Genomic DNA, 143,423 nt, shown 5'->3' on the forward strand with positions numbered 1-143,423 from the left:
GGAGGAAAGGGAATTACTATGGGACATTGTTTACAATTACAGAAGTTGTCAGTTAAAAAATAATAATAATTAAAAAGAAGTTTAAAAAAGTTGTGGTGTAGACAGCTATGCTGATTGGCTTGCTGGGCTCTGGGAGTGACTTGGCAAGGCAAATGTGGGATGCAGATCAAGGAGCCAAGGTGGTTCTGAGAGTGTGGGGGCGTAGAGGGATGATGCCAGAACCTTCTCCTCCCCTCTGTGCTGCTCATTGACCACAAGTCAGTCAGGAGACCTCACAGAACGCTGATTTCCTCGTCAGTAAAATAATTATCGTAATTACAAATGTATATAAAATTAGCCTAAGAATAAAATGTTATGAACACAAGTGAAAGTGCTACAGAACAGTGATAGCAAAGTATCTCGGTTGCTTAGTATTTCTTGGGTAATTTCCCTGAATTATCCCATTTAGTCTATGTGATGGTCCCTGACATGAGCACAGCTGTGGCTATCGTTGCTGTCCCCAATGGAGAGACAGGACAGCAAAGCTCAGAGAGGCCGGTAGATTCCCAAACTTCTCCAACGAGAAGGGGACGGTGCTGTCCCAAGGACCCGTGTATTTTGTCCCTGTACCAAATGACCTCAAGCACACCTTTAGATGTCAGCAACGGTTAATTCCAACAGTCATTTCCCATCTCCTTTTACCTTGGTGGAAATGGGAACCAAATCTGCATCCTGGTGACATGGGCAGTGCCAAAAGCCCCTTCGAAGAAAGCCCATTGATCTTTCCTGCTGTACCAGCTGACTGATTGGCTGAGCCATTTCCTGATTAAGGCGACTAGTTTTCTCTCAATGGATCAGGTCACATCCTGTTACAACAACACTTCCATGAAGTGGCTGGTGCCCATTGGAATATGGGCAGTATCTCTTTCTTGCCTCTAGAGGCCTGGGACTCATTTAGTGGCATCCAAAGTTATGTTATTTCCCAAATGGGTCGCGACACCCACATACACGCTGAGTAGGCATGATGGCCCACTTTAATCCCAGCACTTGGGAGGTGGAGACCCCTACCCCCCCCAAAAAAAAAAAAAGAAAAAGAAAAGAAAACCCCCCTGGGAAAGCTGACTAGCTACAGTAGCTGAACTGGGGAGCTCTGGGTTCAAGAGTGATTCTACCTTAGTCAATAAAGAGAACAGTGACAGAAGACAATGCCAACTGCGCCCTCCGGCCTCTGCCTGCGGATACACATGCATAAGCAAAGACAAAACAGTACAAACCAGCCATAGGCACTGTGGGGCACAGGTGATGAGACAGGAGTCGGATTTTCCAGTTACGGCCAGGTGGTCACAGCTCCGAACAACTCCAGGGGTCAGTGGGCAGACACGCATGGCAAAGATGGCCACGGTTTGTTCCGTAACCTCCTCTGCACAAACAATGGTCCTGTCAACGCACATGTACATGTCAATCAGAAATGACTCAGCTGTGTCTGAGGCCAAGGATGAACCCACATGGCCTGTGGATGCCATATCGGGAGTCCCTACTTGGGCATTCAGGTGACATGTAGCCTTGGCCACGAGAGCCTTCTGGCTTGAGCAGGGGGCAATCTCTGGTTCAAGGAAGGAGACATTCTAGAACTAGTAGTTGAAGATGTCCCCACAAGCTTCTATTGATGCTCCCAAACTGTGTCTTTAACATGGTTCTGATGAGTCCTTTCACTCAAGAAATGTATCTAATCATTACCTGAGTCATTAATGTTTTCACCTGAAACATTCTCAGATTTCAGCAAGTCCTTGGTCATGTGAGTGCCTTGTACTTTTAAGTGAAGTCACATGGGCATGATGGTGTAGGTGGCCCAGGCCTCAGGTATTCTGAATTATGAATTATTCACTTCACAAGCCTCCAACCCTAGTGAGGAGGGAGAGGATGGAGATGCTAGGACCTAGGCTCATGGGTCTGGTGGTATAGCCATTTGGGAGGCTGAGGCAGGAATATTAAGAGTTCAAGATCAGCCTAGGCTACAGAGTAAGTCCAAGGCCAACATAGGCAAATTAGTAAAACCTTGCCTCAAAAAAAAAATGAAAACAGGGCTGGGGATGTAACTCTGGTAGTGTGAATCCTCAAAGCTCCTAGATTCAATCAAGAGAGAGAGAGAGAGAGAGAGAGAGAGAGAGAGAGAGAGAGAGACAGAGATTTTGTTCCTTCTCAGAGGATGGCAAAGAGGGGACTGACTGGGGCCAAATAAAGGTGACTCTAAAGATTTAGTCCACTACTGTGATTCTGTCACTTTCTGTAAGGTTTGTATCTTCTGGGGGCCGGTTGCACTGAATTTAATTATTTGTAATGAGACATTTTCACAGCCCCTAGTGAAAGTATGCATAATTATGGTGTGTAATGATGTAAAAACCCCAAACTCCTCCTGACAATCCCCTACAAAAGCTGGGATTTCTTGAATGAAGCCACTTCGGTGTCTTTGCCAAATACCCCCATAATTAGGTCACATTAAGGATGCAATGCCCGTAAAATTGGATTGTTTTAAAATAATGAAACTTTAAACAGCAAAAAAAAAGGAATTTTAACAATTAAAGATTTTCACAGGGTGATTAGGAAGATTTCCTTCCAGTCTGAACTGATGAAAATGTCACCGAGGAGGAAATTGCTCCTTTGTCTCTGTGAGAATTGTGAGACTGTGGTAAGTTCTGGCTCCAGGAGAGAGGACAATGCGGTGAGCTGTCTTTGGGGTTACGGGATACTGGGTATCACCAAGGATGGGCATCAATATGGCTCCCACAATGAAGGGTGCCCACATCTCATCTTTTTGGCTTTGGCTTGAGCACTATAGAGAATCAATGACAATGACCCCCCCCCCAAGACCCCAAATCCTTCCCCACAGCCATCCAGAGGGGCTCATCTCACCTCCAAACACAACTATCATTAGAATCTAGCTTGCCTTCCAATGGCAACTGGGGTCCCCCTGCCCCAAGCTTCAAGTCTGGAATCAGCAAAGGACTGTGGGAATACTTCCTCCTCCATCTCCCCCCCAACCCCCCTTCCAGCCACTGCCAGAAGTTCACAAAGGCTCCAAATCCTATCCAGAGAGCCGTGGGAGCCCACCCAGCAAATGCCAGATCTGGATGGACCAGGCTGTGTCCCTGGAAGAGCCCACCTTCCTGCTGGGGTATCACACTAGTTCTCAGGACCACCAATGAAGACCCTTCTGGGTGTAGAGTGCCCTTCTCATTCATTCACTCGTTCACTCATTGATTCAGAGCTTCCTGAGTAAGTCCTGTGGATTAGATGTGAGGCACTGATGGTGCAGCCTAATTGATCCAGGCCCTTCGTATTCATTCATTCGTTCATTCATTGATTCAGGACTTCCTCAGTAAGTCCTGTGGGTAGATGTGAAGCACTGATGGTGCAGCCCAATTGATCCAGGCCCTTTGTATTCATTCACTCGTTCATTCATTGATTCAGGACTTCCTGAGTAAGTCCTGTGGGTAGATGTGAGGCACTGATCATGCAGCCCAATTGATCCAGGCACCGGAAATGCAGAAAGACAAAGGAAGGCATTTCAGGCTAGTGCAGTGAGGAAAATAAGAAAGCTGACTTGGTGAAGGTGACTTGGCAGAGAGAAGGCTGTGACAGCGAGGTAAGAGATGACCTCAAGAGGGCGCTCCAGGGTGTTATAGTTGACTCTGCACCTGGTTATAGCACCTACATCCTTCCTGGCCAGAATCACTCCCTAGCTAGAGGTGAGTGGCACCAGAGCTGCCTGCCCTCATCTCTAGAAAGCACTGCCTAGAGACCCTTCTCCTGCTGGGGGGGAGGGGGCTGTCTTCCAGCAAACCCACCCAAGGTACACCTCTCCTACTTTCCCCTTCCTTCTCAGGGTGTCGGTGCCCTCCTGGATATAGTGGCACAGGGGACAGGCCACCATCCCTGCTGGAAGAAAGCTCACGTGCTTACTGGAACTCCTGCCCTTGAGTGCAGCCATAGATGGACGAACTTTTGGGTGGAAATACTTGGGGCTGAAGAGATGGCTAAGTGGTTAAGACACTTGCCTGCAAAGCCTGACCACCTGGTTTCGATTCCCCAGTACCCACGTAAGTCAGATGCACAAAGTGTGCATCTGGAGTTCATTTGCAGTGGCTAGAGGCCATGACACACCCATGCTCTCTCCCTCTCCCTCTCTGTATCTCTTTGCTGGTAAAAATAAATAAATAAATAAAATTTAAATAAAAAACCTTTTTCCTTCTTCCTGCCTCATTGATCCATCGCTGCTGCCAAGGCCTGTTTAGCCCAGTGTTCCTTGGTCCTTGACCTTGATCATCAAACTAGGTGCAGCAAATAGGCAAACTTGGTGATCTGGGCTTCTCAGACTCTCAGATAACAAGGTCAACTCAAGGCCATGAGGTTTTGCTGCCCAATTTCCTGCCTGGCTATATACACCTTGTCCCTGTGCATATGCTGAACTTACAAGGCTCTTTCTGAGCATTGGAAATGAGCCACAGTATGGACGAGATGGGACGACCCCTTGTTCCCACTGCAGAAGGGAGAAAACACCCCAGGCAGGGATGGCTTTTCACAGTTTGTATCCTCTGAAATGTTCCTCTAAGGCCCACACTTAAAGGCTTGTTCCCAAGCCTGACACTAATGGGAAGTGTGGAAACTTTAAAGGGGTGTCCCTTGAGGGGACCTCAACCCTCCTTTGCCCTCTTGGCCAGGTAGTAAATGGGGTTTTCTCCTCATCACATGTGCCCAGAATCACCACAACCAGTGAGGCAAACAACCCTGCACCAAGACCTCTAAAACTATGAGCCACAACACACACTTAAAATACATTGGTGTGTGTGTGCATGTGCATATTCATTTTCCTGTGTGTGTGAATGCACATGCGTGTAAGTGTGGAGGCCAGAGATTGACATCTTCCTTGAGAGCTCTTCAGCTTGTTCACTGAGGCAGAATCTCTCACTCCGAGCCCAGGGCTCACGGATTCAGCTAGTCTAGCTTGCCAGCTTGCCCGGAGGACCACGTCTCTCCACGTCTTGAGCACTGGGATTATAGGTGGGCTATCATGCCCACCCAGTATTTTCATGGGTCCAAATTCAGTTCCTCGTGCAAGCATGGCAAGTGCTTGATCCCTTTAGCCACCTGTCCAGCCCCACCTTTGTTTTGTAGGGATCACCTCAGTTATTTTGTTACAGTAGCTAAAAAGTTAACTAATGCAGGCCTAGAGCTAGCAAGCGTCAGGTCCCAACCTGGACCTCTGGCTTGTCTCTCTGGGTGAGTTTCCTGTTGCTTTTATAGCAGGTTATAAGGAACTTAGTGGTTTAAAATAATAGAATCAATGTTCTCTAGTTCTGGAGGCCAGAAGTCTAAAGCCAGAATCGTTGACCTGAAATCAAGATGTGAGGACTTGCTACCTCAGAGCCTCTCGGGAAGGACGCCTTCCCCGCTTCTTCCAGCTTCTGGTGGCAGCAGTCTTCTGTGGCTTGTGGCTGCCTTGTCTTCCAGGCCAGCATTTGTAAAGCTTCCCTGGCTCTGTTTTCATATCACCTGCTCTGTGCATATCCAATCTCCCCCTGGTCATAACACCACTGGGATATAGTACATATCCCTAACAACCCTCTATTAGTTACTTCATACATAGCTGCGACAAAATACCTGACAAAAGCAACTTAAAGGGAAGGGCTTGTTTTGGCTCAGTTTGAGTCGATACAGTCCATCATGTCAGGAAGGCCATGGCGGCAGGAGAGTGAAGCAGCTGGCCACATTGCAAAGCCAAAGGATCCCAGTTCGAGTCTCCAGGACCCATGTTAGGCAGATGCACAAGGGGGCACATCACCCAGGAGGCTGAGAAGGTGGCTTGGGGGATAAAGGGCTTGCCATGCAAGTGTGAAGCCTGGAGTTCAGATCTCAGCACCTAGGTGAATGCTAGGTGGGCATGGTAGCCTGCTTGCCTGTAATCCAGCCCATGAGACAAGGAAGCCCTTGAGCTGGCTGGCTAGGCTACCTGAACTGGCAAGCTCTGGGTTCAAGTGAAAGACCCTGCTTCACCAAATAAGGTGGTGAGTCATAGAGTAAGACCCCCGGCATTGACCTCTGGCCTCCACACAGGCACATGCACCCCCTCAACACACACACACACACACACACACACACACACACACACCAAAAAAGAATCCTTCTAAATCATAATGCCATTTGGAGTTGGGGCAGCTTTGTTCCAACAAAGACAATACGAGTCACTGTGTGTCTCTTCCTGAAAGGACAATGAGCCTGATGCACTCATAGTGACTAATCCTCAGACACGATCTTCAACCAGCCAGAGTGGCCCAATAAGAAGTGGACAATAGTTGGGCTGGTTGTTCCCCGAAGTGACCTGGTCTGGTTTGCTCTCTGATCTTCCAAGACATGCCAGGTGTGCTGAGCCCCTGTGTGACTTCCTCCCCCTCAACATTCATATGTTGCAGTTCCAAATCCCAGTACCTCAGCAAGAGTCTGTATTTGAGACGTGATCTGCTTTGGTTTTTATTTATTTATTTATGAGTGTGTGAGTGTGTGTGCGCGCGCAAGCGCATGGGGAAGCCAGAGGAAGACCTTCGGTATTGTCCCTTCAAGACGTCATCCACCTTTTTTGAGACAGTATTTTTCCCTCTCTAGAACTTGCCAACTGGGCTAGACTGGCTGGCCAGCAAGACCCAGAGATCTTCCTGTCTCTGCCTCCCAGCTCTGGGATGACAGGCCTGTGCTAGCGGGCTGGCCATTTCTGTGGGGTCTGCAGATTGACTCAGGTCTTCATGCTTGCAAGGCAAGCACTATCCTAACTGGGCTATCTCCATCACAGCCCCTTTTGTTTTGTTTTGTTTCCCGCAGAATGTTGTGTAGCCTAAAATGACCTCAAGTTTGCTACGTAGCCAAGGGGAACCTTGAAATCCTGGTAGTCTGGGATTGTGGGGTGTACAGTGCCGCACCCAGCTTGGAGACAGAATGAGGTCATTAAAGTGGGGCTCCATTCAATCTGGCTGGTGTTCTTATAAGATCGGGAGATTTGGACATAGATTCACACAAGGGAACGATCACAGGAGGACATAGGGAGAAGATGACCGTTGGGGAGCCGGGAAAGAGACCACAGGAGACACCAGCTCTGCCTGTAAGGAACCCACAGTGAGACGGCAAGGGCCAGGCAAGCTAAGCCCACGGTCACTTGCAGGCCCGGAGCCAGGCACCCGGGTAAAGCGCCTTAACTGCATGCAAGCCCAGGGGCAGATGAGACATTTAAATTTTACCAGCTCCCAGTTATGGACTTGACGTAGAGAAATGGCTGCAATTCTTTTTATCAGTTGGAAGAACAGACATTAAATGACAAAATATTAGCCAATGCCGAGATGTCCAAAACCTCCAAGTTCAGAAGCGATTTCTGAAATTTCAGCTGAGAAGGAGGCGGCAAGCCGGGCGGGCCAGGCTGCTTGTTGGCAGGCTGTCTCTTAGAGGCCTTTGTCCTCTCCTATTTACTGTTTTGGTCAATCACTGGATTCATCCGTCTGTTCATCTGTGTCAACCCATTTTTTAAAAATTTTAATTCTTATTTATAGACTGACCTTAATAAACTCTCCTCAAGTACTGCAGGTTTGTCACTGTCACGGGTGAAAACATTATTAATGGCAGACGGGCCGACGGGGACCACGGCTGCCCTTTAAACTGCCCTGCAGCCGGCGGATGGCGAAGCCCTGGCTGGGGAGGAGGGGCGCTCGATGAGGTCAGGGTCAGCGGGGAGCCCGTCATTAACACGCTTGCCCATCATTGCGACCCACTGGGCCCGCAGGTGAGCCCTTCTGCTTCAGAGGACGCCCAGCTCCAAAAAGGGGGCCATGAATTCACAGTTACTGCAGAGGTCTAGTTATTTAAAATAAAGAGAAATGACCAGGACCGCTCCTCGGCCTTTTGGCTAAGATCGAGTGTGAGAGATGAGCAGGAAGGGGAGGAGAAGGCGGAGGGATGAGGTTCTGGGGGAGAGACCTGGCTGAGGAAGTGGGATGCCCTCACCGAAGCCCTTCCAAGAGTTGCCAGCACAGTGCCAGCCTGGAAGTGAAGAAACTCCCAGTGCGGCACAGAGCCAGGCTCCACCTTCAGCACTTGCCCAGCCTTGGTGAGACTCGGGGTTCAATCCCCAGCAGCCACAAAAGCAAGCAGAGGGCTGGAGAGATGGCTTAGCGGTTAAGGGCTTGCCTGTGAAGCCTAAGGACCTCAATTAGAGGCTCGATTCCCCAGAACCCACATAAGCCAGATGCACAAGGTGGCGCACACGTCTGTAGTTCGTTCGCAGTGGCAGAGAGAGAGAGAGAGAGAGAGAGAGAGAGACAGAGAGAGAGAGAGAATGGGCACACCTGGTCCTCCAGCAACTGCAAACAAACTCCAGACGCATGCTCCCCCTTGTGCATCTGGCTAATGTGGGTCCTGGGGAACCGAGCCTCGAACAGGGGTACTTAGGCTTCACAGGCAAGCGCTTAACTGCTAAGCCATCTATCCAGACAACCCCCTCCAAATTTTTTAAGCAAGCAGAAAAACCTATTCCTAGAGAAAGATTAGCTTAGAACAAGTATAGCAGGCATAGTTGCTAGGACCCACAGAAATAATTTGAAGTTGGTAAAAAAAATGAATATAATAGTAATGTCTAATCATGAATCTGTCCTAGGTGACGTCTATCTTGGCACCAATACAGCCACAAAAATATTTTTAATTTTTAAAAAATATTTTATGTTTATTATTTATTTACTTTAAGAGATAAAATGTGCGCCCCAGGGCCTCCAGCCACTGCAAATGGAACTCCAGACACATGTACCAGTTTGTGCATCTGGCTTATATGGATACTGAGGAATCAAACCTTGGTCTTGAGGCTTCTCAGGGAAGCACTTTAACCTCAAAGCCATCTCTCCAGCCCATAAAAAATATTTTTGAACCGGGTGTGGTGGCATATGCCTTTAATCCCAGCACTTGGTAGGCAGAGGTAGGAGAATTACTGTGAGTTTGAGGCCACCCTGAGACTACATAGTGAATTCCAGGTCAGCCTGGGCTAGAGCAAGACCTTACCTCAAAATAACAAAGTATATTTTTTAAGGCCTAATACGTTGGTACACAAGAAGCAGAGGCAGGGGGCTGGGAAGGGGGCTCAGCAGTTGAAGGTGCTTGCTTGCAAAGCCTGCCAGTCTAGGTTCAATTCCCCAGCTGCCCACATAAGCCAGATGCAAAAAAATGGTGTAAGTGTCTGGAATTGGTTTGCAGAGGCAAGATCTGTTGGCATGCCCATACATGGACCGACACACCTACACAAATGCATAAATAAATGAATAATCATTGTTTAACAAAAAGGGGCAGTAGCACTACCTTCACAAGACCCTCAGAATAGGAGGAAAAGATGATGACATTAAAATTAAAATTAAAAATGGAGGGAGGGTGGAGAAATGATGGAGTATGGGTTTGCGGACGGGAAAGTGGGGAAAGGGAGAGAATTATCATGGATTTTTGTCTGTAAGTATGGAAGCTGAAAATAAAATAATAAAAATAAAAATATAAAAAGAGGGCTGGAGAGATAGCTTATCAGTTAAGCGCTTGCCTGTGAAGCTTAAGGATCCTGGTTTGAGGCTTCATTCCCCAGGACCCACGTTAGCCAGATGCACAAGGTGGCACATGCATCTGGAGTTCATTTGCAGTGGCTGGAGGCCCTGGCGTGCCCATTCTCTCTCTCTCTGTCGCTCTCAAATAAAATAAATAAAAATGAACAAAAATTTAAAAAAACAGTATATTTAAAAAAAAATTTAAAAAGAGGCAGGAGAATTTTTATAAGTTCAAGGTCAGTATGTATCCCTCTCAGAATACCACTACTACTAGTAATAATAACAGGACTGGGAGATGGCTTAGCAGTCAAAGGTGCTTGCTTGCAAAGCTTGCCAGCCTGGATTCTATTTCGCAGTATCCATGTAAAGCCAGACACACAAAAAATGGTGCATCCATGTAGCATTCATTTGCAGAGGCAAGAGCCCCTGATGCATCCCCCACCCCACACATGTAAATATATAATATTTAAAAAGTTCAATTGTGAGGCGTGTGTGTGTTGGGAAGGTACCCACAAGAACCAAAGCACCCAGCATGGATGAGCATCCAAAAGCAGACACCGGTCCAGCCTCAAACTGCATCCCATGCTCTTTTCAGATGAATAGTCCATAATTTCACTGAAGACACACCCTGGTTTTGCAGCCTTCTCTTGTTACCTGAGACCATAAACCTTCCAAAGACGCTGGCTTGGCAGGGTAGGAAAATATTGCATCAAGTTGTAAATCAAGGGTTCTCCCATTAGCCTTAAAATTAGACATTGCTACATTAAGTCCCGGCCACATTCTTAACAGACAATGGTCGCCAGCAAGTCCCAGAAACATTGTAAATCCTGCTTGTTGGTGGAGGACTTACCGGCTCAAAACATCCTCCTTCAACGCCCCCTCCCCACCCCCCAGACTTAAAACAAGCTTAGCAATTCTCTGGCCGGCTACTCAATGAGCTCATTTTCTCTGTCACATTTGGTGACGGTCTGGGCATTAAACACAGAGCAGAGGGCACAGGCAGCCTCAGCTCGCCCCTGAGCACGTGGTCTTGTGGACACTGGAGTCTTCCCCTCACCACTCAGTCCAGAGGCGGCGAGCTAAATCATGCCACGTCCCCATTAACGTCTCATGTTGTTGCACGGAGGTAATTTTGACAGCAAAATAAGCCACCAAGCTGCATATGCTATGGGGTGACATGTAATTTTAACTTCATTCGGGAGCGAGACTTTTGAGACATTGTTACCTGCCGGAGCAAGCAATAAAACAAGGATGTACAGGAATGTGTCAAATAGAGAGCCTTCCTAAATTACGCCGGGAGGCCCAGATTAATACATTTAATATATTCTGGTCATGAGTGAGGTGCTCACAGCAGAACAACTGCTCCTTCAGCGATATCATTCATGGGAATGAACTATAGTCACACTGACAGCCTGGAAAAATGCCCCCACTTTTCAAACTGTACAAATGGTGGTTGGACACAGTAACTCAAAACTGGACACTTCATTTCAAGTTTAAAGCTAGTGGCCCAGCCACAAACTATTACTCCATCTTCTTTATTTGTGGTCCATGGTTTTGTACTCTTTAAGAATCAAATAAATACTGGTGTAATGTTAGCAACTGCCAGTTCAACGAAAAATACTGCTAAATTCACCAATAAGTCTTTTTTCCACACACACAAATTTATGCCCCAAGAACAGAGCCCATTCCTGCCACAAGGTCTGGATAGTTTTTTAATGTAGAGGGAGACTCACTTTAGTGATAAGAGTTTAAACCTGAACTCCTTTTTCCTTTCCTCTCGCTCATAGATCTACAGCTGGGAGCAGAGGGAGGAAAACGATCATTGTATGTAAGTGGAGACGCATTAACTCAGCTGTTTGCTGCTGGGCAAGAACAGACAGGGCTCCTTCCCATCTCCCCACCCCACCCCACTGGTCCAGCCTGCACAGGGTCTTCTGCAACTCCTATGTCAGCGGCTGGGGGCTTCCTGGGGATCCACACACTGTGAGCTATCAGTGTCAGCACATTGTTGATGTGTTTGCAGCAGACACTCACAGCTTCCATTATCTGAATACATTAGTTTTGAATTTTAAAAACTCTTTTATGGAAGCTCGAGAGATGGCTTAGTGGTTAAGGGGTTTGCCCATGAAGCCTAAGGACCCGTGTTCAATTTCTTTCTAGATCCCATGTTAGCCAGACACACAAAGGTGAGGCATGCGCAAGGTCGCACATGCCCACTAGGTGGCACAGTCACCTGGAGTTTGATTGCAGTAGCTGAGACCCTGAAGCACCAATTCTCTCTCTCTCTCTCTAAAAAATTAAATTAAATTAAGTTAGGACTCCTTTGTGAGGGCTAGAGAGCTGGCTAAGCAGTTAAAGGCACTAGCTTGCAAAGCCTGTTGGCCTGGGTTCAAGACCCTAGTACCCAGATAACAAGGTGGCACACACATCTGGAATTTGTTTACAGCAGCAAGAGGCCCTGGCATGCCCATTCTTTTCCCTCTCTGTAAATAAAACAATGAATAAATTTTCTAAAAATTCCTTTGCATGTATGAATGCACCTCATGACATACAAGTCATTCATTTAAAGTAGACCATTCCAGGGCTGGGGTAGCTCAGTGGTGGAGTACTTGCCTATAATGCACAAAGCCCTGGGTTTGATCCACAGTACTCTAAGTTAATCTACCTATCAATAGAATGCAATAGGGTTTTATGTATTTGCAGATGTGTACAACTAACCGTGACCACAATCATTTTTAGAATAATTTTACCACTCCAGAAAGAAACTCCATGCCCATTAGTAATCGTTCCCCATGCTGGTCACAGTTCTCTAGAGGAACATAACTGGTAGAATGAATGTATATTATAAAAGGGACGAACTGCATTGGCGTACATGACATGGGCTGAGCATCTCAACAATGGCTGTCTGTAAGCTGGGGAATTGGAGAACTTGGGAGCTGCTCAGCCCACAGGGCTGGATGGCTCCACAGTCCCAATCGGGTGCTGCAAACCTGAAGGATCCCTGGAGACCCACTGGTCTTCAGTCCACATCAGAAGGCTGAAGAAGTGGGGTTCTGATATCAGCCAAGGACAGTAGTGACAGGGTAGATGCACACACCATGAGTAGCAAGGGCAGCCAGGAGTAAGAAATCTGCTTTGTCCAGGAGGCTCTGTCATAGGAAGGACTGTCCACATCCTTCTGGAAACTCCCTCAAAGACCTGTCCAAGGAGCCTGTTCCTCTTGACTCCCGATCTGATCGAGTTGACCATAAAATTGTAATTGTCACACCCTATTTTTTTTTTCTGTCTCCCACTGAGCCCTAGACAAATACTAATCTAGTTTCTGCATCTGTAGACTTACCCACATGAATGGAATAAAAGCTGTGTTATTTTGGGATTTGAATTCCTTGGCTTAGCATCAGGTTATCTTGGTTGTAGCACAAATCAGTACTTCATTCCTTTTTATAGCCAGAATAAATAAATAAATAAACACTATATGGATAGCCCACTCTTTATCCACTCGCTAGTGGATGGGCCAGAGGACTCTTGCCCAGCCTCAGTCCCAACCTGCTCCAAATCTTCATAGCTGACCTACTATGTGCCAAGTTTGAAGAGTGGAGTAACAAATATATTTATTCAAGAATCCAAAGTAATTTTTAATATTTTACTTAATTAATTTATTTATTTGATAGAGAAAAGGGGGGGAGAGAGAGAATGGGCATGCCAGGGCCTTCAGCCACTACAGACGAACTCAGACACATGCACCCTCTTGTGCATCTGGATAATGTGAGTCCTGGGGAATAGAACCTGGGTCCTTTGGTTTTGCAAGCAAGTGCCTTAATCACTAAGCCATCCCTCCAGCCCAAAACTTCAAAGTCTTTATACACTGAGTCCTCCAACCAGTGCTGTCTGTTAGTTCCGGGTGGGTTAACAATGGGATATCAAGGCAGAAACCAAGCAAGGGGCCCAGTTGTATTTCCTGGTACCACAGAGTGAAGGACCTTTCTTCCACTCTGTGGGCCCAGCACAGTGAGCTGGGAGATGGAGGTGCATCTCACTGAAGGCAGGAAGGAGCTGGATGCAGGTTCCTTCTTAGAGATGTGGCCATGCAGCCCTGCTAAACAAGGGCTTTTCCAAGCCTCCTTTTCTGTAAGGGGAGCCAATAAGAAGAAAGGAAATGCTAGGCAAGGTTTATAAATAATATCATCTTTAAAATAAACAAATACAAGTGGGGTGTGGTGGCGCTCACCTTTAATCCCAGCATTCTGGAGGATCACTATGAGTTCGAGGCCACCCTGAGACTACATAGTGACTTCCAGGTCAGCCTGAGCTAGAGTGAAAACCTACCTTGAAAAACAAAACAAAAAACAAATAAATAAACAAATGCAAAACTGAAAAGTTTTATTAATTTTCTCAGGCAGAATAAAAAGTTAGCTGGGCATGGTGGTGCACGCCTTTAATCCCAGCACTCGGGAGGCAGAGGTAGGAAGATCGCCATGAGTTCAAGGCCACCCTGAGACTACATAGTGAAATCCAGATCACCCTGAGCTAGAGTGAGATCCTTCCTCAAAAAAATTTAAAAAATAAAGCAATTTGGATAATGAGCACCCAAATGTACCCTTCACCCAGATTTAATAGTTATTGTCATTTTGCTATGTTTGCTTCTTTTTATTAAACATAATTCAAAATAAATCACTGATATAAGGACAGTTGATCTCTAAATATTTTATGATGCATTCCCAAAAACAAAAGCCTTTCTCTGTCTCTACAATATGTCGCACCTAGCAAAATAAGGATTCCTTGTTCTTCTCGGAGAAATCAGCCCATATTTGATGGGAAATATTGCTTAAGCTAACTCAAAACAGTCACCAACTCTCCTTCCTTCCCCTAAAGCAGGTTCTCGTTATATAGCTCAGGCTGACCTCAAATTCTTGGTCCTCTTAATGCAGCTTCCCAAGAGCTGGGATACTGGGGGGCGGGGGTGTCACCAAGACAGGGGCGGGTTCTCCTGTACCACTTCCCTTATCCTTCTGCTCTTCTAAGTCACAAGCCTAAAAGTTGGAGCTTCAGCAGCTCTCTTGTGAGCCCGAAGGCACCTCAATGACACAAGCCAGGGGCAAATAGGGCGAAGTGGAAAGAGGACAGGCTGCTGAATGAGCAACAAATAAAGAAAAACAAAATCCAAGTGAACAAGATTTAAAAAACCCCCAAACAAGTAAAGAAAACAAAACACTTCCAAACTAAGTTTAATTTGAAAGCCAAATGAACAGCTGTTTTATTACAAATATATCCTGTATAATATTTCCAACACACTTATTAAAAAATTATTGGCCTTTAATCCCAGCACTTGGGGAGAAGAGGTAGGAGGATCACCATGAGTTCAAGGACAGCCTGAGACTACATAGTGAATTCCAGGTCAGCCTGGGCTAGAGCAAGACCCTACCTTGAAAAACCAAAACAAAATAACAACAACAAAAAATGTTGGGGTTAGCAGTTAAGGTTCTTCCCTGCAAAGCCAAAGGACTCAGTTCTATTCCCCAGGACCCACGTAAGCCAGATGCACAAGGTGGTGCATGCATCTGGAATTTGTTTGCAATGGCTAGAGGCCCTGGTGTGTCCATTCTTTCTCAATCTCTCTCTCTCTCTCTCTCTCTATCTATCTATCTATCTCTCTGTCTCTCTCCTCTCTGAAATAAATAAATAAATAAATAAATAATATTTTTTTAATTGTTTGTAGATTACCTAAAGTTCAGGTTCAGCTGAGCAACCCTGCATACTTTCAGATTTCCCAGGACCTGGTTTCTCTGAGAAGAGCTCCTTGGCCACTGGAGTTGCTAGACCAGCCCATTTGAGATCCTGAAATGTTTAGCTGATCTGTTTAGGGTTCTTTATTAAGCACCTAGCAAAGCCTCATGAGTAGAGTTGGGCTTATAAGACTCTCAATCTAGTGAATGCAATCATTGTGAAAGAGATGGTGGAAAGAATGTAAGAGCCAAAGGAAGGGAGGAGAGCTTACAATACTGTCTTCCAGACACAAAGTGGCCTTGATATTTGTAACTACAGTGGCTGACTCAACCTACACAAGACTTGCATAATAGGATTAAAAAAATTGGCATCTGTGTAAGAAGGAAAAAACTCAGTAGGAGAGGCCAGTAAGCTAAAAAGGAGATATAAAAGGAAGAGAAAGGAAGGGAGGAGGGTACTTAATAGGTTGGTATTGTATATATGTAAGTAGAAGAATAGATTAATGGGGGTGAAAAGGCCCAAAGTGAGGTCAGGGGAAAAGATTGAGTAAAGGAAAGGTGGAGGGAGGGCTAATCAAAATCTAAGAGGATGCAAATAAATTATATGGAATCCTCTGGTTTTAGACAATGGAACACTCAGGAGCCACAGATCACTGTTAGAAAATTTTCAGTGCCAGGGATGGGATACCTCCAGTGAGTTGTTGGCTAGAGAGGTCCCTGATGCCCCCAAAACATTATAGGCCATTGCCGAGGCCTTTGGTTTCCCACCAGGAATAGATGGTAAGACCCTATTGCTGAAGACTCCACATACTTGGGCTGCAAGGCCACTGAGAAATCCTGCTGGAACTGAGCTGATAACCTCCTCCATGTAGACCAGCTGACAGAAAGCTGGAAGAAGCCATTCTACATGCCGTCCAATGGGAGAAAGAGATACCACCAGTGAAGATACTCAACAGTGGACATGGCAAGCCTTATAATTGGTCAGCCAGGCCAAATAAGCCAAAGGGTGCAATAGTGGCACATCTGTCATGGTGGAAACCAACTGCCCTCTGATTGGATTGGAGGCCTGCTCCATTGTGGGGAAACACATCCCTGATACTGAAAACTTAAAACAGGGGTAGTCATGAGCCCTCGACATCTGCTGATGTCTGAAAAAAAAATGTATATACTATGCTTATCAAACTTCCCAGTAAGCACTTCTCTTAATATTTATACCTTATATTAATGCTACTCTCACTTTGGGTAGAGAATCTTCTCTTTTCAGATGGTAGTGACTTTGGGATGACTCAAAAGGTATCATGGTGCTGGAAAGAAGTGACTGGAGTACTGAGTAACATCTCGATCGCACCTTCCAAGGCTCAGGGTCTAATGCAGAAGAGGTGGCAGAAAGAATGTAAGAGCCAAAGGAAGGGTAGGACTCCTTACAATGTGCTCCCTCCAGACATAAAATGGCCTGGATATCCATGGGCTCAGAGTGCATGACACTACCTACACAAGACCATCATAAGAGGAGGAAAAGATCATGACATCAAAATAAAAGAGAGATTGATTGAGATGGGGAGGGGATATGATGGAGAATGAAATTTCAAGGGGGAAAGTGGTGGTGGGGGGAGGCAGGGTATTACCATGGAATACTTTTTATAATCATGGAAAATGTTATTAAAAATTGAGAAAAAAAAAGAAAGAAAATATACAATTATAACAAAAAATGGCATCAAAATAGAAGAGAAACAAGTTGGAAAGGAGGAATTTAATAGAGGGATGATTTGGGAAAGCGGGGAGAGTGGTGGGAGAAGATTATGATCATAACATATTGCCTATATGTATGGAAGTTGTTAATAAAAGGTTTGAAAAGAAAAGACACAGTTGAGTGGATGCAATAGGCAGGAAAGTGGAACTCAAGTACCTGTGCAACGAGTGAGTCCTCTCCACACGACTGGCTTCCAGGTCCGTGAACAACAGGATGCTTCCTTCTGCTGGACCTCTGCACATCTCACTGCTTCCTCCCAGTCACTTATTGCTTCAGAAGACTTTGCTTAGGAACTTGCTGTGCTAGAGACTGGGGAATAGCCACCTACGAGCCAAGGGCTTACAGACTCATTTCCCTTCATGAAGCCTTCTAGGGGTTACCATGTGAGGCTGTGTGATAATGGTAGTGCAGGCAGATGCAGAAGGACTTCATGCTTCTTTTTAAAAAGTTTATTTGGGCTGGAGAGATGGCTTAGCAGTTAAGCACTTGCCTGTGAAGCCTAAGGACCCCGGTTCAAGGCTTGATTCTCCAGGACCCACGTTAGCCAGATGCACAAGGGGACACATGTGTCTGGAGTTCGTTTGCAGTGGCTGGAAGCCCTGGCACGCCCATTCTCTCTCTCTCTCTCTCTCTCTCTCTCTATCTGCATCTGCCTCTTTCTCTCTCTGTTACTCTCAAATAAATAAATAAAAATGAACAAAAAACTTTTTTTAAAAATGTATTTATTTGCAAGCAGAGAGAGAGAGAGAGAGAGAGAAGGAATGGGAATGGGCACACCAGGGCCTTCGGCCACCACAAACTCCAGATACGTGTGCCACTTTGTGCAACTGTCTTTATGTGGGTGCTGGGTAATTGAATCCCTGTGGTAGTTTGAATAGATGGCCCCCAATATATTTAGTGTTTTATTAGTTTGTAGTTTGGTTCTGCAGCCACCTAGCGGGAGGAGATGGCGCTGGGCAGATCTTAAGGTGTGGTGGTGGGTTTGAAATTCCAATCTAAAGATATGTAAAGTTTGCTTAACCAGAGTTCCTGAAGTGTGCTGTGTGGTGTGGCTTTTGGCTTGTGGCTTTTTTTCTCTCTCTGCTCCAGCTTCTTCTGCCATTATGAAACTTCCCCTGGATCTGTAGGCGTCAATAAAGCCCTTCCTCCATAACTGTGCCAGTCTGGAAGTTAATCTCAGCCATCTGAAGCTGTCTGCTACAATCCCAGCCCCTTAGGCTTTGCAGGCCAGCACGTTAGCCACTAAGCCATCTCTCCAGCCTGAAGTCATGCTTCTTGATGGGCACAGGGAAGGGCAACCACAGAGTGGTGTCTCGACAGACAAACAGGCTCTCACTCGGCACTGGGGTGGAAATGTGTTTAAGGTTCTTTATGAAACACCTGCTATGTGCCAGTCTAGGGCAAATGGACAAGACAACTAAGTGGGTGAGGTCACCCCCTCAAAGGCTGAGCTCAGCTGTGGCCCCTCTTCTCTCCATAGACAGGTGAGATCCAAGAAGCCTTCAGCATCTCTGTGAGGTGGACAGGAACACTCTCAGGTGACAGATGGCATTCCCTTCTTTCAGCCAGGCTGTGGTCATGACTCTATTGTAATGTCCTGAACTGCTGGGTACTTAAGCCACACCATTCAGTTTGGCCCCAAACCTGCCACTCTGCACGAGGCTGGAAAGCTCTTGAATTGGCATATTCTCACACCACTCCTTTGGTTTTGGAGTCTTCTTCAAGGTCTGGGATGGAAGGTTTCTTAGCCACAGTTTGGTCTAATTTTTCACCTAACTAACGAATAAATGGATTCCCAATTTGACTAAAGAACTTGCCTAAGATCATGCATCTCAGCTTGGTCCAGTCCAGCTCTATTGGAGTCCTGGCCTGCTGGCTTATATAAAATCAAGGACAGAAATCAAACCCAGCAAGCATTTTCAAGTCAGTAAAGTGCTATCCACGCACACATGCTAGGCGTGGTGGCACACGCTAGAGGTCCCGGTGTTGGGGAGGCAGAGTCAGGAGGATGCTTTGGGGCTCACTGGCCAGCCAGTGGAGCCTATTGAGAGATCCCATCTCAAAGGAAGTGGGCTTCATGTTTGAAGACGACACCTAAAGTTGTCCTTTGGCCTTCACATCCACCTGTTGCACATGTGCGCACACACAAAGGCTATGAATCACATCTTGGGGTTTGCAGTAGTGGTCAAAGGACCGTCAAAGAGATCACGGTCCTACCCTGAATGTAAGCAAGCAAGCTCAGCTCCAGCCTGCCCCAAGCAGTACCGCTTTATAAAGACCTGGGCTCCTGAAGCCAGCTGACTTTAGGAGATGTCTCCTGGTGGACAGTGGGGACATTCTGTGTGGCTTAAATCTCAGCTGGAGTCCCCCTTATCTTTCCCTTGGGGGTTCAGCCTTAGGTTATGGACAGCAATAAACACAGGAAGGGAACAAGGATTCATTGATCCTGAGCTAAGAAGGAAACTCTGGAGATTGAGCAAAGGGTGTATAGTGACGGGGTTCCTGGGGCAGAGCGGAGGAGGGATGGGAAGTGGGCTACTCCCTCAGGTGAGGAATGGGGCTGGGAAAGACTTCTTGGGAAGGCAGCCCTGGAGTAATGGCTCAGGGGATTTTCAGAGCTACCAAGATGAGTCCTGTTTTATTTTTAAGAGACCAGAAAAGACAAACACCCCACTGGCATTATCCACAACAAGAACAATACAAGAGGGTCAGGTAGCCCTTTTAGGCAATTAGGATGACCCCTAAAAGTTAAAAAAACAGGATAGTTTTCAATTGTTTAAAAAAATGGGCTGGAGAGATTAAGGCACTTGCTTGTGAAGGCTAAGAACTCATGTTCAAATCTCCAGGTCCCACGTTGCCAGACGCACAGCGATGCAAGTACGCAATGCCACACATGCACCACAAAGGGGCACACCTGCCTGCAGTTTGTTTGCAGCTGCTGAAGGCCCTGGCACACCCATTCTCTCTCTCTCTCTCTCTTTCTCTCTCTCTCTCCCTCTTTCTTTCTCTCTCTCAAAAATAAAGAAAAAAGAAATCAAGAAAAAAGAATCAAAAGTTGATTTTTTATCTCTTTCCACAAACAATATGTGCCCCTCCCAGGAGGGAGGTCTCTCCTAGGATTTAAATCTAGCCCTGACCTTGTGGTTGATCAAAGTTCAGCCCCCAGAACTTGGCATCATGGCTTGTCCCAACCAACCAGCTGTCCCATTGGCTCACCTGAGCCAGAAGGCAGGGCCCACCACCATAAGGTTATAAATACGCTTGCAAGGGGAAGGCACACTCTCTTTGCTGTCTGACCACTTGGGCACTTCCAGCTGCTGGTGACGTTCCCCTCTGCTTGACCCAGGCCAGGCTGGCTGAGCTGAGGGGAGGGGGCCCTAGCCCTTACCATCCACATGGGCTCTTTACCCCCTCCAACTCCCCACATGGCAGGAGCTCTTTGAAATTTTTTATCTTTTTCACAGTTTACCCAGGCCCTCCACATGGGCTCCCAAGCCATATGGGTATCTTTTCTTGGTTCTGGACTTCTCTCAATAAATATAGTATTTTTATAATTATCCTTTTCAGTCATATTTTATTCAATTCTTTGATTAAAAATAGACATGGGCCGGGCGTGGTGGCGCACACCTTTAATCCCAGCACTCGGGAGGCAGAGGTAGGAGGATTGCCATGAGTTCAAGGCCACCCTGAGATGACAGAGTTAATTCCAGGTCAGCCTGAACCAGAGTGAGACCCTACCTCGAAAAACCAAAAAAAAAAAAAAAAAAAAAAAAGACACGGACCTAGGGTTTAGGGATCAAGGTCTTTCCTGAATCCCTAACACCCCATTACAAACACTCAGAACTCCTGGACAGCCCGGGAGTCTCTTGGGTCCCTAAGTCCTCAGGAAACACCAGCTCCCTCCACTGCAGCTGGGCCTACGGAGGGCGCAGTGCTGTGCTGTGACCACACAGGCTGAGCTTGTCTTCTCAGGGACATTTGGGGCATTACCCTTCATGGACTCAAAGGTTAGGTGCCAATTCCACCTTGCCACTGGCAATGAAGAGCATGGAAGACAGATGGAGCGGCTCCCACTGCAGTATGCTAATCCCCTGTGCACCCAATGGACCAGGAAATGGCTGGCCATTTGCGCCGCCATCAACTCAAGAGATGCTGCCGCAAAGCTCACATGTCTTTAATGGTGTCTCCTGTGTGGGACTCCTTACAGCTTGCTCCAGCCAATTTCCAGGGTAGCAGGAATGGGACAAGTGATGGATGTGTGGGGCTTTCTTGGAGAGCCTCCGAGGAGCCCTCCCCATCCTCATCCTGTCCCAGTTTCTGGCACAGCCTGGGTGCCCTTGGGTGTGCCCTCACACCTCCATCCACCACTGTGGCTGAGAAGCAGAGATGGCTAGACTTCCTGGACTCTGGCTGGACCAGGTGGCCAGTGAGCTGAAGGAGAGGGCTGCATCGTTGCCATGTAAATGATCCCTTCTGGGCGCTTGGGTGAGTTAGACCCCATAGCGGCCTCTCTCATGGGTGGAGGGCGCTGTGGCCATGAACCCTACCTGCATGTGCCCAAGCTTGTTCTTTCCAGGATGTGTGGAAGGCTGTGCAAGGCTGCCTCCTCCCCTGTCTCTTATCCCCTTTTATGCTAAGCCATCAGCCCAGCCCTTTGGAGTTGACCTCAGCACTTCTCTTTCTTCCAGCCACCAATCTTGGAGATTCAAGGGGCCATCTGTCCAAAGTGGGGAAGTGCTTCTTATCAGAACAACACAGACAAGGTGCCTGTCATGCAGCTCAGCTGAAACCTGAGAGTGGGTTCGTGTGTGTGTGTGTGTGTGTGTGTGTGTGTGTGTGTGTGTATGCATTTTTACAGGGGCAAAAATGTGTAAGTGATGGAGCTCGGTAGCACTGAGCCCCTATATGAGAATATGCACACTGTCTTCCAGAGATCCAAGGTGTCACCTAGGTCCTTGTCATCCTAGAAATTTGGTGCTGGACAAATTACCACTTTAAGAAGATATGTTTAAAACAAGGACCCCCTTTCATAGTCAATGTGAAATGGAAGGGGCTTGATGGAGAATGTGTCTCAAAGCTTAAGAAAATAATGTTATCTTATTGTTGAGTTAGGGTGACAATTGTATCTATATAATCTTAGATTGAGCAAAGAATGAATCAAATGGGACCTGAGGGGGGAGGGGTACGAAGTTTTCAGCATCAAATTGCATGATGGCTCACTTCATGGGCCGCTCTTCATGGTTGATTTTCACAGCATGGTCTTAGAGAGTGTCATTTTGGTAAAATTATCCAGACGCCTCATACATTGTCACAAGGGCATGACTTTATCCAGGCCCTCCAATCACCCTCTTTTCAGCATGTTCTGTGTCGCCCCCCCCCCCACCTTTTCTTTTTACTTAAGCTGAAAAATGGCCACATCCTCACTGGTCAAGGGCTTTGCGTAAAATTCATAGTGTTCTCCAGCCTCATTTTCATGACTCCATGAAATCTTGCAAGAACAGCGCCATTTAGAGCTTCATTCTGCAATCAATTTACACGGGCTTTGCAATGTATTGTGAGCACATGGGACAATTAATTAGTGACACAGAAGACAATGACGTGACATGATATGAGGTGAGATGGGCTAAGCAAAGCCAGATAGGAAAGGTGAGCAGTGGGGGATGTCTGAGTGGACAAGACTCTCCTAGTTCTTTAGCGGACACAGCACCAGGGTGACTTCCACAATCCTAAGGAAACAACCTGGAGGACATAGTGATGAGACGCAGTGGCTGTTCTGTTTGTGTGTGTGTGTGTGTGTGTGTGTAACTCTTCCTCCCTCCGTAAGAAGTCACACAGGAGACTTGCTTCCTTCTTTGTCATCCCTGCTCGTTCCATGTGGGCCATGACTGAGAAACACATCCTGACAGAGGGCATAAGCCTGGACGGAGACTCTGCCACGTCCAACACTGTAGAGCTCTGCCCAAAGACAGCTCTGGACTCAGCTGTGAGCTTCTTAAGTGGGGTTCTGACAAACTTCCCGTCTGAGGACAGGCACAGGCTCAGTGTGAGAAGACACTGGCTGCGCCAGGCTTCCCCTGGGAATCAGAAGGTGGCGGGCAGCCCTTTGGGGAAATAGCTTCATTCAACCGTGGCTGTCTTCCAAAGCTATCAAAAGTAGTACCAGGGGCCTGGAGAGATGGTTTAGTGGTTAAACACTTGCCTGTGAAGCCTAAGGATCCTGGTTTGAGGCTCGATTCCCCAGGACCCATATTAGCCAGATGCACAAGGGGGCGCATGCATCTGGAGTTCATTTGCAGTGTCTGGTGCGCCCTTTCTCTTCTCTCTATCTGCCTCTTTCTCTCTGTGTCTATCGCTCTCAAATAAATAAATAAACACGAACAAAAAATTTTTTTAAAAAAATTATTTTAAAAAAGTAATACTAGGAATAAGTACCACCCTGTGCCAGGTATGATAAAATTCTTTAGAAGCTTCATTTTAAAATTTTAATTATCAATCCCCTGCTTACGTTATACCCATTTTGAAGTTAAAGACATGCACAGTCACACAAGTGATCAGCAGTGAGTTGAACCCTGGCTGTTTGGCTCCTCCCCACATATGAGTAATTAATATAATGTTAGACAACACATGAGTTAGCTTTTGGTCACTGAGACAAATACTTGAGAAAATTACCTAAAGAAAGGTTTTTAGCTATGGTTCATATGTGTATGTGTATGGACACATGTATGCGTGTGGGTGGATGTGTACATATATGTATGGATTAGCATGAAGCCCAGCAGTTGATGCCAGGGATCCTTCTCAATCTCTTTCCACCTTGTTTTTGGAGACAGGGTCTCTCACTGAAACTGGAGCTCATCAACTTGGCTTGACTAGTAGCCAGCAAGTCCCATGGATCCTTCCGTCTTTGCTTCTCAGCCCCGGGATTATAACAGGAGTGCGTTGCTGGCAGAAATCACCCGACCACGAGAAGCTTGTGATCACCATGCCCAGCTTTTGTGTGTGTGTGTGTGTGTGTGTGTGTGTGTGTGTGTGTGTGTTGGGGAGAGTTCCAAACTCAGGTCCCCATGCTTTCTATAGGAAACTTTTTACCTACGGACCCACCTCCTCATCCCCAGGAGAAAGAAAATATTTTGGCTCATAGTTTCAGAGGTTTTAGCTCAAAGTCTCTTGGCACCCTGTTTCCTGAGGCTGAGGTCGTGAAGACAAGGCAGAATATCATGGCAGAGAGGTGCAGTGGAACAGAGCTGCTAATCTCATGGTAGCCAGAAAGAGAGACAGACGGGAAGAGGCCATAGACAAAACACCTTGTAATGGCATCTCCTCAGTGACCTACTTCCTCCAAACATGCTCCACCTCCTAATAAAGCCATCAAATCATGTCTCCATTAATGGAGTCATCCGTTGCTTAAGTCAGATGCTTCCTGACCCAACCACATTTTAAATGACTGCAGCCACCATTTGGAGACCGGGCCCTTAACACATGAGTCTTTGCAGCGACCCTTCGTATCTACCCTTCATAGTCCAACCATAACAGACATTAACTTGGCTTGTTTTTCTGGGTTTGGATAACACCTGGGAGCAGTTGAGACATCAAAGGAGCTGCGTGCTCAGGATCACCTGGCTCTACATTTAATAAGTGTAGAAAAGTGACTTAGGATGATCTTGTCCAACGTACCCCATAGCACATCCAATGCAGCCCTTTAAGCTGTTTGCAATGACGGGGGGCCTGTGGCACACCCATACTCACTCTCTTTATCCCTCTCTCACAAATAAATAAATGAATAAATATATTCTTAAAATTCTATAAATTAAGAAATTGTCTTCTACCAAAGGCCACCCAGAAAGCTGTAGTCACAGTCTCAACAGGCATGAAGTATTTTCGAAAGGATACCTCGTTTCTTGAAGCTCATAAAATAATCAGTTTGAATGTCCTCAATGTAGCTCTTCCCCTACCAGTGAGCTCTTTTATAGCCCTGAAAAGTCACTTTTTGGGGGGGCTCATTATCCCTCAAGTTCTAGTGCGTTGCTCATTTGCATGTGAAAGAGGAAGTTCATAAAAAGCCCTTTCTTATTTCCTAACACAGGTTCAAATCTGAGGCCATTATCATCCTATAGAAAGACCCAAATGGCATATGGATCATTCTGGAGAAGGGGGTGAGCGCCTTTTAAGAGAATTGTTTTAGTTTTTGCAGGAAATTAATCAGAGGGATGGGCTTTGTGGAGCGGGGAGCAAATCTAATCTGTCCTTTGTTCAAATTTGCCTTGCTCCAATTCCTAGCAATTGGAGACAACATGCTCTTTTGTTTGGGAGACACTTGTTACATGCATAATTAGAGACTGCAGTCACTGTGTTTAAAGAAGAACTGTTTTCCAATGTAATGTGTGATCTTGATAATAGTATTTTCATCAAAGGTAGCAATTACATTCATTAAGCTGGGACTGGCGTGGAGGCAAGGAAATTAAGTGGGACGTGAATAAAAAGCTCCCCTCCCCCCTTTTTATCTCCTTCTCTTTACAAGTTGAAATGCACCACGGTGAGCTGTAACTGGGAAATACATAGTGAATATAAAAACTAAAGTCCTCCTTAACCTCTCTGAATAATGACCCTGCAGATATCCTAGGGACAGCAACTATAGATGCACTTTTCAAATTAAAGGGCTTTATTCGGCCTTAATTTCCTATGCAAGGTTTAAATGAGCTCAACATATGATTCGGGGGCTTAAAGGCTGCTGGGATCTTTAGGATTAATTCATTGTCCTTTTCACACATAAATTAATAGGTTTGTGTCCTCAAAGGGGAAAAAAAAAACCCACAACAAGGCATAAGCCAATCAGTTTAGAAGAGAAACAAGGCCAGTTGCCCATTTTTAATTACACCTTTAACTATTCATTAGACTTCCGTATACCTTAATTTTGAAGATTGTTAATCAGGTCTGCACATCTGAGATGGGAAAATGATATAGGCAGAAAGCCCTACAGATCGTTGAATCTGAGTTGCTGCGAGAACTTTATTCTGGGAACGTGGAAACGATGAAGTGAGAGTGTGCACACATCTGCCTCGAGGCAGGTGACTTGCGCCTCACAAGTCTTTCTTTAAAAATGTCCGTGCAATAATGCCTCAGAGGATTTAGTGACTCGGGTTTCATTAAGCAGAGCATGCTAATGGGACATTCAGGGTGGTGGTGGTGGTAAATGGAAACAACCCACCTCCTACCAGCACCCTTGCTCCTGTTCATGGTCCACTTGAAAGGCTTTCTGAAAACAGACATCAGCCCTCCACTTTTTTTTTCTTTTTTTGGTTTTTCAAGGTAGGGTCTCACTCTGGCCCAGGCTGACCTGGAATTTGCTATGCAGTCTCAGGGTGGCCTCGAATTCACGGCGATCCTCCTACCTCTGCCTCCCAAGTGCTAGTGTGTACTTAGTAGTGTGGCCAAGGGCAGAAACTATCAAGAAAAGCCAATGTAGAGAAAGAAGTTTCGGTTGGCTAGAAGACAAATTTCAAAGCTGTCAAACCCTGCCTCTCAGATAACAAGTGTGTAACAGATTCACGATTAACCAGTAATTTCTCATCGCGCTGAGCTGCCCTTTCTTGCCTTCTCTTTCTGTTTTGATTGGCAGTTCCAGAGGCTTCCAGGAATTGGTATGGCTGCTAAACAGTTCCAATATGGAGGCTAAACAATTTTTTGCAGTATTGTTAACTTGTATTTCTCCTAAATTTGATTAGCTACTAGGTCTTGTCGCATGCATGGCATGGGGCATAAATTCTTTACATTAGCTGATGGACAATGAATGCCAAGAGTATGATTGGTTTCAGTTTTTAATAAAAAGTATTTAATAACATTTAGTTAAAATTTCAAAAATGAAATCAAAAGTTTTGTGGAAAAACCTTAATTTTTTTAGTTAATTAGAACTTTATTTGCCTTTTAATAGTTTTAAATGTTATAAGTAGCTATTTTGAAAACAGATGGTAATTTAACATTTTATATTAATTTACACTGATGGAAATACATTCTAAAGATTTTACAATTTAAATAAAAATTTAAAAATATTTTTATTTATTTGCACATGTATGTATGTGTGCACCAGGGTCTCTTGCTACTGCAAATGAATGCTAGATATTTATACCACTTTTGTTTTTTGTTTTTTCAAGGTGGGGTTTCACTCTGACCTGGAATTAACTATGGAGTCTCAGGGTTGCACCACTTCTTGTGTCTGGATTTACATGAGTGCCAGAAAATCAAACCCAGGCCAGAGTGCTTTCCTGAGGTAAGGTTTCACTCTAGCCCAGGCTGACTGAATTCACTACGTATTCTCAGGATGGCCTCGAACTCATGGCAATCCTCCTACCTCTGTCTCCTGATTGCTGGGATTAAAGGTGTGTGCCTCCTCTTCCAGCTTCTTTTATTAAAACAATGTAAAAACCAAAACATGGAGCTCATATCTTTCTATACTTGGCAAAACCAATTTTTTTTTTACTTAATTTTTTTCTGAGACAAGATTTATCTATGAAATCCAGAGTGGTCTGGAACTTGCTTTGTAGTCCAAGATGGCCTGAAACTCACTATCTCCCTGCCTCTGTTTCCCGAGTGATTGTTAGGATCACAGGCATGTGCCCCCTGAGTCATTCCCAGGACTTCTTGCCTACTTACGAAACACATTTAAAGTGAGCTCAGCTCCCGCCCATAGCCTTGGTGCACTGGGAAAGATGAAGTGCTGAGGTAAAGGAGTTGTGCAGACAGAGGTGGGGCAGGATTCGGCTGCGCCACGGGGGGTGGACTACCGCAGGATCCAGGGAGCAGCCCCAAGGCTGGATGAACCCCTTCAGACTCTTAGCCTTCCAAGCCTACAAAACCTTCGCAGCGGGTTCTCTCTCTCTTGTTAGTTTGCATCTCCAAAAGGAACAGGGTCCTCCAAGAGACGTGGGAGGTGTAAGAGCATGGAAGATGTGCTGGTGATGGGGCTCGCCCAGCACGCACAAAGCCCTGAGCTCAGCATGAAGCACCCCGTAAACTGGACGTGGGTGTGCATGACTGCAATCCCAGCCTCAGAGATGGGGGCAGGAGGATCAGAAGTTCAAGGACATCCTCAGCTACACAGTGAGTTTGAGGCCAGCCTGGGCTACAGAGAGACTGTCTCAAACACACACGCACGCACGCACACTGATCTCAAATAGCACAGATGATGTAAAGGAAGCCTGGTTCCAGTATGGCCCTCCAAATGAAGCGCAGTTACCAATGCATTATTTCTCAGTTTTTCTAAGAATTTAATACGGAATATGCTTGGACATGCAGAAATAAAAGTAGTTTTTCAGTGTTTCTGTCCTTACTAGAACAAATATACCCACTGGGTAGATTTCTAGCAGTTACATTGCTGGGAGTGAGGGGTTGCATATATGGTCAGATTGCCCCAGTAAAGTTGAATTGGCTTTTAGGCTTTTGTTTTCTAGGAAAAAAAAACCCAAAACTATTAGAAGTATTGTACAGCATTTCCATTTCTTATGTGTGCATGTACACAGATACATGTTCATACATGGGTAGCCAGAGGTTGGTGGTCATATATGTGTGCACACACACATCTGTGTATATGCATGCATGGGTACAGACTAGAGGTTGATGTCATGAGTACATGTTCATATATGTGTTCAACACACGTGAATATGCATGCATTTGTAAAGGCCAGAGGTTGATGTCATGACTACATGTTCATATATGTGTTGGACACACACATGTGTATGTATGATCATGCATTTGTAGAGGCCAGAGGTTGATATCATGGGTCTTCCCCAGCTGTTTTCCACTTTATTTTTTGAGACAGGGTCTCTTGCTAAGCCTAGAACTTGCTGATTTAGCTAGCCTAACTAGCCAGTGAGCCCCCAAAATCCCCGTCTCTGCCTCCGCAATGCTGGGATTGCTGTCAACCACCACCATACCCAGCATGCTTACGTAGGTGCTGGGGATCCAAACTCAGGTCCTCAAGCTTGCGTAACAAGTGCTTTACCCATTCTCTCCCCAGCCCTCGATTGAGTCATTTCTAACTTTTAACTTCAAAACTGAGCACCTTCAAATCTGATCAAATTTTTTGAGCACCAACACTATGCCACAGTGGAAAATTCCACACTTAACCTCATGACAATTGTGGTCAGAACCCAGGTGTGCTGAAACTATGGGACCTTCAGGCTGTGTGGATGGGGCATATGAAATACAGACGACTTTGATTTCTAGACTCGAGTTTCATCCCTAAATTTCTCACTGAAAATGCAGATATTCCAAAAATGTGAAAATGAAACCAGAAGCAATTCTGGCTCCAAAGCACTTTGGATAGACACTCCACCTGCATTAGCACTGCATTGCTCTGGGGGTCTGCACCCACAAGCCTTCTTGTATATCCCCCTAGAAACAAGATAGCTGGCTTCTCATTGGCCACTGACTGGGACTGAAGGCATGGGCCACGTCACCTGGCCTATAGTTATAGTTTAATATCTTATGCCTTTGGTTCTTTTTTTAATAATTAACTCACCATTGTGTAGTGAATGCTGCCTATACAATTTTCAGAATTTGTAGAAGTTTCTTCTGCCACAAAATTCTAAGGACTGGGCTAGAGAGATGGCTTAGCAGTTAAGACATTTGTCTGCAAAGCCTAAGGACCTGGTTTTGATTCCCCAGTACTCATATAAACCAGATGCACAAGGTAGCACATGCATCTAGAGTTCGTTTGCAGTGACTGGAGGCCCTAGTATACCCAGTTTTTCTGTCTCTTTCTCTCTCAAATAAATACAAATAAAAATTTTAAAAAGGAGGATCACCAAGAATCTGAGGCCACTTTGAGACATGTTCATATATGTGTTGGACACACACACACACGTGTATGTATAATCATGCATTTGTAGAGGCCAGAGGTTGATATCATGGGTCTTCCCGATGTTTTCCGCTTTATTTTTTAAAATAGAAAATATCCTACATAGGCCATCACTTATTTGCTGACTATGCCCTGCTCCCCACATTTCTACTGATAAACATTCTTCATTCATTCATTCTTCTTTATACATAGTGAATTCCAGGTTAGCCTGGGCTCGAGTGGGAAGAATGAGACCCTGCCTCAAAAAAAGATATTTTTTTAAATTCTCAGGACCATCCATTTCCATCTGAAAAGCATCACCAAGTTCTCTGGGTACCAGCCTTGCTCATTATGCAATGTAATTCCTCCATATCTGTTCTTACCTTTACCTATTTGACTTGTTGATTCCCCACTTTTTTTGTTCAGACAAGGTTTTGTTTGTACTCTGGCTAGCCCCAGACTTCTGAACCCTCTTGCCTCGGCCATCCATGCTAGATGACAGCCTGGTGCCACCTTGCTCAGCTTTGACTTGTTGATTTCTAAGTCAGTATTCATGGTTATGGCTTTGTCAATTTTTCCCATTGTATTTCTATTTGCTTTGCTCTATATAGTTCCCAGTTATGTTGTTAGGGACGTAAAGTTCATGTCTATTAGATCTTCTTGGTGAATTCGCCCTTTTTATGAGGCATCCTTTAGTTATTTTAGACTTTAATTGGTTTTTGTTAGGTATTAATAATACTGTGACTCCTGCTTTCCTTTTGCAGTATCCATATGGTGTTTTTCCATGTATTTAAATTTTCCCTTGTTTAGGTGTTTCTAACCTTTTGTTAGTTAGGATTTACCTAACCTGCCGTAACTAGGATTTAAAGTTTTCTTTTGCCTCAACTGAGTACCTTTCATTTTAATATGTAGGTTTATCAGAGATTTTCTTGTAGCCATAAACAAATACCTGGCCAGAAGCAAACAGAGAAGGGCTTGTCTTTTTTTTTTTAATTGTAGAACTATAATGGGGTACAGTTTTAAAATAGAAAATATCCTACATAGGCCATCACTTGTTTGCTGACTATGCCCTGCTCCCCACCTTTCTACGGATAAACATTCTTCATTCATTCATTCTTCTTTATTTATTCCTCTTTCTTCCTGAATTTCCACAATGATAGAGATTTACAGTTTTGAGGGAAAGCTTCCTATTAGGAAGGCACGAGGCAGGAGAAGGTGGCATCATATTACAACATAGCCAGGAAGCACAGGGTAAAGGGGAAGTGGGGGTCAGGGTAGAAACAGAACCACCCTCAAGGCCACCCCCAGTGACTGACTTCCTCTGTCAAGGCTCCACCTCTGAAGGTTCCATAACCTTCCCAAACAGTGCCAAGAGCTGAAGGCCAGGTCTTCAAACACACGAGCCTGGGGGGACATTTAACATTCAAACTACGGCAGTAAGTTCAGCTCATTTGCACCTACAAATGATACTATGTGTGACTATATTCCTAGCTTGGTTTTCCTCCTCCTTCTCTTCCTTTGTGAGCCAAACTCTACCACTGGGCTACATTTGTGGCTCTACCACCGTTTCTTCAAAATAAATAAATAAATAAATTGTAAAGTTAGGCTTTTTCTTTAGATTGTGAGCTATCTGTACAAATAAAGGCAATTGAACACCCTGGGGACACCACTTGGATTTTTATCATGCTCTTATCATTCTTTGCAACCTAGGATAGCTTTCAGTTATTGCTTCCTTGAAAGTCGAGGAGGTAACATTTTGACCTTCTCTCAGCTCCCCTTTCAGAGCTCTTCCCTTCCCTCCCCCCCTCCCTTCCTCCTTCTTTTCTCTCTCCCTCTTTTTTATTGTGGTATTGGGGATCAAAGCCCAGGGTCTTAAGCATGCCTGGCAAGTGCTCCACCACTGAGATACACCTCCTGTCTCCCAGTCCCTGCCCCACCAGGCTCACTCGTCCTGCAGACCTGCACTCAGCCAGCTTCTGTGAGCCTCATCCGTGAAGGACACTGAACTAAGAGCTGAGCTAACAGAAGGCTCCTTCCCAGCGAACAGCCTACTGACCCCAAGGAATGAAAGTGGGAGGGCCTTCATCGGCCAGGCTTCTCAAGTTTGGATCTCATTCCGGCCTAGTTCCCCTCTCTGTGCTCCATGTTCCTTGCCCGTACAGTGGGACATAAGAGCGCCCATCTCCCTGGTTGCTGTAAATTAGTAGGTGTCAACAGTCTAGAATGATCACTAGCGTGCAGTGAAGCAAGAGGTGTTAGCTATCATTCTAACAGATCTAAAGAACTTGCATAGGCTTGACCTTGGTAACTTTCTACTCAGTGTTTTTGTGAGGCTACATTAATGAAAACAGGAAAAAGGACTCTGAAATGAGTACACATGTAAATTTATCTCCGTACTGGCAATGTAAACCCTACAGTGCCTTGGATATGGCAGCCACTTAAACACACTCCTGAGTGTCAAAACAAAAGCAGAGGACTAATGTCTAGATTGCTAAAATGACACAGGAAATAATAGGAAACAAGCTGAAATCATGTACAGTTTTGGACTGTAGCATATCAGTGAGTAAAAAGTGCACTAGCATAAAATTTCTAAAAGTAATTCTGTGATGCACAGGCATAAACGTCACTGGGATGTGTTGGGAGGGCGCTCTGCAAAGTGGTGCCTCTCTATTCAAAAGCTGCACATGTGGCCATGAGAAAACGTCACCTGGGGGAAAAAAGTTCATCATGAATTTAAACTTGGTCTACATAACAAGACGTCTTCTATGAAAACAAACAAAATTGGCTTACCTGAGAAGTAAGCTGTTGGCACAACAACGGTGTTGTGTCTAGCTTGCAGAGAATACACTACGCTCTGAATTCATCCGTATGTGTAAGAAACAAATGTGCTTTATTTGACTGGAAAAGATCTCTACTTAATTTAGTGCTTTATATTTTCATTCCACATTGAATATTGATTTTGTAACAATGAACACAGTCTGATACATAACATTAAAACAAAACCTTCACTCTATGGAAGAGCAGCATGAATACACTCACAGAGATAATAACTAGTACCCTTCCCGAAATACAGAAAAACAGTGAATCACCACACACAACAGTCTTCACCTCTGATAGCCCAGTTACAGCCTGAGACCTTTGAACATCTGTGCCTGTGCAAGTGACTAGCATATGTAGGCAATGATACTGACCACTTCTGAAATGCTCATTGCCAGGTGAACCTGTAATACAAGCAGAGCAAACCCCAAGCCTGCTGAACAGGGCGGTGCTCCATCAGGGGAGCAAGGCTGCCCCGGAGCAGCACAGCCGCACACGGCCTTTGTCCTCCATGAGGATGCTGGGAGAGCAGCCTGAGCTCCTTTCAAATTCAACTCTCCATGATCCTAAGCACTCAATGGCAATTCATTCACTCACTTTCATATTGTATAGTGACATCTCAAACTATACGCCTGGCAGCAGGGTTGAGGCCAGTGGCACCCACTGAGAATCTGTTCAGGAGCTGGAGAAATGGCTTAGTGGTTACGGCACGTACCTGCGAAGCCTATGGACCCATGTTTAACTCTCAGGTCCCACGTAAGCCAAAGTGACACAAGTGTACATGCTCACAAAGTGGCACAAAGTTCCACTTGCAGTGGCTGGAGGCCCTGGCATGCCAATTCTCTCTCTCACTTTCATGCTTACTCTCGTGTAAAAAAAAAGGTGGGGGGGGGCTTGTCTATTGGGCTTGCCTCAAAAATAAATTGTTGAGTTCTTCCCCTTCTGAGCCCTGTGTCTGCCCCACCCTCACCTGGACAAGCCATAATGGCAGGCGTCAGTGGTGTGCAGCTGGTTCTCCACCACTCCTGCTGATCAAAGGAAAGGTAGCCTTGGGTGAACTACAGGACGCCTTCACAACATCGTCTGCTAAAATGATGCAAGGATTTGCCAACAGAAGGCGGCAAGTGCATATATTAACTGTAAGAGTATAATTTTAATGGTTCTTTGTGGGAAAAATACAAAATGCAATCACAGAATGAGAGCAATATCGGTACTAAATACACAACCAAGATCTGCATGTAGCCGGGGGCTCCGTGACGCCATGCACTAGAACACAGCACGTACTACACACACACTCACGTGTTTCTTATCCTGCGGAAGCAAGTTGCGACTCTGCGTACTGATACTGGCTCCTACTCTGTTATCTGTAAAGCCCACCCCTTCCACATAATCATAGAAATTAAATGTGGCCGAGCCCCCTGTAGGGCACTGCATCCACCCCTGCTTTTCTTATCTGACATCTGTCTTTTTGTTCTAAAAGCCTGGATGAGGGGTTTTCATATCTCCCTATTTGAAAGTCAAGTAGACTTTATCTATTTGGATTCAAAGTCTAAATTTGTCTTATTTCTTCCTAATATTTTAATGTAATTTCTACCTCAATTATATTTATACAACTTTGAATATTTAACTATGATTTGCATTGTAGAAATTAATTTAATTCAATAAACATGAATGTGCACAGCAAAATTACATTGAAAATGTCAGGTTTTCTTAATAAACATTATCCTTTCATTAAAGTACCAAAATGCTTCCATTTTATAGTAATGATTATTTTCAGCAACTGCATAAGCCTCAGAACATTTTTCATGTCTAACTCATGCTGATTTTTCCAAACCTGGGAACTCTCACTTGTCTGCTGTCCCCTCTCCTTTGTGAGGATGCACGCCCTGGAGGGCCTCTCCTCCTAAGTGGGAATCCCTAACACAGAATAGCATCGCAAGGGTATTTTATTTAGCTTTGCCTTATCATCTGTATTATAAAAAATATACTTTTGTCTTCCTAATTATAAAATTATTTATATGAATTACTTTATTTATACTGAATATGCCCCCTTTTTTAAAAATTTATTTGAGAGTGACAGACACAGAGAGAAAGACAGAGGGAGAGAGAGAGAATGGGCGCGCCAGGGCTTCCAGCCTCTGCAAACGAACTCCAGACGCATGCGCCCCCTTGTGCATCTGGCTAACGTGGGACCTGGGGAACTGAGCCTCGAACCGGGGTCCTTAGGCTTCACAGGCAAGCGCTTAACCACTAAGCCATCTCTCCAGCCCTGAATATGCCCTTTTAAACTACCATCTCCTATTCTCTATTCCTCATGAGATTTTAAATTTTTTATTTATTATTTATTTATTTTCTAGGAAGAAAGGGGAAGAATGGGCATACCCAGGCCTCTTGTTACTATAAAAATACTCCAAACATATGCACCATGTTGTATATATTTACTGGGGAAATGAACCCAGGCCAGTACACTTTGCAAGCAAGCACCTCTAACTATCTCCCTAGCCCCTGTCCCACGTGAGATTCTGATGTACTTCCTGATGGTAGCAAAGTATTTTTCTCTTGAGAATTACTGAACTAAAATCCAATTTCTCAATTAATTCCTATTCAGGATAAAGCCCAATAACCAAGTTTGAGGAAACAGTATTTAATTAAGGAAGGAACTGCACTACTGATAAATACATGACAGAATATCACAATATTGAATATTGCCTGATTATTAAGTCAAATTATTTAAACTTTACATTGAAAACAAATGCAGGGACATAATTTTAAAATGACCTGCTGAGCCATTGGCAAAGCACTTGGCTACCGCCAGAGCTAAAAGGTAAGATCCTATTGCTGAAGACACCATAGCCATGGTCACAAGACATTGAGAGACCCTGGAACTGAGAGGGAAACCAGCTCCCTCCTGGTTAGCCCTCATAGCTCTGGAAAATGCTGTGGAAGCTGCTGGAGGACACTGGTTTCCACCAGTCTGAGTAAGCAGGAAATTCTGCAAATTATGAAATCACACAGCTGGGCAAAAGGCACACACCTGTGCCACAGTGGCACACAGCACACACAGGTAACAACTGTTCTTGGATTGGATTTGGGGCCAGTGCGGTGGGAGAGAACGCATCCAAATATTGGGAAATAAGTCAGAATCCCAGGGGCAGGAAACGCCGACTGCACAGAGAAGCTCCGCTCCTCGACTAAGAAGAGTGGGGAGACACACCAGTCTCGGGGACAGCTTCCCCCCTTTAGCCAAGCTGCTCTCACTGTTTTGTTTTGTTTTTGGAGGTAGGTCTCACTCTAGCCCAGGCTGACCAGAACTCACTCTGTAGTCCCAGGCTGGCCTCGAACTCACAGCAGTCCTTCTCCCTCTGCCTCCTGAGCGCTGGGCTTAGAGGTGTGCCACCACACCCAGCTTTGCTTACTTTTGGTTGGAGAATCTGTTTGATCTTACAGATGGTGGAGCACTGGGGAGATGTAGGATACATCAGTACAACAAGAAAAGAAAGTCGACTGCCAACCATGAGATAGGTCACCACTATCACAGCTGCCAGGGCCCAGGAGACGTTGTAGAGGAGGTGGCACCAGAGTACTGCTCTCACTGCTAGCCTGTCAACTATCCCAGGATGACGGTGACAGATACTATGGTCACTCAAATCTCATCAAAGCAAAAATCCAGAGGCTACAGAGATATCAACACTAAATCAGATTTCTAACACACCTGCCAAGGTTCAAGGAACATTGCAAAAGAAGGGGCAGAAAAACTGTAACAGCTGCAAAGTGGGTAGGATTATCCTGAGGTACCCCCAACCAGAGACTGACTGAGGCCTTCAAGGCCCCACAGTGAATACCAGTAACTCCACTGAGGCCCTGAGTGGAATGGGGAAAGGGGAGGAGGGATACAAGAATGTAATTTTTTTTGGTTGGTTTGTTTTTTTTTCCAGGTAGGATCTCACTCTAGCCCAGGCTGACCTGGAATTCACTCTGTAGTTTCAGGGTGACCTCAAACTCTCAGCGATCTTCCTACCTCTGCCTTCCAAGTGCTTGGGATTAAAGGCGTGCATCACCATGCCCAGCCTGCCCTTTTTTTAAAAAAACCCAATTGAAGAAAAAAGACTTGCTGAAGCCGTCATAAAATGCATCTTTCATACAGGTTATTATGGTACCACATTCTATTGATTTACTTGGTTAAAACAATGTATGGGTGTTTTGTTTTGTTGTTGTTGTCAATTATATCAACTAAAAATTGACATTTAAAAAGGCTTTTACTTTTATTTATTTACGTGTGCACACACATGTGTATGTGCATGCATGTGTGCATGGGTGCTCCAGGGCTTCTTGAGGCTACAGATGAATACCACATGCCTGCATATGGGTTTACATGGGTGACTTGGAAGTGAACATGGGTGGGCAGGCTTTGAAAGCAAGGGCCTCTCACCACGGTGCCATCTTCCCAGTCCCCAAAGTTACATCCATATCTTCCACCATTTCTCTGATATTTAGAACTGGAAGTTTTAGAGTTTTCCAAATAAAATTTTATCAGTTTCTACCTCACTTAGCAGCTTACTACGGAATCTATGAGCTACTGAATAGGAGTTGCCAAGTGTAACAATGTTTCTCTGACTCCTGCCACAACAGATATAGTAGGAACATAAAATCATGATTTCTGTAAGTAATACTTTAAATGTCTTCATCTTCTCAAATCCTCACACAGACTCTGAAACTAGCATGATAACAAATGTGTATAGAAGTTTAAAACCCATTTTGGAGAAAATATGAGATTTCTTCCCAAATTTTAGAAACAATCTCCTGTGCTTAAGAAGACTGGAAAAGAGAAATGAGCAAATGATGCACCCAGCGACAGGAAATAGGGCCATGCTCCGGAGCTTGTCCCAACAAGGCACAGTTGAAAAGAGAACACCAGTGACAGCGAGGAGAACATCAGTACTCTGCCCTGATGTGCTTTGCAATGGTGTTCAGCTGGATGTTGGAAGCACCTTCGTATATTGTGCCTGAAACAAAGGGGAACAAAATGAATCATCAGGAGTGGACCACAGTTAAAAGGGCCGCACAAGAAGTACGCCCTTGCCAGGCGTGGTGGCGCATGCCTTTGATCCCGGCACTCGGGAGGCAGAGGTAGGAGGATCGCCGTGAGTTTGAGGCCACCCTGAGACTACACAGTGAATTCTGGGTCAGCCTGGGCTAGCGTGAGACCCTACCTCAAACAACTAAAAAAGAAAAGAAAAGAAAAGAAAAAGACAAATATGCCATATGCCCCATAACCGCTCCCGCTGTATTTGATTTAAAATTACTATGGGAACCTCACTCAACATCCCTGGACACAGAACACTAGGCAAAGTGTGACAGAGTTAATTTGCCATTTCATTTGTAGATGTCCTGAGTTAGCTCAAGACTTTTTAGTTCATAAGAGACAAGGCACAAGCTGGAACTGTCACTAAGGACGAAGCAGCTTTCAGAGCTGCTCTGTTTACTTTCCTTGCTGGTAGTGGAGTTTAGACCACTCGGGCTTGCGGGGGCACACTCGGGTATGCGGGGAGGGGGTACACTCGGGCTTGCGAGGCACACGGGCATGCGGGGGCACACTCGGGCATGCTCAGGCACTTGGCTTCTGTAATTACACTGCTACTTCAAAGAACAACGTTAAACTACACTAGTCATAAATTTTAATTTTAGTAAAAAGAAAAATTAAGATAGTGAACTTTGTTGCAAATGCCTACAGGAACATTTTGAGGAGGAAATTTGATGCTTTTAAAAATATAAATCCCGTTTTCTGGCAGGAAGAAGCAGTGTTTAAAACTTCAACCAAAAGGAAAGTCAATAAACACACTGAAAAGATTTAAACTACCTTGCCTAGGTGCCAGCAATATAAAACTGACTAATACAAAAGCTACCATGGCAAACAAATCGAGGTAAGAGGGAAGTGCACTTACCAATCTTTGAGTCCCGGAAGAACTTCTCCACAGGGCAGTCTTTGGTGTAGCCGACTCCGCCCATCCACTCAATGCATTTACTCGTGGTCAGTCCGGCAACCTACCAGTGGCAGCAGCACAGCACACAGTAAACCACGGAACGAGGGCATCAGAAACATTCGGTGACATAGGCTTAGCAAGGCAGACTCACTACTGTCCACAAACATCCTATTAATTCCCAGAATTCTTTTAAAAAATAAAAAGAGGGCTGGAGAGATGGCTTAGTGGTTAAGCGCTTGCCTGTGAAGCCTAAGGACCCCAGTTCGAGGCTCGGTTCCCCAGGTCCCACGTTAGCCAGATGCACAAGGGGGCGCACGCGTCTGGAGTTCGTTTGCAGAGGCTGGAAGCCCTGGTGCGCCCATTCTCTCTCCCTCTGTCTTTCTCTCTCAAATAAATAAATAAATTAATTAATTAATTTTAAAAATATTTAAAAAAATTTTAAAAAAATATTAAAAAAAATAAAAATATAAAAAGAAACCAGAGTGCTCTTCACACTTAGACTTGCCGGCAGGCATCCTTTATTAGTAACATTTCTGGAGGGGCTCTTTGCCCTGTATACTCTTGGGGGGGAGCAGCACCACCCCTTTGATCCTAGGGGTCATTTAGAGCTAGACATTAGACCAACAGGCAAGAAGCCTGTAACACGAACAGGACAGAAGGGCTTGTCAGAAAAGCTGCTGAGGGGCTAGCCAGGTGGCTTAGTGGTTAACACATTTACCTGCAAAGCCAAAGGACCTCGGTTCAAATCCCAGGAACCATGTAAGCTAGATGCATAAGGTGGCACATGCATCTGGAGTTTGTTTGCAATGGCTGGAGGCTCTGATGTGCTCATTCTCTCTCTGTCTCTCTGCCTTTCTCTTTGTCTCTCTTTCTCACTCGCTCTCAAATAAATAAGTAAATAAAATATTTTAAAGAAAAGCTGCTGTGACTAGGTGACTATTTGAGTAAACAGCTCAGCTGAGACCCAATGTACCAGGTAGAACATGTCAACCTAAGGCACACGCACAAGGGTTCCATGGGGACAAGGAGCCCACTGGCCTCAGGGAGCCACCAGACAGCCCTGGGCTGGGGTCGGGGGAGTGGGAGAAGATAGTGGGGGTGCACTCAGGCCTCAGAGGATAGGCCACTGACGCTGTAATGGTGGAGCCTAATGCCCAAAATGAAATGTGCTACCTTTGCAGCTGGGATTAATTTAAAGACTTAAGAAAAGATAATCCTGGACTATCTGGGTGGGGTCAATGTAATCACAACAGTGCTTATAAAAGACTGAGGGAGGCCAGACAGTCAGTCACTGACTGCAGTATGACCACAATAACAGGAGGCAGCCAGCTAGAGATCTGAGTGTGCGACACTGTTGGTCACAAAGGCGGATGAAGGGACTACGAGCCAAAAGGGATATAAGCATCCTCTGGGACTGGAGGACTCTCCCCCGGAGCCTCCACAAGGTGGCTCTGCCAGCACTTTCATGTGTCTCTGTGAGGTCCACTTCACACCTCTGGCCTCCAAAAGTGAGAGCTAATAGAATTGTACTGTTTCAAGACACTAAATTTTGGAGAATTTGTTTGCCATAGCAGGGATGGGAAGCTAACACTAAAGCTTCCTGTGTTGTGAGAAGCCGGTGCAAGGCTCAGAAGGACTTCAAAGACACGGAGGAGACAGCAACAGTGACCACGAGAGCAGGCACGTGACAGAAGTGGGGGGTCGATGGCGCAGCTCAGATGGGCAGGTGCAGGGACAGAAACAGGAATATACACTCCAGACATCTTTTAGGTGTAGAATTCAGATGAATAAACTGATGATGGGTTTGATGTGGAGGATAATGGAAAAGGTGTCAAAGTGACTCTCCTGTTTCTGGCTGGTGTGCTGGGTAGGAGGTAGAGCAGAGGTTGAGTATATTAGTTAGAACTCACAAGGGAAGCTGGAGAGGTTAATGAAAGTTTCAGTAAACATCAGACATGCTGCCAAGCGTGGGAAACACATGCCTCATGATCTGAGCAAATTTTCCAGCCAAAGCTTGATGTGTATCATTGCGAACGCCCATGTGGGAGCAGAAAATAGCAGAGGTAGAGTCTGTTCTGGGGTTTGAAGTCTCATCTGCTCCTACACGACATCTCTTCCATGGCGCTCACTCTGCCTCATCTCAGATCACGGGTCTGAGGCAGTGAGGCGCCTCCGTGGGCCTGGGGGTGGGGGCGGGTGGTCAACCCGAGCTGACTAGTCATAGGAGAGTGCGACCGCACAGAGAAAACACTTTCCTAGTGCAGCTCACCTTTCCACTTTCTACTTTAAGACAAGAGAATCCACAGTCTCACCTTGAAAGACAGCCTAAGCTCAATCAACATGCCTGAGTGAAAAGAGTAAAGAGCCTATGTATGAAAAGCAGTTCCTTATTATTATTATTTTTTACCTCAGATGCATAGTATTTGGCCATTGATGCTTCTTTTATGAATGGCTTTCCTGCTTCTACAAGCCTAACAGCATTGTATGTTAGCAATCTTGCAGCTTCCAGTTGAGTAGCCACTTGAGCCACTTGGTGTTGGAGCCCCTGTAAAATTCAGGCCCACATTAGAGAATAACGTTCCTAAAGTACAACTTACCTTTAAGTCCTACTGAGATACGTAATATTGACAGACTCAAAATCTACCCCAGGGCTGTAGAGATGGCTCAGCAGTTAAGGTGCTTGCCTACAAAGCCCAAGGACCCAGGTTCAATTCCTCAGTACCCACATAAACCCAGATGCACATGGTGGCACATGTGTCTGGAGTTCATTTGCAGTGGCTAGAAACCCTGTCATGCCCATCCTCCCCCTCTCTCTCTCTCCTATAAAATAAATAGAAAACTCTATCCCAAAGAAATTCACATCCATTTCTTTTAAATACTTTAAAATATACAATCTAAGATGAAATAAAGCTGGCTGTCATAGTACACATTTTTAATCTCAGCACTCAGGAGACAGACAGGAAGATCAGTATGAGTTTGAGGCCACCTTGGCTGCAGAATGAGTTCAGGCTGACCTGGGCTAGTGTGAGATCATGCCTTAAAAAGAAAAAAAAAAGCCAGGTATGGTGGCACATGCCTTTAAACCCAGCACTTGGGAGGCAGAGGTAGGAGATCACCATGAGTGAGTTCAAGGCCACCCTGAGACTACATAGTAAATTCCAGGTCAGCCTGGACTACAGTGAGACCCTACCTCGAAAAACAAACAAAAACAAAAAAGCCAGGTGTGGTGGTGCACACCTTTAATCCTAGCACTTGGGAGGCAAAGGTAGGAGGATCACCATGAGTTCAAGGTCACCCTGAGATGACAGAGTGAATTCCAGATCAGCCTGGACTAGAGCGAGACCCTACCTTGAAAAACAAACAAAAAACCTAAAAACTACCACACAATAGGTAAATAAAGTGAAATAATTCACTATGGATATTGTTGAATCTTAGAAAAATTTAAATGGTCATATAACTCTTCATATTCTGTTAAGATTTAAGTAAGTTATCACAAAGTTAGGTTCTAAAACTTGACTCCTATGTATAATCATTATTTTCAATCCTGTTTATGATCAAAATTGAGATTAGGGCTCAAGAAATGGCTTAGTGGTTAAGATGCGTGCCTGCAAAGCCAAAAGACCCATGTTCAATTCCCTAGGACCCATATAGAGCCAGATGGACAAGGGGGTGCACACATCTGGAGTTTGTTTGCAGCGGCTGAAGGGCCTGGTGGCCCACTCTCTTTCTCTCTCTCTCAGATAAATAAAGAAAAATTAAATATTAAAAAATGAAATGAAACTAAATTCCAGCAGAGCAAAACTTTCCAAATAAGTAGAAATTAAAAGAATGGGGCTGGGGCTGGGGCTGGAGAGACTGCTTAGTGGTTAAGGCACTTGCTGGCAAAGCCAAAGGATCTTGGTTCAATTCCCCAGGACCCACATAAGCCAGATGCACAAGGTGGCACACATGTCTGGAGTTCGTTTGCAGTGACTGGAGGTCCTGGCGTACCCATTCTTTCTCTCTGCCTCTTTCTGTCAAATAAGTAAATATTTAATTTTTTTTTTTAAATGGGGCTGGAGAGATGGCTTAGTAGTTAAGGCACTTGCCTGGGAATACTAAGGTCCTAGGTTCTATTCCTCCGAAGCCAACCGAGTAAGCCAGATGTCCATAGTGGCACATCTAGAGCTTGTTTACAATAGCTAGAGGCCCTGGTATGCCCATTCTCTCACACACTCTCTAATAAATAAATAAAATATTTAGAAATGTAGAAGTTATCTCTTTTTAAAGAATAACGGGAAAGTCGCTGTCACCTGACATTTTAGGCACTTAGGTGCCACTGCCATCTCAACAACAGCTGAGCGAGACTACGAATGTGCGCGCTTACAAACAGCCGGCTGAGCTGGGCACAGTGGAGCATGCCTGCAACCGTCAGTATTTGGGAGGCAGAGACAGAAGGATTGCTGTAGGTTTGAGGTCAGCCTGGGCTATAGCAAGACCATGTCAAAAACTGACTGCTGCTTCCACAGTGCATAAACCACAACCCCATAGGGATACCTGCATCCATACTGAGGAGGGACCCCAACAGAATGGGGGCAGGGATGAGGGAAGAGAGGGTACCAACAGATGACGTATCCTACAAAATATGTTGTTAATAATAATAATCATAAAAAGCCAAAATAATTTGCTAGAAGTACAAGGATTGATGTTCATTAGACTGAATGCTTCTTATGCCTAAGTTATATATCACTCATGATATTACTGAGTACCTCCATATGCTGTGTAAGTCAGTGAAGGTACCACACTGACTATTACAATCAGAATTCCTTGTCCTCAATGATTTTGAAGTCCAGTAGTAATAATTTTAATAATGTGTGAAGAAGGCAATTACTCAATAATCCCAATAATGTCCCTTTTCGACAAAAAAGAAGGATAAACTGGAAAAAATAGCACCATTTGAAAACATCCTGTACATTCTTTTCTTTCTATAATACTTGATATTCACAAAAAAACTGCCACAAAGCATCTTGATAAACTGAACACCCACAGCCTCTGCACAGAGAAAATACATTCCCTTATGACAGCTGCTTTGCTGAAGGTGTCCCAGTACCATGACTGAGTCAGAGCCTCGCACATGCTATGAGGCTCTCCACCACTGAGCTACAGCCCTCAGCACACTGGTGGATGGAATCCTTTTAGGAAAAGAAACTTGGGCCAGGCGTGGTGGCACACACCTTTAAATCCAGCACTCAGGAGGCAGAGGTAGGAGGATCGCTGTGAATTCGAGGCCACCCTGAGATTAAATAGTAAATGCCAGGTCAGCCTGGGCTACAGCGAGACCCTACCTCAAAAAACCAAAAAAGAAAGAAAGAAATTTGGAAATCAAATTCATCAATTTTTATTTATTTTTCTTTTTTCTAATTTCTGTTTTTACACAGTCTGCTATATACCCCTGACTGGCCTAGAACTTGCTGTGTAGCCCGGGCTGGCCTCAAACTCCTGGTAGTCCTCCTGCCTCAGCCTCCCAAATATCAGGATTCTAGGTGTGCAACACCAAGCCTGGCAAATTAATTAATCTTATACTTTCTGACTAATCCTTGTTGTGTCAAACTTGACATCCTTTCTTACCCTGATGTTATTTCTTTTTTCTTTTTTTGAGGCAAGCCCATCAGACTGGCCTTTTTTTGTATGAGAGAGACAGGCAAAAATAGAGAGAGAACTGGCATGCCAGGGCCACCAGCCACTGTGATTGAGCTCCAGACGTGTGCGTCACCTCGTGCAAACGTGCGACCTTGTGCATGCGTCACCTTGTGGGTCTGGCTTAAGTGGTACCTGGGGAGTCAAAGATGGGTCCTAGGCTTTGCCAGCAAGTGCTTTAACCACTAAGCCATCTCTCTAGCCCTGTTACCTGTTATAAAAATGTTAAACTTGCTTTTTCATATGATCTTTTGATACATGGAATCTACTTGTGACATATGGTAGAAAGTGGGGATAGTTTCATTTCCCACATGGAGAGAACATGCCTACTCTGTGATCTACAAGGCCTGATCTAGCGTGTGTCACAGCACGTGTCAATCTGTATACATGCATGGGCCTTTCTTGCCTTTCTGCTTTTGCCTATCAATTTGCCCATTTTTATGCTGTTATCACTGATCTTGTGATTTCCTATGGCTTGTCATGTGGAATCAGAGATTTGGATTGTTTTGCAAAGCACCTTGAGTTTCATTAAATCTATAGTCATCACCCATGTATCTATTACAATGATCACATAAGGTGCAACAGGGTCAGAAAATTGGCAGTCTTGTCTCCTGCTCTTAAAAAACAAAAACAAACAAACAAACAAAAAAACCCTCACTGCAGTTGACTACTGATTCCCTAGCTGTGCAGTGAATCCAGCATGGCGCAGAGGGCATGCTCAAACACCAGCTGCACGCGCAACTGGCAGCAGTCAGGAAGAACACGCCTGGAGCTTTCCTCCTCCCAGTAAAGTGCCCTCGAGAGATCTCTGCTGCATCGCCACAGCTCTTCATGGACAGCAAGAAAGAAGGCCCAAGACAGCAGAAGGAGCTCAGTTATGTACCTGAAAGTCAAATATGCGTTTGCCAAACTGCATCCTTTCTTTCATATATGGGATAGTATAGTCAAAACAACCTTGGGCCAGTCCCAGCATCTGTAAAAAAAAAAAAAAAAAGAAAGAAAAAGAAAAAGAATTTCTTAATTTGTACAAGTTTCTTTTTACTTACCAAGTTATTAATTAGTTTCACAGGGAGACTGAACAGGCCGGGGAAGCATGAGAGCTACAGAGCTACCACGTTGGTGAGGCGCGCCGAGTGTTAGCAATGCACTTCCAGCCACGGTCCTTGTGGGTGTGGCTTCCCGTAACGAGGGGACAGCGTGCAGGGACTGGTGCACGTGAGCGAGTTGAATGCAGGGCGGAGGTGAAGCTCCACACGGCTACAGCTCTATAACCAGGCACAGAACAGTACTGACGACAGAATGTGGGGTGTCACGCATGTTAGGCAAACGCTACCACTGAGCCTCATTCCCAGGCCTCAAAGGCCATTTCTTAATCTTTGACTTTCCTGGCTATTTATATGTGATTAACAAGAGCTTCAACTGAGGGGGTATTAGAACCTAAGAGGAGGGGAGATGGCTCAGCAGTGGGCAGTGCTTGATCAGAAGGCCTGCTGGCCCAGGCCTGGACCACGGAAAGTCAGCTACGATACACTGAGTGGTGCATGCATCTGGAGTTCATTTGCAGGGGTAAGCGGCCCTGGTGTGCCCATACTCACTTACTAACTCACTCTCTCCTTGAAAATAAATAAATAATAAAATATTTAAAAGAGAACCCAAAAGAGCAGTGCTACCCATCTCTGGCTGTGCAGTATTGTCATTAGGAGAACTCAGTAAAAAAGAAATACAGGCACCTGGTGTAACCTCAAGAAACAGCAACTAAATCCAAACTGGCCTAAGTGTCATCATAAAACCTGCTTGAGGGGCTTCATGCGGCCAGGTTCAGGACGAGCGAAGGAGGGCGTCTGAGGAGACAGAGGGGATGCCTGAAGCACAAGTGAGGAGGTGTGGGCAGTTTCAGCTGCTTCCAACTTCCATGTCTACCCAACGACCCATGCTGAGAAATGTTTTCCCCATCTCAACGCTAGGGAACCGTTAAATTACTACCTAACTACATCAAACAGTGTAGGTTTGAGAAAAAGGGGAAAAAAATCAATAGTTAAAGCTTTTGGGGGAAATGCCCACAAATTTATCAATATTTCATTAGCGTTCATTCACATTTTCTTTTCTTTTCTTTTCTTTTTTTCATTTTTTTTTCTTTTTTCAAGGTAGGGTCTCACTCTGGCTCAGGCTGACCTGGAATTCACTATGTAGTTTCGGGGTGGCCTTGAACTCACGGTGATCCTCCTACCTCTACCTCCCAGGTGCTGAGATTAAAGGCATGCGCCACCATACCCAGCTCACATTTTCTTTTAGTCTTTATTTAGAACTCTCTAGTGAACAGAAGATAATACTAAAAATTAAAGGAAAAAACTCCCACACACCCCAAATTAAAATGAGGCAGCACGTTCACTGTATTTGTGGCTCTTGAGATAAGATGATGCCACTTCACGCTTCCAACCAGAGTTTAAAGTATGCACATAATAGCTGATCTTGACAGGAAGATTGCATTTGCTTCTATATCAGCCTCTCACGTCCTGGGATCACAGGTGTACTACAATGCTTCTGGCTTCAACACTGAAATTTCAGCTAGGAATCAAAACAGGCTTCTCCGCCTCAGTAAAATATTTACACTTTAAATCATGAAGAACCAAATTTTCTAACTGTAGGGTTTCAAGGAACAACGACTTTAGCTCACTCTGTTCTGTGTGCCTTTACCTTTAAAAGGCATCCACTGAGACACAGTAACTACCTGACCTTAACTTTTCATTAGGTTATAAGATAACTTGGAGTAATTAAAGGCAAAGTCATGGATTTTACAGCCAGAACATCTATATTATTTATATGTCTGGGAACAATGAGGAACAATACTGTAGCTTTTAATGTCATACCTAATGAACTTAAATCACAGGAAAACTTTAAAAAGGATAGGTATGCCAATATCCTTCAGTAGAATCCTGTCTTGCTGTGTGGAAAACTTGCGTTCAGATCCAAGGATAGTTTGTTGGGCTGGAGGCATGGCTCAGTGGTACAGCAGGTGCTTGCCATGTTTGCGGGCCTGGGTTTAGTTCCCAGCACCAAACAAACAAACCAACAACAACAACAAAAAACCAGCTTGTTGACAAACTAACATCAGAGCAAAAAAAAAAAAAAAGTCGAAATAATCCAAGAATTAACCATTTCAATGTCTAATATAAATCAATATATGTTAAAATCTAAAAGTTGTAAGTTCTTAAACTTTAGATACTAAAAATAAATACATCCTACAAAGTGACATAATTTATAACACATCCAAAGACCTTACTCATTTTGTTAATCTAGAAAATAAGTGATATCATTTAATACAAAAATATATATTTTAAATGGGAAATTTGGTTAAAAAAATCAAATAGGTCTCAGCTTACATATCTATTTAGTTGTGGATATTTTTCATGTGCCACCAAAAAACTGCAACTTTCACACACAAAATATTAAGCAATAGGTGCTAGAGAGATGGTTCACTGGTTAAAGACAATTTCTTGCAAAACCTGATGACCTGGGTTTGAGACCCTGGCACAAAGTGATGCAAGCATCTGATGTTAGTTTGCAATGGCAAGAAGCCCTGGCATGTCCACATCCACATTCACTCACTCACTCACTCATTCACCTACTCTCAGTGCTTGCAAAGAAGAAAAATATTAAGCAATAAATCTTTCATTATCTAGAAATTAGGGATCCTTACATAATAATTATTTTTAATTTAAAAAAATCTCTGAAAGAATAAATTTCAGGTTTTACCATATTGAATTCATAATGTATTTTAGGATTTGTTGGCTTGGGTACTAGATAATGCTTGAATGTTCTCAAAGCAGAAAAACTGCTATCACTAAGCCATTGGTTTGCCTGATACTTACATAATTTACCAAAGTGGAATATGAAATAATACAAATCTCTTCTTTCCCTCATGTAAGGTCAGGGTGCCACCTTGTGGTCACAAATTTCCAGATACTCCCTGGTCTTACTCTACTTTTTCATTTCTATTTTAATTGGCCTACACAGTGGAAGAGCTCAAAGTTTACTTACCTGTGCAGCAATTCCTATTCTACCTTCATTAAGACTTCCTATGGCATATTTATAGCCATGGCCAACCTGGCCCAAGACATTGGCCTCTGGAACCTGAAAACATAAGTGCATATTTATTGCCCAATTTAATTTTACCTAACTCATTTTTGTTATTTACATATATACCACAATCATGTACACACACATTTCTGTGACTGCACACATCCAGAGCTGTGTGATGCTGCGCCATCACAGCACTTACTCGACTCCAGTGCGACTGCCTCACTGCATCCCCTCGCCCAAGCTGCTCACTCTCCCACCCCCAGAGCCCATCACTGGCCAATGAAGGGATCAACTGCAGAAAAAGGAAATCTTAAAGTACTTGGTGGTGCCCACCTTTATCCCAGCACTTGGGAGACAGAGGCAGGGGGATTGCTGTAAGTTCAAGACCAGCCTGGCTAGAGTGAGACCCTACCTTGAAAACAACAAAACTTGTCCAGAATATAAGTAACAATTTTACTCTGATTCTTGTTTGTACAGTAATACTGTGAGATAATTTATTAGAAACTCCAAAAAACATGAAGTTCTTTCAAAAGCAACTATAACAAACCTTTCTGTTGTTAAGGCAATTCCTCCTTAGGAAAATCTTCTGAGAGGTAGAAGGTGTGTGTGTGTGTGTGTGTAAAACAAAAGGAAAATGGAGCAAGAAAACAGTCTACAGTGCTTCCTCTAGGAATGGAAAAAAAAAAAAACACCTACCCTTACTTAAACATGGTCAGTAGAGCAGGAGTGGGCAAAATGGAAGGCAAACGAGGGTGAGAAGGTCAGCTGGGAGAAAACAGCCAAAGTGTTAGGTGTGCCGGTGACACCTCTTCGCTGTGGGCAGCTGGCACTCTTGCTTTGTGGGACCCTGCCTGGTGGCTTTCCCCTCTCACTGAGAAACATCCCCACCTTGTGGCCATCGTTACACTGCACCTGACTTCCCTCTGTGGAGCAGAATTTGGTTAAGTACAGCCCAGAGGGTTCAGAAGCGTGTGAGCTGTACTGGTTCCTTTGCTCTGTTTTTTCTTTTCTGATGGCCGTATGTTTGTTGGGCATGCCCTCTACCACTGGGCTACATCTTCAAAAAAGATGTTAGCTGTACAGAGAGAGAGAGAGACAGAGAGAGAGAGGAAAGGAGGGAAGAGATACCAATTTCTGGCAACTGCTCCCAACACCAGAGGCTGAGCAGAAAGGTTTTCACTTTGGGGATGTCCTAGGACAGACCCAACCTTCTGAGACTGGGACATGGCACTGTCATCTACAAAGTCCAGGCTGGGGAACTGTGAAACCAAGTTATGAAAACAGGCACTAATCACATCTCATCGTGTTTTAGGCAGATTCATGGTTCTGTGCCAGGCTGCATTCATAGCTGTCCTGTAGACCTCGGGTGGGACACCCTGCGTGAAAAATACCGTTGGTCATGACAACCAAGGCTCTGACGATGACTGCACAACTTTCCAGGGCACGCCCATCACGATTCACTGCTGTGATACCTCCCGTACAGGTCAGTGGTTCTATCCAAAGCTTGTTTCTCATCAATCTTTTATCGAATGTTCTAGAATACTCACCTTGACATTTTCAAATGTTAACTGGCAGGTAGAAGAAGCTCTGATCCCCAGTTTGTTTTCATGCTTTCCTATGTGAAGACCTTCTGTATCACGATCTACCACAAAGCAGGTGATTCCTCTATAGCCCTGAAAAGAGTTAAATGCTGGGCTGGAGAGATGGCTTAGCGGTTAAGGTGTTTGCCTGTGAAACTAAGGACAAAGGTTCAATTCCCCAGTACCCATGTAAGCCAGAAACACAGGTGGCTCATGCATCTGGAGTTCATTTGCAGTGGCTGGAGACCCTGGCACACCCATTCTCTCTCTCTGTTTGCCTCTTACTATCAAATAAATAATATTTTTTTAAAGTTAAGTGCTATTACCACATGGACTTTTAAGTCTTTGTTTATAGGAATGAAAATAAACAAAACTGAAATGGACTTAAGGACTCTGTTGTAATGCGTGCATTACACAACATGGATGACTGGAAGACATTAGCTGCTACATTAAAAACCTGACCATTGGGCTGGAGAGATGGCTTAGTGGTCAAGATGTTTGCCTGCAAAGCCAAAGGACCTCAGTTCAATTCCCCAGGACCCATACAAGCCAGATGCACAAGGTGGCACATGTGTCTGCAGTTCATTTGCAGTGGCTGGAGGCCCTACCATGCCCATTCTCTCTCTCTCTAATAAGTAAATAATAAAATTTTTAAAACCCTTACCATTGCTTTAACTCTGTCAGAAACTACAGCGAGGATTAAAATTATTGCCATAATGAGGCATATTCTCATGAGAACCCAGATTAGTTCAATTAGATGTTTTAGTGAAAAAACAAAAATATAATGTAATTACTATTTTGTGACAAATCTGTTTTCTATCTGAATATTAAAAAAATGTATTCTCAGGCTGGAGAGGTGACTCAGTAGTTGAGATGCTTGCCTGCAAAGCCTAACAGCTTGGGTTCAATTCCCCAGTATTCAGATGCACAAGGAGGTGCATGCATCTGGAGTTCATTTGCAGTGGCTGGAGGCCATCGTTTTTTGTCTATCTTCTCTTGATCTCTCCCTGCTTGCAAATAAATTAAAAAAAAATTCAAAAACATTCTTAAATATTCCTATAAGTAAATGTACTAGGTAGGTACTAGATAGAAAATTTGAAATTTTATTAAAGACTAGTTCCCTATGTAACATATTTAGATATAAATAATAAACAGTCCGTGTAATTAATAACTGTGTTAACAATATTTATTAATTTATTTCTTTAAGAGAGAGAGAGCAAGAGCAAGAGAACTGGGCACCAGGGCCTCCAGCCACTACAACTGAACTCTAGATGCGTGCACCACCTTGTGCACATGTGCAGCATTGTGCGTGCATCACCTTGTGTGTCTGGCTTACATGGGAGCTGGGGAGTTAAACATGGGTCCTTGAACTTTGCAGGCAAGTGCTGTAACAGCTAAGCCATCTCTCCAGCCCACAATATTTATTTTAGATTAAAAGTGAAAAGATGATCGCTTAAGTCTCACAGAACAAAGAACGTAAGCCTAGTTCCTAAAAAATGGAAATGGAAGGAAGATAAGAAAAAAGAGAAAAGATAGAAGTAAGGAGGGAAGAATTATTTTTTTAAGCTTACAGTGGAAGGATCCACATTTGCGAAGACCAGGAAGATCCCTGCCTGTTCAGCATTGCTGATCCACATCTTTGACCCATTGATGACATAATAATTTCCATGTTTATCAGCTCTGGTCTTCAATGCAAAAGCATCACTACCAGCCCCAGCCTCAGAAAGGCAGAAGCTTCCTACCTATACACGTGAGGAAAAAAATTCAAATAATAATTACATTTACACTTTGCATAATAAATTCTTAGGAAAAAATGAGAACACTTGTAAATCAAGCCTATGGCTACTTTTCAAAAAAGATGTATATTTACCAAAATAGTAGTCTGACAATACCTGTTTACCAAAAGCACCTTACTATTTGTCTAAGACAAATTTGAGGACTTAGCACAAGCTTGCAGAGTTCACACCTATAATCACAGCACTCAGGAGGCTGATACAGGAGGGCTGATGCAATCCAAGGCCAGCCTGCACTACCGAGCACGGCTCTTTCAAAGCACCAGGCAAAAAGAATACATACTTTGGTTTACTTAAGTGTGGTAATTACAGTAGAAAGTCAGCGCAATGTAAATGAAGTCATCAACAAAGGTACTGGAAAATAAAATTGGAACAAAACGGATTTTTTCTTTTTGAGACAGGTTTTCCTTATATACCCCAGGTGGCCTCAAACTAGAGATCCTCTTGCTTAGCCTTTGAGTCGTAGGGTTATAGGTGGGCACTGCCACACCCGGCTGCAAAGGCAATCACTTATCTGATGGTCATTCCCTGAATTTTCCAGTGGCAAATGAGAGACAGAATTTATCTTCCTAGTAGCATTAAGCTACTGAGCACTGTGTGATTGACTGGTGATGCTGCAGCGTGGTCTGGAAGGAAACTAAAAGTCAAAGCTGTGTTATGCTTTCCTGGAGATAACGTAAACTTAGACCAGATCCACCTCAACCTGTCATCTCAACTTACTTTTTCTGTAACCAGCTTAGACAAATAGGTGGCCTTTTGTTCTTCTGTTCCATGCTTTTTAAACAGGTTGTTAATCACCGTGTTCTGGATGTCACAGAGGAGAGCCACAGACGCGTCCACTTTGGCCAACTCCTCTATCGCTGAGATCGAGGAAAAGAACGAAGCTCCTGTTCCCCCGTACTTCTCATCTACGTCAATACCCATCAGCTAAGGAAGGAGAGAAAAAGATGAAGGAAGCTGCTTTTTTCTTTTCTAGTATGATATATATATATATATTTTACTATAAATGTTTTAGGTGGGCACAGTTGTACCTAACACCAGTTTTTCAAGGTAGGGTCTCACTCTGGTCCAGGCTGTCCTGGAATTAACTATGTAGTCTCAAGGTGGCCTAGAATTCACAGTGATCCTCCTATCTGTGCCTCCAGAGTGCTGGGATTAAAGGCATGCACCACCATACAAGACTTCCTCTTATTACAGTTTTGTTCTTAAGAATATATTTTTATGTTACTGTTTTTACCAGTCACCTTACCTTTGTAAAACATGGTGCTAACATTTTCCATGATTATAAAAAATATCCCATGGTAATATCCTCCCCCCCCCCACTTTCCCCTTTGAAATTCCATTCTCCATAATATTACCTCCCCATCTCAATCATTCTATTTACATATATACAATACCAACCTATTAAGTACCTCCCTTCCTTTCTCTTCCCTTTATGTCTCCTTTTTAACTTACTGGTCTCTGCTACTAAGTATTTTCCTTCTCATGCAGAAGCCCAATCATCTGTAGCTAGGATCCACATATGAGAGAGAACATGTGACGCTTGGTTTTCTGGGCCTGGGTTACCTCACTTAGTATAATCCTTTCCAGATAGGAAGCTGCTTTTTATACTGGGACACTTCTTATGAGTAAAAGCTCAAAATAAATTATAACTATTTATATTATGAAGGGCTTCACCCATTCTGGGCAAACACTCCACCACTGAGCTCAGTTCTCAGCTTTCAAATGTTGTATGTAGGGACAGGAGAGATGATTTAGCAGTTCAGGAGCTTGCTTACAAAGCCTAAGAACTCAGGTTTGATTCCCCAGGACCCATGTTAGCCAGATGCACAAGGTGGCACATGAGTCTGAAGTTCATTTGCAGTGGCTGGAGGCCCTGATGTGCCCATTCTCTCCCCCCTCCCACCTTTTTCTCTCTCTCAAATAAATAAATTTTAAAAATGTTGCTTGTATATTTTAATTGATTTAGGTATTTTGCTACTAGTAACAAAAATCTTTAAGAGAACCAATATATTTTTGAGAAAGATAAAATTATATGCTATAACTACTTTTTTATTTTGGGTTTCAGAAAATAAATAAAATGCTCTCAAGAATAACAGAGGGAATAAGAAAATATAAGTATGCTCTGCTGGCCTTTCTTGCTAAGAACTGCATGGGAAGTCTTGATCTTTCAACACAACCCTTCCATTGATTTAGGCAATGTGAAAGCACAAGAAAGTGACTCACTCTCAGGGCATGTCTACGGTTTTATTGGCAAAGTCTCTTCTATAACTCTACCTCAACTTTCTTAGCAATGCTAATGACTGCGTGACCATTCCTTTTTGATTACTTTAGCACATCCAGGATAGGTAGTGGACAGCATTTGGTGATGTTTATGTGACATGCTTGACAAGGCACATGTGCCTGGAAGCCATGACCAGGCTTTCTCTCCATCTTCAGCTAGTCATTTCTTCTCTACTTCTACGTCTGGAGCATGAGCCTTCCTGGGTACTAGCCCATTTTTTCCTGTGCACACTTTTTTTTTTTTTCAAGGTAGGGTCACTCTGGTCCAGGCTGACCTGGAATTAACTGTTATCTCAGGGTGGCCTTGAACTCATGGCAATCCTCCTACTCTGCCTCCCGAGTGCTGGGATTAAAGGCGTGAGCCACCACGCCCAGCTCTAGCCCATTTTTAAGCATCTCAATTTCAGAAAAGGAGTGTACATGTGATTAAAACCACAGCTGGTGACAGAGAAAGTCTGGTACTCTCTCTGCAGATTCTCCTGGAATCACAGTGTGACAACCAGGGTTGTGGCTATTTGTTTCAGGCAGCTGGAAGAGTGAACCAGGAGGGGTAAAACTTCAGTGTGAGAAGACCCGAAGTGATGCGGAAGACAGACAAGACATGAGTGTGCCTGCAGAGGGGTGGTCATGCTAGCTACCTGATTACAGTATCTTAGCAATGCTGCTTCTCTATAAAAGTCACTCGTTGCTCCTTACTGCAAAATGCATGCCAGGTGACTAAAAGCCAGAAGTATGGCAGTTAGGCGGCAGGTGGCACTACGCTAAGCAACAGCAATTTATGGAGATGGATACTATGTGCACATGGCCCTGGCCACAAGAACTGTCACCCTGGTAGAGTCATTTACAAGCCGTGAGAGTTCAAGCCTCCTCAGAGAAGCCTGGGGTCTGCCAATGGTGACAGCTGACCTTGGCTGAGGAATGGACCATGAAGTCTGCTTGTCTTACTTGAGAACCACAGGTACAAGGAAACCACCTTCTCTTACAGCCTGCTTTTGGTTTGGGGGGAGGGGGAGACACGTGTGTGTGTGTGTGTACGCACATGTGTGTGCGTGCGTTTGTGTATGGACATGTCATGGTATCTTACCACTGCAAATGGAATGCCAGAGTCTTGTGTCACATTTGCATCTGGCTTTATCTGGGTGCCTAGGGAAATGAACCCTTACCTGGCAGACTTTGCAAGCAAGTACCTTTAAATGCTAAGCCATCTCTGCAGACCCTCCTGCAACCAGCATTTCCAGGGCTGTGGAGATGGTACAGTGGTTAAATGCACCCACTTGCAAAAGCCTTTGGTCTGGGTTTGATTCCAGTACCCACATAAAGCCAGATGCACACGAAGTATCCCAGGAGCTGGGGAGGTAGCTCAGTGATTACAGTTGCTGGCTTGCAAAGCCTGTTGTCCTGGATTTCATTTCCAAGTACACATATAAAGCCAGACACAAAAAGTGGTGCATAACTTTGCCATCTGTTTGCAGGTAAGAGACCCTGAAAAACCCTCTCTCGCCCCACACAAATAGATTTTTTTTTAATTTCCAACTTAAAATGTTAGTTCAATTAAAAATCTTTAAGCATATAAAATTAGGGCAACTCAAAAGAAAACACAGATATTTTCAACTAGAAAATGAAGAATTCACTATGCTTATTTTCATCTCTAAAATTTAAAGTACACACACATTTTTAAATTGGAATGTAGGTAAAAAGTTTGAAATTGAAATAATAATGAAACACATACCCCTTGCTGAAATAATCCTTGTATTATTGATTCCTCCATTTTTGAGTTTTCATCCATGATTGAAACCAAAGGAGCAATTTTTTCCTGTGCAAATTTTCTAACTGCAGGAAAAAAAAGAACTGCTGATAAGTGTATTTTTAGATGGCATTCGTTTTAATAAAGATAACAGTTCCTTTAAAATTTCCTGAAAAAGCCGGGCATGGTGGCACACACCTTTAATGCCAGCACTCAGAAGGCAGAGGTAGGAGGATCACTGTGAGTTTCAGGCCACCCTGAGACTACATAGTGAATTCCAGGTCAGCCTGGGCTAGAGTAAAGCCCCATCTCAAAAACCAAAAAAAAAAATAAAATAAAATAAATAAATAAATAAATAAAAATTCTGAAAGACTTTTAAGTTTTTAACTAATAAAATACATGTGACAGCTGAGCATGGTGGGGCATGCCTTTAATCCCAGTACTTGGGAGGCAGAGGCAGGTGGATCACTGTGAGTTCAAGGCCACCATGAGACTACATAGTAAATTTCAAGTCAGCCTGAGCTACAGTGAGACCCTACCTGGAAAAATAAAACGATACAAAACAAGATAAAAGGCTGTATTTATTCTTTGATGATAGAATGTACAAGTTTCCTCCTTAAATACAAAAAAAAGTCATTTCCCCACCGTATGGCATAAAAAATAAGTAATTCAGAAGGCACAAAATGAAAAAATAAAAACTTTATTCCCCTATCCTGGCTATCTCCCAAAAGGTAACTAATTTTATTTTTTTCTGAAAATTTTTATTTGACAGACAACCTATGTCTATACAAATGTACTATCTACTTGTCCATCAATTTATCTCTTACACAAAATAATCATAAGGTACATATTCAACCTCCCAAGTTAGATCTTGATTGTTTTTCTACACCAGCACATCCTGTGGGCCTTTTAATAGGCGGATGGCCAGTGACACGGAGGAGAATCACCTTGGGGTTATGGCGTTCTTGGGTAGACAGGCTTTGCTGTGCAGATGCCCCATGGGTGGTAGGGTGTTCAGTGTCATTCCCTTGCTCCCAGGCCAAGTACAAGACTGGCCACAAGCAGCCTCTGGGAGGAACTGGGGAGCAGAGAAAGGGAGCCTTCACTTTTAACCTAGTCTTTTATCCTGCTGCTGGGTTTTTTTTTCAAATATGTATTACTTTTAAAAATTATATAAAAGATTTCTACTAACATGCCTCTAAATCTCAGCTACTTGGGAAGGTGGGGCAAAGATCACTTGAGTCCAGGGTTTTGAGACTTGCTTGGGCAATACAGTGAGACCATGTCTCAAAGGCAAACAAGCACTCAACCAAGCCAAATTGAAACAATAACCATGTCTTCACTACAAACAATGCTATCTTCCATGGGTCATGGGTCATCTCACATTGTACACCCAATTCATGAAAATGGAGTAACAAGGTAAAGGTGAGACAGTTACTGACCCGATTTCTTCATGATTATTTCCTCATCTGTGAATGTTTGCAGAGGTGCAAAGGATAGCACATTATTTGTTCTACTGAGCACAGCTTCTGCCTGGGAAGACTGTAGGACGTGAGGAGAAAGTTTCCACGGCAGGCAAGTTGGAAAGTTTCTTCTTAGCTTGAGGAGCAGCCACAGTTGAAGAAGGGACACACATGCGTGCACACACACACACACACAGAAAGCATGTGAGCATCAGTTCCTTTGGGAATCATTTCGTCACCCACTTTTATATATCATATCCATATTCCAAAATAAGAGAGTTTGATTGTGTACATTCTAAAATTCACGGTTGCTTGAAAATAAACACAATTTTGTCAAAAATCATATATCTCCTTCATCTAGCATGAACTATTCTAAATAACTAACTCAAGCTAGTTATTCTAAATAAACAAATTCCCTAGGTGACTTACTTTTACCCATCAAAGAAACAATTGTATAGACAGAGCTCGTTCTCAAGACATATTTCTCATTTAGTTCACTGACTCCTTGGACAGGAGAATGGGAATCCAATGTTGCTGAAGTCTGTGATGATCACTGTCCACAGCATTCTCTGGTGAGGGCGCACAGACAACTGAGGGCGCAGAGTCTGCCCTGGGGAGTGGGCCTGGCAGCTGTGCTTCTTGTGGTGTCCAGGGGTAGCTTTGAAACAGTGCAGCGCAAGGGTATGGACACAGGCACTGTGGTCTCAACAAAAGTTTCACATCCTAGCATCTAACACACATTAGCCGTGTGATTTCATTGTCCAGGAGTGGGGGTTACAAGTGGTTTCTTTTTGCATGTGTATGCGATCTGCTTGCATACATATTCATGTTTACCTGTGTGGGTACATGTGTCTCTGCCTTTAGCAGTGGTAATACACATGCTACCATGCCTGGCTTTTACCTGTGTGCTGAGGAGCTGAATTGCTACCATGCCTGGCTTTTACCTGTGTGCTGAGGAGCTGAATTCAAGTTCTCATGCCAGTGTTGCAAGCGCTTTACTCTCTAAGCTTCAACCCCACCCCCCGCCCCGCTCAGCTCCCAGTACAAGTAATTTTTTAATGTCTCAGTTCAAACTTCCCAGAATCTGTTTCTGCACCTGTAAGATGCAGGTGACCGCTTAAGAGTTCAGTGAGGACTTATAAACAATCTATATAAAGGGTTTCCCACAATATCTATCATACAGTAAGAGCTCAACAAAACTATTTCTACTACAATTCTTTAAAATATAGAAGTGTTGCTGGTGTGCTATTAGAAATGGTAGCAACAACATAAACTATAAGCTGTCATTGCTGCCCTTTTGTGTGCTTCCTTGTGTCAGGGTCTCAACCTTTTAGCTAATGTGCTAACTCATATGGAAACATGTTCTCTCAGTAGTTTTGACTATACACTGAATAGCTGAGGGGGAACAACCCCAGCTATCATGTTCAAAACCATCTTTCATCCTTGCCACATTTTACCCGTCTTTGTGATCATGAGTCTAAGTGCAAACATCCTTTGGTCTAGACTCACCTGGGTAAAGGAAACAAAGGCCAGTCAGAAGAAAAACATGGGCCTCCATTCTTCCACTTAAATTTTGTTGTCATCAGAATCAGAAGACAGTTTAAGGCAACTTTTCCCAGGCCAGTTTTTTCTCATTAAATATAGTGGGACAGGAAAACTTTGGACTATACAGGGGAAACACGAGGTATTTTCCTCCTGATGAGATGGTCAGAAGGAGCAAAAGGAACAGTCAAAGGAGTGCAAAGGGGCTTCAGATGGGAGGAGTGCTGCTCAGGAGCTGCAGTAAGGAAAGCGCTGCAGCTGGCACAGGGACGGAAGAGGGGATGGGGAGACGGAAAAGGAGAAAAAATGGGGTCACTTTTGTTTAGGGCTGGTGATGGAGTCTTGGACTGCATCCTTGATATATAGTTGAATGAATGAAAGAACGAGCCAACTACCTCCATAAAATGCTTGTGAAACTTGCTAATCCATTTCAAACCTGTAGCACAAGGCTACATTTCTCATTCCTCGGGAAGATTATTTACTTCACTAAGCCCACTACAGAATTCTTTCTGTCTCTTGGTCAATATATCACCTTTGTAACTAATTGATCTTTAAAAGAAACCCACTGCTGAGAAACTTAAGCCAGTGGATCTTACGATAATACCTATTTTTCCTGCTAGCACAACTGTGAGCCTCTTAGTCTCAACACTGCTACTGAAAATACACATGGCCGTTCAATACACAGCAATCATTTGAGAGCCACAGACAAGATAATAGGGACAAATGAACTTCAGAAACTTATAGAATGATATCCAGTCATAGGGCATGACACTGACGGTGTTATCATCAAACACACTAACTATATGCTAAGTGAATGGAATCTGAGAGAGAGAGACCCTGCCTCTTTTTCAAGACAACTGTTAATAGTCTTTACTGAAGGAAATTTGTTGGTTTTTTTTCCTTGCATTTAACTGTACAACCAGGATTTCAATGCTGGTTTTTCTAACAGCCCTGCTCTTCAGCATTGGCCACCACCATCATCACCACAGCATTGGCATTCACTCCGTCAAAATGATTTCCCACAGCTGTGACCCACTGCACCACATCATCACATTTTTTGTATACAGCAGCAATTGCTACTTGGATGGAAAGATGGTTATTTACGCCTTGCCAACTATTTCTTGGAGCTTGAGCCTCAGTCTCTGGATGAACTTCCAGACCAGGCACAGTTATGAGAGGAAGGGATTTACTGAAGCAGGGGAAGTTCCATAATGGCAGAAGCTGGCCCGCTGTCACATGCCCACACAGAGACAGAAAGCCACGAGCCACACCAGCACCATGAGCAAGCACACTGAGGAGCTCCAGGCAGAGCTCAGGCACCTTGCCTATCTTGAGACTGGAATTCCAAACCCACCCCCACACCTTGGGCTGGACCCTAGGACCCACCCACAGCGACACCTCCTCCAGCCAGGTGGCTGCAGATCTACACACTGTAATAAAATCCTGAATATATTGGGGACCATCCATCCAAACTCCCACAAGCACTGACCACTGTCACCGTCATCAAAGCTTTAGCACCCTCTCCATCAAAATGATTTCCACGGTTATATTATATCCCACTGCACCACATTTTTTGTATAGAGCAGCAATTACTACTTGAGTGGGAAAATGGTTATTTACACCTTTCCTAATACTTCTTGGGGCTTGAGTCTGGTCTGTTTCCTACTCAACTGAACAAAGTTCTGATACACCATGAACAGAACAATAAAGTCCACGAAGTTGGAGAATTGCATCTTTTTTTCATTAACCTCTAATAAAAAAAATACCATCTCTTTAAATTATGGATGAGGGCAACACATTTTGGTAGTATTAGCAATAAATGGGCTTCCAAAGAAATTCCAGCTATTTTAACATCACATTGATTTGGTGTATTTTGAAATACAGTGTGCTCAGCACTGCTTTAACATTACAGTAGCTATCAGAACACTGTCAAATTACATTTAAAAGCACACTCTGCTGTGTCATATTAAAATATTTTACAACTGCTTCATTATAATTTATTTCCATTATAATCTTGTAACTTCCACTTTATGCATACTTAAACATTTTGCGAAAAGGTCTATAAACCTTACTACATTGCTACATATGCTCCACTCAAGGACCCCCAAAGTTGGGAACACCTGACTGTGGAATGCTGTGCATAATCTGTGGCTAAACTCACGTTTAGCCAGTGTCAGGCATCGCCATGGCCAAGCACAGTTCTAGGTACTGTGAAATGCTTAGATGTTGTGGCTTTCGCGTCCACGGAGACCCTCAGAGGAGCCTTGCTGATGTGCGAAGACGCAGTCCGACGTCCCCAAGCAGATTCAACAGGACACAAAGCAGCTTCACCCTCCACAGGCAGTAGCTCTCTGCCTCCTACTCCTTCCTCTCTGAGATACACGCACAGGTGCATCTGTGTGTGCTCTCTGCTGACACGGCCGTCACCGAGCATGAGGAAAGGCGCTTCTCCTGGGAATGCTGGGAGCACACCCTTCCTCAAGCGAGGATGACCTCGCTTTCCTCCAGAAGCTCTCTTTGTTTAAAAACAAACAAACAAACAAACAACTGGGCTGCAGAGATGGCTCAGAGGCACATGCATCTAGAGCTCATTTCAGGAGCTGGAGGCCCTGACTACCCATGCTGTCTGTCTCTTCTCTCTGCTTGCAAACAAAAATTTAAAAGGAAAACCAAAGACTTTTATTGACAATTTTCAAACATGTACATTAATTGATTTTCATCCTCTCCCATTACTTTATTCTGCCTCCTGCAACTGAAGCTCTCTTGAGTGGAAACTATTCTCTCATAATCTCCTTTCCTAGGGTTGAGAAGGAAGGATCTCTTCCTTCTGTACTCCAGAGAGAAACTTTGAGAATGTTACAGTGTCATCCTTTTGTGGGAGAAGGCAAGGAGGGAAGAAAGACAATGGTGACCTTTCTCCTAGAGGCCTAGGACCCTACACACAGCACCTTTTCCTACCCTTGACCCTGGCTCTTCTGCCCCTGGACAAGCACCCTTGCTTATATAATGGACCTAGGTCACAAATATCCTCTCTGCGCAACATCAGAAGAGTTCACTGTTCATGAGAACAACTTGTTACTTTCTAGTCATGACCTGTTCTCTTATCCTGAGACTTCTCTATTTTCTCTCAATGTTATCTGCCAGCTTATCTCAGCTGCCCTCAGTACTGCTATCTCTTGAATCTCTCTGTCTATCCTGCCTATCCAGGTTCCCTGATAAAACATGGCACTAAAACTTGTTCTAGCATGCCACTAACTTTCTAGATCCTTCAACAAATCAAATTTCTTTCTATTCTCTCCTGCCCTCATTAACTGCATTATCCAGCTTAGGTTCTATGATTAATTTTACAAAGAGTACTTCACAATACCTTGAACAATTTTATTCTACTTCTTTCTTCCTTTTTAAACCTCATATATTTAGATAATAACTTTAGAGATAAGTTATGAATAAGATCACAGAATAGGAACTCTATGTTCCTATTTCACAACTCTTCCCTAGTGTCTTTCGGTATTAAACGATCAGATCACCATGTTCCATGAACCCCATGACTTGTGTCCCAGACTGTCCCCTTCCTGAGCTACGCTAAGTCCCACCCTTCTCAAAGCTTTCCCCATTGCTGTTAGCCTATGACCTCCCCTTCGGTTAGAACAGAACAGATGCCAATAAATGGGAACCCCTCAACTGCTCACTGCCAAACCCACAAGTGATTACCATTAGCACCTCTGTCCTTCCCTCCTCTTGTGTAACCAATGGCCCTCCTCCTAGGAAAAGCCAGACACCCACTACTTCTCCACGTCCATCCCTACCACCCTCTCAGGCTCTGCACCGTCACTTTTATCTGCTCATCTTTTCCCTTTCTCAAACTTCTCTCCACAATACAATTGTTGTATTGACCTTGTTTCCACCTCTAGTTGCCAGCCCCCACCCCACACATCCAAACATTCTCAACACGTGTCTCTACCTGGTCTGCCTCACTTACTCCTCAATAGGTTCAAGGGCCCTACCACTTACCAGAATCTTCTCCAAGTCAAGTCACCAAAACAGCTTTACTCTTCAGCCTCTCATTCTCTTGCCCTCTCTAGATTTAACATCCTCTGTCAGTGCTCTTCTCCTCAACTCCCATGATGGTTCTCTTTTTAAAAAATATTTTACTGGGCTAGAGAGATGGCTTAGTGGTTAAGCGCTTGCCTATGAAGCCTAAGCACCCTGGTTCAAGGCTTGATTCCCCAGTACTCACATAAGCCAGATGCACAAGGTGGCACATGCATCTGGAGTTTGTTTGCAGTGGCTAGAGGCCATGGTGCACCCATTCTTTCTTTCTCTCTCTGCCTCTTTCTCTGTCACTCTTAAATAAATAAAAAGAAACAAAAAATTAAAAAAATATTTTATTTGAGAGAGAGATGAAGTAAGTGAGGGAGAGGTAGATATATAGAGAGAATTAGGCACACCAGGGCCACTAGGCATTGCAAATGAACTCCAGACAAATGTACCACCTTGTGCATCTGGTTTATGTAGGTACTGGGGAATAGAACCTGGGTCCTTAGGCTTCACAGGCAAGCACCTTAACTGCTAAGCCATCTCTCCAGCCCCGACTATTGGATTTTCTACCTCCTTCTTCTAGCTCTAAGTCCTCTTCGATAGTCCCTTCTCCCCACACTCACCATTTGACCCTTAAAGGTCAGTGATGGTGAAAAGGGACAGGAACTAGTTGCTGTGGGTTTACTGTATATGTCACAGGGCCATCATTCAGGACAACTAAAGGACAGTAAGAATAAGGACATATGGTATGGCTAGAGTGTAAGCCCTCCAACGCTCAAGTGTTAAAATTTATTGGACAATGTGATAGGATTAAGAAGTGGGGCCTTTTTGAGATAATGAGGTCAAGAGGGCTCCTCCCTTGTGAATGAAATGAAAGCTTTTGGTATTAGTTACTTTTCTTGTTGTGACCATGTACTTGACAAGAAACAACTGGCCACAGTGTGATAAATAGTTAGTAAGGCAGAATCAGTGTTAAATCATAGGGTTCTATATAACTCATGGTTTTAGGCATACACTAAGCATTTTGGAAAATATCTTTTGCAGATAAGGAAGCATATTGTATTATTATTATTATTATTTTTTTTTTTTTTTTTTGGATTTTCAATGTAGGGTCTCACTCTAGCCCAGACTGACCTGGAATTCACTATAGAATCTTAGGGTGGCCTTGAACTCACGGCGATCCTCCTACCTCTGTTTCCCGAGTGCTGGGATTAAAGGCCTGCGCCACCACGCATGTATTCTTTCTATAAAATTGCAAACATCCCTCATCTCCTTCTCCCCAGTGAAGAGGATGTGTGGTGATTTGATTTAGGTGTCCCCCATAAACTGAGGTGTTCTGAATGCTAGGTTCCCAGCTGATAGAGATTTGGGAATTAACACCTGCTGGAGGGACTGTATTGTTGGGGGCAGGCTTATGGGTGTAACAGCCAGTTTCCCCTTGCCAGTGTATGGCACACTCTCCTATTGCTATTGTCTACCTTATGTTGGCCAGTGGGTGATGTCCACCTTCTGCTCATGCCATTGTTTTCCCCTGCCATCATGGCCCTTCACCTCGAGCCTGTAAGACAAAATAAGTCTCTTTTTCCCACAAACTGCTCTTGGTTTTGTGATTTCTACCAGCAATGAGAACCTGACTGCCACAGTAAAGTGGTACCAAGGAGTGGGATTGCTGCTAGGTGCCTGACTGTGTGGCTTTGACCTTTTGGAGCTGATTTTCAAGAGGAATGTGGAAGGATTTGAAACCTTGGCCTAAGAGATGCCTTGCAGTGTTGTAAGTACAGCTTGATGGACTATTCTGGTCAGAGTTGAAAGACCTGAATGCAGTAAGAACTATGGACTGTGAGTTTCAACTTATGAGGGTGAGAAAGAGCTTTGTTTGGACTGGGCTAGTGGTTTGTGTGGGAAGCTTGCTCTTATGCCCATGTCCTGAGAAGTTGTGCAGGGTTGCTTTGCGTAGAAATGAACTGGTATGAGCAGAGAGATATGGCACAGAAAGAAAAATCTTTGGGTGAACTGCTGCAATTGAGAGATTACAACCTTTGAGATTGGGCCAGCCGACCTGCGTTGGAGCAACAGGAAGAATGTAGGCTCTTTCGAAGGGGTCTGAGTACTCAAGGAGTGTCCTATTCTTCAAAGTCTGTTTTATTCCCCCCTGGATTAACAAATTGGCATCCTACCTGGTATTATGGAATATAAGAAATGCAGGAAAGAGAGGGTCATTGAGTTTGCAACGTGGTCTTGTGTTTTGGAAATGGCCATGGCAGTGTGAAGCAGGTTTGCTGGACGTCTGCATGGAGACCCTGTGGGGCCATGAGGATGAACTGTGGGTTTCGGTGGAGACCTGGTGAAGATGCTAGGACAAGAGGGCTGCCAAGGAGAGCTGCTGGCCCTTGATGAGTTTTCCAGGACTGTGATTAGCCTAACTGGAGGGTGGAATTGGAACATCTTAGACTTGTTGCTGGTTAGAGTTATTGGACTTGGAGATTTGTCATTGTTGTTGGATTTGAAACTACAGAGTTTGATGTTTTCCCTGGTTGTTTTAAATCTTGTATTGGCTGAATGTTTCTTTGCCATACCCAATGCCATCTTTTGCAATATGAGTATTAATTCTGTGCCATTATGGGGTGGTTTTTTTTGCTAATTATTTTTGGTATTGTGGCTCAGTTAAAAGATCTTGGACTATGGGGATGTATGAATATCATTGGAATTAATAAAAACTATGGGGACTTTTAAAGTTGGGCTAAATGCATTGTATTTTACATTATGTATGGATATCAGTTTATGAGGGCCAGGGGAGGAAATGTGGTTTGATACAGGTGTCCTCCAAAAACTTAGGTGTTCTGAATGCTAGGTTCTCACTTGATGGCAACTGGAAATTAACGCCTCCTAAAGGAAGTATATTGTTGGGGGTGAGCTTATGGGTGTTAAAGCCAGCCCCCACCCTCCTGCAATGTTTGGCACACTCTTCTGTTACTGTTGTCCAGTATATGCTGGCCAGGGGGTGATGTCCACCCTCTGCTCATGCCATCATTTTCCCTGACATCATGGAGCTTCCCCCTCCAGCCTGCAAGCAAAATAAACCTCTTTTTTCCACAAGCTGCTCTTGGGTGAGTGATTTCTACCAGCAATGCGAACCTGACTGCAATAGCATGTAAAACAAACAAAATCCAAGCAATGACATGAAAATCCAATGCACTAATATCTAAGAAACACACACACACACATACACACAAATCAAGGCAACTTAACTACTCCAAAAATATGAATCCCAAAGTAATGGTCTCTAGTGACAGTGAATAAGATGAAATGATAAGAGAGAAAATTCAAAAGAAATTCATAAGTATGTTCAAAGAAATCAAAGGAGTCCCAGCCACCAAGAAAAAAAAAAAAAGAGAGAGAGAACTCAAAGGAACCAAAGAAAACAAACTCCTGAAGGAATTCCAAAAGAACACAGAAAGCTAGCTGAATAAAATAAGATGTGGTATATATACACAATGAAATTTTATTCAGCTATAAAGAAAAATGAAATTATGAAATTTGGAGGAAAATGGATGAACCTGGAAATTATTATACTATGAGGTAACTCAGGCTTGGAAAGACAAACACTGCATGTTCTCTCGCATATGTAGATCGTAGCTTGGTACTTTTGGATTTGTATGTAAGTTGGAGTAAGAGTCAGGAGAAGCCAGGAAGCTACAAAAGGGTCACTGCTGAAGTGGGAGGAGGACTTAAGGGAAGAGGACAGTAGATAGAAAAGTAGAGGAGTGGCACACAGGAGATTGTGGTTAGGAAAGGGGGATGCAGCTTCAAAATAAGGAGTGGCAGAGGGTTAACCAAAACTAAGGATAAATGAAAATGCCATATCAAACCTACTTCTTCGTTAGGTAATAAAAAACACACTTTAAAGGAAAAGTATGAAGGCTGGAGGGATGGCTTCTCAGTTAAGTTACTGGCCTGGAAAGCCAAAGGACCCAGGTTTAATTTTCCAGGACCCACATAAGCTAGATGCATGAGGTGACACATGAATATGGAGTTCATTTGCACTGGCTGGAGGTCCTGGTACACCCATTCTCTGTTTCTGTGTATGTCTCAAATAAATAAAAATAAAATAAAAAATTTTCTTAAAGTGATTAAAAAATAAAGAGTTTGGAGAGAAAGGATGGGTGTGCCAGGGCCTCTAGCCGCTGTAAACAAAGTCCAGACACGTGGGCCCCCTTGTGCATCTGCCTTACATGGATCATGGAGAATTGAACCAGGACCCATTGGCTATGCAGGAAAATGCCTTAACCACTAAGCCATCTCTCCAGGCTTTTTTTTTTTTTTTTTTTTTTTTTGAGGTAGGGTCTCCCTCTAGCCCAGGCTGACCTGGAATTCACTATGTAGTCCCAGACTGGGCTCACCCTCTATGGCAATCCTGCTACCTCTGCCTCCCAAGTGCTGGGATTAAAGGTGTACACCAGCAAAATAAGAGTTTGAGCAAAAGTACTGTGTGGTCAACAGTGGACAGCCAGGCCAAATAAGGCAACGGGTGCAATGGTGGCACATCTATCATGGTGGAAACCAACTTCCCTCTGATTAGACTGGAGGCCCACTCCATGGGAGGGAATACATCCCTGATACTGAAAACTTAAAACAGAGGTAGTCATGAGCCCTAGGGGTGTAACATCTGCTGATGTCTGGATAAATGTATATACTATGTTTATCAAACTGCCCAGTAAGCACTTCTCTTAATATTCATACCCTTATATTAATGTCATTCTCACTTTTGGTAGAGAATCTTCTCTTTTCAGATGGCAGTGACCTTGGGATGACTCAGAAAGTATCATGGTGATAGAAAGAAATGACCACAGTGCTCAGTACTACAGTATCTCTATCATACCTTCCAAGGCTCAAGGTCTATTGCAGAAGAGCTGGTGGAAAAAATGCAAGAGCCAAAGGAAGGGCAGGACTCCATACAACATGCTCTCTCCAGACACAAAATGGCCTGGATATCCTTGGCCTCACAGTGCCTGACACTACCTACATAAGATCATCATAATCATTATAATCATGGAAGATGTTAATGAAAATTGAGAAAAAAGTAGAACTCTGGAGCTGGAGAGATGCTTGCCTGTGAAGCTTAAGGACCCCCGTTCAAGGCTTGATTCCCCAGGACCCATGTTAGTCAGATGCACAAGGGGGCGCACGCATCTGGAGTTCGTTTGTGGTGGCTGGAAGCCCTGGAGTGTCCATTCTCTGTATGTCTCTATCTGCCTCTTTCTATCTCTGTCGCTCTTAAATAAATAAATAAAAAAAAATAGAACTCATTCGTGATTTTAAAATGTTTATTGAGGCCGGGTATGGTGGTGCATGCCTTTAATCCCAGCACTTGAGAGGCAGAAGTAGGAGGATTGCCATGAGTTCAAGGCCACCGTGAGACTACAGAGTGAATTCCAGGTCAGCCTGGCCCAGAGTGAGATCCTACCTCAAAAAAAACAAAACAGGGCTGGAGAGATGGCTTAGCGGTTAAGCGTTTGCCTGTGAAGCCTAAGGACCCCGGTTCGAGGCTCTAGGTCCCATGTTAGCCAGATGCACAAGGGGGCGCATGCGTCTGGAGTTCGTTTGCAGTGGCTGGAAGCCCTGGCACACCCATTCTCTCCCTCTCCCTCTATCTATCTTTCTCTCTATGTCTGTCACACTCAAATAAATAAATTAAAAATGAACAAAAAAATTTAAAAATTTAAAAAACAAAAACAAAAACAAAAAACATGTTTATTGAAAGGGTTGGAGAGATGGCTTAGTGGTTAAGGTACTTGCCTGCAAAGCCTAAGGACCCATATTTGACTCTCCAGCTCCCACATAAGCTAGATACACAAGGTGATGCATGTGTCTGGAGTGTGACTGCAGTTGCTAGAGGCCCTGATGTGTGCTCTCTCTCTCCCTCTCTCATTAAAATAAAGTTTACTGAAAAAATTAATTAAATAAATAAATAAATAAAAAGAAGTACTGTGTGGGTGGATAATGCTGCTCCCAGAAGTCATTGGTGGTTGTAGGAAATTCCAGTGCCAGGGGTTGAATACTGTAGTGATTTGAACATGAAATGTCCCCCATAGCCTTCTGTGTTTGAAATGGACATGAAGTGGCTACTGCATTCATTACTTGAACAAGACCTGCAAAGTACTAGGCTTGCCTATTACATTGTGTCATGGAAGGCAAAGGATAGCAAACAAACCAAAAAACAACACACTTAAAAAAATAAAAACAAAACCAAGACATCTGTGGTGGTTTGATTCAGGTGTCTTCTATAAACAGGTGTTCTAGATGCTAGGTTCCCCAGCTGATGGCAATTGGACATTAAAACTTCCTGGAGGTAGTGTATTGTTGGGGGCGGGCTTATGGGTGTTATAGTGTTTCCCCATGCCAGTATTTGGCATACTCTCCTGTTCCATTGTCCACCTTATGTGGGCCAGGGGGGTGATGATGTCCACCCTCTGCACATGCCATTGTTTTCCCTGCCATTGTGGAGCTTCCCTTAAAGTCTGTAAGCCAAAATAAACCTCTTTTTGGTGATGGTGAGATTTTTATGTGTTGAGGATTTCACAAATGTACAATTACATCAAATTAGGTCAAATTATAAGCTCTAGGTGCATTTTACTTACTACTTGTATCTTTATACAGTTATAAAAGTACATGACTATATATGAACTATAGTTCTATGCCAAGTAAAGGCAAAACTTGTGTTACCCCTTGTATATGAATTATTTTCTAAAACATTAACTTGTGAATTGTGAAAAAATAGAATGGATCTGTAATGAATATGGAGATGGATCTGTGATAAAAAGCCTCCCATCAAAAATAAATAAATAAATAAATAAAAATAAACCTCTTTTTCCCCACAAGCTGCTCTTGGCCTGGTGATTTCTACCAGCAATGCGGACCAGACTTCAACAACATCAAGGAAGAGGCACAGGGGAAGGGGGAGGAAAGGACAAGAGAAGGGAACAGGAGGGGATTACATTATGTACACGTATGAATACTGTCAGTAAAGCCAGGCATGATGGTGTATGCACTTTAATTCCAGAACTTGGGAGGATGGGGTAGGAGGATTGCCATGAGTTTAAGACCAGCCTGGAGCTACCGAGTGAGTACCAGGTCAACCTGTGCTACAGTGAGATCCTGCCTCAAAAAAAAAAAAAAAAAAGTCAATAAAAAGTGGGCTTGAAGGATGGCTTAGCGTTTAAGGCGTTTATGTGCAAAGCCAAAGGACCCTGGTTCGATTCTCCAGGACCCACGTTAGCCAGATGCACAAGGGGATGCATGCGTCTAGAGTTTGTTTGCAGTGGCTGAAGGCCCTAGTGCACCCATTTTCTCTCATTCTTTCTCTCTCCCTCTTTCTTTGTCAAATAAATAAAAATAAATATAATATTTTTGAAAGTTTAAGAATTATATATCACTTGGAAATGTTACCAAGCAAAGAATTCTTTTGAGGGTTAACAAATAAAACCACCTCTGGAAAAATAGCAAGTTGCCTTAAAATGCTTTGAAACCACCAGGGGACTAGAAAGTCTAATCCTCCACTACACTGGGTGCTCAGGCAAAGTGGGAAGGGCAGTTCTGAGCGATCCGTAGGAACAGAAGAGAGTGGAGAAGTTAGAGATGGGTTCAATGCCCAGCGGCAGCCTGAATATTGTGAGACCAGGGGATGTTGGATATTGCTTTTTAGTTCTTCATTTGCACACGAAGCCACTAATACCTATTTCATAGGATTCAAAAAGGCAATGCTCTTTCTGATCTATAGTAACCTTCATAAAGTCTGGGATCTCTAACTATGTATAGGGAGAAAAATTAGCCTTAACTTAAAATTTTCATTTGTTTGGGTTTTTGTTTGTTTGTTTGTTTTTGTTTTTGAGGTAGGATCTTGCTCTAGCCCAGGCTAACCTGGAATTCACTATGTAGTCTCAGGGTGGGGAATCCTCCTACTTCTGCCTCCCAGAGTGCTGGGGCTAAAGGCTTGAGTTACCATGCCCACCTGTTTGTTTGGAGACTGGTCTCATGATGTACACCAAGCTGGCCTGGACTCATACTCCTGCCTAGGCCTCCTGAGTGCTGAGATCATAAGTGCAAGCACCCTGCTACACTCATTTCTATACTGTTCATGTCAGTCATTACCACAGCAATCTAATTATAATTTATCTCGAATTAAGCAACCTTCAAGGCTCCAAACCTTCAATACCTCTACATAACCCCAAATGATAAATTCCAATATTCTTTAAAACAATTTCAGTTTTGCTACAGTGCCCCTTGTCTTCACCTCTTACATTCTTAAACACATTCTCAAAGAGCCTCCTTCTCCTGTGATGGTTGTAAACTTGTTCCACATGTAAATGCCATGTGGTCAGTTAGATGTAGTTCTAAACTCTTCGGTAAAGGACAAACTTCTTGATCATAAAGTATGTTAGTCCTTACTGCATCTACAGTATCATATCATACCTGATGCATGGCAATACGAGCTTTGAGCTTTTACTTAGAGCTGACTATATGCTCAGCACTATTGTGAGTGCCTTACATGAACGTGTGAACTCAGTCCCCACAACAACCTCATGGTGCAGGTACTATTATTTTTCCCATTTTGCAGATTAGACAACAAACTCAAAGAGGTTAGGTAATGGGCCCAAGGTTATACTACTAGGCATTAACAGCCTGACTCCATACCTAAGCTATCTGGCCCCAGAATCCACATTCTGTAATCACCATGAGACAGTCAACATTTAATGATATGGTAATCTGTGTAAAAGATCTTTTAAAAGACAAGATAAAAGGAACAAATCCTGACAAGAGAGCTATTTGTTATTGCCAAGGAAGGAGAAACAGCAGTAGTGCTTGAAGGAGAGATGTATAACCAGGCTATATAGCTTGAAGATAAGTTCTGTAATGTTTGGCTTTTGTTAAAGTCACTTAATATTTTTGGCAATCTCTGAATCTCCAAGATTAATCTAGCAAGAGATTAGATTACTAAACTTTAATGTGTTTATAGAAATTAAATAAGATCAGAAGCTGGTAGAATGCCAAGAACACACTGGCTGTATAGGCGGTGGGTCAAACTATGAAGCCCAATTTTCTTTGCTGTATTATTCTTAACCAATAATTATAAAACAGCATTACACAATAAGAACAGATTTCTGTTCTTTCGTAACAACACATTAATGGCTTTACTAATTTTATGAACAACTCAACCCCTATAAAGCAATCAAGTAACATTAATTATATAATGTGAAATGAGGAGGTAAAGCGCTGCCTCTGGACATAAGACTGAGAAAGCATGAAGCACCTTTAACTCATTAAAACAAATGCACAGGCAATATTAAAAGCAAGCATCTGCAGTGGAAATACTGTCAGTGAACCACCCATCCTGACAAACGCAAGTGTATATAGCAGGCAATGTTCTGGAAAGCAGGGGTAAGACAAAGTATGCGGGAGGACGGGGTGTTTAACGTGGCAATGCCAAACCTGGCACTAGACCTGTTGAGCAGTTTATGTAGGTGCAGAGAGCAGAAATAAATACAAGTGTTAGGTATCAGCAGGCTTGAAAGCTTGTGGGGGATTAAACCCCTCTCTCATAATCAGGAGCTGGTAAAATCAAGAACAGAACCAGGAAGTCTTTGATTACTCAAACTTTTTTGCCCCAGGTTGCACACATGACACCTGCCACCCCAAAATAATGACTACTAATAATTACTACTGTCTAATCGGAAGCTTCCTAGTGAAAACAAAACAAAACAAACAAACAAAAAACTGAAACACACACTCCCATAAATATTAATTCAATGGGCTTGTCAATCACCTGAGCAGGAAAACCCTACTCAGGAAAACTGTTCCAGAAACTGGTATTATTAAGACTATCGAAAAATGTCAAACAAGGGGCTGCTTTCAACTCAAGTTCGAGGAAGCAGGACCAGAGAGGCCTCGCCGGGGTCTGTGTAGGCCCCTCCACAGAAGGCAATCATACTCCATCAGCGAGATTAGGCCTAAGGAATATTCCGCCAGATTAAGTACGAGGAACTCCGAGGTCCCTTCCCACCTTCCCGCTCGGGGCTGCTGGAGGGAAACAGGGGGACTATAGGCTCGGAACGACTGGAAGCCAAGACTCTAACCATTTAGTGGGCGGGGGGAGGAGGCGTGAAACGTAACCATCGGAGAAATGTGGACCGAGAGACCGGGGACGGGGAGATCTCGGCACCAGGCCTCCGAGGTCCCAAGGTGTGCGGGTTGTCAATGGTCTTGCCAAGGACATCCTCCGAAAACTCCAGAGGTGTTTGTTCCGCCGAAGCGGCCGGTACAGCCCCTTGCCCTGGTCCTCCTCGAAGAAGCGGAGGCGGGCTGGGTCGGAAAGGGCTTCGAGATCGCGGCGGCCCGCAGGTCAGCGACACTGCCCGGCGGAGGGTGGACGCAGGCCGGGGGGCGGCAGCCGCGTGGGCTCCGCTGTCCTCACGGAACCCGTTCTAACAGGGCCACTATGTCCGGGGGACAGCGTTGCCCCGGAGCCACACCGCACTCTCGCTACAAACTCACTCACCAGCCGGCTGGCGCTTAGCGCTCGAACCGAGGGACCCGACATCCTGGCCGCAGGCTAAGATGCTGGGCTGGGCTCAAAGGCTTTGGCAGCGAGGGGCTGGCAGAGCTTCTGCCCCACCCGCTCCTCCCCGCCCACCACACACCCCCGGGAGGCTCCGCCCCCTCGCGCCTACGGAGCCCCGGGAGAGACACACTCCGCCCGCACGCTACGCCTGGCTCACGCGAGACTTGGGCGCAGGCACGGGGGCGGGAAGGGAGTCGGAGACACAACAAACATGGCGGCGGCGGCGGCTGCGACGGTGACGAAGACTGCGGCGGTGGCGGCGGCGGCGGCGTTGAAGCAGACGGTAGGGGTTGCTCGGTGCTGTTGTCAGGAGGTAAGGAACGGGCGGTCGCCGTCCCAACGGAGTGCTTAGCAGGAGGGGGCGCGGGGGAAGAGCCAGGTTCGCGGGCTGACTGACCCCGCCCGGGCCTCGGCCCTGGTGCCGGTCGTGCGTGCGTGCGTGCGTGCGGGGTCATGACCCGGGACCTTCCTGGGAGCCGAGTGCGGGCAGCGGCGGGAGCTGGGCTCCCGAGCCCGAGGGGCCGGAGCTGCGGGGCTCCGGGGAGGGCACGCAGCTCTGACAGGTGGCCCCCGCCCCGCCCCGCGTCCCCCCCGGGGTTGCGCCCCGTCGGGGTTCCAGGGACCGGGCTCCACCCAGCGGCCCGGAACCCCGCAGACCGCCGGTGCGGCTCCGACGCCGGCCCGGGAGGCGGTCTCTGTAAACCCTCGTGTTGTGTCCTCCCACCCCGCGCGGGTTCGCCGCCACCGCACACGCACTCCGGTCCCGGGAAGTTGTGAGGTCTGGGGAGGATGCGTTCAGGGGCTAGGTCAACTGCCCTTTGTCGGCCCTGCGTCTTCCGAGGGCCCCGTCCCTAACTGTGACTCCCAACTTCACCCGTAATCACGTGGCCCTTAAGGTGCTGGTCCGAACCGGGAAGAGGAGTGACAAGTGGGAGACAACATGAAGATTTCTTAGACTGTGAGATTTCGAGAAATTAAGTGTGGAACAAAGCTAAGACAAAATTTAAAAGATAATCTGGACCACTTTAGAATGCTATTTGATTTTTGATTTATGTGGTGTCTTCAACACAGATAGAGATTAATATTGGGGGGGCATTAATGGCAGTGAATTGAGATGTTTGGTGCTCTTTTCCCCTAATGGTATTTGTGTTTCCCAGAATACCTGGTGGTGTTCTGTAAGGGAGGACAGTGAAGGTGGGGGATCAGGTACCTCCTGTTTTGGGCTGTGGTGGGTTTTCTTCCCTAGAGTATACTGTGAATAAATTAGTATCTTACATTAAAACAGACATTTAAGCCGGTCGTGGTGGCTCATGCCTTTAATCCCAGCACTCGGGAGGATCACTGAGAGTTGGAGGCCACCTTGAGACTCCATAGTGAATTCCAAGTCAGCCTGGTCTAAAGTGAAACCCTACTCGAAAAACAAAATAAACAAACAAAAACATACATTTAAAATTTGGCTTTCAAAAAGTAAATAAAGCCTTAGACAGTCACCAGTGGGGGGGGGGAGGTGGCAGTTACACAAGTGCATGTTACTCTTCAACAATCTTGTGGAGCTCTCGCTAAAGTGAGGCTTTTGCTTTCTGTCGGTTTAGTTCTCTTTTCAGCTAATGATAATAGTAGGGTTTGCATCAGTTGTTTTATCAGTTTGTTAAACTTGTAGTTGCTAACACGGTTCTGACTTCTGTGTTTTTCTTTGCAGACCTCTCTATGGCTTTCAAATTTTAGTTGAAATTCCCTCCATGGCCTTCTGGAGTCCCTTGGTGTGTCTCCAGAGTAAATTTCAACTATTGGACATTTCATCCATGTTGGAGTGGCAAGACAAAGGTGGAACTGACTTGAGGTGAAAAGGTTAGATTGACTAAATGTGTTTTACATTATGTTTTCTGAATTCTCAGAGCCTCATCACAGTGACCTTTTATGTCTTTAGTTTTTTTTTTTCGAGGTAGGGTTTCACTCTAGTCCAGGCTGATCTGGGATTCACTCTGTAGTCGCAGGATGACCTTGAACTCACTGCGATCCTCCTACCTCTGCCTCGGGGGTGCTGGGATTAAAGGCATATGCCACCACGCCTGGCCCTTTTATGTCTTGAAAGAGTTTTTGACAGTTATGAAATCAGGAATTGTGTTCTAATTCGTTTTTTCTGGAGACAGGGTCTCATGTATCCCAGCTGGCCTTGAACTTATTCCATAGCTAAGAATGTCATGTTACACCTTAGCTGGTTGTATGCAGTCCTGGGGATTGAACCAAGCACTTCTTGCATGCGAGGCAGGCATTCAGTTAAATGTTTCAGCCCAAGCTCTCCTCCACCTCTTCTCTTCTTTTTGAAGATCCCATACAAACCAAATCTCAGTTGTCACCCATTTGTCATTGTCTGCTGAAATTTATAAATTTCTAAAAAAATAGATAAATAAAATATACTCTTCTGTTCCTTGGTCATGTCCTAAAACTCTCCTACACTTTGCAAGGGGGGTGATGGACTACATCAAAAGAACCTCATCTCTGTTTCTCTGTTACTCTGTTTTTTAGTTGTGATTGCCTTTTAATTCACATCTTAATACCCCTGTTTTGAATAACTAGCTTAAAAAATCCATTAAATAATAATGATTAAGAAGTACTGTTTTTGTATATGTGCATGCATAAACATGTGTTCTGTATGTTTACACTATACACGTACATACATACACACATATAATCACAACTTTGATTTATACTGAAGAAAGATTAGAGGGCTTCATATAAGATAAATTCTTATAGTAAACCAGAAAACATTGGAAAATGGCTTAACTTACTTGCTTGAAGAACATAAAAGAGGTTTTCACATTCTTTTGGCATAGTATTTTTCTAGTATTTTACTTATTTGCAAGCAGAGAAAGAGAGTGACAGAATGAATATGGGCATGCCAGAGCCTCTAGCCACTGCAGATTAACTCCACATGCATGCACCACTTTGTGCATCTGGCTTTGTGTGGTTATGGGGAATTTAACCCATGTTATTTGGCTTTGCAGGCAAGTGCCTTAACTCCTGAGACATTTCTCCAGCCCCAGGAATATTATTCTTAAATGTCTCTTTCTTCACTGGCTTGAGCAATTTGAAAAGTTTGGAAATAATTCTTCTCTTTGGTTGGTATAAACTAGACACCTGCCTCATTTCAGACTTTTATGTAAATCTCCAGAGAGTAGTTGGTTTAAATAAATGAGTGATTTCTCAGTTCAGGGAAATTGAGCTCAGGTGCTAGCAGGTGCAAGTCCCAGCCTATTCTCACACAGCAGAAAGAAAACTTTTTCCTTACAGGGGCTCTAATCCCATCCCACGGCTGTGACCTCATGGTCTACTTATTTCCCCTTCCCAGTGCCATCATATTGGAGGTTAGGATTTCAGTGTGTGAATTTTAGAGGACACTGTAGCAATATTGGAAGACTAGGCTTTACTGTGATGCTCATGCTTGTTTTGAACTCATGAGTTTAAGTCATCCTCCTGCCTTAGCTTCCTGAGTGTTGGGATTACAAGCGTAAACCTGTATACCTAGCTGTCCCCGTACTCCTGAAGTCAGCTACTACAGCGTAAATAGTTGTTATTTTCTGTGGTTTAAAGGATAACATGAAAAAAAAATCTGAACATGTTTAGTATAGATACAGCTTTTTAAAATAGTTTTGAGTATTTTCTATTCACAGTTGGTTGAATTTATGGCTACATCATTTAAAAATATAAATATTTTAGTGCTGGGTATGGTGGAGCATACCTTTAATCCCAGCACTTGGGAGGAAGAGATAGGAGGATTGCGGTGAGTTTGAGGCCACCCTGAGGCTACATAGTGAATTCCAGGTCAGCCTGAGCTAGAGCGAGACCCTACCTTGGGTGGGGCGGGGGGGTTATACATATATGTGTGTGTGTGTGTGTGTGTGTGTGTGTGTACACACATGCATACACACATTTTTTTTTTAGAGAGAGAGAATGGGCATGCCAGGGCATCCAGCCACTGCAAAGGAACTCCAGATATATGTGCCCCCTTGAGCATCTGGCTTATGTGAGATCTGGAGAATGGAACCAGGGTCCTTTGGCTTTGCAGGCAAGTGGCCTAGACTGCTAAGCCACCTCTCCAGCCCTACATCATCTTATTGTTTGCAAAGGTTTTAAAGTTTTATCTCTACATGGCAGCATCCCTGGATAACAGTTGTTTTATAGAGCTTGTGGAATAAACTTACAGTTCCAAGACTAAAGATTTCTGAAAACCTGAACTTTCTTAATAGAGATTCTGTTTTGGTTTCGGAATATTGTTTTTACTGTGCTATGCTTAGAAGTACTGAGTTGAGATGGAAGAAGCTGAGCTGAAGAGTCCACTCCAGTTCTGGCGCCTCCTTTCAGTGCGTCTGCGTCCTGACCTAGAGCTCCACAAGTGCCTAATGTCCCGTCTGCTACCTGCAAATCCTGCGATGTGCCTGGTCAGGTCTGCTGGACACCACCATGCTCAGGGATGAAATGACACCTAGTTTTAAGCCATGGCATGATGCCTTAAGGGTCAAACCATATCAATATGTGTGAATTTATAATTAAGAAGAGCCTTCCTGTATGTTTACAATGTTTTCTTTAGTTCTTTTTTTTTTTCTTCAGTCCATCACACAAAATCAACAGCAGCACAGTTATGGCAGGGAACACAATAATGTGACAATGTGATAATAGCCAAGACTGTCAAAATATGTCAGCCATGCTCTGTAATTGGTCTCGTTTATGTTTTCAAGCTTGAGTTGCAGTATAAAAATACCATTTTCTTCTGTTTGCTCACTGGCAATCTTGTGTTTTTATTGCATTGTCTCACAGTGTACTGCAGCATTGCTAGGCTTTCTAGGCAAGGTTTGGAGAGGTGTGTCTTGGTTATTGAAACCCATCAAAGTACATTCAGACATTTTCAAGAAAAGAAAATCGATCAGTTTCCTTATGAATTGGTAGGCAAGAAGCACTTCTTTTTTAAATTTTTTTTTGTTCATTTTTATTTATATTTGAGAGTGACAGAGAGAGAAAGAGGCAGATAGAGAGAGAGAGAATGGGCGTGCCAGGGCCTCCAGCCACTGCAAACGAAGTCCAGACACATATGCCCCCTGTGCATTTGGCTAACGTGGGACCTGGAGAATCAAGCCTCGAACCGGGGTCCTTAGGCTTCACAGGCAAGTGCTTAACCGCTAAGCCATCTCTCCAGCCCAAGAAGCACTTCTTAAATGCAGTGTAAATATGGGTATTTCCTTTTTGATTATAGCTTTTATAATTAGAATGTAGACAGTTGATAGGGTCTTGTCACTTTTTTAATTGAAAAATAATTTCCAAGGTCTTAATATTTTTAAAATTAGTATTAATTGTACAAAGATATTTCATTCCTCCCTTTCCTATTTTATACCCCTACTGTCCTTTTTTATTTTTATTTTATTTTTTGGGTTTTTTGAGGTAGGATCTCACTGTAGTCTAGGCTGACCTGGAATTCACTATGTAGTCTCAGGGTGGCCTCAAATTCGTGGCAATCCACCTACCTCTGCTTTCCAAGTGCTGGGATTAAAGGTGTGTACCATCACACCTGGCTCCTACTATTCTTTTTTTACTTTCATGTTTTTATTGTTGTTTTAAGATGGTCCTTAAACTTGCTAGGTACTGAAGCTAACTGGAACTGATTATCTCGTCTCCTCCCATGAGCTGGGATTACAGTTGTGCCCTGCCTGGACCTTATTTTTGGTTGTTGTTGTGAGCAAATGCCTGACCAGCAATTTTAGGATAGAATGGGTGTGTTCTGGCTTATGGTTCGAGGGGATGCCTTGTATCATAGCTGGGAAGACATGACGGCAGGAGGGCAGCTGGTGATGTCGCACCCACAGTCAGAAAGCAGAGCCTAACTAAGAAGTGTGGGGCTGGCTGTAAAACCTGAAGACCCACTCCTAGTGACTCACTTCCTCCAGCTAGACTTGGCTTCCTGAAGGTCCCACAACCTTCCCAAACAGTGCCACAACCTGAGGATGAAGTGTTCAAACACATGGGGGACATTTGACATTCGAACTACAGCAATCACCTTCTTCATTGAGGCTGACTAGCTCATGTTTGGTAACCAAAGGGCAAAATGTAAAGCAGAATCCGCTATAATCACACGAATAACATGACAGAACCAGTTCATGTAAACACATTAAGGTAAAAAGAGAGCTAGAGAGATTGCTTAGCAGTTGGGGTGCTTGCCTGCAAAGCCTAACAACCTGGATTCAACTCCCTAGTACCCACATAGGACCAGATGCACTCCCAGGCATCAGGAGTTCATTTGCAGTAGCTGGAAGCCCTGATGTGCTCATTCTCCTTCCCCTTTCTCTCCCCCTCCCCCCGTGTTTGTAAATAAAAGTAGCTGAAACAAATTTGTTCAAATCCACCAATGATTCCTAAGATTGAGAATGTCAAAATTGCAAGTTGGGATAGGGCTGAAGTGGTTCTGAGTGTTTACTAAGCAGCAGATTGATGTTGATATTCTCTGACCAAGAAGATGAACTAAAATGGCTTTGAATATGAAACCAGGGTGTGATTTTTTGCTATAAAAGTAATTATTCCAAAGTAGTTATTATAATCGGAGAGATTACCCGATTGTATATAGCTTGCAATATTGTATGTATAAGTATTAAACCTAACAGCACTGCAAGCCTATGTTGTTATCCCAGTTTATAAAATAGGAAAGTTAGTGAGTCTCACCTGATACCAAAATATTCTGTTCATTCACAGAATAGACTTTCAATAGACTCCACTTTCTAGAAAATGGGCTTTTCAATAACTCTGGGCATCTTCTAAGATGGGAGGAATGAACTCTTCAGAAATGTTGCATTAGGTAAGAATTCAGTTTGCACTTTGAACTATCTCTCCAGCCCTAATACTTCTTATTTTCCTCCTCCTTCTATCTTATCTGCTTAGTACTTGAACACATACACACACACACACACACACACACACAGAACAGATAAGATACAAAGAAAAAGGAAGAAATAAGAAAATATATCAGGGACTGCAGAGATGGCTAGTAGTTAAGGTACTTGTCTGCACAGCTTAAGGACCCAAGTTCGATTCCCCAGTACCCATGTAAAGCCAGGTTCACAGGGTGGTACATGCATCTGGAGTTGGTGTGCAGTGGCTGGAGGCCTTGGTGTGCCCATTCTATCAGTCTGAAGCCAGTATCCAATAGAAAAGATATTAACAAGTTTATGTCTGCTAAGTCCCTAAGGATATCACTACATTACCATAAAGTACAATGATCTCTAGTAGTGGCATGGTCAAGGGTTAGTCAATTTCTACTAGACTTCTAAGTTAAATTGTAGACATTTCATTTCCTGTAAGGTGGATCAAATTTTTGTAAACTGGAAAACATGCTTATGTGAAATCTCTAATTCTTCAACCCCATACTTATGCCATTTAAAAACTTAAGCTGAAGCCAGGCATGGTGGCGCACACCTTTAATCCCAGCACTCAGGAGGCAGAGGTAAGGAGGATCGCTGAGAGTTCGAAGCCACCCTGAGACTCCATAGGGAATTCCAGGTCAGCCTGGGCTAGAGTGAGACCCTACCATGGAAAACATAAATAAATAAATAAAAAATAAAAACTTAAGTTGGGCTGGAGAAATGGTTCAGTGGTTAAGTGCACTTCCTATGGATACAGGTTTTGATTTGACCTAAGACCCTATATCCAAAGTTTGAATCACTAGATCCCACATAAATAGCTAGGTGTGGTCATACATACCTGTAGCCCCAGACCGCAGGGTTGCAGAGACCCAAAATTGCCAGAATCCTGAAAGCTCTGGAATCTGACTCTGCTCAAAACAAGGCCAGGTAGAAGTGTGATGGAGTGGGATATGAGACTTCCCTTCCCAGCCACCCTAAGCAAGCAGCACTCCCCCCCCACCCCCCGCCCCTAGCCACAGGTGAGTGTATGGGGCACTACACCATACAGACAAGAAAAGAAAATAGGCCGGGCGTGGTGGCACATGCCTTTAATCCCAGTACTTGGGAGGCAGAGGTAGAAGGATTGCTGTGAGTTCAAGGTCACCCTGAGACTCCATAGAGAATTGCAGGTCAGCCAGGGTTAGAGTGAAACCCTACCTCGAAAAACCAAAAAAAAAAAAGAAAAGAAAAAGAAAACAACTTAGGCTGACAAGGACAAGACAAAACTGGTGGATTTGTTACCAAGGTAATGAAAACTTACAAAGACACTATGATATGATTGCAAGATTAGATATTTAGACCAGTGGGACAGAATAAAGAATTCAGAAATAAAGCTCTATAAATATACCACCTATTTTTGAAAGGGCTAAACCATACTGGAGCTTACTGCAAAGGCTAGTCTGTAATGCATATAGCCAGGGCAATTGGATATCTTGGGGAAAAAAAAAGTATACTTTTGATTTTTACACCATACACAAAAGTAAGTTCTGGATGTAATATGGAAGGTAAAAAGTGCATTTAGAAGGAAATACTGGAGTCCCATCTTCAAATAAGATACAGGCAATGATATCTTAAGCAGGAAGCAACTATAAAATATAAAGGGAAAGTAATAAGTTGGACTATATTTAAAATATGAGTCCTTAACGTTAGAAAACATGGGCTGGAGAGATGGATCAGTGGTTAAAGGCACTTGCTTATAAACCCTGCTGGCCTGGCTTGATTCCCCAGTACCCATGTAAAAGCCAGATGCAGAAAGTTGTGTGTGCATCTGCAGTTTGTTTGCAGTGACAGTAGGCCCTGCAGTGCACATACGTGTTCACGGTTTTTCTTTCTTTGCTTGCAATAAATAGAAATGTTTTTTAGGGCTGGAGAGATGGCTTAGTGGTTAAGCGCTTGCCTGTGAAGCCTAAGGACCCTGGTTCGAGGCTCGATTCCTTAGGACCTATGTAGCCAGATGCACAAGGGGGCTCACGCATCTGGAGTTCATTTTCAGTGGCTGGAAGCCCTGTCTATTTCTGTATATCTCACTTTCTGAAATTAAGTAAAAATAAAATACTTAAAAAAAATTTTTTTTTTTTTAAAGAGAGTGAAGGAGAAAATTAACAGTCATTTTTAAGAGTATCAAGTGGCTGAGTAGCCTATTTCACTGATCAGGGAATGTAAATTAAAAACTAGTGTATCACAAACACCCAGCAGAATGGCTAAAGTGAAAAGCCTAGGTGCAGATGAGCATCTGAAGCAGTAGAATCCTTGTTCATAGCCAGTGGGAGTACAAATAGGTGCAGTGATTTTCTAAGCATCTGGAATATATTTCCAGAAAATATTTCTTTTCCTAAACAAACTAGTGAGTAATTTTCCACTAGTAATGGCAGTGGTAGGCATGTAAAGATTTGTCCTGCCTCAGGACGTGCAGTGCTTTCTCTTGTAGTCTGGTACACATACAGCGAAGCTTACAAATCAGAGTGCAGGCTGATGGGATGTCACACGGTACACAGAGCATGAGCTCAGCACCAACATGAAGAAGCAGAAGGCTGCCAGCGGCCCAGGAGCTTCTCAGTGTCTCTTCCAGTAGAAGGCCCAGTCTGCCCTGGCAAGGGTTGCTCTGTCCTGATTCAGGCACTGGAGATTAGCTTTTGTCTGTCCTCGGCTTTATGCGAGCAGGACTGTACACTAGGACCCTTGTGTGGATTTTGCTGCTCGCCATCACGATTGTGAGCCTCATCTGCATTGTTGCATGCAGCTCAAGTTCGCTTATTTTCTCTGCTGTAGCTCATTGTGGGACCATGCCATATCTTATTTATCTGCTCTACTGTTTGGGGGTCATTTGGATAATTCCCAATATTGGGCTGTTAGAAATAACGTTTCTCTTTTTTCTGTTTGTGTAATTTCTTTCCATACTGTGTGACTAAGTTTTGTTTTGTTTGAGGGGGTGGTTTCGAGGTAGGGTCTCAGTCTGGTCCAGACTGATCTGGAATTAATTGTGGAGTCTCAGGGTGGCCTCAAACTCATGGCGCTCCTCCTGCCTCTGCCTCTCGAGTGCTGGGATTAAAGGTGTGCACCACCACGCCTGTCTTCTGTGTGACTAAGTTTGAATATGTGCATTTAATTATTAAGTCTGTCTTTCTCTGTATATGTCGTCTTTGGCTCACCAGTTGTTTAAAGGCAGACTTTGGTTTTGTCCTGTTTCTTTATACAGTGGTTATACAAAATGTTATTTGTTAGTGATGTTTTATTATATGCTATATAAATTATATAAATTATATAAATTGCATATGATTATTTCATATTTTTTTGTTTGGTCCACTAGGCATAACATACTTTCAAATTAAGTAGGAAAAGACAACGCAAACATGGGTGAAAAGAAACCAGAACCTTTGGACTTCGTAAAGGACTTTCAGGAATACCTGACTCAGCAGACCCACCATGTGAACATGATTTCTGGATCAGTTAGTGGGGACAAAGAAGCAGAGACTCTTCCGGGAGGTACACTCATCTTAATACTGTGAAAATAGCTCGTTACACATGTGTGTCTGTGTGTAGCCTCTCTACCCCCACCTCCTGCCCTATGCTGTCACATCATTATTCACTAGTGTGGATCATTCTTTTTCTAGAAAAGCGTAGAACATTTCTGCCTTCAGACATGCAGATTTTTGTCACTGGGCAAATGATGTAATGCACTCTAAGACAATATACAGTCTTGTTGGGGAGGTTAGGACTTTTGCTTGTCCTCTAGGTTCTGCTAGCTAACAGGAGATTCAAGGAACCCAGAGAATTCACAGCACAGAAAATTTGCCCATCAGGCAATGTGGATTAGGTTTGAGCCCCAACTAGGGCTTTCTGTTTGTCTCCTCTTTAAGTGAAAGAAGGCTGACCATGCTCACCCATTCAAGCAGGGAAACTAGAGTATGGAAAGCAGAGGCCTGGTGAGCCTGATGGTGCTAAACTAGTTTGTGGACCACACAGGCTCTGATCTGTTTCTGACCTAGCTCAGTGTCAGCTAGTGAGGCACATGGGCCTCATCTAGACTGCTGCTTTCCTGCAGCCTGCAATCTAAAAATGGTTTTGTATGCTGAAAAATGGCTGAAAAAGGCTGGAGAGATGGCTTAGGGATAAGGCGCTTGTCTGCAAGCCTAAGAGCTCATGTTCAAATTTTCAGGTCCCACAAAGCCAGCTGCACAGTGACTTAAGCACACAATGCAGCACATACACACAACGGGGTGCGTCCATCTGGAGTTCATTTGCTAAAGGTCCTGGTGCACCGATTCTCTCCCCCAAAAACAAATAATAATAGTAATAATAATAGGGGGCTGGAGAGATGGCTTAGTGGTTAAGGTGCTTGCCTACAAAGCCAAATACCCAGGTTCAATTCTTTAGGACCCACATAAGCCAGATGCACAAGGGGACGCATGCATCTGGAGTTTGTTTGCAGCAGCCAAAGGCCCTGACATGTGAATTCTCTCTCTGCTTCTATCTGCCTAATTCTCTCAAATAAATAAAAAAGAAATTAAATAATAATAATAAATGGCTGAAAAAACTCAAGAATAATGTCATAGCACATGCAAATTATATGTAATTGAAATTTCTCTGCATAAGTAAAATTTTGTTGGAACAAATATTTGCTTTTGTGTGTGCGTGTGTGCTACTGGGGATCCTGCCTAGGAACTTGCATATGCTAGGCAAGTGTTATACCACTGAACTATAATCACAGCCTACAGTTCTTTATTTTTTGTTTTTTTGAAGCAGGGTTTCACTTCAGCCCAGTCTGACGCAGAACTCTGTAGCCCATACTGGCCTCAAACTTAACAATGCTCCTACGTCAGCCTCCCGTGTGCTGGGCTAAAAGTGTGTGCCACCATGCCTAGCCTTCGCCTACATTTCCTACAGGTGCTTTTACGCTACAAGAAAATAGATGATGGTGATAGAGACAAAGCTCACCAAGTCTGAACATGTTTGCCGACCTCTCACGTAGATTTCCTAGTTCCTGGAGACCCAGGAGCTACAGCAGCAATCCTGCACAGTGTTGTTAGAAAGGCAAAGTGCCGGCTTCTGTCCCAGGTGTAGTGGCTCAGTTTATTTTAATAAGATCCTAAGTAAATCAAGGGCAAATTAGAATTGAGCATCTTTAAGCCGTGGGAGAAAGGAAGGTATTACCTGGTCCCTCCAGTAGGTCACGTTGGATATTGGTCTTGCCTAAACCAGCAAAATTACTTTTTTTTTTGAAGAGAATTTTATTTTTATTTACTTATTTGAGAGAGGCAAATAGAGAAAGAATGGGCATGCTAGGCCTCTAGCCACTACAAATGAATTCCAGATGCATGTGTACCTTGCTTATGTGGGTCCTGGGGAATTGAACCTGTGTCCTTTGGCTCTGTAAGCAAGTGCCTTAACTGCTTAGCCAACTTTCTAGCCCAAAATTACTTTTTGTGAAGGTTGAAATTAAGAGTAGAACAGAGCTTGAACTAAGCATGTTGCTTAGTTCTATTGCTTCCTGCAGTAGAGTAGAAGTCACTTTCCCACAAAGCTGAAATAAAATTTTTACCCCTTAATACTAGTGTGCACAGATTCCTGCATTGAGATTCAGGGGACCAGACTGTCTTCCTAAGCAAAAATGTTTTTCCCTCGTGTGATAGCCTGCCCCCTTACTTTCTTCACACACAGTCTGAATAGCCTAGAAGCAAACAACCAAACATTTTAGCTCTGAGATTGTTTCAGAAGTATGAGATCATCATCTTCCGCAATTGTAAGGATCCTAAATGTAACCCAAATTCTAAAATATACATAAACTAAGTGGAATATGTGGGGAATTCATTGTTTCGTACTAAAATTAAAAGAATGAAAGTTTTAGAAATACTGTAACTAGTTATTAAGTTGTAGGAATGGCTAGCATCCTAGACCCTTGTGTGTTGCAATGCCATCACTCTTAAGTCGATCTCATTATTCGGTTTCACATGTTTTCTTCAGAAATGTTAGTGGGCTAGAGAGATGGCTTAGCGGTTATTGCAGTCAGGATCAGCATTCCTGGTAGAAATCACCCAACTAAGAGGAGCTTGTGGGAAAAAAAGGTTTTTTTGGCTTACAGGCTTGAGAGGAAGCTCCACGATGGCAGAGGAAAACGATGGCATGAGCAGAGGGTGGACATCACACCCTGGCAAACATCAGGTGGACAACAGCAACAGGAGAGTGTGCCAAACACTGGCAGGAGGAAACTGGCTATAACACCCCACCCCCAACAATACACTCCCTCCCACTAATTCCCAAATCTCCATCAGCTGGGATCCTAGCATTCAGAACACCTAAGTTTATGGGGGGGCATCTGAGTCAAATTACCACAGAGGTTAAATGTGTTTGCCTTCAAAATCAAGGGACTCTGGTTCATTTCCCCAGGAACCACATAAGCCAGATGCACAAGGTGGTGTATGCTTCTGGAGTTTGTTTGCAATGGCTAAAGGCCTGGCATGCCCATTCTTTCCTCTCTCTATATCTGGCCCACCCCCAATCTTTTTTAAAAACATGTTAGTACAATTTATGTGAAAATAATATCAGATCCCCTATGAAGGGCTTCAGAATATAATTAATGCTTTTGTGTAAAAGTGGCCACAGTTCAGAAAGTGTAATTATTTTATGAATTTAACTCTTTGGAAATGAGCTATGTGTTTATGAAGGATTTTCACCCTCTGAAGTCTTAAATTCTAAACTGAGTTGATTCTGAGATCTTTTGCTGTTTTGTTTATAGTTGGGACAGAAGGTGATCAAAATGGACTTGATCATCCATCTGTTGAAGTTTCCCTGGATGAAAACTCAGGAATGTTAGTAGACGGGTTTGAAAGGACCTTTGATGGGAAGCTCAAGTGTCGGTACTGCAACTATGCCAGCAAAGGAACTGCCCGGCTCATCGAGCATATCAGAATCCACACAGGTAATGGAGAAACAGCTGGAGACAGCAACATTTTTGTAAGGCAGAGAGGGGTCATGGAGTGTAAGTCAAAGGGTTCTGATTGTTTCAAATAAGGCTTATGTAAAATTGGATCTGCAGAGTTCAGTTTTTACACAAAGCAATAGCTTAAACGATACAGATAATGCAAAGTGAAGCTTGTTGTATGGTTCCACCTTCCTCATTTTCTTGCATGATCTCCATAGTCTTTCAGTATCTTTCTGCTGTCAGGTTGAGAAGGTGAATGGTAGACTAGTGTTTTTATCTTCGTCCTGAAAAGAATGGTTTAAGGGGTTGGAGAGATGGCTTAGTGGTTAAGGCGTTTTCCTGCAGAGACAAAGGACTCACATAAGCCAGATGCACAAGGTGGTACATGCGTCTGGAGTTCATTTGCAGTGGCTGAAGGCCCTGGTGCACCCATTCTCTCTTCGTCTCTGCCTCTTTGTCTCAAATAAATAAATTAAAATAAAGTAAAAATAAACATTTTTTTTAAGAGAATGGTTTAAGTGCAGAAAGGTAGAAAATTCTCTGTACACTTGGAGATAGTACTGTCTTTCTAAGAAACCTTCCTAACTACACCTTGTCTTCACCCATGGCCAGACCTGGCATCCTTTCTGTGTACTGCACAGCAGCCTCTGCTCATTATGATGTCATCATGGTGGCCATTTTTGTGCCCCTAGAGCTAGAGCTAGCAAGGCATATATACGTAGTAGGTACTTTGGAATTATTATAAGTGAATGACTCCCATTCTCACATTCCAGATGTTTACTTTACATATTTGGAGTTTTCAGCTAACAGCTTTAAATAATACTGATCCTTGACAACAGAAAGATTAGGCAGACTAGGAGGAGAAGCCCTGGAAGCTCATTTTGATTTCAAGCTCTCTGGGTGGTGTTTTGTGTGTGTGTGTGTGTGTGTGTGTGTGTTTCTTTTTGGAGACTGGCCTTGAACTAGTTATTTAGATGACCCTGAACTTCCAATTTTATTGCCTCCACCTGAGTGCAGGGATTACAAGCAGCTTGTATCATGCCCAGTATTCTGTGGTGCTGGGAATGAAACCCAGGGCTGTATGTAAGTACAGTACCCACTGAGCTACATCTCAGCCCTGCACAAGGACTTCAGAAAAAGGTCTTGTGTGTGTGTGTTCCGGGTTTCCCTTGAGGAAAGGGTGTGCGTATGAGCGACTAGTAATGAGTATTTATTTATAGGTATATACACAAACATAGAACTTTGAGGCCTACTATTGATAAAATCTTCATTATGTATAGATTATTGTCATTTATTTTCCCCAAGGCTATAACAACTTTCTATTTAATCTAAATTTATGAATTATTCTCAGGTTTCTTTACATACTTAGTAATAGTTTATGAAAATGTGAATTTCTGAGAAGCATTTTTAGTTTTGTTAAATTTCCAAATAAAATAAATGGATAAACATAAAACTTTCCTTAAATGAGCAGCCCTTGTAGTTTCTCCCCATTTTCTTTGTAAATAGGAGAGAAGCCGCATAGATGTCACTTATGTCCATTTGCATCTGCTTATGAGCGTCATCTGGAAGCCCACATGCGGTCCCATACTGGAGAAAAACCATACAAATGTGAATTATGCTCCTTCCGCTGCAGTGATCGAAGTAATCTGTCTCATCATCGGCGGCGCAAGCATAAAATGGTACCAATTAAAGGTACTAGGTCTTCCTTAAGCAGCAAGAAAATGTGGGGGGTTTTACAGAAGAAAACAAGCAATCTGGGGTATAGCAGAAGAGCACTAATCAACTTAAGTCCACCTTCCATGGTGGTTCAGAAACCAGACTACCTTAACGATTTTACTCATGAAATCCCAAACATTCAGACTGACTCCTATGAAAGTATGGCGAAAACCACAGCAACTGGTGGCCTGCCAAGGGACCCCCAAGAACTCATGGTTGACAACCCATTGAATCAGCTCTCCACTCTAGCAGGACAGTTGTCTAGCTTGCCACCAGAAAACCAAAACCCTGCCTCCCCCGACGTCGTTCCCTGCCCTGATGAAAAGCCTTTCCTGATTCAGCAGCCCCCTGCCCAGGCAGTGGTTTCTGCAGTGTCAGCAAGTATTCCTCAGAGCTCCTCCCCCACCAGCCCTGAACCTCGGCCACCACACGGTCAGAGGAACTACAGTCCAGTGGCAGGGCCGAGCAGTGAGCCAAGTGCCCACACCAGTACCCCCAGCGTAGGAAACAGCCAGCCAAGCACTCCAGCCCCACCCTTGCCGGTCCAGGACCCCCAGCTCCTGCACCACTGCCAGCACTGTGACATGTACTTTGCAGACAATATCCTTTACACTATTCATATGGGATGCCATGGCTATGAGAATCCTTTTCAGTGTAATATATGTGGATGCAAATGTAAAAATAAGTATGATTTTGCCTGTCATTTTGCAAGAGGGCAGCATAACCAACACTGAAAACAGCATTGTTTCACTTGGTTTGGGGCAAGGAGTTGTAGGTTTTTTTTTTTTTTAGGCCATTCCTAATAAGATGTTAGCTAATTTAAGGTTTATACATTATATTTATAAAATACAAATTTGATAGTGGGAAAAGATGTTTTTTTCCCCATAAAAATCTGGTCAGGGTCACTTATGTATTAGAATAATTAGACACATTAATACCCTTTTTTCTTTTATTTAGACCTATGAGAATTGAAGTACAATCATAATTTGCCAGATGTTCATTTGTTCCCCACATTATTGTCCATTAACATGTCAAGGGTTATATTTCAATATATACATTACAACTAAATGTTATTTCTTCCAGATTTCAAAACAGTAGAATAAGCTTTTTGTCTTACAAAATCCATTACAACCTATTTCAATGTTTGTAGAGAAATTACCCTTAAAATTGCTCTTAATTGAAATTCTATTTTACTCATGTCTTTTCAACTGAAAATAGTAAAATTGTTTCAGTGTAATTTTTTTTTTTCACAGAGAGAAATTTTAAAAATGTTAAAATTGAAGTTATGAAAGCAGGTGAAAGTCCTGAAACAAAATGAAACTCAAGTCAATGCTAAGTTGAAATTGTGTCTGATAGTTAAAATTCATGTTTATTCTGTGTCTAGTTGAAACACATTAGTATTTCATAGATTGTTTTTTATATTTCTAGTTTATTTTTTAAGCCACAGCAAATACACTAGAGTACTAGATGCCTTTTTTTCGGCTTGAATTTGTCATTGAAATTCTTGAATGTGGTATTCTTAGTGTCGGGTAAGATTGACAACTCCAGTGAGGATCTTACACTTCTACTCCTTTGATGACCAAAGAGGTGCAGTGGAATTCTTCCATCTTACCAAGATGCAGTGCTTCAAAACAGTCCCCCAAGTTTCCTTTCCCTGCCTTCTGTCCCATCACTGTCCCTAATTTCCAAGAACAGGAGGGCATAGAAACATGGGGAAATGCGGTAGTAAAGAAACATCCACAAAATGAGACCATGAGTCCAAACAGATAGATCCTGGTGTCCTCTTCAGAGTTGACCACTTAAAATATTTCCTGTGAGTTCTAACTATAATTATTATTTTTAGTTTTGACAGACATCATGTACAGTAAGCAATTCCATATAGAAACAATTGTTGCATTAGCAGGACAGAATACAGAGGTGTGAAAGTGGATATAAAGTTCATTTTTACATAGGAAGTTGTTTGGCATTGTATCATAATTAACTTACTCTGAAGAGAGCTTGGTCAAATCACCAAACATCATTGCTTACTTTTGGGTTCTGTGTACTTTGCAAAAACTTTTTTTGGTTAGTATATTTAAATTACTCCTAATTGGATTTCTCAATGAAAATATTCTGTGAAGCATTTATTAACCAAAATGACCTGTACTCATAGTAAGAAATAAATATTGATGGTGTCTGCCCGTAACATCCCAAGTGCCATGCAAATGAGTCCTCGGCCCTCCCTCCCACACTAAGCCATGAACAGGAATGCAGTGCTTGAGTATTCAGTCTTGAAGCACAGCGCCAAGGTCACTGTCTCCAAAGGGAGCATGTCATATATGTCACATCCTGTGACCCTCAGCTGCTACAGTGGTTTGGGTTTGTTAGTTAATTCACTGGTTAGAGATTAGTGCAAGTTTCCAAAAGCACAACTTGACTCTAGTACTTACCAGTTGACAGAAAAAAAAAAAAAAAAAAGTTATTTGGAAGCTTTAACTTTTTTTTTTTCCAAATAAAAGCAATACCCCCCAAACAGAAAATGAAAACTTCCATGAAATGCAAAGGAAGAAGTCCAGACTGGTGGTGCATACCTGCAGTCCCCAGCTGCTTAGAGGGCTGAGGCAGGAAGACCATTCTAGAGCCCCACCAGTTCCATGCCAAGCTGGGCCACAAAGCAAGATACACATCTGAAAAAGCAAAAACCAAAAACCATCCCAGAAGAGCTCTCCTTGAAACCAGCTTACTATACTGGGCCAGACAGTGACCAGTACTTTTTCTTATTCCTAACAATTAAAGATGAATGTTTTGAAGGTACATTTCACCTTAAACTAGAAGAAAAATTCTAATTTCCAATAACTTAAGAGCACAGTTGGTATTCCAAAGGTATTGATACTTAAAAGCTACAGATGTTTCTAAATGCACTAACATTTTTGAAGCAAATCTACCTTAGAAACTTTTTTGAAATTGTACTTTTAAAAGATTTCTGATTTTACTTAAATGTTCTCAGTTAAATTCTGTACTAGGAAAGATGTAGAATCTTCCCATACATATTGAATATGTTCCTCATTTTATTTTTAACCAAATATTTTATAGAAGTTGAGAAAGTTTAACATGCACTATTTATAGTACTTTGCTGTTAACAGGCAATGTTCTGAAGCTAAATTTATTTTTGTTCAGTGAACATGTTTAAATTTTTTAAATTGGTAGATAATTTATCTCCACTAATATTTTTTTAAGAAACTGTGAAGATATTAATGGAATAATTTTATTTCAAATTTTACTAATGTAGTATATAGCTACAACTTCTTGAAATTCAAGTGAAGGCTAGAGTTTTACGTTGAAAAAAATTCCATTGGGTATTTCCAGTGCTGTTTCATTTTAGAAATGTTTGACATTCATCTGCAGACTTGTTTGACAAAGGGAATATTGCTCAAAAAAAAAAAATCTCATTTTAAGTTTTGCAAAAATATTTATCAAAAGAATATTACAAAAATTTGAAATTTCCTGCTTAAGACTTTCATTAGTCTTAGAGGGTATATGCTTTCTAGAACTTGTTTTTGTTAATATGTACTTTGATGTATAGAACATTTTGTATGCAAAGTGTAAACTTGCATCATGGTTACAAAAAACATATATTGTTAGGGATCAGCAAGCAGTTTACTGCTGAAGTGACTAGTAAGTAGTTCATATTGTCAATAATGCTTTGCTTTTGTAATGTATGAATAAAAATAACACTTTCTAATGACCTTGGTTTTTCTTTCTGGAAAACTAGGATCACATTTTTTAAAGTAACTTTATGGTATGTAAAAATGTTAATAAAAGTTTTTATGGCTACATTGGTTTGAATTTGTAGAATCCCTTACCATAGAAAGATCAGTCAGAAGCTGGGCTTGGTGGTGCGTGGTTCATCTAGTGCTCTGCCACTATGGATAGCATTCTGTCTGGCACATCTTTCCCACATTATCATCCCTCTCAAACCATGAGCACACATACATCCTTCCTTGGGCTGCTTCTGTAAGGTGTTTAGTCCCACTGAATGAAAGTAACTTTTCTTCAGGTCCATTTAACTGTCCGTAGACCCACAGCATCCGATGGGTCAATGAAGAAGGCTGCTTTCAAAGTTACTTCCCCACGACACGTCTCACAAGAAGCTCACTAGCGGTTAAGTGCTTGCTTGTTAAGCCAGATGGATTTTTTAGAGTAGACTCTTTTCCTTTTAGGAAGGTGTTTGGCAACTCATATTGGCCTGGAATTGTGCTTACAAAAGTTTATCCTAAACTGGGCATGGTGGCGCAAGCCTTTAATCCCAGCACTCAGGAGGCAGAGGTAAGATCACTGTGAGTTTGAGGCCAGCCTGAGACTACACAGTGAATTCCAGGTCAGCCTGGGCTAGAGTAAGACCTTACCCTACCCCCCCCCCATAGTAAGTTTGTCCAAATCAGACATTTGATTGGAAACTTTATTGTTGCTTTGAAAAATACTTCTGTACAATATTATCTTTCTCATTACAAAAAGAGGAAAGAACATCGGATATGTTAATGGTTTGTTGAAAGCACAGATATTTTTTGTTTCCTTGTCTTATATCTTCCAAAAACTCTGCTTTGAGCTTGTTCAGTTCTTCTGCTAGACGCTTCAAGTCACTAGGCAGTATCTGTTCGTCTACAAGAAGAAGATACTCTCAGATCATTCCAGTAAACAACCTGGGCTGCCTGCTGCCATCAGAAAAGTGATCACATCAACAGCTCTGACAGGTAATCAGGCTTGAGCTGGAGAGCCCAACCTACTGATGTGATCAAGAAAGTCATCTCATAGTTCAAGGAAATTAAACAATTTACCATGTATATAAGCAGAAGAATCCTAAAAAGATTTATTAAGAGACAAGACAGCTAACATCTCTTGCCTTGAAACAGTGAAATAGAAAATGGCAATTTGGTTTTGAAACTGATAAAATAATACTTTGTCCAAAATAGCTTTCTAGAATGATGTGGAATGTCTGCTGCAGTCAATGCAGCAGGCACTGCCATATGTAGTAATGAGAATCTGAAATTTAACTATTGAAATGTAACCTGCCAACATATGTACCCATGTAAAATGTGGTGGTTTTTACAATATTCAAACACATGCAGCCATCACTGCAACCAATTTCAGAATCTTTTCCTAACCTGAAAAACAATCTTGGGGCTGGAGAGATGGCTTAGCAGTTAAGTGCTTGCCTGTGAAGCCTAAGGACCCCGATTTGAGGCTCCATTCCCTAGGTCCCACATTAACCAGATGCACAAGGGGACACACATGTCAAGTTCATTTGCCGTGGCTGGAGGCCCTGGTGCACCCATGATCTCTCTCTCCCTCTTTCTCTGTCTGTTGCTCTCAAATAAATAAATAATGAACAGAAAAGTTTTAAAAAAAAATTGTACTCTTAAGCTATCAATCTCCTTACCCCCCTTCCTGTATTCCCTACCCACAATCTAGTCAACAAGTGATTCGCTCTCTCGCTTTCCCTGCTGCCGTTACTCCCATGAATCACGTTTTTGCCTGGCTTCTTTTACTATGGAATGTTTCTAAGGTTCCTATGTTGAATCTTGTTAACAGGACTCCATTCTTCTTTATAGCCACTGCATGGATACACCCTGTTTCACTTATTCATTTATCATGTGGTAGACATTTGGGTGGTTTCTACCTTTTGGTTTTTCAAGGTAGGATCTCATTCTAGCCCAGGCTGTCAGGGGGACTCACTATGTAGTCTCAGGGTGGCCTCTCTCACATAGTTCATCTATTATTTTCCTTCCCCTTCCTTCACTCCAAGCTTCACAGACTCTTCCAGAACGTTGTTAACTTCATGACTGTGCTATTGCACTTCCTGTGTTCACTCATAGGAGGACCCTCTAGATAGCTGGATAGCTACTTCCTTCCCATCGTTCTCCCCCATCTGCTTAAATGTAATCACCTTTTTGTCTCCTCAGTAGAACGTTCTGTCTCCTAATGATTCCCTTACATCTACAAAGAGACCTCATAAAAAGCCACTAAGTAAAACAAAACCTTAAATGGATTAATGAATACCCAATGCCAGGGGAAGAGTCTATGATTACATGTAACCAGATTGCAAATTTAAACTGAAAATCCATAAACTTTATAAGATAAACTGCTACCTGGGTATCAGAGAAAAGACATTGGCAAGAGAGTCGCCACATCAACTGAAATCATACCTTTTGCTTCCTTCATTGTCTCGGAGACAGTCCTTCGGAGTGTCTGATCAGCTTTGTGAAGAATGTTAGTAGAACAAATAATTCTGTCTGTTTCCTGTGTAATACAAATATGCTTACTGAAACAACTTTATAAAAGAAATGTCCAAAGTGTAGATGACTCATATTTGAAGGGACTAATCAGTTAAAGTGGCCTTTCTGCTCACTATTTTTCCAGAGGACTCTATGGTTAAAATTTCTTGCTTGGAAAACCTGCAGGCCCTGGTTTGACTCCCCAGTACTTATGTACATCCAGATGTACAATTTGATGCATGTGTCTGGAGTTTGTTTGCAGCAGCAAGAGCCCCAGGTGTGCCTATTTTCTCTCTTGAGATCCTACCTCAAAAAGCCAAAATAAATAAATAAAAGTAGATAATTGAAAACAAAAAAAGGTCCAGATGAATTAAGTCAGTTGTAAATTGGGTGTGTTGCTGAAAGTGACTTTCTAGAAAAATGCCTTCCCCATACCTATCTATATTTCTCTACATCTTGGTGCATATACTCTATATTTGTTGATTTCAAGCCACTGACCTACCATGAACAGGCAGAAACATCTCCAAACATTTCACACAGGCTTTAGCCAGCAGGTACAAGCTGCTAGCAGTTCTCCATGCACCTGGATGCCGAAAGCTGGAGGCTAGTGAAGCGCCACCCTGAGTGTCTTTCACGTCTCACTTGTCGAAAGCTCAGGAAGATGTTTCTATAAAAAGCTGTTCCTTCTCATTTACGCCGAATCCACATTGGAAGGCTTACCTTTTGTTCCATATTGTCCTCAACATATTTTACTGGATTGTCCAAAGATGTAAGCAATAAATCAGTCACTTCCAGGCTAAGGAGGAAGTGAAAATTCCATGTCAAACATTTGTCTTTTTTTTTTAAACTACTAATACTGAATTGAGCTCTAGAGATGTAAAACTGTAATCCAAAACCCTTATAGAAATGGGATAAAACACAATTTGGAAGCTGCTTTCCATTTGCAAAAATGTGAATACACAGCTCAGAACAAATCATAAATGAGCGTCTCTCACAAGGTACTAAATGAAGACTTAACGAGCTTTGAAAAGTCGTTCTTTTCCCTTAATAAATTTTAGACTGTAGACCATTAAAACTGTTTTAGCCCCTAAAGAAGAGTAACATGTTTTCTGGCTTATATTTATTTACTGGGTAAATATCAAAATTCCTCAAAAAATAGTTAAAAGGGCAGGAGAGATGGCTTAGTGGTTAAGGCACTTGCCTGCAAAGCCTAAGGATTCATGTTCAACTCTCCACGTCCCATGTAAGCCAGATGCATGCTGGAGCAAGTGCACAATGTCTGGAGTTTGACTGCAGTAGCTGGCCCGCACTGGTATGCCGATTCTCTCTGCCTCCTTCCCTCTCTTTCTCTCCTTCCCTCACTCTCTTAAAAAAAAAAAAAGTGAGGCTGGAGAGATGGCTTAATGGTTAAGGCACTTGCCTGTGTAGCCTCAGGACCCAGGTTTGATTCTTCAGGTCCCACATAAGCCAGATGCACAGGTGGCACATGCATGAGTTCATTTGCAGTAGCTAGTGGCCCTGGAACACCCATTCTTGCTGTTTCTCTCACTCTCTCCACTCAAATGAAAAAAAATTAAATGCCAGTCTGTTGGGCTTGCCTCAAAAAAAAAAAAAAAAAAAAAAAATCCTCACTGGTAAAGGGTTCAAAGAGGACTGCAGTAGGATTCACTCATTCAACAAATGCTTTTCGTATGGAAGTACTGTACAGCTACATATGGGACACCTGAGGGTGTAACAAGGTCTCTACCACTAATGTAATGTAGACAAGGTAAACTACCTGAACAAAAAATAATTTTAGACAGTGGTAAGTGGACGAGCTAGAAAAGAAACAGTGAGCACGTTCATCTTGAACATGTCTGCAGTACACCTCTTTTCAGACAGGGTCTTCTCTGCCACGAGTGGACTGTCAGACTGCCACGGAAAGACTAGCCGGCCCACAGGCTTGGATTCCCGGGGCTTCGCCTCCCACTGTCGCAGCGCACTGGGATCACAGGTGCACGTACCACTGGGCATCTGGCTTTACCTGCATGCTGGGGAATTGAACCCAGGCTGTCAGACTTTGCACGCAAGTGTTTTTAACTGCTGAGCCGTCTCCCAGCCACTGACCCGTTTTAAGTCAGTGAGCTCAACACGTACTATCTGCACCTCTGCATGATCGTCCTTGCTTCTGCCACTTACTTCCTGACCATGCTACTTGCCTGCTGTGGGCCTGAGTTACTCCATGCATAAAATGGGGACTAGTCTCCCCTCCTCACAGAGTTGTTGCCAGGGAGACAGTAAGATGCTGAGAACCAAGAGCAGTACTTAGTATGTGCTCAACAGCTCTAGCTGCTGATAGCACTTCATAGAAGCCTGGAAAAGTTAGAGGCACCAGACTACCTTTTAACTTCCAATGCAGGGCCACCAGACACTGCATTACCCCAGTTACCCTGTGACACTCTGCACATAAGGGCTGGGAGTCACACAGCGACGCTCACACTCCTGGACTCTAGCAAGGCCTGTGTCTTAACAGTGTCCAAACAGAGGCAATCACCTTAGGCTGCTCTCACTGGATATATCAGCCAATCACTTCCAACAGAAAAAAATTTATGAACTCCAGAAAGAGTAACAATTGGTTATGTACCTGCTCACTTTTAAGATACTATGATAAAACCAGAAACCTCTAGCTTGGGTTGTTGGCAAATAATTTAATATTAGCATTCGAGAGGTTGATGTAGAATTCTGAGTTCAGACCAGTATGACCTTTATAGCAAGACCTTATTTCAAAAATAAAACAAAATTCCCTAAGAAACCTTACCAATAGCTTATATAATAAACTATATAAACACTAATATTTTTGTTTGGGGCATGTTAATTTTATAAAACATAAAGGCCTTAGAAAGAGCCTCTTAGAGCTAGAGATGGGTCTGCAGTTGAGGCACTTGCCCATAAAAGCCTAACAACCTGAGTTCAATTCCCCAGTACCCATATAGAGCCAGATGCACAAAGTGGCACATGCATCTGGACTTCATTTGTGACAGTTAGAGGCATGCCCATCTCAGTCTGTCTCTACCAGATGCACACCTTTAATCCCAGCACTTAGGAGGAGCACTGTGAGTTTGAGGCCACCGTGAGACTACATAGTAAATTCTAGATCAGCCTGGGCTAGAATGAGACCCTACCTTGAAAAACAAACAAACAAAAATTCCCTTTAAAAATTGAAAACTGGAGGGCTGGAGAGATGGCTTAGTGGTTAAACACTTGCCCATGAGGCCTAAGGACCCCAGTTCAAGGCTCGATTCCCCAGTACCCATGTAAGCCAGATACACAAGGTGGCGCATGCGTCTGGAGTTCATTTGCACTGGCTGGAGGCCCTGGCATGCCCATTCTCTCTCGGTCTCTCTCTCTGCCTCTTTCTCTCTCTGTCTGTCGGTCTCAAATAAATAAATAATTTTTTTTTTTTTAAATTGAAAACTGGAAAAAAAAAACTGAAGCAAGGAAATGTGAAAAATATTCCCCCAGACAGACATACTATCTGGGCAATTTCTAGGTCAAGTTTAACATGAATGGAAAATCCAGACAGTCAGAAGCATTAATACATTTAAGTAGGCTGAACAGTCACAAGACTAGCTGCTACCAAACCAAACAGAACAAATATCATTAATGAAGTTTCTACTAGAGATGCAGTGCTCTAAAATTCTCAAGACATGTCTCGTGAATGGAAAGCACTGGCCTCCAGAGCCTGTGAGCCTCACATTTATATGAGCAGAGTAACAGTGGAGGGCTCCACAGCAAAGTAGGATCCAATACTAGTTCCATTATAACTAAAGAAAAATTGACTTTGGAGTGCTAGGTCTTGAGCCTAGGGCTTCTTATAGACCTAAAGCAGGTGCCCTACCACTGAGCTATACCCACAGCCCCCAGATTTTCTCTGCAAGAAAAGCAGGAAGGGGCTGGGGAAGATTGCTCAAGTGGTTACAGGTGCTTTAATGCAAAGCCTGCCAGCCCAGGTAAAGCTGGATGGGCATTCGTCTGCTGACAGCAAGAGCCTCTGGTATGCATACACATATGTAGCACACATAAACACACAAATAAAACGAACTATAGGGTAATCAATTTAAACTGTTTTAGCAAGAGTACCAAAGTGTCCTGTGAGTGCCCTGCTCCAACCTCCAGGAGACATTATAATTGGAACAGTTAAGCAAAGACATGTATAAAGAAGCTTGGATTCTAACAGCTAACAGTGGCTCTGGGAAGACTAAAATTTTCATTTAGTTTTCGCCTCCAACGAAGTAGCTCCAGGGCTTATGTAAGGGTTGCCAGGCCTGATATAGTTAAGCATTTGTTTAGCATGGTAACGAGCTTAGGAGAGTGCCAGAAAAGAATGGCTTTAAGTAGAGTACCTGGCCTCCAAAGAACATGCTGGACTCTGAATTATGAGGCTGTTGTGTTCCCAAGCATTTTTTTCAGGGTTGGGCTTTTCTAGCTTTCTCTCCATCAGGTAGATAGTCTCGTTAGGCAGTGCCTGCGGTCTCTGGCTGTTCCTCTGCAAACAGGTCTCCAAGGGACAATCTAGAAAAAGCTGGCAAAAGCCTAATGAATCTGAAAACAGTTCAAAAACCACCAAATTACTGGTCTGTCTTCCCCCAGAAATGTGAAATAAATATACACATATTAGACAAATGGCCCAGCTGAAGCAGGAAAATATTCCATTTGCAATGCTGAACACCCATACAAAATCCATACAAACTCAGTCCAATTAACTTCTCATTGGAGGCAACTATCATTTCCATATGCAAATAAATGTTTCTACATGTAAGGGAAAAAAATTAATTACATTTCCGAGCCAGCTGGTAGACTTCATATCTCATACTTTGATAATAGAAGTTGTCATCTAAAACCAAAACCAAAGGTCTAGATGCATCAGTTTTTGCCACCTGAGCCTCAAGTGCAGTAGAGAGTATCAGATCTTGCTTCCTTAAGCAGGTCAGGAAATCTTCCCACATGGCTTCAGTCCTGTTGGGTGGGGCAGATATGTGACCCCCACTAATGACAGCCATCAAGAAGCATTCCAGGTACTTTAACAGTTCCTGTCGAAGCATTTTCCATTGGGATGGCTACAAAAGACCAAAACATTGCAATTTGTATTAGGCTCTGGCCAGTAAGTAGGGTGGTCAATCTGTTTTTCCTGCTATCCTGCCCCCACATGACAATTTCCACTCCCAATACAGAACTGTTGGTAGTTCTCCATCAATGCCTTAGCTCCCATGCCTTCACATGTCAAAGAAAACAAGGAGCCTGAGAACACATGCAATCTGGTGTTGGTCAGGGACTGTGGTTCTGAAGACAAGGCTAGAGGACAAGAAATAGAGAGCCCTCTCCTGGGATCTAACCACTGGAGGGTTACAGCATATGCAGCAAGGAACCAGCTACGCCAATAAGGAGACATGCATCACTTCCTCAAAGGCTGAGATTTTCCAACCGCAGTGAGACCTACAGCCTCTGCAGAGCAACCGTGGAAAACGTATAGTAATGAAAGACAGGCTCGAGCAGCATACACAACAAATCCTTACCTGCTCTCACCCAAATGGTGAAAATACTGCCATCAAAGTAAACCCTGTGTACCCCAATACTGTATTTGGCCACACCAAGAATGAAGCAAACACTAATGGAAAGGTCTAGAATTTTTTCCACATACAAACCGGACTGAATCGTTGTGCTTATCTTTAGAGTGGAGTCACATTATATTTGCACAACTCAAGTGAACTCATCTACACAGGCATTCACAACAGAAATAACAATGTTAAGATCTCAGGATCTCTCAAGGGCATTTGCTAAGGTCAAGTATGAAATGGGAGACATGATTCTGCTCTTTCCCAGGCAGTCTGCTACCACGTGCTTCTAAGGGGGTTTGTCTCACAGGGATTTACGTAAGGGGAGGACTTCAAGCAAAGTATACACTTAGCATACACAACAAAAGACTATTAGGGCATCTGGCTGTCAACCAGGAAAAAGCCATCTTCTCCAACGCTGGAAGAGGCAGACTAACCCTGAGAGGAAGATGAACTCCAGGAACCCTTCATTTGGTCAGTCTCTATCTTTCCTACAGAGACCCTAGCATTATTTTTAAAAATTTAAACTTCTATTCTTTTTCTTAAAGGTTTCTGAAATGGTAGAGTCCAGGTTCCACAAAGCCTGGCTTTAGCATAGCTGGCTATGGCAGAATCTTTTTTTTTTTTTTTAAGTTTTATTTATTTATTTGAGAGAGAAAAAGGAACATAGAGAAAAAGAGAAAGGACACATCAGGGCCTCTAACCACTGCAAATTCCGGATGCATGTGCCACTCTGGGCATCTGGCTTACGTAGGTACTGGGGAATGGAGCCTTGAACTGGGGTCCTTAGGCTTCACAAGCAAGTGCTTAACGGCTAAGCTATCCCTCCAGCCCTTAATATATATATATATAGTTTCATTTGCAACTAAGCAAAGAGAGAGAGAGAAACTCCAGACACACGCACTACTTTGTGCTCCTGGCTTTACCTGGGTAGTGGGGAAATCGAAGCCAAGCTGTCAGGCTTTGCAAGCAAGCGCATTTAACTGTTGAGCCATCTCTCCAGCCCTGTGGCAAAATCTTTTAGTAGGGATCCCTTCCCTTGCCAATGGAGAAACTGACCAAAGGGATTACCAGGAGTACATCTGACTAGGAGAGGTTTCCAACTCAGACAATCACCTCAATAACCTCAGTCTGGGGCTTAGCAGTTAAGGAGCTTGCTGACGAAGCCAACGGACCAAGGTTCGATTCCCCAGTACCCACGTAAAGTCAGATGCACAAGGTGGTACATGCATCCAGATTTCGTTTGCAGTAGCTAGAAGCCCTGGCACGTCTAATCCCCTATCTCTGTCTCTCAAATAAATAAAATATTAAATAATAATAATAAAGAACCTCAGTCTGAGAGGCTGAGGCAGGAGGATCCTTTAGGAGTTTGAAGCCAGCCCAGGCAACATGTGTGTCACTGTCACACAAACAAAACTCCACCTGATGGCATGGGGCACCAAATAAACGTGCAGATTTCCACCGTGCACGAGTCTAGAATAGCTGTTCCGTAAAACACGTCTGCAGTGCCCTCCACCCCCTGCCGGGCTAGCCCAGCTCGCCGGGGGTTCAGGCTCGCCCGGGGAGCCCCGTCCGGCCGCAGCCCGCCCCGTGCTGACCGGCGGCCGCGCGCCCGCGCCGTCCGGGAGCGCGCCCGGCAGGACGTCGTCGTACGGGAGGACGCCCACCGCCCAGCCCCGCTCCCGCCGCAGCCGGCGGCCGAGCGCACGCGCCAGCGTGGACTTCCCCGCCGCCGGCAAGCCGCAGAGGACGCAGAGCCCCAGCTGCCCGGCTCCCGCCCGGCCGGCCTCCCCGGCGCCGGCGGCCGTCTTCATCCCGCTGGCGGAAGACCCGGGGATCGGGGCGGAGTCTCCCGGCCGCCCGGCGCGCATGCGCGGCGTCCCGGCCCGGCCGCGCCCCCTGGCGGCGCGCGGAGGAGCGGCTTCGGCCGGCGGAGGACGCGTGGTGCGGCCGCTCGCCGCCTGCTGGGGCGCCGTCGCGGTCCGCTGTGGGTGCCGCCGGCCCTGTCGCCGCTGGAGTCCACGGCGCCGTCTTTCTTACCTTCTGCCCAGTCCTATGAAAGGTGCCGGACGTAGAAAGACTCAGAAACAATCACTCTCCGTGCCGGAAACGTGCCAACCACTAGCCTGTGCGCTTGGGTTGGGTTATAATGGGGAACCCTCACCTGGAAAGCCCTGGGACGATGGAGCGGTGCCAGGACAAGGGATGAGTCACTGTGTCCCAGCGCCTCCGGCAGGTAGAGCAGCAAAGGAGAAGAAAGAAGGGCAGGAATGGGGCATTCCCCCATTCCGTGGCTCCAGTGTATGCAGGTAGAGATCACAGGTATTATCCTGTTTAAAAAAAAAAAAAGAGGCCTACACTGAATGATCAGAAAACTGCTACTAAAGATCTAAATTTTAAACTTAAAAAAAAAAAAAAGAGTAGGAGTCGCAAACGCAGCCTAGGGAGGGAAATGAGCAGAAAAACAGCAAAATATACTCTTCTACTGAAAAGCTAAGGTGTGTAAGTTACTATCAACTACAGCACAGAAGCAGGAGAGACTAAGATCTTCAGAAAGGAGGAAAGAAGCCAGAATGCTGCTAAGACGCCACAGGCCTGATCTCAAGACTTAATTAATGAGAGTAAAGGAAACACCAGAAGAAATATAAAACAAGAAGAATGGCATGAATAAATACACACCTTCCAACAATAACTCAATATCAACAATCGTCCAACCAAAAGACACAGGTTTGCAGACTGGGTTAAAAAGCAGGATTCTTTTCTTGCCTCCAAGAACTTACACTTCCATAAAAGATACTATCTTAAGGTAAAAGGATGAAAAATTGTATTTCAAGCAAATGGGCCTAGAAAACAAGCAGGTGTTGCTTTCCTAATATCTGACAGGGTAGATTTCAAACCAATGTTAGTTAGGAAAGATAAAGTAAGTCACTCTATATTGAACAATCCAGCCAGAGGATATTATGATTCTAAACATATACATATCTAACATTGGGGATCCCAATGTAATAAAACATTATTAGAATTACGGTCACAATTAACACCAAACATAGTTGTAGTGGGTGAATACAATACCAATACCCCACTCTTATCAGTTGACAGGTCATCCTAGTAAAAATTAAATAGAGAAGTATCTGAATTAAATGAGGTCAAAGAACAAAAGGACCTAACATATCTACAGAACATTCCACCCAAATGCTGCAGAAGACATATTATTTTCAGCAGCACATGGAATCATTCTCTAAAATACACCATATATTAGGTCACAAAGCAAACCTTATAACTACAGGAAAACTGAAATAATTCCTTGCAGTCTGGTTCACATTGCTGGGTGAAATCACCCAACCAAGATCAGTGTTGCAGTCCGGTTCGCATTGCTGTTAGAAATCACCCAACCAAGAGTAGCTTCTGGGAAAAAGAGGTTTATTTTAGCTTACAGGCTCAAGGGGAAGCTCCACGATGGCAGGAGAAAACGATGGCATGAGCAGAGGGTGGACATCACCCCCTGGCCAACATAAGATGGACCACGGCAACAGGAGGGTGTGCCAAAACACTGGCATGGGGAAACTGGCTATAAGGCCCATAAGCCCGCCCCCAACAATACACTCCCTCCAGGAGGCATTAATTCCCAAATATCCATCAGCTGGGAACCTAGCAATCAGAACACCTAAGTTTATGGGGGACACCTGAATCAAACCACCACAATCAGCTTCTGGGAAAAGGAGGTTTATTTTGGCTTATAGGCTTGAGGGGAAGCCTCACGATGGCAGGAGGAAATCATGGCATGAGCAGAGAATGGACATCACCCCCTGGCCAACATAACATGGACAATATCAACAGGAGAATGTGCCAAACACTGGCAAGGGGAAACTAGCTATAACACCCATAGGACCACCCCCAACATTACAATGCCTCCAGGAGGTGTTAATTCCCAAATCTCCATCAGCTGGGGAACCTAGCCTTCAGAACACCTAAGTTTATGGAGACACCTGAATCAAACCACCACATTCCGCCCCTGGCCCCCATAAACTGATAACCATATATGATGTAAAATGCAATGCATTCATCCAACTTTAAAAGACCCCATAGTTTTTATCAATTCCAATAATGTTCATACATCCCATAATCCAAGATCTTCTAACTGAGCCATAATACCAAAAAGTCCCCCCAAAACCCATAATGGCACAGAATTAATACACTGCAAATGACGGCAATGGGCATAGCAAAGAAATATTCAAACAACACAAGATTTAAAACAACTAGGGCAAACATCAAACTCTGTATCTTCAAGTCCAACAACTCTAGCCAGTGACAAGTTTCCAAGTCCAATAATTCTAACCAGCAACAAGTCTCTGAAGTTCCAATTCTGCCCCTCTACCTAGGCTAGTCACAGTCCTGGAAAACATCATCTATGGTTGGCAGCTCTCTGTGGTAGCCATCTCCACTGCAAGCCACAGTTCATCCTCATGGCCCCATAGGGTATCCATGCAGGCATCCAGAAAACCTGCTTCACACTGCCCATGGCCATTTCCAAAACACAAGACCATGTTGCAAACTCAATGACCCTCTCTTTCCTGAATTTCTTATACTCCACAATACCAGGTAATTTGTTAATCCAGAGGGGAATAAAGCAGACTTCAAAGAACAGGACACTCCTTGAGCACTCAGGCCCCTTAAAATGAGTCTATATTTTTCCCGTTGCCCCAGTACAGGTCAGCTGGCCCAATCTAAATGGTTATAATCTCTGAAACAATTTGTAGGTGAATGGGCAGCAGTTTAGACCCAAAGATTTAATTTTTTTCTGTGCCATATCCCTCTGCTCACACCAGTCTATTTTTACACAAAGCAACCCTGCACAACTTCTCAGGACACAGGCATAACAAGAAGCTTCTCACACAAACTGCTAGCCCAGTCCAAGCAAAGCTCTTTCTTACCCTTATAAGCCAAACCTCACAGTCCATAGTTCTTACTGCATTCAGGTCTTTCAACTCTGACCAGAACAGCCCATCATGCTGTACTTACAACACTGCAAGGCATCTCTTAGGCCAAGGTTTCAAAACCTTCCACATTCTTCTTGAAAATCAGCTCCAAAAGGCCAAAGCCACACAGTCTGGTGTCTGGCACCAACCCCACCCCTGGTACCATTTTACTGTTGCAGTGAGGATCATATTGCTCATAGAAATCACTGAACCAAGAGCAGCTTGTGGGAAGAAAGTTGTTTATTTTGGCTTATAGGCTCAAGTGGGAGCTCTGTAACGGCAGGGAAAACAATGGCATGAGCAGAGGGTGGATATTACCCTCTGGCTAGCATCAGGTAGACAACAGGAACAGGAGAGTATGCCAAACACTGGCATGGGGAAACTAGCTATAACACCCATAAGCCCACCCCCCCAACAATACACTGCCTCCAGGAGGTGTTAATTCCAAAATCTCCATCAGTTGGGAACCTAGCATTGAGAACACCTAAGTTTATGGGGGACAACTGAATCAAAGCACCACAGATGGGATAGAGAGATGGCTGAGCAGTTAAGGTGCTTGCCTGAAAAGCCAAAAGACCCAGTTTAAACACCCCAGGACCATTGTAAGCCAGATGCACAAGGTGGTACATGCATCTAGAGTTCATTTGCAGTGGCTAGAGGCCCTGTCATGCCCATTGTCTCTCTCTCTCTCCCAAATAAATAAATAAAATAGTTTACAAAAAATTAGAAAGGTCACAAGCAAACAACTTAATACTCCACCTTAAGGCCTTGGAAAAGAAGAACCAAAAGCCGTGTGTGGTGGCACATGCCTTTAATCCTAGCACTCAGGAGGCAGAGGTAAAAGGATCACCATGAGTTTGAGGCCAGCCTGAGACTATATGATGAATTCCAATTCAACTTGAGCCAGAGTGAGACCCTACCTCGAAAAAAGAAGAAGAGGAGGAGGAGGAAGAAGAAGAAGAAGAAACCACCACCAAAAGGCAACCAAAAGTCACTAGTTGGGAAGACAGTAAAAATTGGGGTAAAAATTATTGAAATAGAAACAAAAAAAAAATACAAGAATCGATGAAACAAACAGTTGGTTGTTTATAAGAATCAACAAAACTAATAAACCCTTAGCAAACCTAACCTAAAGAAAAAAAGAAGAGACAAAATAAAAGTAGAGATGAAAAAAGGCACTATTACAACAGTTATCAAAGAAATCCAGAAAACCATAGGGAAATAGTTTAAGAACATATACTCCACTAAATTTGAAAATCTGAAAGAAATGGGATGATTTTCTTCATTTATATGACCTACTAAAATTAAATCAAGATGACATTAACCACTTAAATAGCCCTATAATAAGCACAGAGATCCAAGCACTTCTAAAAAGTCTCCCAACTAAAACATCTCCTGACCCAGATGGATTCACTGGAGAACTTTACCAGGCCTTTACAGAAGAACTAACACAAATGCTTCTCAAACTTTTCCATAAAATAGAAAAAGAAGGAATTCTGCCAAACTCCCTTTATAAAGCCAGCATGACCCCATACCAAAACCAGACAAAAACAGAACACAAAAAGAAAATTACAGACCAATGTCCCTCATGAACATACAAGCAAAAATTCTCAACAAAATATTGGCAAACAATATGAGAATATATCAAAAAGATCATCCTTACCAAGTAAGCTTTATCCCAGCAATGTAGGGATAGTTCAACAAATATAAATTGATAAATGTAATACACTACATAAATGGACTGAAAGACAAAAATCACATGATCAGGGGCTGGAGAGTTGGCTTAGTGGTTAAGAGCTTGCCTGTGAAGCCTAAGGACCCCGGTTCGAGGCTCAGTTCCCCAGGTCCCACGCTAACCACATGCACAAGGGGGCGCACGTGTCTGGAGTTCGTTTGCAGAGGCTGGAAGCCCTGGTGCGCCGATTCTCTCTCTCTCTCCCTCTATCTGTCTTTCTCTCTGTGTCTGTCGCTCTCAAATAAATAAATAAATTAAAAAAAAATCACATGATCACCTCAATAATTGCAGAATAAGCATTTGACAAAATCCAACATCCCTTCATGATAAAAATCCTACAGAAACCGTGAGTAGAAGGAACATATTTCAACATAATAAAGGCTGTTTATGACTAACCGATAGCCAGCATAATACTAAGTGGGGAAAAACTTTAAACTTTTCCACTAAAATCAGGAAAAAGAGGAGGGTGTTCACTGTCCCCTCTTTTATTTAATGCAGTACTGGAAGTCTTAGCTATAGCAATAAGGCAAGAGACACACATAAAACAGATACAAATTAGAAAGGAAGAGATCAAATTATTGTTTAAAGATGATATGATTCTTTATATAGAAGGACCCTAAAGACCCTACCAGCAAACTGTTAGAGCTAATAAGCACTTTTAGCAAACTATCAGGATACAAAATAAACATACAGAAATCAGTAGCCCTCCTATATATTAACAACAAACATGCTGAGGATGAAATCAGAGGACCACTCCCATTCATAATTGCCTCAAAAAATTAAGTATCTAGGGGCTGGAGAGATGGCTTAACCGCTAAGGCATTTATTTGCCTGCAAAGCCAAAGGATCCTGGTTCAATTCTTCAGGATGCATGTAAGCCATATGCACAAGGGTGCACATGTATCTGGAGTTTATTTGCAATGGCTGGAGGCCCTAACATGCCCATTCTCTTTAATAAACCTAACCAAGGAAGTGAAGGATCTCTATAATGGAAACTTTAAAATACTCAAGACAGAAATTGCAGAAGACACTAGGAAATGGGAAGACATCCCGTGTTCTTGGATTGGAAGAAGCAATATTGTAAAAGTGTCTATTTTACCAAAAGTAATCTACACATTTAGTGTGATTTCCATTGTAGTAGTTTGATTCAGGTGTCCCCCACGAACTTAGGTGTTCTGAATGCTAGGTCCCCAGCTGATGGCAATTTGGGAATTAATGCCTCCTGGGGGCAGTTATTGTTGAGGGCAGGCTTATGGGTGTTATAGCCAGCTTCCTCTTGCCAGTGTTTGGCACATTCTCAGATTGCTGTTGTCCATTTTATGTTGGCCAGGAGGTTGTATTCACCCCTCTGCTCATGCCATTGTTTTCCCCCTGCCATCATGGAAATTCACGAGTCTGTAACCCAAAACAAACCCTCTTTCCCAAAAGCTGCTTGTGGTTGGGTGTTTTCTGCCAGCAATGTGACCCTGACTGCACTAGTAAAGTCAGTACCAGGAGTGGGGTTTCTGCTGCTGGAAACCTGACTGTGTGGGTTTGGGCCTTTTAGAACTGTGTTGCAGGAGCATGTGGACAATTTGACATCACAGCCTAGGAGATGCCTTGCAGTGATGTAAGTATAGCTTGATCGTCCATTCTGGTCAGAGTTGAAAGACCTGAATGCAGTAACAACTATGGACTGTGAAGTTTGGCTCATGAGGTTAAGAAAGAACTTTATCTGGACTTGTCTAGAAGCAGTTTATGTCAGAGGCTTGGTAAACCTGTATCCTGAGAACTTGTGCAAGGTTGCATTGTGTAGTAAAAGATTAACATGGGAGGTTTGGGGACTTGAAACTCTTAAGCCAAAAAGAAAAGAAACAACAAAACCTGACTTAACCAATATCTTGGACATATCCTCTAAGCCAGTGGAATTGATAAATACATATCATCTACCATTTGTAAGTGTCCTTATTTATCTACTTGCTTTGGGCCCTATCAGCTAGTTTAAATCAACAATGTAATTTATGACAGACCCCATTTGTCCCATACTGTATTAGTCTGACTTTTGAGGGGCTAAAGACTGAGTAGGTCAGTGTGTAAGTGTTCCATGAATCCTGTGTGACTGACCCCTATAAAACTTGGAAACCGAGTTTTCATTGTATTTCTCCAGTTGTAATGGTGTGGACATGTTCCACATCATTACTGGGAGAATTAAGTTCTGTCCATGCATGTTACTGGGGGAGGACTTCTGTTTGGTATCTGTGGTAGTTTGAATAAATGGCCCCCAGCATATTCAGTGTTGCGGTCTGGTTCGCATTGCTGGTAGAAATCACCCAACCAAGAGCAGCTTCTGGGAAAAAGATTTATTTTGGCTTACAGGCTCAAGGGGAAGCTCCACGATGGCAGGAGAAAACGATGGCATGAGCAGAGGGTGGACATCACCCCCTGGCCAACATAAGGTGGACCACAGCAACAGGAGGGTGTGCCAAACACTGGCATGGGGAAACTGGCTATAAAGCCACTCCCTTCAGGAGGCATTAATTCCCAAATATCCATCAGCTGGGGAGCTAGCATTCACAACACCTAAGTTTATGGGGGACACCTGAATCAAACCACCACATTCAGTGTTTTATTAGTTTGTGGTTTGGATCTGCAGCCACCAATCTGGAGAAGGCACCACCAGACAGATAAGGTGTGGTGGTGCTTTTATTTTTATTTTTATTGTTTTGGCATTTTGAGGTAGTGTTTCACTCTAGCCCAGGCTGATCTGGAACTCACTATGTAGTCTCAGGGTGGCCTCAAACTCATTGTGGTCCTCCTACCTCTGCCTCTGAGTGCTGGGATTAAAGGCGTATGCCACCACACCAGCTTCTCCTTTGTGTGTGTGTGTGTGTGTGTGTTAAAGCTATCTTCTAAGACTCACCAACCTACCCATTCCACACAACTGAACTATATTAACAATCCTGCCAGGTACAATTAACTCCTAGTGTCAGCATGGTAAGGAACACAAATCTACAAAAGGGCCAAGTCTCAGACTAGAAAGGCATGGAAGTGCTTAAAACACTGCAAGGCAGCACAAAAGAAGCAATTCAGTTCTGCACCAGACAGGTTGGTTTCTGAATGATAAGTATTGGAAACGGCATTCTAGTTAGAAAAGGCTGAGAGGAAGACAGAGGTCAGAGGACAAAGTACCTTGTATACCGTGCTTAAGATGTCAAGATGTACTTAATAGGTTGATATTGTATATATGTTAAGTACAACGATTGTGATGGGGAGGTAATATGATGGAGAATGGAATTTCAAAGGGGAAAGTGGGGGGGGGGGGAGGGAATTACCATGGGATTTTTTTTATAATCATGGAAAATGCTAATAAAAATTAAAAAAAAATAAAAATAAAAAATAAATTTAAAAAAAAAGTAAAAAAAAAAGATGTCAAGGTGATGCTGAGTGAATCAGCAGCATCAATCACTAGAAGGGATAGAGGGCAGAGAGATGATATGGAGGTAATGAGAATCAGGGCTAATGGCCTTGGGGAAAGAAAGTCCTGGGATTGTTCAGATAAGGTTACTGATGAAGACATAGAAGAGATTTTAGAGAAATGAGACGTTGGTGATTTGTGGTCAGAATGGGAATGAAGGGACAGGAAGATGTATAAGTGTTGGGTTTTCTGATTTTGATCCTTCAAGCCTTATTTCAGGAAGTGAAAATCCACTGGTGTATCATTGGTCTTGCTCATAAAATTTCTGAAGGGTCTACTTTCTGTGGACTATCCACACACATTAACATAGATCAGAGCTAACCAGAGGAAGTAGGAAACAAAGAAGACGAGGGTAACTTAGAATAAGTGAAGTACTAAAAATATTGGCAATCCAGGACTTCTACAATTAAAGGTTCCCACTGGATTCTGTGTATCACAGGCCATTGGTTTGGCTTCTCTTTCAATCTTGATGAATTAACTTAGTATACACTGATGATTACTTGTAGGAAAATAATTCAATCATTTTCTTTTCTGCCCCATGACCTGGGTAAACATCAAGACAAAAGGTCACATTTTTACATATATATATATATATATATATATATATATATATATATCATATATATATATATATTTTACATACACATATATATACACACATACATACATATACATACACACATATATACACACATACATACATACAGATTTATTACATGAAATATATAATGAATATATATATTTTCACATATGAACTAATTTGAAGTCAATGCAGATTGTGCTGTGATGAACACAGAATACAATTGAGATAAAACTAGGTTATGGGTGAGAAAAAAACTACTTTCTTTTTTAAAAATTGTTTTTGTTTTTTGAGGTAGGGTTTCACTCTAGCCCCAGGCTGATGTGGAATTCACTATGTAGTCTCAGGCTGGCCTCAAACTCCCGGTGACCCACCAACCCTCCTCCTGAGTGCTGGGATTAAAGGCATGCACCATCATGCCCACTGAAAAAAACTATTTTCTAGCACGTCAAGTACAACTTTGAGACTCTGCATTCCATTTTTCTATAATTTCTGTTTTTTCTTCCAAAACATGTTAACATCATCTACAAAAAGACCCTTCAGGAAGAGAACTAAGAGTGGTCACTACTACCTGGCTCTTTCCGGTGGGGTATAGAAATTAAGATGTCCTCCTTAATGTTCTAGTTCAGAACCTACTTCCTCTGAGAAATGAGGCCCATTGCCATATATATATACTCACACACATACATATATATATATACATACATATACATATATATATATATATATATATATATATATATATATATATATATATATATATATATACATACATACATACATACACACACATTTTTTTTTTCCTCATGCAATTCAGGCTGAAATTGAACTTGCTATGTAGTTGAGGTTGGCTCTGAACTCCTGAACCTTTTGGTACCACCTCCCAATTTCTGGGATTATTATAGTCGTGCACCAGTTTATGCGGTGGTTGGGGATTGAACTCAGGGCTTCAAGCACGCTAAGCAGGTTACTCTACCCAGTCAACATGGCCAGTCTCCATTTCTTTTTTTTTTTTTTTTTGGTCAGTCCCAGGGGCTTAGATCTCAAAGTACAGTCTCAGCTTAGCTGAACCCTCTGGGTGTTTTTTGACCTTCATACTTTCTGATTCTTAGGACGTCCATATCTGACCACTGGGTTTCCCCAGGCCTGAAGGGACCAGGAAAACAGTCACGCCACTGGCCCAGTCTACCCGAGCTAAGCTGGCAAAGCCTACGCCTCACTTCCTTCTGAACTGAGGGGTGTGAGAACGCCGTGGGAGGAGAAAAGCGAACACCCTAACCCACGGCCGGCGCGCCAGGCGTGGCGGTGGCATCCGCCACCTACGCGCCACCCTCCACACGCTGGCGCGGAAACGCTCTGGCATCCTCCACTCGCCAGGTCTGGTTGGGAGCTGTTCGTCCAAGAAGCGTGGAGCAAGGAAGGACACCCCACCGATCTCCCGAAAGCCGACGACGCCCCGCACGGACTGTGCCCGCACTCTCATCCGTGCAGCATCCCCTATGCGCCACAGCCAAGGTCGAAAATCCCGTTTCCCCGCGCAAGCGGACTGCGCACGCGCGACGCTACAGGTGCGGTGAAGTAGAGCGCATGCGCAGTCTCCCAGCTCTTCGCGCGCAGGTACGCGTCACCGGGAGTGCAGCGAGAAGATGAGCGCATGCGCATCCCGTTAGTTTCTCGGCGCTTAGGATCGTAATGAGACGCGCGTGGGGGGGGGGGGAATTTGAAAGCAGACCAACCGGAAGTCGATCGAGCCCTCACTTCCACGCTACCTTCCCGGAAACTCAAGCCCTGAGAAAGAGGTTCCGGGGGTGCCCTGCGCTGGAGGCAACGGAATGGAGCCCGGGAGCGGGGATGCGGGCGGGAGCTGCGGCCCGACGCTGACCTCCTCCTGGGAGGCGGCGCGCGGGCTCCTGACGCGGAGCCTCCATGTCACCCGGAACGGCCTCGGCGCCCACGACCCCGACTGGGAGGAGCTGCTGGCGCCGCCCGCCGCGGGGTGCGCGGGGACCCGGCGCCGCTGCCGCCCCGGGGACGGACGGAGGGACGGAGGGAGGACGCGGCGGGGAGGCCGCGGGCGGGGGACCCGCGCGGTCCCGGGCCAGGCGCGTCTCCAGAGCCCCCGTGACAGCTCCGAGGGAGCGGAGACCCCCGCCCCGCCCGAGGCCAGCGCCGGGCCGAGCGGAGCCCCGTCCGCTTGGGCGCCGGCCCCGTGGTCGTCTCTGCGGCGCCGGTGCCCCGTGGGTCGCCCGGCGGTGCCCGGGGCCGTCGGTGGTGGGGCGGGCAGGGAGGAGCGCCCCGTGCCCGAAGCCTCCGCGCCCTGGGGACGGTCTGCGCCCCGGGGTGCGGGGAAGGTGCGCGGTCGGAGAAACCGGGAGCCTGGGAGCTGTGCTCGGGAGAGCGCTCCGAGTGACGTCCGCATCCATGTCTCTCTCAGCCGGGAGCTCGTGAGTCTCAAGAGCAGCCGCAGTCCTCCGGATGAAAAGCCCTGCTTCCTTCACCTGCGGTGTGCGCCGAATGGAGGCGAAGAAATCCTTTCGATTGGCATTCTGAGTTCGGCAAGAAATATGGAAGTCTACTTGGAGGAGGAGTATGGTGGAACCAGTAGGGGCAAGAGTGTCTGCACGGTCCTGGATGACAGGTCTGTGACTTGTCTCAGCTACTGCAGTATGTGTGACTCTCTGACGTTGATGCCAGGTGGTAGGGGAGAGAAGATAAGGCATACCAGTGGGCATAGAGGGTTAGAATGCTAAGCTTTTTTAAAAAAATTATTTATTTGACAAAGAGAAGGGAGGGGAGAGAGAATGGGCACGCCATGGCTGCAGCCACTGCAGACCAACTCCAGACGCGTGCGCCCCCTTGTGCATCTGACTTACGTAGGTCCTGGGGAATCGAACCTGGGCTCTTCGGCTTTGCAGCAAACGCCTTAACTGCTAAGCTATCCTTCCAGGCCTGACTGCTAAGTCTTGTAAAGATTGTGGATATCAACCTTTTTGTGGAAACAAGTTATTCGTGGTAATTACCTGGAAGGGAATCGGTAGAATGTTACACGATTATTAGTGGAAGACTTACATTAGAATGAAGCCTTGATAGGTGTTTCCTTACTCTCCTTTAACTCACTGAGGCCTGTCTTCCAAAAATTGCACAGTCTCAAACATCGAGCATATTTTCTTCTAGGAAGCTCATTGTAAGTGGTGTAGGAATCTCACTGCCACATCAGCCTACTTACTAGCCTGTAAAACATGTAATTTGTGATTTTTCATTTTCTTCCTATTCTTTTACAAAGGTTCTCCTCAAATCCCTCCTTCATATAACCCATAATATAAAGTATTTTTTCTTATGCATAATGGAAATAGACACTTTCATCGAGCTTAAGACATATTCTACGACATGGCTATACCTCTGTTACCCCATTCAGTTCTGTCATGTAGCTTGTAAGTGGCAGGTGTAGTCCTGTAAGGCAGTTCTCTGCAGTGCAGTTAGGAACTTCCAGCGCCTCATGCTTGGCCCAGAAGAGAATCTCAGGATTTAAGTATTGTCCTAGAATCACTCATTCTTATATATATTAAAATGTATAATTTTATTTTTTAGTGAACATGGAAAGATCCTTTTGTACAAAAACCATATAAAATTGGAATCTTCCACACATGCTTGCAAAATAAAGGTAAGTCATGTGTCAGGTGTAATATTTGAATTTCATCTTAGTTGGTTTTGTTCTGTGTATATTTGTTTTCTGTTGGTTTGGCAGTTTGTCAGTTCATCTTGTCCCGAGGTTTATTTAAAAAATGGTTGATAAGGGGAGGGGGGAGGCTTTTTAAGAAAAAGGATCAATTATTTTTCCCATTGTGTGAGTCCTTTTAAGTGTGATGGCCTAATTGTTAGATACAGATAATGGTAATACAGTAGCACTGGATTTTGCCTTGCAAGGCTGATATGAAGACATTCTTAAAAAAATCTTTGCATAAAACTGTAGTGTCAAAAATCTAGAAGAAAAAATATGACTCCATTTATAAAGAATGAAGTGAGAGACACTTCAGAGGAGAGCCAGGAGTGTGGAGTGCTGTCTTCAACATGAGAAACGCTGTTAGTATGAACATTGGTGACATGCTCAGGGCTCTGATTTGGAGAACTAAGCCCTGAATATGCGTTCAGCTCAGTTGCTGACGAGTGCATTATCTTTCACCAGCTTATTTGGCTCTTTGGACCTGCATCATGGGTAAAGTTAAGGAACTGAAGAAACCAAATTCTTAGGTTCTTTTAGCTCTGAAATTCTGCCCCTATTATAAACTATAGGAAGACTTGATTTTAGAGTGAGAGAATGAAGGTGATTTTCATAACAGTGAGCAGCCTCACAGAACCTGCTTATTTCATGTTGTTTTAGGTAGTATAAACTAACAGCTTCTAGAGGTGTTTTAATAAGATGATTTCATTCATCTGGTAAATATTATAGTGTCTGTTAATAGGTACTGCAGTGGGCTTTTAGGAATGATCATTTACTAATTGAAATACCTGCACTTATGTCGCTTATATTTTAGTGAGGCAAGACAAATAGTAATCAGACCCACTAATTGAAAATGCATTCTGTAGTCAGTGGTGAGAAAGGCTATTTAGAATTAACAGCAAGACTAGGTGTAGTGGCTTATTCCTACAATCCCAGCACTCAGACAGAGGTAGGATTGAGGCCAGCCTGGTCTGTATAATGAGTTTTAGGCCAGCCAGAGTTACATTGCAAGACCCTGTCTGAAAAACCTAATATATGTGTGTAAATAAATACGTGGAGAGAATAGGGAGGTTGAGAGTTGAATATAAATTTAATAGGTGTTTCCTTATTTGTTGAGGACTGTCACATATTTGGTGTTAAACTCAGAATTTTTAGAACATGGGTTTTTAGTGGCCTGTGCTTTGTGACATATGAGTCACTGTTTTGTGGAAGCACATGGAAATCCAGAGCCTTCTTTGACTCAGGCAGCCCCTCTGGTTTCTCTGAAAGCTTGCTCTTGGGTAACAAGATATGAAAGGTTAAAAAAAAGATCCCTTAGAAGTATGCCTAAAGCCATGCTCCTCTGGCACCCACATCTGGTCCATGCCCAGGCATACACCACGCACACTATACCAGCTCAGACACATGCCATGCATACAACATGCAGTCTCTCTCTATTACACACACACACACACACACACACACACACACACATAACCCACACAAATGGCAGGTTAAAAAATGAGAGGGCTGGGAGTAGCTCAGTGGTAGAGCTTAGCTCGCACAATGCCATGGCATCACATAAACCTCACACTCAGGAGCAGAGGCAGGAGGTCATCTTCTTTACAATGCAAGTTTGATATTGGGCATGGTGGCACACACCTGCTTTTAAAGATTTATTTATTCTGATTGAGAAGGGGAGGGAATACAATGGAGAATGGAGTTTCAAAGGGGAAAGTAGGGGGAGGGAGGGCATTACTATGATTTTTTACAATCATGGAAGTTGTTAATAAAAAAAAATTTGAAAAAAAAGATCCCTGATAAGGATTTAAAAAAATTTTTCTGTTTAATTTTATTTATTTATTTTAGAATGAAAGAGAGAGAAAGAGGCAGAGAGAGAGAGAGAATGGGCATGCCAGGGCCTCCAGTCACTGCAAACAAACTCCAGATGCATGTGCCACCTTGTGGCTTACATTGGTCCTGGGGAATTGAGCCTTGAACCGGGGCCCTTAGGCTTCACAGGCAAGCGCTTAACTGTTAAGCCATCTCTCCAGCAACCCCCCCCCATAAGGATTTTTGAGTATTTAGTGATAGATACTGGATATTTGATTCATAAAGCTCTCAACTGCCACGTGAAGTCATTGTTAATATTCCCTTTCCTCATTACTGGCTCAGGCTTAGCATTTGCCCAGGATCACATGGGTTATTAAGTAGCAGGCTCCTATTTAACCCAAGGTGTCTGATTTAAAACCTCTTCCCTTTCCATTTGCTTCTCTATTGTATATATCACATATGAAGTGTATTTTGGTTCAGAAACATGCACATACCTAAAATGTCACATTAGAGGTACAGATTAATGGTACTTTCCTACCATATATGAGGTCCTAGGTTCAATTCTCAACATCTCAAAGGAAAAAAGACATAAAAACCCCAAATGGAAAAATCTAGTGTGCTAGAACCCCGAAGAGCCAGGTTCTAAGCTTAACTTGCACTTATTAGATCTCCAACAAGTCAGGCAGCAGCCCTGAACTCATCTTCTGTTTGTGTGTAAATGGCAGCTGTATCAAATGCATTGCTAAACTGTAAAAGACTGTGCTGTGGTTAGGATTTTAGTTAGACTGCATGGGTTTCTGTACAGTTCTTACTAAATAATGGTACAGCAAATAGGGTGTATTAAGATCTCAGGGGTTCCTCTCCTTCCCCCATTGTGAGTATTGAGGATCAAACACAGAGCCTTGAGCATGCTAGGCAAGTATTGTGCCACTGAGTTACTTCCCCAGCCCAGTTTTGTTTATTTTCAATCCTTATTTAAAAAAATGCTTTATGTGCTAGAGAGATGGCTTAGCAGTCAAGGTGCTTGCCTGCAAAACCTAAGGCCCCAGGTTCAATGCCCCAGAATCCATGTAAGCCAGGTGTACATGGTAGTGCATGCGTCTGGAGTTCAATTGCAGTGGCTAGAGACCCTGGTGCACCCATTCTCTGTCTGTTTATCTGCCTCTTCCTCTCTTTCTCTCCCTTGCTCAAATAAATAAATATTTCTAAAAATAGTCTATTTATTTATTTGCAAGTACAGAGAGACACACACAGAGAGAGAATGGGTGCACCAGGGCCTCCAGCCACTGTAGACGAACCCCAGATGTATACGCCACTTTGTGGATCTGGCCTTACACGGGTACTGAGGAACTGAACCAAGGTCATTAGGCTTTGCAGGCATACCTTAACCACTGAGACATCTCTTTAGCCCCTTTAATTCTTCTTTATTTTTATTTTATTTATTTAGTTAGTTAGTTTTGGTTTTTTGAGGTAGGGTTTCACTGTAGTCCAGGCTGACCTGGAATTCACTATGTAGTCTCATGGTGACCAAGAACTCACAGTGGTCCTCCTACCTTTTGCCTCCTAAGTGCTGGGGTTAAAGGTGTGCGCCACCATGCCCGGCTTAATTCTTATTTATTTATTTTTAAATGTATTTGGCAGCAGAGAAAGGAAGAGAGAGTATATAGGTATGTCAAGGCTTCTTGCCACTGCCAACTAACTCCAGATGCATGAGTTATTTTGTGTGCATCTGGCTTTACATGGGCACCAGGAAATTGAACCTTGGCTGGCAAGCTTTGCAAGTGGGCACCTTTAACCACTAATCCATTTCTTCAGGCCCAATTTTAAATTAAAATTTATTCTTTAATTTACTTAAAACAGTAAAATTTTATTTTATAATGTGCATCTTTAAATTTGATATTTTTGTATTTAATAGTTGATATAAGCCTCATGATTAATTGGATTTTTTTCTAATTTTGATTGTTACAAAGGAAATTTAAAAGTGTACTTGAAGCTAATTTTTATATTCTTGAATATGCCAGCTTGCTTTTAATACTAAGAAGTAACCTTAAATGATGATTGTTTTGAATACCATTATTTCTTGGAACATGTTTGTTTCATAATAGTTGCTGTCCTTTGGTGAAAAGCAGTGTGTGTTCATCAGTAAAGTTGTGGCACACGTGAGACCAAGCTCAGCACATTCCTCACCAAGCTGTCCTATGCTAGGATCAAGGCTAGACCTTGACAACATCCAAAGCATAATGGAGTCCATGGGGTCAAAGTTGTCACCGGGAGCACAACAATTGATGGATATGATTAGGTGTCAGCAGAAGGTAAGTAGAAATGTATTCTGTTGAAACTTTTAAATGAGGGCCTTTGAGTAAGGTAATGCATATTATTTTTTTATTTTAGTTTCTTTGTTGACTGTCATCTAATTTTAGTCTTGCAAAAGTCACATTTTGTAAACTTACTCTCCTACAAAGTGTTTGGACTACAGATCTTCAGTTTCTCACTAATTCATTTGCACATTCAGCAAAGATTAAGCATCTCTGTGAACAAAACACTTGTTTGCTCACTATTGGGGTGTGAAGATTATCATTTAATCTATAGCTTATCCTTAGGCATATGAGGGTCTTAATGACATTGATTAAGAAAGGCATACTGAAGTGAACAACAATTTATCTGGGTGATTAAAAAAGATTGGTGGCATTAGGCAAGTTCATTTAGAGGGTGACTCTCCCAGAGAAATGGTAGTATGGGTAAAACCTTCAGCACTTGAAGGAATAGAACTTAGCCAGGGGCTGGAGAGATGGCTTAGCGGTTAAGCACTCGCCTGTGAAGCCTATGGACCCCGGTTCGAGGCTCAGTTCCCCAGGTCCCACATTAGCCAGATGCACAAGGGGGCGCACGCATCTGGAGTTCGTTTGCAGTGGCTGGAAGCCCTGGCGCGCCCATTCTCTCTCTCTCTCCCTCTGTCTGTCTTTCTGTGTCTGTTACTCTCAAATAAATAAATAAATAAAGAATAAAAAAAAAAAAGAACTTAGCCAGAAAATGGAAAGTTCATTTTCTTGAGTGAGTAGATCATGGAAGTTTAGTCATCTATGTTACCTATTGCAGTAAGGTTTGCATTGCTGGTAGAAATCACCCAACCAAGAGCAGCTTATGGGAATAAAAGATGATTTAATTTGGCTTACAGGCTTGAGGGGGAAGCTTCCAGATGGCAGGGAAAATGATGACATGAGCAGAGGGTGGACATCACTCCTTGGCCAATGTAAGGTGGACCATAGCAACAGAAGAGTGTCCCAAACACTGGCAAGGGGAAACTGGCTATAACACCCATAAGCCCTCCCCCAATAATACACTGCCTCCAGAAGGCTTTAATTTCTAATTGCCATCAGCTGGAGAGGCTAGCATCTGGGAACATCTAAATTTATGGGGGTCACCTGAATCAAACCACCACACTACCTCATAAGTTTTTTTCTTACATGTTTGTGTGGTGTATATGTGTGTTCTGATGGGTGTGGGAGCGTGTGTCTGGAGGCCTGAGGTTGATATTGGGTGTGTTCCTCAGTCACTTTCTGCTTTATTTTTGAGATAGGGTCTCTCACTGAACTCCGAGTTCATTGTTTCAGTTAGACTGGCCAGCAGGCTCTGGGGACTGCAGCTGTCTGCTTCCTCAGAGTTGGGATTATCGGGACTCATCACCACGCCTGGCAATTCACATGGGAACTCACATTGGAAGTCAGGTCCTCATGCTTGCATGGCAAGCGCTTCACCATTTGAGCCATCTTCCCACCTTCATAGGGAGTCTTGGATGCTATTTTAAATTGGTAAATGATTTTGGCTTGTAGTTAATAGATTTTTTTTTTTGGTGTGTGCATAATATGTATGATGTGACATGTGGAGGACATATATGTGCTGATGCCACACCCAGTGCCCATTTATCTGTTTTTTCTTGAGATGGAGTCTCTTATTGATTCTAGAGCCTGCTATTTTTTTTGCAAGTCCCCATGATTCTCCAGTCTGAATGTTCCTGGTGAAATAGAACTTGGGTGGTCCCAATACCTCTTAGGACCTCATGTTTGTGCAGAAAGCACACTTAATCTCTAGCTGTCTCTCCAACCACCTGTTTTAAGGGATTTTAATCCATTATAACATATAAGGTAAATCAAAAGAAAATGAGACTACAACAAGGAGACCAGCTGCATAGGATTTTCTTCATACAGATGAGAGTTGTTGGAGTCTAAGGCTAGACATAGTAACACTTTCTGGGTTGTGAGATTCTCAAACAGTGGAGCCATTGGGACTGGACAGCTAACCTAATGTTGGTGTTGTAGGAGGAAAATTGAGTCACACGTGAAATTGTGGTTTGGAGGATGGCAGTATCAGAAACATAAATGGAATTCATGGAAGAGGACACGTAGTAAAAAGGTGTCTAATTTTGGGAATATCAGATTTAGCTGTGAACAAGGGATTGGTGGTGGCTTGGTTCAGGTGTCCCCCATAAACTTAGGTGTTCTGAATGCTAGGTTCCCAGCAGATGGGGATTTGCGAATTAACACATCCAGGAGGCAGTGTGTTATTGGGGGTGGGCTTATGAATGTTGTTGCAGTCAGATTCGCATTGCTGGTATAAATCACCTAACCAAGATCAGCTTCTGGGAAAAGGAGGATTTATTTTGGCATACAGACTTGAGAGGAAGCTCCACGATGGCAGGGGAAAATGATGGCATGAGCAGAGAGTGGACATCAGCCCCTGGCCAACATAAGGTGCACAATAGCAACAGGAGAGTGTGCCAAACACTGGCAAGGGGAAACTTGCTATAACACCCATAACCCCGCCCCCAACAGTACACTCCCTCCAGGAGGGCTTTAATTTCCAATTGCCATCAGCTGGGGAGCCTAGCATCCAGAACACCTAAATTTATGGGGGACACCTGAATCAAACCACCACAGGTGTTATAGCCACTTTCCCCATGCCAGTGTTTGACATACTCTCCTGTTGCTGATGTCTCCCTTACATTGGCCAGGAGGTGATGTCCACCCTCTGGTCATGCCATCATTCTCCCTGCCATCATGGAGCTTCCCCCTTGAGCCTATAAGCCAAAATAAACCTCTTTTTTTCCCCCACAAGCTGCTCTTGGTTGGGTGATTTCTACTAGCAATGCGAACCTGACTGCAACAGGATTGCCTTAGTGAGAGTTTTTAGAATAGCTAGATGGATGCATGAAGTTTCTTTAATCTTGTTTATTACTTTTTTTAGGCTGTCCCTCAGAAGCTATTGAAAGCAGTAAGTATGAGATGATAGTCCCTGATTCAGATTTTCCAGGATTTAAATTTGACATAGAATCATATGCCTTAATATTAACAGCTAGTTAGGCTAGAGGTCATTTTTCTTCTCATTAGTGGAGAAATTAAAAAAGTGTTGTTGAAATCAGGTTCACATTGCTGGCATTTCTGACCTGACCAAGAGTGCTTGTGGGAAGAAAGTGTCATTGTGACTTACAGACTTGAAGTGAAGCTCTGTGATGGCAGGGGAAAATGATGGCATGAGCACAGGTGGACATCACCACCTGGACCTGGACATCATTAAATAGTAACAGTAGTGTGCCAGACACTGCCAAGAGGAAGCTGACTATAACAGCCCTAAGCCTGTGCCCAACCTTACACTGCCTCCAGGAGGCTTTAATTCCCAAATTGCCATCAGCTGGGGCCATGGCATTTAGAATTCCTAAGTTTATTGCGGGCGGGGGGAAGGACACCTGAATCAAAGCACCAAATTCCGTCCCAGGCCCCCATAAGCTGAAAACCATGTGTGATGTAAAATGCAATGCATCCAGTCCAACTTTAAAAGTCTCCATAGTTTTTATCAATCCCAGGGATGATCAAACATCCCTGTAATTCAAGGTCTTTTAACTGAACCATAATGCCAAAAATTCCCCCCAAAGCCTATAATAGCACAGAATAAACATTCATACTGCAAAAGATGGCATTGGGTATAGCAAAGAAATATTTAACCAATGCAAGATTTAGAACCACCAAGGCAAACATCAAACTCTGTACCTCTAAGTCCAACAACGGTAGCCAGTAGCAAGTTTCTAAGCCCAGTAATTCTAACCACTGACAAGTCTGGAGTTCCAATTCCGCCCCTCCAGCTAGGCTACTCACAGTCCCAGAAAACTTCATCTGGTGCCGGCAGCTCTCCTTGGCAGTCATCTCTTAATCCTGGCATCCCCACTGGGTCTCTACTGCAACCCACGGCTCATCCTCATGGCTCCATCGGGTCTCCATGCAGGTATTCCAACAAGCCTGCTTCATACTTCCCATGGCCATTTCCAAAATAAAAGCCCTTGTCTCAAATTCATTGACCCTCTCTATCGTGCATTTCTTATACTCCATAGTACCAGGTGGGCTGCCAATTTGTTAATCTGGGGTGGTGGGGAGGGGAGTGGGCACAGAATAAAGCAGACTTTGAAGAACAGGACAGTCCTTCACATTGAGGCCCATTTAAAAACTCTACCTTCTTTCTGTTATCCTAGTGCAAGTCAGCTGGCCCAATCTCAATGATTGTAATCTCATACAATTATAGCTGCATAGGCAGCAGTTTTGGTCCAAAGATCTTATATTTTCTCTGCTCACACCAGTCTATTTCTATGCAATGCAACCCTGCACAAAGTCTCAAGAGTTGGGCAGAACAATAAGCCTCTCACACAAACTGCTTCAAGCTCAGTCCAAGCAAAGCTCTTTCTCACCCCCATAAGCTGAACTTCACAGTCCATAGTTCTTACTCCATTCAGGTATTTCAACTCTGACCAGACTAATATATCAGGCTGTACTTACAGCACTGCAAGGTGGTTCCACATCCTTCCACATTCCACTTGCAAAGCAGTTCCAAAAGGCCAAAGGCCACGTAGTTCAGATTTCGAGCAGCAATGACACCACTTCTGGATACCAGCTTTACTGTTGCCGTCAGGTTCACATTGCTGTAAGAAAACACCCAACACAGAGCAGCTTGTGGGAAAAAAAGGATTCACTTTGGCTTACAGACTTGAAGTGAAGCTCCATGATGGCAGGGTAAATGATGACATGAGCAGAGGGTGGAAATCACCTCCTCAACAACATCACATGGACAACAGCAACAGGACAGTGCGCCAAACACTGCGAACAGAAGCTGACTATAATACCCGTTAGGCTACTCTCAACAATCCACTGCCTCTAGGAGGCTTTAATTCCTAAACTACCATCAGCTGGGGACATGCCATTCAGAACACACAAATATACGGGGGATACCTGGATCAAACCACCACCAGTGTAGTAGGGTGACACTACTGCCGTCTCTTCAAGGTTAGCCAGAATCTTGGCAGAAAGAATTCCTAAAACAGCAGTTTTCATGCAAAGTCTCAGAATAAAACTCTTATTATCCTTGAAATTCTTAAAGCCAACCAAACCAAGTGATGGTTCATTTTAGTCACTAAAATCCTCACCAGTGTACCCATAGAACATCTAACTTTATATAGTATAACTATCCACCACTAAGCCTTTGTGAAAAACTTATTGCAAAAGATGGAACCATGTAAAAAATGAATAGCTTACAATTTATTGAAAGTTGGACAACATATATATTTAAGAAAATGATCAATTATTGTGGCCCAACTGAGAATCTTTTGTCAAAAAAAAAGAGGCTTCTGTAGTGAAAACATTAAACTATGACAATATGTACTCACTATGCATGCTAGTATTTATGGTAATGTTTTCTGTAGAGACACTGCAGTGATCAGTATCCCTGACTGTGGGGTTATTTATGTTCTGATCCTGCTGTTGACTAGCTGCTTTCTTTAGTTACGTATCCTCTTTGGTTTCCTCACCTACATATTGAACGTAATATCTTTCATGAAGATGCTTTTAGGACCAAATGACACTGGCTCCCAGTAATTATGCCAAGTTATCTGACTTTCTTTAACCTTTACCCTGTTTAGAGTTGCATTCCCATCAGAGAGCAGCTCCAGTCGGTGTTGGGAACCACCGGGTACAAGCACATGGTTGCACTGCAGTTGCCGTCCGCTCCGGGAGCCTTAGACAAGTCGTCCTCCACGCCTTTTCCTTTCAGAAGTGTACTGACCTCTTCAAGCGCCACTGAAAACTCAAAGCCTTTCACTGAGGAAAGCACACAGCCACCTGGTGGCAATGGGCATACCACAAACCAGAGCCAACGTACAATTGTGCCACCAAACCATTCCCTTCTTGAAAATGACCTTAAAAATGCAGTGTCTTTCTTTCCAAAGAAAGCAAGTGACACCCCAGAGGTGCCCCACTCTGAGTTGCTGCCTTTTCTCCAGAATTTGTGTAGTCAAGTCAACCATCTTCGCATAGGACATAATGCCAAGTGGCAGGAAAACATCTCCAAGCCCCAAGAAGGCATTGTCAGTGTTGCGTAAGTATTTTATTTTCAGACAAATGTAGTTTAGATTGGGGGGGGGGACATCAGATAAATGGAAACATTTGTCTCAGCGAGCACAGCCTAAGTGTTCCCAGAGAAAATTTTAGAATTTTGCCACTAATACACTTATTGGGAATATCTATTGTACAGAGTAGAATAGGCTGCACTGAAACAAGTGCCTATAATTAGTATTGCAGGATTCTTTGGCATTTTGTGTCAAAATAAGCATCAGCTAAGGGTTATAGTAGAAAGTTACTTGCATGAATGGGGGAAGAGTGAAAAATCATAATCTTTATGTTTGTACTAATTCCTGATTGGGTGTGTTAAGTATGTCATAGTAGCAGATTTTCTTTGTAGATTATGTTTGGTCTAGGCTATTTTCAGAATGATGAAAAACCAGTGCAATGATAATTGTTAATCCCCTATATTTAATTTATTGTTTTAATTTTTATTTAAGAGAGAGAGGCAGATAGAAAAAGAGAGAGAGAGAATGGGCTTACCAGGGCCTCTAGCTACTGCAAATGAATGCCAGATGTGTGTGCCACCTTGTGCATTTGGTTTTACATGGACACTTGGAAATCGAACCTGAGTCCTTTGGCTTTGTAGGCAAGTACCTTAACCACTAACCCATCTCTCCAGCCCTAGTCCCCTATATTTAATTAAGAGGTGGCTAAGTAGTATATTCCTGATTCTTTTTACTAACACAGAATGTCAAAATAATGTTCTAGTCTGAAATTTAAGACTATGGTCATAGTTCGGACTATTTTATCATACAGTTTAATCTCTCTTAGTTTAGAATTTACATTTGAAAATGAAGTACTTGGATTAGTTTGGAATTAAACACCTTACCAACAGGATCAAATTAACATTATATTAGACTTTCTCTCTGTGTCTCTCAAATAAATAAGTAGAAATATTTTTATTTATTTATTTTTTTGGTTTTTTGAGGTAGGGTCTCACTCTAGCCCAGGCTGACCTGGAATTCACTATGGAGTCTCAGGGTGGCCTTGAACTCACAGCGATCCTCCTACCTCTGCCTCCCGAGTGCTGGGATTAAAGGCGTGCCCCACCATGCCCGACTTGAAATAATTTTTTTTTTTAAGTTGAAGTTTTAACTTAAAAGCCAAACAGGGGTTGGAGAAATGGCACAGTGGTTAAGGCGCTTGCCTGCAAAGTCTAAGATCCCAGGTTCAATTCCCCAGTATCCAAGTCAGAGTGATGCACATGGTCACGCTTGCATCTGCAGTTTGTTTGCAGAAGCCTTGATGTGTCCATTCTCTCTCTCTCCCAGCCTCCTCCCTCCCTCTCTGTCCTTCTGTCATAAATAAATTTTTTTATTTCTCTTAGCTATCTTTTAACAGATAGATTATCTTCTTTATTTTATTTTTTTTGTGTGTGTGTGAGGGGGAAGGTTTGAGGTAGGGTCTTGCTTGAGTCCAGGCTGACCTGGAATTTACTTTGTAGAATCAGGGTGGCCTTGAACTCATTACAATCCTCCTATCTCTGCCTCCCAAGTGCTGGGATTAAAGGTGTGCACCACCATGCCCAGTTCATAAATAAAATTTTTTAAAAAGTCAAACAAGACGAAACAGCCAGCAGAAAGAAGGAAGTGGTAAACAATGGAAATCAGAAAACAATGAAAGAATCAATGAAAAGATTGGTTCTTTGAAAATTTCAGTAAAATTGATAACTTTCTATTAAGAATGGAAAGTTGGGCTGGAGAAATGGCTAGTGGTTAAGGTGCTTGCCTGTGAAGACTAAGGACCCAGTTTTGATTCCCCATTACTCACATAAGCCAGCTGCACAAGGTAGTGCATGCATTTTGAGTTGTTTGTTGTGACTAGAGGCCCTGGCATGCCCATTCTCTCTCTCTCTCTCTCCCTCTCCCTGCTTTCCTCCCTTCCTCCTTCCCTTCCTCCCTCCCTTTTTCTGTCTCAAATAACAAATAACAAGTAAATAAAACTTGAACAAAAGAATGGAAAATAATAGAAGACATTAGTTGCCATATATTCTTGTAACTTATGAGAATATAATAGGGATTGGGACTACAGAGGCAAGGCTATGACAAAGATAGTAAAGGAATATAATAAATTATGTCATGCTCATAAGTTTAACTAGAGGAAATAGATTGATTTCTCAAAAACTACAAACGTCTAAAACTCAACCAACATGATACAGGTAATGGAATAAACCTCTAACTATTGGTGAACTTGTGATTGGAGTGTGTTCAGGTTGTGTGTTGAAGCCTTGATCCCCAGCTGGTGGATCACATGATCAAGTAATGACTGGAACATGAGGATATTCCACTTACTGTGTGTAATTTGATAGTGTTACCTGGAAATGGTGGAAAGTGGGGCCTGATTGGAGGAAGTAGGTCATTGTGGCATGCCTTTGATGGGTATCTTGTCTGTTTCTGCCTCTTTTGTCCCCTCCCTGTCCTCCTCTCCCATCTTCACTGAGCCATCTTCCCAGCTCTGTCCCACATTTGTATTCTCTCTTCACTTGCATAGTTAAATAAAGAATTAAATAAGAGTATTCTGAACACTCTGGACAGTGGCCACCTCTTTACTATGTCTTTTAGAACCTGGAAGTATGTCATTAGGTGACAGTACAGTTGACAAGACAAATCACAGTGATGTATGTGGGCTGTTGTCTGCAGAGCTTGGTGGTTTTGTCATTGTGTAGATAATTGACAAACTGCTAAATGTTTATTTTTAGAATGGAAGAACAACCTATATATTCCTACTTGGAAAAGATTCTTTCGAAAAATATGGAATTGATGGAAAAGAAACTTATGGACTACATTGACCAGAGAGTCTGTAAACTCCAGGAGCACATGGATGCTAAGATTGATTTGTTAATGGGTATGCTGCAAAATCCCAGCTCCCCACCCCCGGGGATGCCTCTAATCCATTATGACTCCAGAGAAAAACTTTCCAATGGAGAAAGATAAGCTCTCAACATACGTGGTGTGCTGCAAGATATTATGATATATTTATTACAGAGCCAGAACCCAAAAATGTTTATGAAAAGCAAGTATTTAATGTCCTTTGAAGGATCAGTGTCTTACATGAGATGACCTCAGTGCTAATTTTTCTGCATCTATTATAAATCTAGTACTACAAGAAGAGTTAACACAATATGGTCGTAAGTTATTTTGTTTGCAATATTTTTCATTCTTATAGAAATGTTTGTATACCTGTGTTGCTTAAGTGTTTAACATGTTAAGGATTTTTAACATAATTCATTAGTTTGTATTGTATATTGTATATGAGTTTGGAGTAAATTTTTTATTTATACAACTACCTTATATAGTCTCAGGAGTATAAAAAATAATGTCTCCAGTATTTGATATTTTTTCTTTTTCTAATTATTTTTGGAAAATTGGAAACTTGGAACTTTTAATTGAGATTCCCAATTTACATTTTATATTGTATATGTGAGATGATGAATAAAATGCAGTTTTATTTGTCATGTTAAAGGAGTTTACTGAGTTACTGAGGGCAGCAGTGCTGTTTGTTTCGTGACAGCGTAGCTCTAGATAGGAAAGAGGTCACACCATTTCACCATTTCAGCTTCACTGCTTTGGATTTGGTGTTTCAGGTAAAGCGGAAACATTTGTCTTTCTCGATCTCAACCCAAGACAATGCAAGGCAGTTCTTTTCTTGAGCTAGTATAAGTTTCTCTCTTCAGAGCCTGTTTAGTGTGTGACATTCTAAGAATCTGAATTAAGGATTAAGATTAATGAAGTAAGTCTCCAGCAGACCTGTTTTACTATTGTATATGTGTTGAAGGGTGATATATCTGCATCTAAAAATAAACCCATCTGCTCTGAAACTTACTTGGCAATAAATAGAACTCCTATTTTCTTTCTTTTTTTTAAAATATTTTATTTTATTTTTTTTTAAATGTTTATTTTTTATTAGCATTTTCCATGTTTATAAGGAAGTATCCCATGTTAATTCCCCCCTACCCCCACACTTTCCCCTTTGAAATTCCATAGAACTCCTATTTTCAATTACTGTTTAAATTGTTTCTTTTTATTTTTCACACGTTGTTTTGGAAAATTTGAGCTTTAAAATGCTTGTTTATTTCTGTCACACTTAAAAGATGATGAGGTGTGTAGAGTACACTCAGCATAGTTGCTTGAGGATTTCATGTCACTTTTTGTTTTGTTTCCTAAGTAGGTCTAACTCACTTGTAGTCCTAGGGTGGCCTTGAACTCAGATGACTCTCCTACCTCTGCTTCTTGAGTGCTAGGATTAAAGGTGTGCACCGTCATGCCTGGCTTGCATATCACTGTCGCTAGTCCTTTATGGGCCAATATTGGTAGACAGTCATAACGTGCAGGTGTAAGATGGAGTCTCCTTCTCATTGAGGATATATTCGCTTGAGGCTGAACTCAGGAGTTCATGGTCTGACAGCTTCTGGTACCTAGAATTATTCATTGATTCACAGAATGCTTCACTGGAGTATTCTCACAATCATTGCATTTAGAGCAGGGATTGTGAATGAAGACAGATGCAAACAGTTTAAAGGACTATTAAGAGTAATCTCTGCATATATTTGATGATGAAATATAATTGAGAAGGAAGTTCATAGTCATCTTAGAAAGTGACAGAGCTAGACCTGGTGGCACACATTATGATACAACACAATCCCAGTACTTGGGAGGCTTAAGGCAGGAGGACTGTGAGTTCCCATTCAGTTTGGGCTATATAGCATGACCTGTCTCAAAGAAAATAATTCCTCTTATATTCCATGGCTTTTTACAAATTTGTTAATATTTAAAACACAGCACAGCACAAAGGAACTGATAGTGAAGTTGCTCAGTGTTTGTTAATCAAGGATAAAATATCCCTAAAAGTTTTTATATTTCAAATGACTGACTGAGTTGGGTTGCCTAATATGTAGTAGTAAACTTGTGACAAAGAGCTATTTAGGCTCATTTATTAAGTCTTATCTCAAAAATGATAAATGTCTAACAGAAGGCCTAGAACCCACAAGGTCAGTTTCTAGCTTAGTCTGGTTTGTTGGGGGCGGGCTGGGCAGAGCTCAGTCCAAGGCAGTGGCCTTCAATGATTTCTAATAGCCCCTACATGAATCTAGATTTGTTAATAGACTTGCCAGTCTGATCCTCTGAATTCAGACACAGTGAAACCTGTAAACCTGAAGTGTTTACTTAGTGTTGGCACATACCTACTGTTGGCTATATATTTTTATTTATTTATTTATTTATTTTAATTTTATTTATTTATTTATTTGAGAGCGACAGACACAGAAAGACAGGTAGAGGGAGAGAGAGAGAATGGGCGTGCCAGGGCTTCCAGCCTCTGCAAATGAACTCCAGACGCATGCGCCCCCTTGTGCATCTGGCTAACGTGGGACCTGGGGAACCGAGCCTCGAACCGGGGTCCTTAGGCTTCACAGGCAAGCACTTAACCGCTAAGCCATCTCTTCAGCCCCTGTTGGTTATATTTTAACTTTGATCGTTATCACCTATATTTCTTCACTCTCCAAGAGAGGGCTGCATGTAACAAAATTCAAACAGGTTCTAGCAGGGGAAAACTTGTCTCATTTAGGGATATTGTGTTTCTCTTTTGGCCTCCACTGCTAGTTATCTTTAGTCTAAACTTGATTTCTAAGTGCTTTTTTTTTCTTTTTTTTTTTTTGGTTTTTTGAGGTAGGGTCTCACTGTGGTCCAGGCTGACCTGGAATTAACTCTGTCATCTCAGGGTGGCCTTGAACTCATGGCAATCCTTCTACCTCTGCCTCCTGAGTGCTGGGATTAAAGGCATGTGCCACCACGCCCGGCTCTAAGTGCTTTTTTTTTTTTTTTTTAATTTTATTTGAGAGAGAGAGAGAGAGAGAATGGGCACACCAGGACCTTCAGCCAATGCAAACGAACTCCAGATGCATGTGCTACCTTGTGCATCTGGCTTACATGGATACTGAGGAGTTGAAGGAGGTCCTTAGGTTTCACAGGCAAGAGCATAAACTGCTAAGCCATCTCTCCAGCCCTTTTCTTTTATTTTATGTATTTGGTCTTTTGATATGGGGTCTCACTCTAGCCCAGGCTGACCAATTCACTATGTAGTCTCAGGGTGGCCTCGAATTCACAGCAATCTTCCTACCTCTGCCTCTCGAGTGCTGGGATTAAAGGCGTGCACCACCACACTTGATTGCTTTTGTTTTTTTAACAACCAGACATCTAGTAAAATAATATTTAAACTGTTGACATGCCCTCTTTTTATTATTTGCTCTTTTCTACTTAAGCTGCAACATAATATAAGCTAGTTGCTTCAAGACCCAAAATGAGTAAGAAAACTTAAGTAACAGATATTCATAACCTTCACCAACAACTGAAAGCAGAGGATTTTATTATTATTGTATGTTTATATAAAAGTATATAAATATATTAGATATAATATAGTGTTTTAAAATACACTATTAAAATTGACCTGAATAATAAAATCTTCTACTAAGGAGTATTGATCATGAAGATTTTTCTCCCTTTCACTGCCATGTCAGAGTCCCTCATTTGTGCCACAAAAGCAAGGTGGCAGGGTGCCAGCGTCTATATACACAGAGCATTCTTCACAGGGCTGGAGGGCGCGGCGAGCCTCAGCAGGGATGACTTTGGCTGGGACAGCTTTGCTCTGGGTGGTCTTGCATGGATGAGTACAGTCTGAAGCCACAACATCTGCTTCCTTTGTGGCTCTTAAGAAGAAACAGCACAAAACAGGGACTTAGAACTTTTCCTCCCCAAACAGTTGTCAGGCAGTGTGGGGCAGGACTGGACTCCAGTCTGCTTCAGGCCCAGCAGGTGGGGGAAGACAGGGAAGGCGTTGCAGCTTGATCCTGCTCAGGGTTCCATGTCTGACTCCCAAGGACAAGGACACCACTGCTTCTGACATCCAGTCTCTTCTTTACTTAGAGCTCCTCTCAAATACCTCGTCTGACCCACACTCCTTTGTCAGCTGCTTTCCATGGGGCCTCTGTCCTCTTGGCCCACCTCCCTGTTCCCAAAGCCACTAGTGATGGATAAGGGAACATGCTGATAGTGCCCAAGGCTAGCAAGAGGAGGGCCCTGTGGCCTGACCTCTGTAGTAGGAGGCAGCGTCCTCCGTGGATTCTGCAGTCTACACTGCTGGGGACATCATGGGTGCTCTGCCAAAGGACTGTTAAACACTTGAAAGTCCCCTCACTGAGACCAGGCTGGGCTGACATACACAGTCTTCAAGCTGAGCACTCGCTACTTGCAGGCTCACAGCCCAATCCAGAAAGAAAAGCCACACGTTTCTGAACCCTGCCTTCACCTACTCAAACCTGCCTGTGGTTCTTGACCTCCTGTGGGCTGTGGTCATGCAGGAGTGGCCCTGCTCAGTCAGAGAGCCCCGATGTCCCAGTAGAGGGGGTGATGTTCCCTCTTACCCCCATGACTCACGTTAATGCCTTGGACACCTTGAAGTAAAGAGACAGTACCACGACTATCAACACGATTGCAGCAATTAGTAAGCTGCTAGCAATGCCAATCATAATCTTCGTTTTCGGATCGAACATCATCATACCTGGGCAGAGAAGTGCAGGCAAGCAGTGAAGGTGGCCTCCCTCCCTCCCCAGGCTTGAGCAGCCTCCGCAGGTTTCCTTCCCAAGAGAACTCCAGTGGGAAGAATGGGACACAGTTGGGCTCAGGACCTGAGCTTTGCATATAATCCCTGTTCACTTTATGGGAACATTCTATATAATTCACAGCCATAAGGATTTTCACTTCTCCATAGGAGGAGTGGACTCCAAATAGGGATCCTTATGCACATAAACCAGGAAGGACTTGTTCTAAGAGGCCTAAGCTGGCCTAAGGTAGATAGAAGGCTTATTTGTTGATGAAAAGAGACTCAGATGTAAAATCAAGAGACCAGGAGATGAGAACAGTCAGTAAGAATATTTACTGTTCTGAAGAGTGATGTGTCCTGAAATAAGAAACAAGCGTATAGTGGAGGAGTGGTTTGACTTCCATACCAAGGCAGAGCTGATCATGCCCTGCACGTCATGTTTAAGATAATGTTTTATGGACTAAGGAAATTATTTTTTACCCCCAAAATGCTATGTCCAAAAATGCTAAGAATTTGCAAATCTGTTTTGAAAGTGGTGTTTCACCAAAAAAACGGGAGTGGGGTCATGCCATTTCAGGGCTGAGGAGATTTTGGAAGCTTCTAAGCCAACTCCTTACAGGATGAGACCAGGAGAGCCCTACACAGACCAAGCACTAGCTTTTTAGGAGCCTCTTATTCTCTGTCTTCTCGTAGACTGTGCGCCGCTATGGTAAACACTGAGTCCTCCCCGCTACCCCATTTGTCTGTAGTAGAAAATACACATAACCTAACATTCTGTAATTGGGGAATAATAAGCTCCGAGGGAAAGAAAACACAACGTGACTATCAAGCATACTTACTCCAGTTATGCTGTCCAGTGCTGGGATAAGAACAACTCTTTAAAAAGACACAACAAAATAGGGGGAAAAAAAATTAGGGAGTAGTAGGATCTTTTATCTGAATTTTCTCAAGCATAAAAAACAAAAAACAGTTTAGGGAACAGGATGTTTTGTCAGGAATGTCTCAAACCTATAATCTGAGAAAGAAGGGTTTACTCCTTCCTGTCAGGATTAGCTAAGATCCAAGTTAAAAGCACAGGTGTGGGAAGCACAGGTTCTGCTGGCACTGCTCAAAGGCACCAGCCCCAGTGCTCATGGCACAGCCTGTATGACATCATCTCTCAGGACACTAGCTCCCTCCCACAGCATTCTGAATTCTGTTCCATGGCATAGGTACATTTTAACTCCCTAGAAATATAAGTACTCTTTTGAATCATTTACTTCTGTCTTTATCATTTCCAGAATTTGCTAATCAAACAAGGTTTAATGTTTCAATTATAAAAAATGAAAAGAAAGGGTTGAGAACTGAATGCTGGGAAACCTAGCATCCAGAACACCTAAGTTTATGGGGCACACCCAAATCAAACCACCACATTCCAACCCTGACCCTCATAAACTAATAACCATACATGATTTAAAATAGAATGCATTCATCCAACTTTAAAAGTCTTCATAGTTTTTATCAATTCTAATGATGTTCAGAATCCCCATAATCCAAGATACTGAGGAGTGGGGTTGCTGCTAGACACCTGACTGTCTTCGGCCTTTTGGAGGTGATTTTCAAGAGGATTGTAGAAGGATTTGAAACTTTGGCCTAAGAGACGCCTTGCAGTGCTGAAAGAACAGCTTGATGGAATGTTTTGGTCAGAGTTAAAAGACCTGAATGTAGTAAGAACTATGTACTGTGAGGTTTGGCTTATGAGGGTGAGAAAGCTTTGCATGGACTGGGCTAGAAGCAGTTTGTGTGAGAGGCTTGATAATATACCTGTGTCCTGAGAACTTGTGCAGCATTGCTTTGCTTAGAAACAGGCTGGTGTGTAAAGAGGGATATGGCATAGAAAGAAATCTTTAGGCCCAAACTGCTGCCTGTTCAGCTGCAATTGTATGAGAAGTTACAACCGTTGAGACTGGTCCAGCAGAGCTGCATTGGGACAACAGAAATAATGCAATTTTTTGAAGGGGCCTAAATGCCCAAGGAATGTCCTATTCTTCAAAGTCTGCTTTATTCCCCCAATGGATTAACAAATTGGCACCCTACTTGGTATTGTGGAGTATAAGAAATGCAGGAAAGAGAGGCTCATTGAGTTTGCAGCATGGTTTTCTGTTTTAGAAACAGCCATGGGCAGTGTGAAGCAATCCTTAGCAGCCATCTTGTGGTCACAACATCTCCACTGGGTCTCCACTTCAATCCACAGTTCATCCTCATGGCTCTAACAGATGAGTAAAGAAATAGGAATAATGAAAAAGTACCAATTAGAAATACTTGAAATGTGGAGTAAATCAAATAGAAAACTCCGTAGAAAGTCTTCCCCAGTAGAATGGATCAAGGAGAGCACAGAATATCTAAACTAGAAGACCAGGTAGCAGATCTAATACAGTCCAACAAACAGAAAGACAAACTAAGAGGAAGGCATGAATGGGAATTTCAAGACATTTGAGACACTATGAAGAGATCAAACATAAGAATTTAGGATATAATAGAAGGAGAAGACTATCACTCCAAACACATAGTAGATATTTTCAACAAAATTATAGAAAAGAATCATAGAAGAAAATTTCCCCCAAATATGGAAAAAGTTGGCAAGCCTTTAGAATGCCAAACAGACAAAATTAGGAAATAACTTCTCACCAAAATATTAAACTACAAAATGCACAAACCATGTGCCGGGTGTGGTGGCACGTGCTTTTAATCCCAGCACTTGGGAGGCAGAGGTAGGAGGATCGCTATGAGTTCGAGGCCACCCTGAGACTACATAGTTAACTCCAAGTCAACCTGGGCTAGAGTGAGACCCTACCTCAAAAAACAAAACAAAACAAAACAAAACAAAAATGCACAAACCAAAGAAAATACATTGAAAGTAGTTAAAAAAAAAGCAAGCCTACCAGAATAACAGCACATTATTAAACACAAACTTTAAAAGCCAGAAGGGCTTGGAATAATGTATTATAAGTTCTAAAAGATAACTGTTAACCAAGATTACTTTATCCAGCAAAGCTATCCATCCAAATTAACAGAGAAAAAAGGACATTCGACAACATTACTGTTGCAGTCAGGTTCACATTACTGGAAGAAAAAAAAAAAACTGACCAAGAGCAGCTTGTGGGAAAAGGGGGTTATTTTAGTTTATATACTCAAGGGGAAGCTCCATGATGGCAGGGGAGAATGATGGCATGAGCAGAGAGTGGACATCACCTCTTCACTAACATCAGGTAGACAACAGCAACAGGTGAATGTGCCAAACACTGGCAAGGGGAAACTGGCTGTAACACCCATAAGCCCACCCCAACAATACACTGCCTCCAGGAGGTGTTAATTCCCAAATCGCCATCAGCTGGGAACCTAGCATTCAGAACACCTAAGTTTATGGGGGACACCTGAATCAAACTATCATATTCCACCCCTGGCCACCATAAACTGATAACCATCTATGATGTAAATTGCAGTACATTCAGTTGAACTTTAGAAGTCCCTATAGATTATATCAATCCAAATGATGTTCAAACATTCCCATAGTTTGAGATCTTTTAACTGAGCCATAATACTGAAACACCCCTCCCCCCAAACCCATAATAGCATAGAAAAACACTCACATTGCAAAAGATGATATTGGGCATAGCAAAGAAATATTCAACCAGTACAAGATATAAACACGGCAAACATCAAACTCTTTAGCTCCAAGTACAACTCTAATCACTGACAAATCTCCAAGTCTGATAATTATAACCAGCCACAAGTCTCTGTAGTTCCAATTCTGCCCCATTGGTTAGGCTACTCACAGTCCTGGAAAACTTCATCTGTGGCCTGCAGCTCTCCTTAGCAGCCGTCTCAGGGTCCTGGCATATCCACTGGGTCTCCATTGCAGCCCACGGTTCATCCTCAATGCTCCATCGGTTTTCCATGCAGGTAATCCAGCAGACCTGCTTCACATTGCCCATGGCAGTTTCCAAAGCATAAGACCGTGTTGCACATTCAGAGATCCTCTCTTTCCTGCATTTTTTATGCTCCATAATATTAGATGGGGTGCCAGTTTGTTAATCGAGAGGGGAATAAAGTAGACTTTGAAGAGCAGGACACTCTTCAAACATTCAGACCTCCTCAAAAGAGTCTATATTCTTCTTGTTCTCCCAGTGCAGATCAGCTGGCCCAATCTCAAAGATTGTAATCTCTCATACAATGGCAGCTGAATGGGCAGAAGTTTCAGCCCAAAGATTTAATTTCTGTGCCATATTCCTCTGCTCACAGCACTCCATTCCTACACAATGCAACCCTGCACAAATTCTCAGGACATGGGCCTAACAGCAAGCCTTTCACACAAACTGCTTCTAGCCCAGCCCAGGCAAAGCTATTTCTCACCCTCATAAGCCAAACCTCACAGTCCATAGTTCTTACTGCATTCAGGTCTTTCAGCTCTGACCAGAATAGTCCATCAAGCTGTACTTACAGCATTGCAAAGTGTCTCTCAGGCCATGATTTCAAATTCATCCACATCCTCCTGCAAAGCAGTTCCAAAAGGCCAAAGCCACAAAGTCAGGTGTCTAGCAGCAACAGTTCCACTCATCTGGTACCAACTTTACTGTTGCAGTCAGGTTTGCATTGCTGGCAGAAAACACCCAACCAAGAACAGTTTGTGCATAAAGGGTTTATTTTGGCTTACAGATTTGAGAGGAAACTCCATGATGGCAGGGGAAAATGATGGCATGAGCAGAGGGTGGACATCACCTCCTCACCAACATCAGGTAGACAACAGCAATAGGAGAGTGTGACAGTCGCTATCAGGGGGAAACTGGCTATAAATAAGCCTGCTCCCAACAATACATTGCCCCATAAGGCATTAATTCCTAAATTTCTTATTAGCTGGAAACCTAGCATTTAGAACACATAAGAGAAGCATTAGGATTAAGTGAGCTCATACAACAAATGGACCTAACAGACACTTACAGAACATTCCATCCAAATGTTCCATAAGACATTATTTTCAGCAGCACATGGAACAGTCTCTGAAATAGACCATATATTAGGACACAAAGCAAATATTAACAGGTACCGGAAAATTGAAATAATTACTTGCACTCTGTCTTACCACAATGGGATTAAACTACAAATCAACAGCAAGGTAAGCCATAGAACATACGCAAAATCATGGAAACTGAATAGTACACTACTAAATGATGAATGGGTCAATGAATAAATCAAGGAGGAAATAAAAAAAAAGTTCATAGAATCAAATGATAATGAGAACACAGCATACCAAAAGCTTTGGGACACAATGACAGCAGTTCTAAGAGGAAAATGTATAGCTTTAAGTGCCTGTATTAAGAAATTAGAAAGGTCACATGCTCCACCTTAAAGCCTTGGGGAAAGAAGAACAAGTCAAACAAAAAAATCAATAGATGGAAAGAAATAATAAGATTAGAGCAGGGATTAATGAAATAGAAACAAAAAAAATACAAAGAATCAATGAAAAAAATAATTGGTTCTTTGAAAGGGTAAACAAGATTGATAAAACTTTAGCAAATCTGGCCAGAAGAAAAAAGACAACAATTAATAAAATTAGAGATGAAAAATGCACCAACAAACAGATAACAAAGAAATTCAGAAAATCATATGGACATACTTTAAGAATATATATTATCCCTTGTTCCTGGTTAGGAAGAATCAATATTGTGAAAATGGCAATCTTACCAAAAGCAATCTACACATTTAATGTAATCCCCATCAAAATTCCAAAGACATTTTTCACGGAAATAGAAAAAAACAATCCAAAAATTCATTTGGAATCACAAAAAACCTCGAATATCTAAAATAATACTGAGCAGCAAAAATAAGGTGGGAGGTATCACCATACCTGATTTTAACCTATACTACAGAACCATAGTAACAGAAACAGCATGGTACTGGCACAAAAGCAGATATGTAGATCAATGGAACAGAATAGAGGACCCAGATATAAGTTCAGGTAGCTATAGCCACATGATATTTGATAAAAATGCCCAAAATTGGAGAAAAGATATCCTCTTCAGCAAATGGTGCTGGGAAAATTGGATATGTATCTGTATATGTATAACCGTGAGGTTTGATTTAAGCCTTGCCATGATGGGCTGCTTTATGGGGCTTGGTGCTTTCTTGAGCTTTGTACTTTTTTGAGTTTGCTCTAGTTTTGATCTTTTAGTCTCTTGAGATTGGTTGTTTGACTGTTTTGTGTGGATTATTCCCTGTTGGTTTGGCTTTGTGTTCATATAATCATAGAGCTAACTTTTATCATAGAAAGTTTTCCTTTCACCACCTATTATGAGGGATGCTTCCATTGGGTACAGTAGTTTGGATTGAAAGACATAGTTTTTTAGGCTTTGAAGTGCTCCATTCCAAGCCCTTCTGGCTTTCAGGGTTTCCTTTGAGAAATCTGGAGTAATTCTGATGGAATTACCTTTGTATGTTATGAGTTGTTTCTCTCTTGCTGCTTTCAACACTCTTTGTTTTCATTGTTTATAGTTTTATCTATGAATGTGCCTTGGAGTGTTTCTTCTTTGGTCCTGTCTGTTTAGTGTTTCGTGAGCTGCTTATATCTGGATGGGTTTCTTCTTTGCGAGATTGGGAAAATTTTCCTTTCCTTTTTTTTTTCCCCAAGGGTCTCACTCTAGTCTAGGCTAATCTGAAATGCACTAGGTATTGTCAGGGTGACCTTGAACTCACAGCAATCCTCTTACCTCTGCCTTTTAAGCACTGGGAGTAAAGGTGTGTGCCACCATGCCTGGTGTGATTGGGAAAATTTTCTTCAATGATTTTGTTGAATACATTCTCTGTGCCTCTGGTCTGGATTTCTTCCCCCTCTGGTATGCCCACGATCTGGATATTTGGTTATTTTAGGGTATCCCACAGTTCCCTTGTATTCTGTTTGCATGATTTTTTTGACCTTAGCAAAGCTTTTGGACTCCCAATTTCTTCTGTCTTATATTCCAGCTGAGAGGTTCTGTCTTCCACATGAATGACTCTTAGTGAGGGGTCCTAGAGAGGTTTTTCTTTTAAAAAATATTTTGTTATTTATTTTTTTATTAGAGAGAGAGAGAGAGAGAGAGAGAGAGAGAGAGAGAATATATGAATGGGCACGCCAGGGCCTCTAGCCACTGCAAACAAATTCCAGATGCATGTACCACCATGTGCATCTGGCTTACGTGGGATCTGGAGAATCAAACCTGGGTCCGTAGGCTTCACAGGCAAGTGCCTTAACTGCTAAGCCATCTTTTCAGCCCTCTAGAGAGGTTTTTAAAACTGTATTTGACTTTTGCTTTCTGGGTATTTTTTATTTTTATTTTTTGCATTGTGTCCATCATTTTTTTGAAGTACTATTTCAGTTCAGGGTCTGATTTTCTTGATGTTTCCTGGAATTCATTCTTGCATTTGATCTTGTCTTCATTAGCTTAATCAGCTGCTTATTGAGCTCCTCTGTTTGTTGACTCGCCTTCAATTATTTCTCTCTTCTGAGGCTTGTTTTTCTTCAACTAAGTTAAGCCTAGTGACAAAAGCTGAGTGCTCTAAGAGACAATTCTTCTCAATTACATTGATGTGATTCTTGGCTTATTGATCCTTTGCTTCCAGTTCAGCAGTTTTCTTCAGGGTCACACAGCTTTTTGTGTTTTCATTTTAGGATTCAATTTCTGTTGTTTTCTCAATGATTACATTGGAGGCTTCCTTTATGGGACTATGCATCCTTGGTGGTCTCTCAGTTTTTTGCTTTTTTTGCACTGTGGTCTACCTATCTTGGGGGGTAGAAGTCTTATTTTATTGTGGAGGAAGTACGTATTGGTCCTTGTAGGATCTTCAGTGAGTGTTCTGTTTTAGATATGAACTGGATTGGAATAGCATGAGGTTATAACCGCAGATGTTCAGACTGTGGACATTGCAAGTACATCAAAGGTACCTCGGGAACTCAGAGGTGGGGAACTGGGGGCTCTGGCTTACTCACTCTTCAGCACAGGGGAACCAGGAAAAAAGGCGAGCTACCACAGTGGCCCATGCACCCTCTGGCTCAGAGGAACAGGGGCTTGGGGACCCAGGGACCAGTTAATCAGGAAACCAGAGCAAAAGGACTGCTTCACAGCATGCAGGCAGGGTCCAGGCCACCCTAAGTCAGCAGCAGGGGTATTGGGACCAGGAAATTGAGAAGTGGGGAATGAATTGGGAGCTCTGACCTACTCACTCTGTACACATACCCTCTGAAGCTGAGGACCTGGGAGTTGGGGACCAGGGCCATTCAGTCAGGATGGCAGAGCGAGGGGCCTGCTTCTGCAGCATGCAAGCCGTGTCCAGGCAGCCTCAAGCCAGCAGCAGGGGTACCGGGACCGGGAACTGGGAGGTGGGGAATGAACCAGCAGCTCTGGCCTACTCCCCACATCAAATTTATTCTTGTACAGTAAATGCATGTCACAAGTATGAGCTAAGACTTACCATATATAATTTAACAGCTCTTTCATTTCAGATTATAATGAATATTTAGAATAATTGCTTCAGTCTCAACTGTGCTAATTTTAACAATGGCCCAAACTGGAAGACATTTCGAAAAATACTGAAGTTCCCCTCTCCTTTGGACCAGGCGTCGGCAGCGACCAGGAACCAGTGCTGCCATGACTAAGGTTCAGGCTCAGGACCTGCACCTGTGTGGCAAGGAGGAGGATGGCTGCTGAGACAGCTGGACGACCTGAAGGTGGACTTGTCCTAGCTGTGCGTTGCTAAAGTGACCAGCAGTGTGGCGTCCAAGCTCTCCAAGATCCGACTTGTCCGAGAAATCCATTGCCTGTTCTCACTGGCACTCACCTGACTCAGAAAGAAAACCTCAGGAAATTCTATAGGGGCAGGAAGCATGAGACCCTGGTCCCGCGGCCCAGGAAGACCTGTGTGGAGCAGATGAAGACCAAGGAGCTGCTGTGCCCTCTGCGCAAGTATGCTGTTCAGGCCCGAGCTGACCATGGCCACGGCAACAAAACACAAAACTGTAAAAAAAAAAAATAAAAGACTGGCGTTAACTATATGCACTGTTTATTTGTTCTTGTTTGTAACAAATGAAAGGATTCACACACACAAAAACCCAAGCACCTGTGTCAAGTTAAATATCTTCCTTCCATTTGCAAAACAATTTATTTGTATTTAAGCTAGCTGCAGCAGAAGACCAATGCCTGCTGTTTTTCTTCTTCCTACAGAAGTCATAGGACAAGAGCGTCCAAGGACCAGGCTGCGTAGAATCTGAGATGGAACAAAAGAAAAGCAGTACAGTCCATCCCAAACCAGGGCTAGTATGTACGAAGACAACCACAGATCAGCAGGGAAAGTGACTGGGACAAGTCTGGACTACTCATTGGAGAGGACAGCTCCAAAGATCCTGCCAGTTTTGTTTTGAGAAAAGGAAACTTTGTCCTGAGTGATAAGGTTCCTCCTATGTCACAGCCTTCTGGGGACAGCCTACCCTAAGCCACGAGCCCCACACCGCTATCTTCTCTTCTTAAGTTTGCATGATTTGAAGTGAACCCAGATTGACTTACCACATCACAGCTGGAGGTAGTAAAATTAAACAAGAGACTCCAGGTATAGACAAGATGGCTCAGAGTTGCTTCCTCTGCTCCTCTCTGCTAAGTACAGCTACCATCTAACAATCAACTCTGTGCATCAATTAACACATGACAGAAGTTAGTTCTCATATTAAACTAAATTCACCAAAATGTGGAAAGTGTAAAACATCCTTTTTTTAAAAAATCAAAAACATATTGATCATAAGCCAGACATGGTGGCACATGCCTTTAATCCCAGCACTAGAGAGGCAGAGGTAGGAGGATTGCTGTGAGCTCAAGGCCACCCTGAGGTTACAGGTTAGCCTGGGCTACAGTGAGAACCACTTTAACACCCTATGGAATCAATGTTTCCCCCCAAAAAAACATTCATTCTATTGATTCCATATAAACAGATTCTAAAATGACTGTATTTGTTTTTATATTTTAATATTTTATTTTATTTTATTTTTTTCTCAATTTTTATTAACATTTTCCATGATTATAAAAAGTATCCCATGGTAATACCCTCTCCCCCTACTTTCCCCTGTGAAATTCCATTCTCCATCATATCCCCTCCCTATCTCAATCAGTCTCTCTTTTATTTTGATGTCATGGTCTTTTCCCCC

General features: G+C 43.2%; 5 protein-coding genes across 11 annotated transcripts; 2 read left to right on the forward strand and 3 right to left on the reverse strand.

Moving 5' to 3' along the window:
• Nucleotides 1–33,835: 33,835 nt before the first annotated feature.
• On the reverse strand, nucleotides 33,836–73,575 carry Acadsb (acyl-CoA dehydrogenase short/branched chain). Its single transcript, XM_004659272.2, has 11 exons — nucleotides 73,439–73,575; nucleotides 57,286–57,442; nucleotides 55,829–55,929; nucleotides 52,537–52,743; nucleotides 51,595–51,765; nucleotides 49,991–50,116; nucleotides 48,402–48,494; nucleotides 45,247–45,336; nucleotides 41,095–41,232; nucleotides 38,649–38,748; nucleotides 33,836–37,709 (listed from the first exon to the last, which is right to left on the reverse strand). The coding sequence occupies exons 1-11, from the start codon at nucleotides 73,478–73,480 to the stop codon at nucleotides 37,639–37,641; spliced, it is 1,296 nt and encodes a 431-aa protein (XP_004659329.2). The 5' UTR covers nucleotides 73,481–73,575; the 3' UTR covers nucleotides 33,836–37,638.
• A 132-nt stretch (nucleotides 73,576–73,707) lies between these two features.
• Ikzf5 (IKAROS family zinc finger 5) lies at nucleotides 73,708–92,890 on the forward strand. 6 transcript variants are annotated; one of them, XM_045152329.1, is made up of 6 exons: nucleotides 74,324–74,459; nucleotides 75,201–75,349; nucleotides 80,237–80,339; nucleotides 83,750–83,925; nucleotides 87,176–87,358; nucleotides 88,868–92,890. In XM_045152329.1, the coding sequence occupies exons 4-6, from the start codon at nucleotides 83,793–83,795 to the stop codon at nucleotides 89,809–89,811; spliced, it is 1,260 nt and encodes a 419-aa protein (XP_045008264.1). In that variant the 5' UTR covers nucleotides 74,324–74,459; nucleotides 75,201–75,349; nucleotides 80,237–80,339; nucleotides 83,750–83,792; the 3' UTR covers nucleotides 89,812–92,890. The 6 variants fall into 6 exon arrangements, with proteins under 6 accessions (XP_045008254.1, XP_045008258.1, XP_045008264.1 ...); XM_045152338.1 differs by having other exon boundaries at nucleotides 75,201–75,341; XM_045152319.1 differs by lacking the exons at nucleotides 74,324–74,459; nucleotides 80,237–80,339 and adding an exon at nucleotides 73,708–73,814.
• A 607-nt stretch (nucleotides 92,891–93,497) lies between these two features.
• On the reverse strand, nucleotides 93,498–102,733 carry Pstk (phosphoseryl-tRNA kinase). The gene is made up of 6 exons (XM_045152349.1): nucleotides 102,518–102,733; nucleotides 100,145–100,424; nucleotides 99,711–99,909; nucleotides 96,049–96,124; nucleotides 95,260–95,353; nucleotides 93,498–93,715 (listed from the first exon to the last, which is right to left on the reverse strand). The coding sequence occupies exons 1-6, from the start codon at nucleotides 102,731–102,733 to the stop codon at nucleotides 93,516–93,518; spliced, it is 1,065 nt and encodes a 354-aa protein (XP_045008284.1). The 3' UTR covers nucleotides 93,498–93,515.
• A 10,725-nt stretch (nucleotides 102,734–113,458) lies between these two features.
• Nucleotides 113,459–129,450, forward strand: C1H10orf88 (chromosome 1 C10orf88 homolog). 2 transcript variants are annotated; one of them, XM_045142210.1, is made up of 7 exons: nucleotides 113,459–113,660; nucleotides 114,099–114,302; nucleotides 115,253–115,325; nucleotides 119,300–119,506; nucleotides 122,436–122,462; nucleotides 125,149–125,603; nucleotides 128,328–129,450. In XM_045142210.1, the coding sequence occupies exons 1-7, from the start codon at nucleotides 113,497–113,499 to the stop codon at nucleotides 128,560–128,562; spliced, it is 1,365 nt and encodes a 454-aa protein (XP_044998145.1). In that variant the 5' UTR covers nucleotides 113,459–113,496; the 3' UTR covers nucleotides 128,563–129,450. The 2 variants fall into 2 exon arrangements, with proteins under 2 accessions (XP_044998145.1, XP_044998146.1); XM_045142211.1 differs by lacking the exon at nucleotides 122,436–122,462.
• A 2,686-nt stretch (nucleotides 129,451–132,136) lies between these two features.
• On the reverse strand, nucleotides 132,137–133,172 carry LOC101616030 (protein FAM24A). The gene is made up of 2 exons (XM_004659203.1): nucleotides 133,057–133,172; nucleotides 132,137–132,329 (listed from the first exon to the last, which is right to left on the reverse strand). Exons 1-2 carry the CDS (start codon nucleotides 133,170–133,172, stop codon nucleotides 132,137–132,139), a joined length of 309 nt encoding a protein of 102 aa, XP_004659260.1.
• Between the last annotated feature and the right edge of the window lie 10,251 nt (nucleotides 133,173–143,423).

This window comes from Jaculus jaculus, chromosome 1, assembly GCF_020740685.1.
Source record: "Jaculus jaculus isolate mJacJac1 chromosome 1, mJacJac1.mat.Y.cur, whole genome shotgun sequence".
Classification (NCBI taxonomy): domain Eukaryota; kingdom Metazoa; phylum Chordata; class Mammalia; order Rodentia; family Dipodidae; genus Jaculus; species Jaculus jaculus.

What these genes read in the sequence shown, in the direction of transcription:
- C1H10orf88 (XM_045142210.1), top strand. Translation starts at nt 113,497, where the DNA reads ATGGAGCCCGGGAGCGGGGATGCGGGCGGGAGCTGCGGCCCGACGCTG. An exon ending in CTGGCGCCGCCCGCCGCGGG is followed by an intron (nt 113,661 to 114,098) that starts GTGCGCGGGGAC and finishes TGTCTCTCTCAG; the next exon opens with CCGGGAGCTCGTGAGTCTCA. An exon ending in CTCAGAAGCTATTGAAAGCA is followed by an intron (nt 122,463 to 125,148) that starts GTAAGTATGAGA and finishes TACCCTGTTTAG; the next exon opens with AGTTGCATTCCCATCAGAGA.
- LOC101616030 (XM_004659203.1), bottom strand. Translation starts at nt 133,172, where the DNA reads ATGTTCGATCCGAAAACGAAGATTATGATTGGCATTGCTAGCAGCTTA. An exon ending in AAGGTGTCCAAGGCATTAAC is followed by an intron (nt 132,330 to 133,056) that starts GTGAGTCATGGG and finishes TTTCTTCTTAAG; the next exon opens with AGCCACAAAGGAAGCAGATG.
- Ikzf5 (XM_045152319.1), top strand. Translation starts at nt 83,793, where the DNA reads ATGGGTGAAAAGAAACCAGAACCTTTGGACTTCGTAAAGGACTTTCAG. An exon ending in AGCAGAGACTCTTCCGGGAG is followed by an intron (nt 83,926 to 87,175) that starts GTACACTCATCT and finishes TTTTGTTTATAG; the next exon opens with TTGGGACAGAAGGTGATCAA. An exon ending in GCATATCAGAATCCACACAG is followed by an intron (nt 87,359 to 88,867) that starts GTAATGGAGAAA and finishes CTTTGTAAATAG; the next exon opens with GAGAGAAGCCGCATAGATGT.
- Pstk (XM_045152349.1), bottom strand. Translation starts at nt 102,733, where the DNA reads ATGAAGACGGCCGCCGGCGCCGGGGAGGCCGGCCGGGCGGGAGCCGGG. An exon ending in GCGCGGGCGCGCGGCCGCCG is followed by an intron (nt 100,425 to 102,517) that starts GTCAGCACGGGG and finishes GGTCTTTTGTAG; the next exon opens with CCATCCCAATGGAAAATGCT. An exon ending in GCATGTTCTTTGGAGGCCAG is followed by an intron (nt 96,125 to 99,710) that starts GTACTCTACTTA and finishes CTTCCTCCTTAG; the next exon opens with CCTGGAAGTGACTGATTTAT.
- Acadsb (XM_004659272.2), bottom strand. Translation starts at nt 73,480, where the DNA reads ATGTCGGGTCCCTCGGTTCGAGCGCTAAGCGCCAGCCGGCTG. An exon ending in CAAATGTGGATCCTTCCACT is followed by an intron (nt 50,117 to 51,594) that starts GTAAGCTTAAAA and finishes AACTCTTTTCAG; the next exon opens with GGCTATAGAGGAATCACCTG. An exon ending in TAACATTTGAAAATGTCAAG is followed by an intron (nt 48,495 to 49,990) that starts GTGAGTATTCTA and finishes TTATGTTTTCAG; the next exon opens with GTTCCAGAGGCCAATGTCTT.